The 103,914-nt window shown below is 55.1% G+C and overlaps 2 protein-coding genes and 1 non-coding gene across 8 annotated transcripts; 2 read left to right on the forward strand and 1 right to left on the reverse strand.

Annotated features, from left to right (window-relative positions):
- Positions 1-13,402: 13,402 nt before the first annotated feature.
- LOC118239205 (translation initiation factor IF-2-like) lies at positions 13,403-29,226 on the reverse strand. The gene is made up of 7 exons (XM_035448178.1): positions 28,909-29,226; positions 27,659-27,758; positions 26,585-26,782; positions 26,371-26,540; positions 25,801-26,101; positions 15,935-16,073; positions 13,403-15,559 (listed from the first exon to the last, which is right to left on the reverse strand). Exons 1-7 carry the CDS (start codon positions 29,224-29,226, stop codon positions 15,481-15,483), a joined length of 1,305 nt encoding a protein of 434 aa, XP_035304069.1. The 3' UTR covers positions 13,403-15,480.
- Bahcc1 (BAH domain and coiled-coil containing 1) lies at positions 28,216-93,420 on the forward strand. Of its 6 annotated transcripts, XR_004770886.1 has the most exons (29): positions 28,216-28,415; positions 32,182-32,568; positions 53,936-54,115; positions 63,272-63,394; positions 66,211-67,959; positions 68,189-68,297; positions 68,567-68,757; positions 68,885-69,037; positions 69,302-69,555; positions 69,744-70,074; positions 71,112-71,927; positions 76,376-76,578; positions 76,715-76,851; positions 77,426-77,554; positions 80,589-80,703; positions 81,592-81,880; positions 82,538-82,720; positions 82,823-83,124; positions 83,277-83,384; positions 83,466-83,613; positions 83,697-83,811; positions 83,911-83,986; positions 84,113-84,221; positions 84,972-85,091; positions 85,250-85,426; positions 85,584-86,755; positions 87,796-88,032; positions 88,226-88,719; positions 93,402-93,420. XR_004770886.1 is itself a non-coding variant. In XM_027425426.2 (28 exons), the coding sequence occupies exons 2-28, from the start codon at positions 32,391-32,393 to the stop codon at positions 88,430-88,432; spliced, it is 7,911 nt and encodes a 2,636-aa protein (XP_027281227.1). In that variant the 5' UTR covers positions 28,216-28,415; positions 32,182-32,390; the 3' UTR covers positions 88,433-90,794. The 6 variants fall into 6 exon arrangements, 5 of the variants coding, with proteins under 5 accessions (XP_027281227.1, XP_027281228.1, XP_035304134.1 ...); XM_027425426.2 differs by lacking the exon at positions 93,402-93,420 and having other exon boundaries at positions 88,226-90,794; XM_027425427.2 differs by lacking the exon at positions 93,402-93,420 and having other exon boundaries at positions 81,592-81,736; positions 88,226-90,794.
- Positions 93,421-99,386: 5,966 nt separating this feature from the next.
- LOC113831694 lies at positions 99,387-99,493 on the forward strand. Its single transcript, XR_003487158.1, has one exon. It is a non-coding gene; the product is annotated as a U6 spliceosomal RNA (small nuclear RNA).
- Positions 99,494-103,914: the final 4,421 nt, after the last annotated feature.

A 103,914-nucleotide genomic window follows, 5' to 3' on the forward strand; every position in this document is an offset into this window, starting at 1 on the left:
GCTGACTTCAGAATCCTGGCCACCGATTGAGAGGCTTGGGGGGACCCAAAAGAGCTGGTCATTTATTTATCACTTACAGATTTTAAAGTGTGTGCAACATGTATAATAAATATAGTACTGTGTGTTTAGCAATTATATAAAATCATACACAAGTAATATATATTTTATATATGTGCACACCCACAAATTTGCGAGGATTTTTCTTTTTTAGTAAGATACTTACTTTGAAGTAATTGTAGATGTACATGCTGTTATCTGAAACAGAACCAAGAGACCTGAACGCCCTTGACTTGGTTTCCCCACCAAGCCCAGCACTGATGTGGGTAGAGCCACAACTCAGGCCACTCCCGATGCTGCGAAGTCCTAGACTGCCCTTAACAGACACAAGCTCCTCCCTCCTCCCTCAGACCCAGCTGCTGTGATCCTCTCTGCACGTCCATAATAGTGTCATTTTAAGGATATTGTATCCACAGCCTTGTATAACACAGAACTTAGTATTCTCTCCCTAAGTCAGGGTTATAGCCCTGGCTGGCTTGGAGCTCCCTATGTAGACCAAGCTGGTATCAAACTCACAGAGATCCACCTGCCTCTGCCTCCGGAGTGCTGGGATTAAAGGCCTGCGAGACCAACGCCCAGCCATGGTGATAGACTCTTACCATGGAACTGTAGACCCAAATAAATCCTTCCTTTTATAAGTGGCCTTGGTCGTGTGTTTTCTTTTTTATTTATTTGCTTATTTATTTTCCACAGCATCAGTAAAGTAACTAAAGCAAGGGGCAAAACTCCTGTGTGAATTTTATTTATTTATTTATTTATTTATTTATTTTGCAGGGGGAATGGGAGGGGTTTGGAGACAGGGTTTCTCTAGGACAGTTTAGGAGCCTGTCCTAGAACTCACTCTGTAGACCAGGCTGGCCTTAAACTCACAGACAGATCCTCCTGCCTCTGCCTCTGGAGTTCTGGGATTAAAGGTGTGCCCCACCACTCCTGGCAAAGCTTTATTTTAAGAATGATTGGCATGGCATGGTGGTGGCACAGTTCTTTAGCCCCAGCACTCAAGAAGCAGAGTCAGGCTGAGCTCTGTGAGTTTGATACCAGCCTGATCTACATAGAGCGTTCCAGGACAGACAGGGCTACATAATAGAGATACCCTTTCTCAAAAACACAAAACAAAATGGCAAAATTGTTGTATATCTGTGGGTACAGTGTAATGCATGCTGGGCCCTGGCGTGCACCTGGGCCTGGAGCTGTGAGCTGCCGGGTGCTGAGATTCTGGAAGAGTCTGGAAGCGCATGTGGGCTCTTGACCACGGAGCTGTCTCTCCATCCCCTGCTGTGTGAACTTCCCTGAAGGATGCTGTGTGAACACAAATCTTTATGTCTCTGGGATAAATTGCCATGAATGCGGTTGTGTGGTGATTTCATCGTATGTTTGTTTCCAAGGAAACTGCTAAGCTGTTTTCCAAAGTTGTGTCATTTTGTGTTCCTGCAGCCATGAGTGACTAATTCTGTTTCTCACATCCTCACCCGCATATGCTTTTGTGACCATTTTTTATTTTGGCCGTTCTGATGGGATATACCCATGTCTTCTAGCGGTTTTAATGTGCATTTCCCTGACAAATGAAGAGCAGAAGTCTCTACATCTGCTCGTGTGCCATCAGCGTCACCTCTAACACCTGTGTGTTCGTTTTCTTCCTGAAACTCACTCTGTAGACCAGGCTGGCCTGGAGCTCAAAGAGATCCCCCTGCCTCTGCCTCCCAGTGCTGGAATTAAAGGCGTGTGCCACCAATGCCAGGCTGTGTGCTCATTTTCTATACAGTTTTCTTTTTTTAACCATTGTATTGGTGACTTATTTTTATTTTACTTATGTGTATCTGTGTTACGTCTCACTGTTTGCCACATGTGTGCAATGCCCACAGAGGCCAGAAGAGGGCATCAGATTCCCCTAGAATTGTAGTTAGAGCCAGTTGTGAGCTGTGTTGGGAACTGAACCCAGATCTTCACGGAGAGCAGTGAGCGCTCTTAACTGCTGAACCATCTTCCCAGCCTCATTCTTTTTTTTTTTTTTCTCGTTTTTTGTTTTTTTTGTTTTTTGAGACAGGGTTTCTCTGTGGCTTTGGAGGCTGTCCTGGAACTAGCTCTTGTAGACCAGGCTGGTCTCGAACTCACAGAGATCCTCTGCCTCTGCCTCCCGAGCACTGGGATTAAAGGCGTGCACCACCAATGCCCGGCCCCAGCCTCATTCTTAATAAATGAAGAGGGCTTGTGGTTCTGGGCCCTGAACCCAGAGCGTCACACGCTCTCCCAAGCATTTCACCACTGAATTACATCCCCAGACATCTTACTTGTTCATTGTTGGGATAAAATGTCTGTCAGAGAAACTTAAGGGGACAGTTCAGGGGCGCAGTCCACCATGGTGGGGAAGGATCTGGAGGAAGGAAGCTGCCCAGTGCCCAAGCCCAGGGAATGGTGTTTGCCTCCTCTGCTGGGTCCTTCTGCCCCAGTTAACATAGTCAAGACAGCCCTGTGGGTGTGGCTGGTGGCTTGCCTCCCACTGACTCTAACCTGTGACTTCGGTGGCTCTAACCACCATACCATCACACCAGGCCTTCTTCCACTTTCTGTCTTGACACAGGGACTCACTAAGAGGTCCAAAAGGCCTGGGACTGTTAAAGTGCCTGCCTAGGCCTCTTGTAGTAATTGGGATTATAGACCCATCCCCCAGATTCAGCAGATTCAGCTCTTTGTGGTTTTTTGTTTTGTTTTGTTTTGTTTTTGTGTGTGTGTTTAGCTTTTACTTCTGAATAATTTCCAGCTTATAGAAAAGTTGTTAGACTAGTGCAAAAAAGCATCTATATCCTCCTCGCCCTGATCCCTGAAGTGTCAGCCATTTCCCACACTGTCTTATTCTATTTTTGAACCATTTGGGAGTTTGTTGCACACAGTTGCCTGCCGTCTCCTGGCCAGCCCCCACACTGAGGCAGCAGCGTAGCCATCCAATCAGGACCTTGATGCAGCTGAGACCGCCAGAGTATCTCCTGCTTCACCAATCACCCCGCCGAAGCCTCTAGTAAGTCAAGAACACAGTCTAGTCTTTCAAGGCTATCGTCATGTTTCTGCGGTGCCCTTCAACTTAGAACTCAGTCTTCCTGTGAGACGTGGGCCTGTGAAGATTCTGTTCCACAGTTTGGTCTGAGAGTTGAATCAGCAGCTTGGAATTCGGGGAGGAAGGCCGGCTTGGCGAAGATGTCTAGCAGATGTGAAGGCCGGAAGCCAGGAGCTCACTCAAGGTCTCACAGTTGCCACAGTGGGGTTCCTGGGCTTGTCAGCCTCTTCCTTAAGACCACAAAGGTTTAGAGCTGGACCTCTGGAGGTGGCAGTCATTTGATAAAGCTGCCAAGGTAACTCAGAGGGTCACTTTTTTGTATGTTTGTTTGTTTTTCGAGACAGGGTTTGTCTGTATTGTTTTGGTGCCTGTCCTGGAACTAGCTATTGTAGACCAGGCTGGCTTCAAACTCACAGAGATCTGCCTGCCTCTGCCTCCCCAGTGCTGGGATTAAAGGTGTGAGCAACGAACTCCTGGCCGGAGGGTCACTTCTAAACATCACCACTGAAACATCATTAAGTTTAGGGCAAGGGTTGTATCTCAGTGCTAGAGCACTTCCTAAGAATGCCTAAAACCCCAAAGGAGCTTGGTCCTCAGCCCTGAAAAAAACAAAAACAAAAACAAAAACAGGGCAACCCCCTTACTTTTTGAAGATGGGTCTCAAGTAGCCCAGTCTAGCCTTGACCTCACCATGTAGCTGAGGCGAAACCTTGTGATCCTCGGAACTCTACTTCCTGAGTGCTGGGATGTCAGGAATGTGCCATCATGCGCAGCTTGGTAAATTTACTGTTGAGGTTTTTCTCCTCTGTGTTTCATTTTTGCGGAGTACAGGCAGATGATGTGAAACACCCCTGAGTTCAAACTGTCTGTCTCTCTGTCGCTTCGGGTCCCTTTCCTTGCTCAGAAGTGATGCTGCATGCCTCTGCCGCGGCATGTCAGGAGGCCCAGGGTGTCTGTTCATCCCTCTCTGGTGATACTAATATTTGCCACTTGGCTGAAGGTGATGTCTGCCAGGTTCCTCCATGGTGCAGTTAATTAATTAGTATTTTGAACTTACTAATTACCAAGTAATAATTAGCAAGTGCTTTGAGAGCAGATAGTCGAGGCTAAGTAAATAGCCGGCTTCCTTTGACCTTTCACCAGGAGTTGGAGCATCCGCTGTTGATTCTTCCCCGAATCAATTATTAATAAGCTGGTTGCCAAATGGAAGCTCTCTAGTCCCATTATTCCTGCTACATTTGGGAGTCAGCTTTCTCCCCCATTCACGTATTCAATCATTTATTTTTATCATGAATTATTTACATGGTAAATAAAGATAGCAAGCCATTACTGTCTTGTGTTGCTCAGATTGTCCCAGGCCTGGCCAAAGGGAAGCCCTTCCAGCCAGTTCCTGCCTTTCCCTGTGACTCCATTGTCTCTTGAGCACTTCCTGGCTTTCTGGCACGTGGAGGCATGTGGGTTCATCCTGCATATTTGTGTCCATCCCTGGGCCTGGCTCCTCCCACAGCCCCTGACTTCTGTTAGCTCAGGATTGAGAGGTATCTCAGAGGTGTTTGTTGGCTGCTGCGGGGACTTTGCTGCCTTTAGGCCAGACCTAGACATATACTGTCCCATGTCTATTTCTAGATCTGTCTATAATAAGAAACCCACGCTCACACCAGTGCTGCAGCTGCAGCCCAGCACTGGCCCTTTCAGCATCCACACTCCCTCTCTAAGGGGCACCGGGGCCTGTGATCCCAAGTCACTAGCTGGTGTTCAGCTGCCCATGTGAGCATGGCCTCCTGTCTCCTCATGTCACCAAGCACCCTCTCCCTGGTTCTTGGGTTCCATGAAAGGAAACAGAAGGAGGGATGATATGACCTTCTTGGGGCCCCAAATGACCACAAACTGGGGGTTAAACAACAGACATTTGTTTTCACTGGGGTCTTGAAGCAGGAAGGTTGAGAGAGAGGTGCACACAGGGCAGGCTTCTGAGAGAGACTGAGAGGACTCACACTGAGCTCTGTCTGCTTCTGGGGTGCCACTGATGATCCTCAGTGCCCTTTGCTTGCAGGAATACAGCTCCATCCTCGCCGCCCCAAGCCCCAGGCCATTTTCTCTGCATGTAAATTACTGTCACCTTACAAGGTGTTAGTCACTGAGTCTGGGCTATGGTTCTAAGGTCAATCATGCTGCCCTGTTCAATTGTCAGCAGTACTTGGGTTATATTCAAGGACCATATTTCCAAAGTCACAGGTATTGGGGGTCAGCATCTCAATCTCAAAATCAATCTCTGTTGCTCTGTCTCTGTCTGTCTATCTGTCTTCTGTCTCTGTCTCTCTGGTTTTGGTAAGACCTCTCACCAAACTTGTTGATCTAGAACTTTTTTTTTTTTGGTTTTTCCAGCAGGCTTTCTCTGTAGCTTAGGAGGCTGTCCTGGAAATGGATTAGTAGATCAATCGGGATGTAGATTTCTGAGTTCGGGGCCAACCTGGTCTACAGAGAGAGTTCCAGGGCAGCTAGAGCTACACTGAGAAAACCTGTCTTGAAAAACCAAACCAAAACAAACAAAAAAACTTGTCCTTCCCATGAAACTTAAGACACCCCAGGTACAGTGAGCACAGGTTCTCCATGACCATCTCAAGCTCATTCCTGCCTTGCAGGCAGGAGGGTAGGTACTGGCACTTCTGGAGAGCATGGATTCCTGAACTTACTCTCTTGTCAGGCTCCTGACTGGGTTTCAGCAGCCTTGGGCCTATTCTGGGACCTGGGATCCAAGAAGAACAATATTGACCTCAGAGGTGTCTCAGATGGACACACAGACACCAGAAGACACACCAGGGCCTGCACTAAACCAGAACAGCCTCTGCAGGGTGTTTGGGCTCTGACCTCAGAGAAAGGGCTAGAAGGGCTTTGTCCCCTGGGCTGAAGCAGACACCGCTCCCCGATGGAGGCCATGGCACTCTTGCTGCTCATGCTTCGTGTGTTTGATGAATTTGTCATAACTTGAAAGGGTCCAGTTTCCACACTAACTTCCCGTTCCAGTTCAGTTGCCCACATAACCACAGGCGAGTTAATTGCGTGTCCATCAACAAGCCCAGGGAGTACACAGAGCCTCCCCACCTCCATAGGCATTCCTGAAGTCTAGGCACCCTGCTCCCTTGTCTCTCTGTGGGCAAGACCCACAGGCAGAAGGCAAATCTGTGTCCATGTACACCAGACTGGTATCCTGGAAGCCATGGCCAGGGGCCTGTCCTCCCTTGTCAGCCACATTCTCAGTCCTCCTATGTCTGTGTGAGACAAGCTGGCAAGACTTCTCAGGTCCTCTGTCCGGTAACATTCACCCCAGAGATGGAGTGTCCCCACCCAGCAGCTACCGTGAGGGATCTCTCTTCCAGTCTCATCCCATCACACAAGAGGGTGTGAAGGCAGGCACACAGGGACCAGTTCAGCACAGCTGCCCTGGAATCCATCGCAGAGCCTAGGGAGAGGTGTGCTGAAGGGGCCAACACAAAGGATGGACCAGCCACTAGGGAACCGTGTGAGCACAAAAACAGGGAAGGCGGGCAAAAAAAAAAAAAAAATCTTCAAAATTGAACCATGTGTGCTGTCGCTGCCAAAACCAAGTGTGCGGCCTGTGTTTACATGATGATAGACATTGTGGGGGAGCCGCACATATCTGCATGATCCTTGCACTCTAGAATCTTCTATGTCCTTCAAATTGTTGGGAAAAAATATTCTGCGTATATGTATGAGACACAGTTCAGGGGTAGAAAGTTTACATGATGAGTTCACACCCTGGATTCCATTCCATCCCCAGCACTGGGCTAGGGAGGGGCAGAATGAATGAAAAATAAATAAATGAAAGGAAGGAAAGAAAATGAGTAGAAAGGGGGCCTGGTCAGAAGGCCCACAGGGTAGAAGTGCTTGCTTTGCATGCCTGACAGCCTGAGTTTGTCCTGTCTACAGGGCTGTGGCTGGCTCAGGCTGATACCTGGATCCCTGGGAACCTGGATGTTTGAATACGTGGGTATGTGGACACCTAGACATTGGGTGAGCTGTGGGGAGCAGAGCAAAAGGGAAATGGGGATGTGGAAAGAATGAAGCCTGAAGTCAGAATGAGAACACCTAAGTGTATTCCTCAGACGCAGCCAGGAATGGTGGTACACGCCTGCCATCCCAGCACTTGGGAGGTAGAGACAGGGGAATCTTAAGCTCTTAGTTACCCTTAGCTAGGGGACCCGGGTTTGGTTCCCAGCACCCACATGATGGTTCACAGCCATCTATTAACTCCAGTGCCAGGAGATCCAATGCACTCTTTTGGCCCCAGGCATCAGGCTCCAACTGGTGCAAATCATACATACACATTTAAAAAAATAATTCTTTTGTTTTCTTTTGTAAATCATTTTTTATTTGAATTAGAAACAAGATTGTTTTACATAACAAACCCAGTTCCCTTCTCCCTCCCGTCCTCCCCCCACAAATAATTCTTTTTTAAAAGAAAAGAAAGGGCTGGGTATGATGGTGCACACTTTTAATCCCAGCTTTTGGGAAGCAGAGGCAGACAGATCTTTTTGTTTTGTTTCAGTTTGGTTTTTTGTTTTTCCAGACAGGGTTTCTCGGTGTAGCTTTGGGGCCTGTTCTGGAACTTGCTCTGTAGACCAGGCTGGAGCCTCGAACTGAGAGTTCTGCCTGCCTCTGCCTCCAAAGTGCTGGGATCAAAGGCGTGCGCCACCCCCCCCCCCCCCCCCCCCGACTTGGGCAGATCTCTAGAGTTTGAGGCCAGAATGATCTACAGAGTGAGTTCCAGGACAGCCAAGGCTACACAGAGAAACCCTGTCTTGAAAAACAAAAATAAAAACCACAGAGTCAAAGGGTAAAATGTTTGTGGTCAGGCTGCTCGGGGCTCTGCCCAAGCCTTGGGCCATAGGCAAAAGGCTTTGTACCTCACTGACACAGGGTGACAGAAGCTGACCTGGGACTGACAAGGGGGAGCAGGAGGATGATCCATGGGTCCATTTTTCGACAGACAAACCTGATGGCTTCTCAGATACCTGGGCTGATGCTATTCTGCTCTGGCCTGGAGAGGAACAGGGAAGCTATTTGATCACACGTGCGTGCACATACACAAAACTAATGCCGATAGGAACATAGCTGTTGTAGGTTATTGATGGGGAGGTCCTTCTGTGTATATGTTTGTCTTATTGGTTGATAAGTAAAGCACTGTTGGCCAATAGGGAAGCAAGTTAGGAGGGATTAGGAGAGAAGGAGAATTCTGGGAAATGTAGGAAAGAGGAGAGTTGCCATGTGATCCCAGGAAGAGAGGACACATAAGGCTGGTGTCTTCGGTAAGATAAGTCCATATAAAAATATATAGATTACGGGCTGGAGAGATGGCTCAGAGGTTAAGAGCACTGACTGCTCTTCCAGAGGTCCTGAGTTCAATTCCCAGCAATCACATGATGGCCCACAACCATCCATTATGAGATCTGGTGCCCTCTTCTGGTGTGCAGATATACATGGAAGCAGACTGTTGTATACATAATAAATAAATAAAATCTAAAAAAACCCAAGAATAACTATATATATATATATATATATATATATATTAGTAGTTATGGTTGATAATTAAGACTGAGCTAGCAAATAAGAAATACCAGTCATTGGCCAGCAGTATTGTAACTAATATAACACTCTGTGTGTTATTTGAGGGCCTAAAGCGGCAGCAGAACCCAGGTGGCTGGCGGAAAGAGTTATCATTACAGGTTATCATTGCTGTGAAGAAACGCCATGACTAAAGCAACTTGACTTCGGGAGGGAGGGTTTATTCACTCACACTTCCAGGTTAACAGTCCATCACTGAGGAAGTCAGAGTAGGAGCCCAAACAGGGCAGGAACCTGGAGGCAGGAGCTGCTGCAGAGGCCATAGAGGGAAACTGCTCGCTGGCTGGCCCTCCATGCCTAACTGAGTCTACTTATAGAACCCAGGACAGCCTGCCCAGGGATGGCACCGCACACAATGGGCTGAGCCTTCTCCCATCAATCACTCATTAAGAAAATGTCCAACAACTGGATCTAAGGGAGGTAGTTTCTCAATTGAGGTTCCCGCCTTTCAGATGACTCTAGCTTATGTCAGGTTGACATGAACCTAGCCAGCACAATGGCATTCTAGAAAAATATATACAGAAAAAAAAGTCCTTCCCTTGGGTTGTATGACATCCCCCAACAGTTCGCAGTGTACTTACACACAAAATTGAAGAAAAGTTTTGTGCTGGCTTAGACGTAAATGCAGTTTGCTAGTGGCACAGTGTTCAAGGACACAAAGTCAGACTGACTGGGATTCCAGCACCAGCACGGCCTCTGTAACTGGAACAACGTTACTCCACTCCTCGCTTCTGTTTCCTCATCTCCCCCCCCCCCCCCCCGCCCAGAAGGTTTCTCTGTATTGTTTTGGAGGCTGTCCTGGAACTTGCTCTATAACCAGGCTGGTCTCGAACTCACAGAGATCTGCCTGCCTCTGCCTCCCGAGTGCTAGGATTAAAGGTGTGCGCCATCTTGCAACATAAATTTCCCAAGAACATGGGAAAATGGGGCTGAAGAGCTGGCTCAGCAGTTGAACACTGGCTGCTCTTCCGGAGGACCCAGGTTTGATTCCCAGCACCTGTATGGTGGCTCTGTAACTCCAGGTCCAGAGGGTCTGATACCCTCTTCTGGCTTCCACAGGCACTAAGCACACATGTGATGTGCAGATGTACATACGGACAAGACTCCCATACACAGAAAATAATAAAACTTTAAAAATATATGGAAGCCGGGCAGTGGTGGCGCACGCCTTTAATCCCAGCACTCGGGAGGCAGAGGCAGGTGGATATCTCTGAGTTCGAGACCAGCCTGGTCTACAAGAGCTAGTTCCAGGACAGCCTCCAAAGCCACAGAGAAACCCTGTCTCGAAAAACCAATAAATAAATAAATAAAATATGGGAAAGCCCGCAGCAGCAGCTCATGCCTTTAATCCCAGTCTTGGGAGGGAGTCAGAGGCAGGAAGATCTGTGATGAGTTTGCGGTCAACCTAGTCTACAGACTGAGTTCCAGGACAGCCAGGGCTATACAAAGAAATACTGTCTTTTTTTTTTTTTTTTTGAGACAGGGTTTCGCTGTGTAGCTTTGGAGCCTATCCTGGCACTTGCTCTGGAGACCAGGCTGGCCTCGAACTCACAGAGATCCGCCTGCCTCTGCCTCCCGAGTGCTGGGATTAAAGGCGTGCGCCACCAACTCCTGGCTTGAGAATTTTTTAAGAATGCATATTTTATATATTCCCATATATATATATATATATATCCCATATTTATATATTCCCATATATACATATATAGATGGGAAAACCTGGGTGAGGCAGGGGACCATCTGAGACCAAGGAACTGCATGGCTGTGAAGCAGGGACAGTGAAGCCGCCCCCTTGACTGCTGAAAAGCACAAAGTGGTCAGCCTGGGACACAGACCCACCCACCCACTCCTCAGCACAAGAGGCACGCCTTCACACCTTGGTTTCAGTTTGCAGCCTCTGTAGCTGTGAGGAGACGATTTCCTGTCGACTGATCTGCAGAGCCTGCGACCCTTGAAAAGTACTGATGTATTTATTGTCTGTCTGTGTAACAGGTGTGAGTGTATTCCTGTGTCAGAAAGTTGAAGCCAGAAGACCTGGCAGGGAGGGGACTCAGGACTTCAACCTGCTGCTCGGTGGCCACACAGCTGTCAACCCTATGTGCTGGGACTTAGCTTGGGGCATGGATCTGAGGACATATGAGAGCCAGTGAAGGTCTGTAGTTTGTTTTTGTTTTTGTTTTGTTTTTTACTCTTTACTCTTTGGGAGGCCTGCCCCCCAGCTCCCAAATAAATCACTCGAAGTCTTATTTTTACTTATGAATGCCCGGCCTTAGCTTGGCTTGTTTCTAGCCAGCTTTCCTTAACTTAAATTATCCTGACTACCTTTTGCCTCTGGGCTTTTTCCCCCCTTTTTCTTACTTCTCTGTGTCTTACTTTCACTCTTACTCTGTGGCTGGCTGGGTAGCTGGCTCCTGATATCCTCCTCTCCCCAAATTCCTCCTATTTATCCTCTCTGCCTGCCAGCCCTGCCTATCCTTTCTCCTGCCTTGCTATTGGCCATTCAGCTCTTGATTAGACCATCAGGTGTGTTAGAAAGGCAAAGAAACACAGCTTCACAGAGTTAAACAAATGCAACATAAAAGAATGCAACACATCCTTTTGTCATTAAAACAATTGTTCTACAGCATAAACAAATGTAATTAATACACCTTAAAATAATTTTTCCACAACAAGGTCACCAACTGCATTCATAGCACCAGATCCAAGGGCCACCTCTCCAGCCACCTTTGGGGTCCCAGGGTGACTCCTTCCCAGAGAAGCCCTTCCTCTCCAGACTTTCTGACACGCCTGATGGTGTCCCCTCCCTGACCTCCTTCTGCCTGAGGCTCCATCCTGTCCCTTCCCGCCCTTGCCATGACCCGATCTGCATTGCTGTTTTCCATTCCCTGCTATGCCCCTAAGTTCATGTGCCCAGCAGGGAGGGCACACTTCACACACCCCAGCTCCTGACTGATGGACAACCACACAGAAAGAGCCCAGGTGTCTTAGAGGTTCTCTAACCCTCAACCCACAGCTTAGAGAAGCAGCCCTCAGACAATCAGACCCAGGACTGCAGGCATGGGTGACTCCAACCTTCCAACCCCTGGACCCCTGGGGTCCCAGAAATCATGTAAAGTTCAGCCCTAGCCCTGTCCTTCCCAGACACAGCACCTCTTCTCTGGCTGACTACCTTCTCTTTGTTGTCCTGTTGTTTCGAATGACCCTTCCTGTCCAGTTCCAGAGGCAGCCATCGATGTCCTCGAATGCCTAAGGCCCTGACCTGGTGCCCTATGCTTTAGTCCCAGTGCTAGAGGCACTGGTGACCTGCGACGGCCTCTGGAATCCAGCTACTCTGTCCCCACCCTCCAGATCATCCAGGCCAACATTCCTCCCTCTCCCCTTCCTATCCCACAGAAGGCTCCTGGTCTCTTTTCCCTTTCGGAAGCCTCAGGGCCTTTGCTCCTCCTGAAGCACTCCCCACACCTGTAGGGTCTGCTCCTCATCTGTCCTCAGATGTCAGCATGACCTGACTTAAAATGGCAGCACTGTGTGGCCTGCCAGTCACCAGGCAACCCCCCTGACATGTGTGTTTGTTCATAGTCTGGCCGCCCTCACTTCCTCATAAGCCCCAGTGTCTGGTTCCACGTGGGATCCCTCTTTCCTGTGCCAGGCCTAGAAGGCCCGAGGTGCATGAGTGGTGGGTAAGCCTTAGAGCTCACAGTGCAGAAGGGGGCAGGAAGACCTTTTCAATGGCTGTCCCCTCTAATACCCCAGTCTCCTGAGGATAGACCTCAGGTGATCCTACCTAGAACAGTTCTGGAGTAGGGTGGGCTTGGGGGTCTGCCTGGGTCGGGCTAGGAGAGTGTACAGCTTGGATCAGGCCTGAGGAGGCCCTACCTGGGAACTGCGGCAGAGTCTTGGTTAGGCCTTTAGCTGCCCAGTCAGGCAGCTCAGTTTGCTGCCTGGGGATCACAGAGGAGGGAATGCAGCCACTCTCCAGGGAGAGGGAGCTGAGTAGACACATGGGGCCCAACACTGATAAGCTTTGTGGCCTGCCTGCAGCCTCAGCCTGAGGCCCTTCTGCCTAAACCTGTGGGTGGGCTTTGAGTAGCCGGTAAAGGCCCAGATGATTGGCACAAGCACAGTCAAATAGACCAGTGGACAGGAGGGCGGGTCCAGGAAGCCACCCCTCCCCCACCTGCTGATTTATAACAAAGACTACTGCAGTGCAGCAGGCAAGTGCAGCCCTTCATTCTAGGGTGCCATGTCAGCTGGACAGTGACAGGAAAAAACTGCCCTCTGTCCAGCTTTGCAATATATATACTCATGTACCAGAGGGTGAGAGATAAAACCCCAAATCTTCTAGAATAAAATATAGGGGCTTTCTCAGGCGGTGTGTTTAGCAGATTGCTGCGGCAGCACGCCAATGGCAGTGGCCATGAAAACCATGCCACAAGAATGTAAGAATCAGGCTGACAAAATGGTTCTGTAGGTCAAAGTCCTGCCGCCAATCCTGATCACCTAAGCTCACCGACTCCCCAGCACCTGCACAGTGGAAGAGAACGACCAGACTCCTGCAAGCTGCCCTCTGCCCTCCATACATGTACCTGGGTGTGCATACACATATAGACACACGAGCGAATAAATGTAATAATTTATTTTATTTCATGTGCGTTTGTGCTTTGCCTCCGTGAGGATGTCAAGTCCTCTGGAACTGGAGTTACAGGCAGTTGTGGGCTGACATGTAGGTGCTGGAGATGAACCCAGGTCCTCTACCGCTGCTCCAGCGTCATTTACATACATACATACATACATACATATATTGAGAGCCTGCTGAGCAGTAGAATGCTCACCTAACAGTGCACAAGGTCCTAGGTTTGATCCCTGCCACCATGGAGCAGGGAAAACACTAAGAACTTGGAGGTGCCTTTAGGAGAGTGAGAAGGTGAGCCACACATCGCTCCCTACTTCTTTGGCTCTTGATAGGTGGACAGAGAGATGTTTGGTCAAGATTTTGTATCTGCACTGTACCAAGAGCTCCTACAAACCAGTAAGAAAACAGCAAACCAACCAGTTTTTAAATCAAACAGTTGCTTTGTAGACCCCAAAGGCATCAAAAAGGCTCATCTGCAGGTAAACAAATGGCCACCCTTACCAATCATTTGGGAAATTGGGAAAGGGAGACTTAAGCGCGAGGATGTTACTTCATACTCCCTAGAACAGCTAAGCCAAGAGAGACAACTCTGACGTTGGTGAGACTGGGAAACAGCTGGGAGAGAGACTGCACAACGGCACCCTGTTGCCATTTGGCCTCTTCTACACATTCTGATGCCTGATGGTGTCCTGCTCCTAGCTGTAGTTAAACAGGCGATGGCTCATTTTCTGTGTTGACTTGACTGGGTCGGGAGACACCCAGACATTGACTCTGGGTGTGTCCTTGAGGGTATGTCCAAATGAGGTCATCCTTTGACAGGGTGCATGTAGACTGAGCACAGAGGCCTGCCCTTCCTGGTGGGGGTGGGCCTCGTCCAATCAGTTGAAGGAGGAACCAAATGGAACAAGTGTGTGTGAGGGGCTTTCTTCCAGTCTGGGTGATCTGGGACACAAACACCGCCATCTGTTGCCCACACTGCTGGACTTACCAACTCCATATCACAGGAGACAAGTGCTGTTAACTGGCCTCTCTCTGTGACCGTCACCGTCCAGAGAACCCCCAGATAATCCACAAGACAAACAAGGGCTTATGTGACCAGATAAGAGTGTACTTACATGCTTCAGCCCCCACCGCTCACCTGTACTGGTCTGGAGGTTAAAAGCCCCAATCCATTTGTGGGGAGGGTTGGGTCTTCCTGGATGCCCTGAGGGAGATTCCTTCACCCTGTCTCTGGTGTTGAGGCTTTGGGTCTTTACTTTCCTTGGCCTGGAGCTGGTCACTCCCACCCTGCCTCATATCCAGGGGCTTTTCTTTCTCCCTTCAGTTTTCCCCATGCAGAGCAGGGCTGCCTCTTGCTCACATGTTTGCTTTGCCAGGCCTCTGGGCCCTATTTCTCTGTCCACAGCCCTCCTCCTTCCTCTTTCAGAGGCTGAGAACCCCAAAGCTTCCTCCAGAGACTGGAAAAAGTGTGGCCAGATCCTGGCCACAAGGACAACAGCACTGGACATGTCACACAATACTAGTAACTGGGTATGGTAGCTCACATCAGCAATCTCAACGCGTGGGAGACAGAGACAGGAAGATTACAGCAAGTTCTATGCCAGCCTGGGCTATACGGTGAGTTCCAGGTCAGCCTGAACTATGTGGAGAGACCTAAAATATAAAATGTAAAAGGTGGTGGTGGTGGTGGTGGCACTCACTCCTAACCTCAGGGTTCAGGAGGCACAGGCGGGCGGACCTCTGTGAGTTTAAGATCAGCCTGGTCTACAGAGTGAATTCCAGAACAGCCAGGGCTATACAGACAAACCCTGTCTCACAAAACAAAACAAACAAAAAAAGTAAGAAGATGGGTTTTACTTATTTACAGGAGCTGGTGAAATGGCAGCGTGGCTGCCTACATATACCTGAGTCCCAAATACCACAAAACAATGAATGTGTGGCACAGGCCTGTAGTCTTGGCATGAGGGAGGAGGAAGCAGGAAGATCAGAAGTTCAAGGCCATCCTCAATTACACAGTGAGTTTGAGGTCAGTCTAGAGTACACGAAAACCTTCCTCAGAAATTAAACAGGGCAGGTATGCTGGTACACGCCTTTAACTTCAGCATCCCAAAGGCAGAGGCAAAGATGGGAGGATCTCTGTCAATTTAAAACTATCGCCTGCCCTACATCGTGAAACCCTATTTCCAAAAAAAAAAAAAAGAAAAAAAAAAAAGAAAAAGAAACAAAAAAGAAAAAGAAAGAGTTAATAATTAACTAAATACAAAACAAAACCAAAAGTCATGACTCTGGATTGGTAGGGATATAAAGAGAGACAGAGTGATCAGAATATATACACATATAAAACTGTCAAAGAACAAAACTAATCAATATAAATTTAAGTGAGTAAGTAGCAATTCATTAAATAAATGCAGTGTTAACCCTATCCCAGAGTCATCCAGGTTTTCAAGGTTGGGGTTTGAGGTCAGACAGTGCACCTCTTGGCTGGGCCTCCAGCCCAAGGGACAGCTATGACCAGATGAAAGAGACAAAACCAAAGCCTGGCTGTTCCTCACCGGCTGTGTGACTTGGAACAAGTTGCTCTTCGTCTCTGGATCCCATTGTCCTCCACGTGTTCACAGAAGACAGTTTCTCTACACCCTGTGACTCTGCCAGGTGACACATCTGCACAAGTTCTTTCAGTGTCTTCCATGTCTGGGGTACAATGAGAACACCAAAGAGGGGTTTTACCCTGGTGAAGGAAGTGGCCTGGGCCTTCCCAGCCAGTGAGGACCTTAGAAGGTCGTTCTGATCACCAGCCCCTGGAAGCACTCCAGGCCTCTAGACTTCTATCCAGAAAGAAATGCAAAGTCACCAGGCTGGTGTCTCCTTTCACCCCGGAGGCAGCCAGGCAAGAGAAAGGTGGAGATTTTGTTTTTTGTTGGATACATATATATATATATATATATATATATATATATATATATCTCCACAGCTGTCTGAAAGATGGGGTAGTTCACATAGGGACAGGCTGAATTGAATCTGGCCAGTCCCCTCTGCCTTCTAGAGCTGAGTGTCTGCTGTCTTCTTTGCAGCCTAGGAAAACTTTGCCCTGCCTATTGGATGACTGGAGGTACAGGGTACCTGGAGAGGCCACTGAACACTCAAGTGTCCCTAAGACAGTTTTCCATAGAAAAGGCATTGGTCACCCAAGGAACCAAAGGCTGATGTGTGGAAGGAGGCTCCCTGTGCCCAGGTGCCCTGGCACCTAGCTTCTGCCACCTTTTCTAGGGGGAGAAGCCAGATTGAACTGCTCACATTCCGTTTTAGAAACTTGCCTGACTGAATCCTCCCCTCCCTACCTGCTGGAGCAGGTCTGCGATCTCCATCATTTCCTCACCAGTTGGTGGACGGACATGCCTGTCATGGACAGTTGTTTTTACCGAGAGAAAAAGGTAGCAAGAAAGAGCATCTTGTCAGGCGACAGGGTTTCCCCCTGTTAGTGAAGGCTGCCCATCTACCAAGTTCCTTGAGTCCCTGTGGAGTTCTATCCCTGTTAAGACCTGGACAGGGAGGATGAAGCGAGATACCCTGTTCTCCCAGCCAATTCCATGCAGACCTGGGCTTTGCATCTGTCTGTTGTGTGCACGTGCAAGTCACAGCCTCGTCACACTGTGTGACTGGAGACAGAGACGGGCCTCTTCCAGGACAAGCAGATGACCAAGGGGCTTCAGTTATAGGAAAGGATGCCACGTAGGATCGGGAAGGGCGGTGTGTGTCCTCTGTAGAACCCTTGCTTCTGGGGCAAGGTGCCCTGTAAGTCTGTGATCTCTATTGTGGCCTGGGGGGTGTCTGAGGAGGGCGGGGTCACAGGTGTGGGTGGTGGGCGAGGCAGGGTCTCTCTGTCGGCCCCCACCCCATGTGGGGACAGGCCACCTGCTTCACGACAAGAGACAAGACGTTCACTTTTCTGCTTCCAATTTCACACCTCAACCTTTGAACTTTGGACCTGTGGTTTATTAATAATGTGATTACCTGGTAGGAGGGAAATGCCAAGACACTTATCTTTCCCCTACGGGACAGCCCCACCCAACTGTCAGGCGTGTTCCCCTGGGCCTTGGTTCCTCCCCAGCACCCACCTAGCCTGTCACATGTGAGGGAAGAAGTGGAAGTCAGCAGGTGGTCTGCAGAATCTGTGCCGTGCAGGCCCCACTTCCATTTTGGGGTCTGCTTTATGGTGTGGGGGTGCATAGGACAGGCTCTCCTCTGGCCTCTCCGGGGCTCCCTAAGTCAGTGTTAGTCACCCACTAGGTTCCTCTGGTCCCCCACAGCTAACAGCCTAACCCTCATGCTCTGGGTTCTCAGGGCCAGGATAGCATGACCTGTGTTCATGTCCATCCAGCTCTCCTGTGTCCTCCCTAGGTGGGTTTGTGGGAGTGGGCCTTGAGCCCCTCCTTTTTATGGGCAGAACCTCCAACGGTCCCAGGTCCCACAGAAGCAGTTACTAGCAGGGCTGGGGCCTTGCTGTGTCAGGCACTTCCTCTTTGCCATGGAGAGTGGCAGTGGGCCCTGTCTTATCTATCCCCTCCCTTGCTGACTCTTTAGTTTCCAAACTTCCCTACCCTTCCAGGAGGTTTGAGAGTCCTAGGACTATTCTGCTAACAGGCCAAGCCACACCCAGGTCCTATACATAGTCAGTGACCCCTGGAGCTCACCTCCCACTCACTTCCTGACAAAAATCCTCCAGGACCCCCACACTGGGGAACGGTTGGGGCCAAACAATCACCAGTTACAGGGGCAGACTTGATGGAGCAGACATGGACATGACCACGATGGTGCAGGGACCTGTGGAGGGCTGGGGAAGGGGCCCAGCCTTGCCAAGGCCCTTGACATCTAGCAGCTGCTTGCCTTCATGGTTCTGAGCACGGGCTGGCAGACCAGTCCCATCTTCAAGGACAGGGCTCTGGACTGCTGGGACTGCTCCTTAGCTCTGGAGTTCTGATGGAGGCCAGCTCTAGCCTGAAGACCAGGACTTCTGAGTCCCCGATGCAGTGGGCACCTGGCACCTTTTTGGTCTCAACATGCATGTTTGCATGTTACTGGCTTGCCCTCCCCAGGGCTGTGCAGCTACTCACGGTCAGGAATCTCATCTGACTAAGTGGCCTCCCTCTCTATGTGTGTTCCTAAAACAACGCCGGGAACCTGCGGGCAGAGATGAGGATGGGGGGACAGGGATGGCACAGGGGCCTACAGCTAAGGTACAGGACCCAGCTTTATAGCAAGCCACGGGCATTTGGGCCTGTACACTTTCTGGGGTAGTGTTGATTAGTTATTTCTGATTGCAAAATAAATACATTTCGAGAGAAATTCAAGAAATAGGAAAAATTATAAATAGAATAAAATTCACCCATCCTTCTATTGCCCTGGTTCTGGGGTCCCTGGACTGCTGAGCCAGGAGTGGACCACTCAGTATTGTCCGAGTTCCCAGGGTCCCAGTGACATCACCTTTGTAATTCTTCGCAAACCGTCCAGGGAGGAGCCCCACATTCTAAACGAGACCCCACTGTTGCTGTTCATCACCAGGCCTCTGAGAAGTTCTCCCCACTTACCCTCCAGGACTGATCTACAACCCACCTGCTCCGGGGATCCACAAGGGCCTCTGTTGGGGGCCCCTCATCAGGGGCTGAGGGTTGGCCTGGCTGCTCACTGCCTGGAGTGAGGCCTCTTTCTCAGCACGAACAAGAATTCTCAGGTGCTTTGCTCCATACCAAAGCCGGGCCAGACTGGGAATTGTCAGTGGGCTTTTCTGCTGCTGGCTGCACTTGGAATCTGAAGGAAGGCTGACTAAGTCAGTTGCATCCCACACAGATCCCTTCACCTGGTTACTCTTTACCTCAGCCATTGGCTACAGTCATTTTAACAGAAAATCTGACTTTAACCAAGTTTCAGACCTTGGACTTAGAGCTGAATTTTCATCTCTGCTGCCTGCCCCCAGGCACATGGCTGGGGAGACTGTGCAGCCAATAACTGTTTAAGAGTTAACTGAGGCCAAAAAGCCAAAAGGCAGGCTGTGCGTGTTCTGAGGCCCCCACTGATCCTCTGGTCCCGTGGTCACCACGGGGTGTGGGTTCGAACAAAGCCGTGTTCATGGAAGCCCTGGACCTGATGACAGTGGCACAAGGACCCCATTCTCTGCTGTCCCCAGCTGCGTCCCCTCCCCCAGAGGGCCTGACATCAGAAGCTCTGGGTCAGACATCCTGGGAGCCCCCACCCTTGGGGCCAAGCTCAGCTGCAGGCACTCAGAGAGATTCACAAGGGAGCTGGCTGGGAATAGGCGTGTGTGTGTGTGTGTGTGTGCTGGGAATAGGTGTGTGTGTGTATGTGTGTGTCCGTCCATGTCCAGCCTGAATGATGCAGCAGCTGCGGTTGGCTACTCCTGTCCACAGTGGGAAGCTGCCTGCGGTTTTTACAACCCATTTTTGAACCTATGAGTAGGGGTTCACTTCCAGCCTGTTAAGGGTAACCTTGTTGGTTTCAGGCCAACCTGACCCTTTGGGATCTGGCTTCCAGATTCCCACTGTTCATTAGCTATTTCTCCAGGCTCTGAGAGGGAGACCTGCCCTTCTGGGCTTTATCCAGGGATCCAGACAGGGTGCCCAGTGTAGCCTTCAGAGAGGCTTACCCAGGAAAATGGACTTCTGGAACATTCTTCTTTGTATGTGGTGGTCCGAAATACCCAAGGCTAGTCTCTAGGTCCACATTTCTGTTCCTGGCTTTCAAGGTCAAAGGTGGAACTCTCTGAGTGTCTGTCTACATATCCAGATCCTCCGTGGGGGAAAGTTACTTGTCAAACTGCCTTAATTTGGTGACTGTAAAATGGGAATCATCCCCTCTCCCCGTGGGCCCTGAGACGCTAGTGGTGTTCAGAAGTAGACGCTGACACTCACGTTCTCACACAGGTCAGAGAGGCAAGCAGGGCCTGAGCTGGCTCAAGCCTCATCCCCTGGAGTCCAGGGGAGCTCTCATCGAAAGCTCAGACCTCAGCAGCTGTACCAGCACAACCCAGGCGGCAACACCTAGCCTGGAGCATCTAGGTAAAGTGCGGCTGGGCCTAGGTTTCACCGCCGGGCCCCTAGGGCATTGTCCTGGCACCCTCTTGACCTTCCCCTAGACGCTCCGACAAAGGCTGGAAGAAGAACGGCTCCTTTAAGGACTTAGCGGGCGCAGTTCGGTAACAGGAGGCACCCGGTGCGCCCCGGGAACCGTGCAGCAGTGGGGAGTGGGCGCTGGTGGCCAGGGCGGGGGTGGGATGCCCTGCTCTGGACGGGGTGTGCCTGGGAGAGCACCGGGGATGTTCCAAAGGCCACTCGGGTGCCAGGCTCCGAAATCCTACCCGGAATGCAGCTGCACGCGGGCGCGCGGGCGGGCCGTGCATGCCCGTGTCGAGAAACCAACCAGAGGGAAGGAAGCCTCCGGCCCAGAGCTCTCAACTCCAGGCAGCCGCTGTCTTCTCCCCGCCCCAACCCCCTCCCCGAAAAGCGCGAAGAGCCGACGTGGAAAAGATTAGATTTCGCTTCCCTCTCATCAATTTTCTGTTTAATGTCACCAGGCCCCATTGTGGGAGAGGAAAGCACGTCACCCAGGCCATAAATTTGTGGTTGTGGTGCCTCTGGCCGCCTTCCTCCTCTCGGGGACAGGACTGAGCGGCCGGCGAGCAGGTGGGGACACCCGCCGGCTCCTTCTCCGGATGCGGGTCCGGGCGGCTCCTCCTCGGGATCCGAGATGCACTCCGCCCGCCCGCCGCGGCACTTCCAAAGAGCTTTTGTTTCTGGCTCGGATGTAGAGGCTTTGATTTTTTTTTTTTTTTTTTACCGCCCACCTCAGGAGGCTTTTTGTTTGTTTGTTTGCATCTGAAAATCCTGCTACTTAAAAACCCGGTGGGAAGAAGACTACCCCGTCCCCCCCAATTGTGTCTGCGCGTTCAGCGCGCAGAGAGAAGCCGCAAGGGGCCTCATGCCGGATCCCCAGTGCCACTGGGGCTGACCCACAGCTCTGTCTGCATCCCCGCATTTCAGCGTCTGCCCAAGTGGGGCATGCTAGAAAGTGAGTTGGGGGAACTGGGGGTTTAGTGATGGCCCCTAGCCAGGTTCCTCTGGCTATCCTGGATTCTGGTGATGAGGTTATTCCGGTAGTTTCCTATTGGGGCCACTTGTGGAAACGTCCCTTGGTAGTTCCCTACCTCCGCTGGCATTGATGTCTGAGAATTAGGGTGGAATGTGTATTCACACACGTTAGGAAAAAATGGATCTATTGACTGATTTTTAATTTAATGGATCAACTGTCCTGTTAACAAAAGAGGCGGTGGCCACACCACACTCCAGCCGGCAGTCAGGTGGTCCAGTTGTCTCCAGGCTAGAGACAGAGCTTTGCCACAGGACCTGACTCAGTTGGGAACTTGGAAGGAAATTTTATTTGGTTTATAAATACTGCAGGTAACTAGACTAAGGACTCAATCCTCCACAGAAATTACGGAGAAGGTGCACAGTGTATGTGTCATATAACTGATAGAAACCTTCCGGGGTTCTTCTGCTGGGTGTAAAGTCCTACTCCGAAAGCGGGACTACCACCAGGGAGCTGGGGGTAGAGAAAGCTCCAGAACAAGGGAAGTGACCCAACCAGGCTCTCTCTGTGGGGGGGAAGTCTGGCTAACTGGACTTTTCACAGTGTGGGAGCTTGAAAGGAAGAGAGTAGGAGATTGCCTGCTGACAGGGCTGGGGTGGTGAGGAGCCGGAACTGAGGTGGCCAGGGGCTGGTGGCTGTGGATCCTGCAAACCCTGGGCCTAGAGTTCAGCAAAGCTGGGTCGGAGGAGTTCCTGACACTCAGCCTGCATGTCTTTCTAGGGCCTAGCAGAGGCAGGAGCCTCCTCTGGTTTCCCTGACACTGTGAGACCAGGCAGCAGAAATCTGGCTCCTGAGAGTCACTCCAGACATACCCCGCCGCCGTTCGACCTGTGTGAACACATTTGCACACAGCTGAAATCTGTAATCCTGTGGCCACTGTACTTCCTTCAAAACCAGGTCTGGTGCATCCAGCAGTGGAAGCAGGTGTCTTGGAGGACTTGAAGCCAATCTTACTTTGGGGCTATACCTGGAAGGAACACAAAGACTGACCAAGGTTGCTTCTGTCACTCAGCCATCCTGACCTATTACTGAGAATCCCTCCGATTATCCACCCGGGCTTTCCCTCCTGGGCTCCTATAATGGGGCGGGGGGGGGGCGGGCACGCTTCCTCACTACCAAGATTGAGGGCTATCTGGATCAGCCTAACAGGAAAATCAATCAGTTCTTCTTTAGCAGACCCCCAAAGCCTGCCTTGCTCCCCCAGAACCTTCCCAGGATAATAGAAGCCTCATCCAGCCTTGGATGAAGAGATCTATAATGGGAGCCCTGGGGTGCGGCCCCCCTCCCACCTTACCCCACCCACTTTAGTACAAATATCACACTATCACTAGTAAAAGGGCCAAGAGGAGCCTGGCAATAGATGCTTCTGCCCTTTATGAAAATCACTTTAATTTAACCCAGATGGGTCTCCTCACTGATAACCTCATGCAACGAGCCCTCTGAATTATGCTTTCCGTGTGAACACACTGGGTTATATTTAGCCACAAATTACGACTGTGTTTAACAAGCACCTTTCCTGTGTGGGGAGGGGGCTGGGCAGCCTCCTGACCTGGTTGGAGGAAATCAGCAACAACAGAATTTAAACCTCCCTGGGAGGAAGCTGCAGCGGCTCGGAGAAGCTGTTTATCTGACTTCAAAGTGGTCTGGGGCTCCTCTCCTCGGTGTTTAAAACTTAGAAGCAGGTCTTAAGATCTGCCTATGGCCTTGAAGGGAAAACCTGTGCCTCCCACAGGGGTCCCTCCGGCTTGAGCCAGCTTCAATTTAGCAAAGTTCCAGGCTTGGTTTGGAGCTGTGTCAGGGAAACGCCTTGGGGGAGATGTTGGCTAGGGGCGCAGAGCCATGCCTCCAGAGGTGTGCAGAGGACAGGGGGACACTCAGCAGGACAGGACCCTGCAACCTTCCTCCTCTGCTTCTGTTTTGTCCCTTCTCCAGTTGGGAGGGGACAGGAGCTGGGGGCTGGGATACCCCCAAGAGAGCAGGGCAATAATACCTCTTGCTCCCACACCTCTGTGACCAGCTAAATCAACGGGCTGTTTGAAGTACTGTTCTTTTGGGGGGGCTTTATCTTGGGACCAGGGCACCCTCTCTTCTCCCCCTCCAATCAAGTTGTGCACAAACCTTACGCTCCCAGGCACAGAGCACCAAGCGGGTGACCTGGCTACACTCAGACTTTTCTCGGCAGTATTCCTTCTAGGGCTCAGTAGTGCTTCTAGTGAGACCCCCTCTTCCAACCAGGCCAGTACCTCAGGCGGCTTTTGAATTCGATCCCCTTTGTAAAGAAGGGGGCAAGATCCCAATGTCCCCAGCTATCCCTTCAAGCCCTAATTCTAGATTGAGGATGGACTGTCATCATGTTGAAGGAGAGACAGATGCTGTGAATCCCCCCCCCCCATCCTTCCCCGGCCTGGATACAACCTGCATGCTATTGTACTGCCCAGGTGCAAAACCCCCTCCCTCTGGGCCCCCTGCCCCTCCAGACCAGGCTCCAGCCTTAGGCCTCTGGACCTGTCCCTTTCACTTCTGTGGGAAGAATTAAGAGTCAATTTTTTTTTTGTCGTCAAGAAATTGTTTCTAATTTGCCCTTTGACTAATGGCCCAGGGAACAATGGGAGAGACACCCAACACACAATTACCCCGCAGTGCAGCGCCACTGCTCTCTGGCCCAAGCAGGCATTTATTTGGAGCAGCGACTAATTCACAATTTTATGTAACTCAAGATACACCCCCACCCCCTTGTATTAAAAAGTGATTATTTATTCAATGAGTTCACACAGTGGGCTCTGGGTCATTTGGGAGCTGGAGGCCTAGGCCTGCTTCCAGGCTCCAGCCTTGTAGGGGCAGTGGGGAACGCTGGAGGAGGTACCAGGGTTTGTGGGTAATGGGTTGCTCTGCCAGGGTTCAGTCAGTTGTAATTGAGAGTGCTTGTCGTGTGTGATGTGTGTCAGTGTGCTGTGTGTGAGATTCAAACTGTCCTTTTAAATTACATTTATTTATTTTTGTGTGTGCCTGCATGCTTGCCGGCCTGCTTGTACCATGGCATGAGTGTGAGGTCAGCAAAAAAACAAAATAATAATAAAAAAAACCCCAAAACAACCAACCAACCAACCAACCAACGCTTGTGAGTCAGTTCTCTCCTTCTAACGTGGGAGTACCAGGGGAGAGCCGTGGATCTAACTCGGGTGGTCAGGCTTGGCGAGTGCCTCAGCCTGCTGAGCCAGCCTGCCCTTGTGTATACACACAGATGTGAGACTCTCCACAGAATGTGGTGAGCACGCATTCAGAACTGCCCGAGTGCTCATGGACACACATGAAGCCTCACGTGTGGGTGGCTGTGCTCAGGTGCCAGGGCACAGCTGGCTATGTAGGGCGCCCCAGCCTAGAGGAAACCATGAAGAGTCTGCCAGGCTGTGGAGGTGGCCCAGGCACCCAGAGGCTATTGTGTCCTGGGCCAGCGATGGGCGTCTGCAGCGTTAATCACTTAGGATTTTTAAGACTTGAGGTGACTGCAGACATTCGGACTCTCCAGCGCAGACACTGACTTATAAGCCTGTTTCTCCTCTTTCTAACCCTCCCCATTCCTTTCCTCTACAACAGCGCTCGCTCTCCACCCGTGGGTCGCGACCCCTCTGGCAAACCTCTAACTCCAAAAATATTTACATTACGATTCATAACAGTAGCACAATTACAGTTCCAAGGCAGCAACGATAATTTTATGGCTGGGGAGTCACAACGTGAAGAACCGCGTTAAAGGGTCGCAGCATCAGGGAGGCCGAGAAGCGTGGCTACTCGGGGACCCTCACGCCATGGTCTTCTAAAATTAAAAACACTTGTGGTTTCGGACAGCAGGAAGTCAAGTAGGAAACCAGGATGGTTTGCTGTGAGCTGATAGCGAGCCCCGCCAAACATGCCCGGGCCCGCCCGGGAGGCCGAGCCCTGCGAGAGGAACACGGGAGCTTATTTTGGTCTGGTGGAACTGCCCGGGGGCTGTGCGCCCGCGCTGGGCAGCTGCCAGCTCCTGGCGGCATCCAGAGGCGCATCGGCGGCTATTTGCTGTAACAGCTATTTTGAAACAGTATTGAGAGAAGGAGGGGAAAGAGGCCACTAGACTTAAGTGAACGCTGGGGTTAGAAAGGACGCGGGGGTGGGAGCGAGACAGCGAGGAGCCGAGGCCTTTCACACCCGGGGAGCCGCTCAGGGAAGCGGCACAGAAAGGGGGAGCGGGGGGGGGGCGCGTGAGGGCATCGGAGACACAAATACTCACGCCTCACTTTTAGGGATCCCGAGATGCTGATCCCCAGGATTCTAAACCGGCTTACGGAGGGAGAGAAGCCGGCGCGCGCCCCCGTGCCTAGCAGCAGGGCCTTCTGAAGGCGGCCGATCACCCGAGGCTCGGGGGCCCCGGCCACGCACAGTAGGGAGGGTGGGGTGCGGAGCGACCCGGACCGGGGCGCCCCTCCCCCACGCCGGCCTTCGGGTCCCCGCGAGCTCCGGTCTCTCTGCAGGGCGCAATTATTTCCCTGCAGACTTTTCTTCTCTCCTTGGGGGTGGGGCGAGGGCGAGCACTTTAAATGGGGACACAGTTAGGTTACAAAGGCTCCTTCCTGGGTCGGAGAAACCAGATCCGGGAAGGGCGAGGAGGAGCTCGCAGAAAAGTCAGCGGTTTTACCCGACGCCCGCACCGACCGACCCGGGGGGAACGAACGGGGGCGCCCGCAGCGGTTTCTCCCGAGCCGGGAAGCTCGCCCGCCCGCCCGCGTGCATGCATGGGTGCGTGCGAAGCGGGAAACGGCTGCCGCCCCCCGCCGGGCGGGCCTGGAGCCACGAAGCTCACCTCACCAGGCAGGACCTGTGCTCGCCGTCGGGTCCCCACCGCGCCGCCGCGAGCTGGCGTCCGCGCCCGTCCCGCACGGGCCGGCCCGGCGCGATCGCGCGCTAACCGCGCCTCCCGAAGCTGCGCCTGCTCGCGCGCGGTGCTCCCGCGCACAGGGTCCCACCCGCAGCCTCGCGGCCCCGGCCCGGCGCAGCGCGCGGAGACCCGGGCTTACCCGGAGCGGCGCCGGCGCCGGCCGAGGCCCCGTCCCGGAGTCCCCGCCCGCCGCCCCCACCCCAGGTCAGCGCGGCCCGCGGGGGGCCAGGCCGGCCCGGCAGTGCGCCCGCTTCCCCTTTCTCTTCAGATGCCTTTGATCCCCGGGCTCTCCGCCGCACCTCGGCTCGGGAGCCGCCTGGGTCGGCCCGCGGGGATCCTGGAAACGGTCCTCGGTTTATCTCCTTTCATCAAGCGGCCTTGGGCAGCCTTGAAACCGCGAAGCCAGTAATTGCTTTTTTCAGGAGGCCCTGTGCGGACTGGATAACAGCCAATCAGCGCCTTGTTTACACTTGGTGATGGACAGCCCGCTGGCGGAGTGCCAGCCAATCAGGGCGGTCCCGCAGAAGCGAGGGAGGCGGGGCAAGAGGGGCGGCCCCGGAGCTCGGGTTTAACTCCTTGGTGTCCGCGCCGGAAAGAGACGAGAGCAGCCCATAGGAGTCGTTTGGCGTCTACTCAAATACCACCCCCAGCCTCGCCCCGCCCCAACACACACGGAAAAAGAGGGGCAGGAATTATGTATCATCGCCACCAAGACATCACCTCTCCTTCTTGAGAATAAATAACATTTGGGTAGGCAACCAAATTCTAACCGAAATATTTGCTTGCAGAATGTTTTTGGTTTTTTTTTTTTTAAAGCGGTTTGGTTCTGATGCTGATAAAGGGAATTGTTTGGAGGCTGTTTTCCATTGTAGTGAGAATTTTGTGACCGTGCAAGGACAGGCGTTGAGAAATAAATGCTAAGCACGGGTTTCACACCATGACAACCACCCCTAAAATTACCAAGCGAAGGTATTTTTAAAATCTAGGAGCTGATGGGGGAAAAGTAAACCCTTATCTTAGCAACAGAGCCTCGATTTTCATTTCGATTGTTGCTGCGCTGCGGAGTGTGGCTGCGGGAGATAAAATTGAGAGCGCACAGATAGATGGGTGGCTGGGGAAGAAAGGTTCTTCTCCTGCCTCTCGGGCAGAGCAAGGAAGGGCCGGGCGAGCATTCATGGAGTCTGTGCGGCCACGCCTCAGACCCAAGTGCAACCTCCGGCTGGGGTCCGAGTGTGTGGCGGCCTGGGAGTCGGGGTGCAAGACCGGTCTCTGCGCTTTGAAGTCTGGCCTTCGGGGGCCCCAGGTTCCGCCACCTGCCACACAGACCCCAGGGCAGTGGACAGGGCCTCTGGTTTACCGCGTGAGGCTGTTTTCTTTTTATTCCGTGCAAAAGCAAGCAAACGAGCAAAACCCCCAACTTTAGACCTGACAGGTTAAGGAAAAGCAAACACCCATAGCTCCCCCGGACGCGGACCCAAGCTCCCACTCCTTGCCCAGTCGCCAGTGCTCCTCTCCCGCCCTGCGCCACCACATTCCCATTCAGCAGCAAGGATCTGCGCAGAGGAGCTGCGCAGTCGCTCGGCTTGAATTAGGCGCCATCAGGCTTGGTAGTAGCCCTGCTGCTCCCTGATTGGCAGCTCCCTGGCCCGGCGCCAGCCTATTGGGAGGCCTGTTTACGCCGAATGAGTGGCACGAGCTCGGGGCCGTGGAGGGCCGCGCGGCCAATCAGCGCGCGGGCTGCTCCGGGTTGAGTGGCACGAGCTTATTAGTATGCAGGGCCCGTGGCTCGCCGCGCCGGGCTGCAGGTTTGAGAGCCGCTCTGGATGGGCTCGCTAGAGTCGTTGTTGTGGAAGCCGTGCATTCACAGTGCAACAGTCAGCACATTGAAAATACCAATAGGAATACAAACCAAAGTCACATTTACTGATTTAATTGTATTGCATTCAATTGTATCCAGGAAACAGCCTCCAGTAAGTAACTGAAATTGCTTTCATTTTTAAAATTTTTTTGTATTTTTATTATTTTATTTTATTTTGGCTTTTGGGGATTTACATTTTTTTTAAGCAGAAGAAATTCAGGATTGTGGTGTTAAGGAATAATAGATCTTCCCTTTTAAAATCCGTTATGATGTTGAAAGGCTTTTTTTAAAATGGACTATATATATATGTATATATGAGTACGATATTTTTTTTCCTTTGAAAAATTTTATCGATCGGTTTAAAATTCCCCCCGTAATGCGTCCTTGCTTTGCTCTGAGCGCTTCTTGTCTCGATCGACACCCTGCATTAAAAATAAATTATCCAGACAGGACAGAGACCGCCACGTTTCCTTCAGCAAGAGCCCCGCGGGTAGCCCCGAGTGGGCAGGGAGTGAGATCCCAGCTCCGGAGGAACCACGAGCGAACCCCAATTATTTGCTCCCCCATCCCGCTCCCCTCCCCCAGCAATCTTGAATGGGCCCCGCCCGGGCGCTCCCCAGCGCAGGGAACGGTCGGCTCTCGGTGGCCACGGCTGCTGCTTTCCGGGCCTCAGTGAGGGGGACAGGGGATTGGAGGGGGACTGGCAGGCTTTCAGGCTTCTCTCCCCACAGACGTAATTCTTTTCGGAACATTTCTTTTTCCTTCTGGAGGAGTGGGGGGTGGAGGGGGTCGCCCAACAGTGGGGCGTTTTCATGCGGTGCGTTCCGGGCAGCACGCGGGATCGGGGCCACGACCCTCGCGAGTGGCGTGGTCGGGGGACGGGTCCACTCCCAGAGCCGGGGTCTCTTGTTCCTCGCCGGCATGGGGTGGGGTGGGGACGGCGGGTTTCGCAGGGAGCGGGTTGTGCAGCGACGCTGGAGCCACTCGCGTCCGGTGCGCTTCTGGCTGCGGCCTGGCCTTGCAGGCCCCGCTGAGCCCACCCGCGCGGGGAACGCGGCCCGAGCGAGCCCACGGACCCCAGAGCTTGGCTTGCACGGGAGGACAAAGGCGGCTAAGACCCGGCTTTTAGATGCAAAAATCTGAAAACAAAGCAATCCTCGAGGACGCCCGGGGGTACCAGTGCTGGCCGGGCGTCTGGAGGAACCGCGGCTCTGGGGGTCACGCCCAGCCACCCGGGGCAGGTTTTCTGGGGTTCCGGTCCTTAGACGCTTTCTTATCGGCGGTTCTTATCGGCGGCCGCGAGGGGCTCTCGGCCACTTTGTTTCCTCTGGTCCGACACTGCCCGGGGTCCACTGCGGCGTCCAGTCCTGAGATGGGGCGCGAGGAGGAGGCCTCGGAGCCTGGGGACTCGCGGACGGCTGCATCGCAGCCCCGGGCCTCGGCTCTCGCATCGCGGCCCCGTTGGCTGCCGCTCCTCGTTCCGTGCCGAGCCGGCTCTCCCAGGCCCAGGGCGCGAGCATCGCAGGGCGCGCCGGCAGCGCTCCGGCAGGACGGGACACAAAGGAAGGTCCCCTTCAGTCCGGCCAGAAGCGCAGCGGCGGGCACTGGCGACACAATCCAGCCCTTGTTTGCGTAGGAAATCCTGCGGGCCGGGCGGAGAGGCACAAACGAGCCAGCGATCGGCCCGCAGGGGGTGGGGAGCCAAGCCGCGGCGAGAGCGCAAAGCCCGCGTCCCGAGAATCGCTCGCAGACCCCACTTTTCGCTCACACTTTGAGACGTCTTACTGGGGTGGGGGCCCAGAACAAAAGCCCGGCGCACACGACTCCCCGGAGGCCGTCGCGGAGCCTTGTACCGCGCGCAGCCTCCGACCCCACTCCGGCCCTCGGCGCCTTTGAAGCGGCAGGTTCCTGACCTCCCTCCCCTTCCTTCTTTCCCTTTGTCCTCCTCGGCGCCCTCCGGGGTTCGAGAGGCGCCGGCCTGGGTAGGGGCGCGCGAGTCCCTCACCGGCCCTGGGCAGCCCCTCCCCTGACCCCGGCGCCGGCAGCGCCTCGGCCTTGCCTGCGCCTTCCTCGCCCTGGCGATAGCTGAGCAGGCCTGCGCCGCGTAGAGGCGAGCTGTTTGTTGGACCCGGGGAGAGTGAAACTCCCCAGAGGGAAGAGAGCCCCAAACCCCTTTGTATGCGGTTTGAACACAAAGAGAAGTCTTTGTGTAGTCCCGTTTATTTACAATGCAAAATTCTCCGAATAAATATTAAAAAAAAGCTTATCACATGAGCAAATATGTATTCACTTAATACATTATGTTTTCGGTTATAGATTAAATCAGACACAAAATAGTGTGCAAATAAGACAGTGTAGAACCCAGAGCATAAAATATAGCAATTTAAATGGTATTTACGAAATAGAAAACATCTTAATCGCTTTGTTGTCACGGTGGGACGGCTTTTTTTAAAAAAAAAAATCAGATTTTCTGTAAAGTTCACAATTAAGAATACCTCCTTTCTGTGGGAGCTGAGACCAAGCATTAAGACAATGTGTATTTCGGAAATAAAAGAAGTATCCGAAATGGAGGATGGCCGAGAGACTTTGGTCGCACGTGCATGGCGGTGTACACTTTACATCGCTTGCTCGGTCGCTGCTCTCAGAGTTTGAAATTGTCTGCGATTTCGCCCGGGAGTACACATTTCACGATGGGAGGGGGTGGCAGGAAAGGGAGAAGGAGGGTCGTTTCAAGTTGGCCTTGCCAGAGGTGGGGATGGAAGACCGAGAGCCCGGGTCTGCTGGGCCCCAGACCCAGGAGACGGCTGCGCTGTGCTAGTCTCGGTTCTTCCCCGCAGGGTCGGTCAGGGTGCCACGCGGAGACCTGCCTCGGTTAGGTGATCGGGCAGGCGCTGAATGGAGAAACGTCGTGGCCGATTTGGGAGGCCGAGAGAAAACAGTTTCTGACTCTCTGAGCCCCCTCCCCCAAAGCCCCCAATCCGCAGAGGAAGATCCTGGGCGAATTTGATTGGGGGGCGGGGTGATTGTTCCAGCCTCACCAGGAACCTCCGGGCTCGGGCTCGGGGACAGCAGGCCAGGCACTGCGGCGTAGCGGCCCAGGTGATGCCGGTGGCGGTCGAGGGGCGCCCGGGGCTCCGGGACGCCAGTCTGGGGTTGTGGCACAATGCTGGAGGGTGGGGGCCGGTCCCACTGGGGCCGAGTGGGGGGACGACATTCAAAAGAATGGACTGAAAGACGCATGGGGGGATGGGAGAGAGGAGAAAAGAAAGGTTATTTAAAAAAAAAAAAAACTCTTGAGTTACAATCAATAAAATTACTCGCTTAATTAGCATGGTTATTCGGTTAAGCGGAATGCAGTAAAAGCTGGACCTCAGAAAGCCCGGGGTTGGGGGAGCGTGGACCCCGGGCTTTTTCCTCCGAGACACCTTTGGGCAGCGGGGGAGGGGAGAGGGTGTGTGTGAGTGTGTGTGTGTGTGTGTGTGCGCGCGCGTGCGAGTGTGCGTGATGGCTTCGCAGATTTGGGTTTTTATCACCCAGCGGAGCCAGCAGCCTCTTCGCTACGGCGCCTTCGCCGCAGGGACTCTCAGGGACCAGAAAGGGGAGCTGCGCGCGGCGCGGTTGGGTTGCCTCTGGCTCCCGCAGGCCAAGCGTGGCTCGGACGGTGCGTGTGCGCTCGCGGACTCGCGTGCAGGGCGGCTCCAGTGACCCGGCGCGTAAGCGTGTGCAGCAGGGAGTCCTCCGAGCGCTCCCGGCCCCGCTGTCCTGTCTGGATGCCTCTCCGGTTGGCGCGCGAGGAGGGGGCTGGTAGCGGGAGAGGCGGGGACCCCGGAACGAGAGGAGCCCACGAGTCACCGAATCTCTTCTGCTTGCCTCCGTAGACCATGGATCTGCACGGCGGCCGCTGGCTCGGAGCGCGGCCGCCCGCCGAGAAGCCCGGGCCGCCGGTGTGACCGGCCGCTGCCTGTGCCGCCGGTGACCCCAGACGCCGCCGCCGCGCGCCCCGCGCGCCGCCCGCACTCGGAGCCGCCCCCAGGCCCCGGCCGCGCTGCTTGCTGGAGGCGGCGGCGGGCCGGGGCCGGGGCCCGGCATGGATGGCCGAGACTTCGCGCCGCCGCCGCATCTGCTGTCGGAGCGCGGGAGCCTGGGCCACCGCAGCGCCGCAGCCGCCGCGCGCCTCGCCCCCGCCGGCCCAGCCGCGCAGCCGGCCGCGCATTTCCAGCCCGGAAAGTACTTCCCGTCGCCGCTGCCGATGGCTTCGCACACAGGTCAGTGTCCAGCCCTGGCGGGTGCGCTGCGCAGACCCCCGCCGCAGCTGGCAGCAGTGGCGAGTGCGAGAAGCGCCGGCCCCCTCCGCTCCTTGGAGCAGTTTTCTCTTCGGAGCTTTGGTTTCATTTCCCTGCGCAGCGCAGCGCCGCGCCGGGCGGGCCGCGCATCCTGCCAGCCCACGGGCTTGCAGCAGCCTTTCCCCCCGGCTGCCCTGCGTCTCTCAGGGCAGCCCGAGAGCAGGCAGCCACCCTCCCCCACCCCTGACTGCAGAAGTAAATTCTTGCGGAAGCCTCCTTTCTGCGTTCTGCATTCACCTCGTTAAGACGTTGTGCGTCTGAGACACCGTGGCGCTTTCTGCGGGGGACACGGCGACTGTGTGGCTGGGGGAGGGGGCCAGGGCGCGCCGGGCCCGCGGATTAGAGTGGTGTGCGCCCCGGGAGCGCTAATGGGAACTGCTAGTGTAAGACGAGAAAATCCTGTTTCTATATAAAGCCTTGAAGTGTCAGGGCGAGAATGGGTTTGCAGGGGATGCATGCACTTTAACAAGTGCCTCTGGTATCTTGCTAACGCCGGAGTAAGCGTGGCCTGAGTGCGGACCGCGCATGCCGCACCGCAGAGCTCAGAGAGGCGCCTCGCTCGGGATTTCGGTGCAGGCGAGTCTGCGCGCTTGGGCTTCAAGAGGACAGACCCGAGTTGTCCTGACCAGCCCTGGCGTTGCAGTTCCTTGTGTTCCCCTCCCCGAGGGTCTGTTCTGGGTAGCGCTGACCCAGTCTGTTGGAGGGAAGCCGCAGCTCGCGGGTTTGTCACTGACCGGCGTGGGTGGAGCTGGGGGAGCCCGAGGAACTGCACGTGGACCAGTTACTGGGTCACTCTCGCAGGTCGGCTCGCTTTTGTTTACAGTTTATTCTAAACATCAGAAATACCATTTGCTGCTTTTCTTTTTCAGTTTGGCAGTAACGGTTATTATTATTAGCTTGATGAACCATGAATACTAATAAAATTATATCTGGTTTAATGGGATTACAATTAGTGTGTGGATTAAAACGGATGGCAAGAACGGGGCTAGAAGGGAAAATAAAATGTTGCGAGGGAAGGCAGTCAAAAAGAAAAAAATGCATTTCCTTTAAAACAAACAAACAAACTTGAAATTGCTTAATTACTAAAGGGCCTCCAGCTTTTACAGCACGAGGTTGTTCCGAGTGAGCAGCCCTGGGCTAGCGTGGCCAGCCTCCTGCGGGGTCAGCTCCACACTGCCTTTCCAGCTGGAGCTTCTGGGAGGCTGTGCTCTCTTCTCCGTAAACTGCTTTCTTTTTCTTTCTATTTTTTTCTCTTCTGGATTTATAACTGGAAAGAGAAAGAAAAGTACTTGACCGAGCGATTGGTGATTTTAAAATATCTTTCCCGATATCCCTGTGCTAATATTGTCTATTCTCACCACAGCCCTGAGACGCTGTCCTCTCAGGGCCACTGGGGAACAGAGGGTGGGCTTTGACATGGTGGCCGCTGCAGCAAGGACAAGTGCCCAGCTTCCCCCAGCTGTCCTGTCTCAGCTCCTGTCTGGGCAGGCTGAGTCTGCAGGGTTGAAGAACAGAGAGGAAAGCCTCTCTGCCCTCCTCACCCAGTGTGCAGTGCCCTCGGGGCTGGTAGGTCACAGTGCTGTGTAGAGCAGGTTTCCACAGTAGTGCCCAAGCTGGCTGGGGCTGTGCCCCCTGGGGCAGCCAGGCCAAGCCCAGTTCCCATCCGTTCAGGTCACTGCTGACTCCTGACCCCACTCACCGGCCCACAGCCCAGCCAGCAGCCATTTCCTTCATTCTGCCCTTATTTCCAGATATAGGTAATACCCAGTCAGGTGGGAATGTCTCCAAGTGGCCTGGACCTTTGTCTTGCTCATGCTAACTTGGAGCACGTGGTTGTTGGACTACAGGCCACAGAGAGCTGTGAGAAACTGCACCAGGGTCCCAGTCTGTGACCCCACACCCTTCCTGCTTCCTCATACACTGGGGCCTTAGAGGGCTCCCTCTTTGAGTGCTGTAGGGCTCAGCGTCTTCTGCTTCTGAAGGCCCAGTTTCCATCCCCTTGGGGCCCAGAGGAACCTATTGTGTTTGGAGATCCTGGACTTGGTTGTGATTTTGCAGCCTGGCTGGGCTGTGTGGGGCTGGAAGCCTTTTGCAATTGCTAAGAGCCAGGATAGCCAGGATTTCGTATTCACTTTTAGAATCTTGCTACATGTACTTAAAAAACAAACAAACAAACAAACAAAAACCCAAAAAAACGAGTTATTCTTGAGATCTCTGTACTTTAGTTTGTGTCTTTGTAGGTCTTCATTTAGAAGGAAAAAGGTGGGGTGAAGTTAGGGAATCTGTCTTTGGATCTTTTGTGTGGATTTTGTGTGCAGATTTCCAAATGGCCACCTTCTCTTACTCTCTCCCTCTCTCTGTGGATGGCCTTGGCCCAGAGGCCAAGGCTGCAGCAGTCCAGCCTGCCCCTCCCTGCCCCAACTGCTGAGCTGAAAGCAAAATTGCTAGAGAAGATTCCTCCTGGTGTGTAGGGCGCAGACATCCAGGCTGCAGCCCCCGGCTCCCAGGAACAGCTTCCTTGTATGGCGTGCTCTCCCCACCTGCCCGGTCAGGCGCAACTGCTCAGACTGGGCTGAGGGTCTCCCCACTGCCGCCCTGTTTCATTCCCGCCTGGTACTGTCTGCCTGTGGGACCCTAAGGGGGGTGGGGATGCTGGGTTCCCAGGCTCCTTCCATTGTTTTCCAAAAATGAAAGTGCCTCTATATTCGAGCTGTGCGGTTTATGGTAAAGCGCTGTTCCCTTAACCTTGTCACTGAGTGGTGCAATTAAAATGTTTGGAACCATTATTTTTAGTGCAGTGTTAGATTTTTGTCTTTAATACAGATGGTCCGGAGGCAAAGCTGTGAGATCTAGGGATGGAGGGACACACAAAAAAAGGAAAATCAACACGAACCAACCTATGTTTTCTCCTCCGTCTCACTGCCTAGAGTTGCTTGGGGGATCTCTCCTCTCCTCAGACACTGGTTTAATCAGGAGGCAGCTGGCCCCGGGGAGAAACTTGGAGCTGTGTGCTCGCCTGCCCCTCCCCCCTTCCGGCTGGGTCAGCTCCTGTCCTGTCCTCCTGGAGTCCCCCCTAAGGCTGGGGCTCCACCAAGGGGCTGGTTCGCTTCTTGGTGTGAATCCTCTTTTTGGACTGTCTCCACCTCTTTTGGCTTTGGGATGTGATTTAACTTGGCCTGTGCAGCCTTGTGTCTTGGCGGCAGCTTTGGGGGAGAATGGGGGACATTCAGGCAGGCTCTTTCTGGAGTAAGACTGCCAACCTAGTTCCTGTTAAAGGTGCTTTGGATGACCAGTCTCTAAAGTAAAATAATAAAACAACCACCCAAACTCCACCTAGCCTCATATACTAAAAAATTTTTTCTTGTGAAAAAAGACCCCACCAAAGGTGTCCCACCCATCACGTGGGTTTTTTTTTTTTTTGGTAAGAAAAAAATACATTTTCGTAAATACCTCATTAACTCCACTGCACGATAGTGTCTCTGCAGCAGTTACCAACATTAAGTAGGTGTGAAAAGAGTTACTTTCCGAGCTTCTACCCACCCAGCTCCATAAGTGACAGACCTAGACATCAAAGCTGCCGCTGTGCCCAACGGAGCCGCAGGGATCCGGGAATCTGGCGGCTGCAAAGACTGGGGTGGCTGTGGCAGCCGCGCCCGCTCCACCAAAGCTGTTTTTGGAATGTGGGTTTTTTCTCAGTGGGGCCTGAGCTGCCACCAACTCTGATTGTTCCTATAGGGAAACACTGGGCTCTCCGTTGGAATATCCAGGTCACGTGAGCTCTGAGGCAAATTGGTGGCCGAGGCAGGAGTGGTGCACATCTCCCCCGGAAAACACCGCACCCCCAAACACTCCCCAGTTATTCTTAGAAATCTCCCTCGGCTCCCTGTGAGACAGGGTTCAACAGCCTGCACAGACAGGACAAAAAACGCATAGGAGGTTGTTAGAATAACATGGATGAAGCTAAAAATACCCCTCAGAAACACACATAAAAAAGCCAAATCCAACAACAGAACGAGCTAAAAATATTCCAGGCTTTGGCAAAGAGCACAGAGTTAAATAAATTATACAAGAGCCATTCATGGGAGCAAGTTGACTTTCTCTCTTACGGGAACTTGGTTCAAGCTAATAAAAATAATAATTTACTAGCCACTGAGCTTTGCGTGAGTTTAAATTTAATTGGTGGGGCTTCTGGCGTTTGTCACTTCTTGGCGATTAGTGGGCTTGCCCTGGCCTGGGGCAGGGGAGGGTGTGCTGAGGCCAGGGTCCCAGGCATCAGGGGCAGGGTCTCTGAGGAGCAGAGCCCAGTGCTAATACAGGAGGCCAGAGGAGACAGGAGGCTGCTTGGGGTTCTTCCAGGAAGACAGAGAAGGAGCAAGCAAAGCTTGGCTATTTTAATTTGATAAATGGTTGTACACCTTTAAGAGTGTGTTTTAACAATCAAGATACACTCCAGCAAGTTGATAGGATGTTCCCTGTCAACTTACATATGTCATCAGGGCAGGCTGTGAACATAAATAACTTGGGAGCTTCGGGATGCTCACCGGCTCTCGCAGGGGAGGTCACCCCCCAACTCAACGGCCCCCCACCCTGTGTCTGGAGGCCCTAGCCAGAGGAGGAAAGGTTTGTGGGAAATGAATGCTTCTTTCTACTTGTGAGATTCAGTTGGGACCCTCCTCTCTGAGGAGGTCTCCCCCACCAAAATAAAAGGGCCAGGACTTCTTGTTCAGAAAAAAAAAAAAAAAAAAACATGTGTAGTTAGGCTCTGATTTTAAGTGTCTGTTTCCTTTCCCCTGGCATTTTAAACTTCCACTCTGAAGTTAGCACCAGGGTGGCAGCCTTAGCTCTCTTTTTTTCCATAACTACCCCAAGTCCCCATCCTGCTGACCCTCTAACTCCCCAAGGACTACATTTCCCAGAATGCCTTGGTCTAGTGCCCAACTCTGAGCCTGGGTCCCTGCTCTGGGAATTCCCAACCACAGATGATATTCGCGACTTTCCGGTCAACCCAGTGCCTCCTTGCCCTTCTTCCTCTGGGGTCCCTGGGGTTCTGCAGCCTTCCTCTTCACCACAGACATCTGAATATACGCACCCACAATGGGATATGCTGTCTTGTCCCTGCATCCTGTGCAGCTAGCTGCCTTGGTTGTAGAGGTCAAAGTCCCAAGGGTGTTCTTGCCTCCTCACCCCTGCCCCAGCTCAGCCCATGTCAGTGTCCTTCAGGGCCTGGGCAGTCCTGGAGGAAACGCCTTTCTGCATTATGGACAAGAAAGACTCTGGAGGTTTCCCAAAGAAGCTCAGGACACAGCTGCCTCAGGTCCTGTGGCAGGCAGGCAGGCCCCTGGAGCTTTGTCCAAAGATTCTGAAGCCCCTGTTCCTGCAGGGGAGGTGGCCTGCCCAGGAGGCCTCCAGGTTGGGTGTGTGTGTCTCCTGAGTCTGCCGACTCCTGAGTCTGCCGACAAGCTGTGAACTAGCTTCAGAATTCAAAGCACGTGCCATGCCTCTTTGGCAAATTAGGTGACTTGCTCTGTCCCATGTCCAACCCCTTTGCCTGCCAGGGAACGTCTCCCCTGGGGTTCCTGGTCCCCATTAACCTCTGGGACCTCATTCCCCTCCCCAACAGACATGGTGTAACAAGCAAAAAGCAGAATCACAAGCAGCATGGACCGCCGAGGAAATCGGCTTGAAGCCTTGCCGTGCTGGGAAGGAGCAAGGCCTCGAAGGGCCTCCGGCATGGGACGGCACTCTGCTTTGGCTCCGACGCTCTGCCTGATGACGTTTTTATGGGATAATATACCGTTTAGATCACGCAGGCCTATTTGTCAGTGGGCTGCCCCTGTTTGTCATAATATATAATATCACTGCCTCCCGTGGCCCTGTGAGCAGCTGCCATCACAGGCGTGGGGCGTGGGCTCAGGGGAGGTGTTGGTGGGTGCTGAATGAGGGGGTGCCCAGGCCCTGGTTACAAGATCAGCTCTGGGTTCACCGTGGACCTCAGGCCTGGTGGAGGGGTGTCTGATGTCCAAGCTTAGAGCCATCAAGCTGGTGTTTGTAGGTGGCGGCTGCAGCTGTCGACATGAGTAGGTTCCAGATTCCATGGGCCAGGAAGCATCTCTTTCATTCGGACCTGGGGGAGGGAACAGGTGGGTTGGCTCCTGTCTCCCCCCACCCCACCCCCCAATCCCTAACAAAGAGTCCAGTGTCTGGATGGGAAGGCTTTTTGGCTGGCTTAGGGCACTGCTCCTTCTGGATTATTGGTAGGCTATCCACTGTGTGCCTGGCCCTGGAGAGGAAAGGCAAGCAAAGCAGTGCTTTCCTCCTACCCCTCCCGGGCAGGGACGGCAGTGGAGTGGAGGATGGGTATACCTCCCATAAAGGCTTGTGAACAGCTGGCAAGGGCAGCGTGGGGGTGTGCGCTCGCTGGGATGCCCTGTCCAAAGGGAAGAATCAGCTTTACTAAGAAATGAACCACTTGGCTACCATCATCATGTAAGAGCTGGGCTCCCTGGGCTTCTGGGCTTTTCCCTCACCTGTTGGGAAGCAACAGGGGCTTGCTTTCCCTGTCGTCTACAAAAGGTTTCTGAGGAGGAACCATGGATACTCATTCCTAGAGCCAGGCTGGGTCCCTTGGAGCCAGCAGGCTGGGAGTGGAGCAGGGCAGGGTGAGGGGAGCCGGGAAGGGGTGGGCTAAGGTGAACATTGCGGGTACCAGGGAAGGGAACCTAAAGTGTCTAAACTTGGGGGGAGAACACCATGGAGAAGGAGCTACCCTTTAGGGTAGGTGCCCTTTTAGGCCTGGCAGGTATGCCCTCTCCCTGAAGCAGAAAGCCCAAACTACACACCTGGACGTAGCTTCCTAGCCACCACTGCCCTTTGGCCCAGTCAGCAACCAGTGTGTGAAGAGCAGGTACACCCACCATGTACACCTGTGACAGTTCACACCTGCTCACCCGTTCTCACCCTTGGAGCCAGGACTCCCAGCCTGTGTTCATATCCATATTTGTGCTGGTTCCCAGTGGCCTTCAGGGAGTCACGTTCCGTGGCCATGGCAGGTCCAGTTGTCTGGTGGCAGTGTGCCCTCTTCCTCTGGGGGCTTCCTGTATCACCTGCTCCATCCTTTGATCTCTGCCACCTGCTGAGGGAGTGGAGTTCCCTCCTGGCATCATGACCCTCTGTGGCACCACCCAAGGCCTCTTCTAAGTGTGCACAGTGCTGTCAGCCCCTCCCCCTCTACCCTGTGCTGTGGAACCCTCTCTGGGCTCCCCCACAACCCTTAACTTGACCTTGCCCTCTTAACTCTTTCTTTTCAAAAAGGTGTTCCCATGTTGAGTGAGCCTCCCCCATGTCAGATTCCTGGTCAGTTCCCCAGCTGAGCTGTCTACCAAGCCCATGCTTGAAACACCGCCCGGGGTTAGGGCTGCTGTCCCCGCTCTCAGGTGCTGCCTCTACCCAGACATACACGTCTTAGCTGAGCCCTTTCTTTCCAACAATCTCCTTGCTCCTTGCTTCTCCAGGCCCTGGTTTCTCTTCTCTTCCATGTTAGCTCTCATTGTCTCTGTTCTTGATCCCTGTGCCTGGTACATGAAGGACTCACACTGGGCCTGTCCTGACTCAGTCCCTGGCCTCATCCCTCTCTACGCAGACCCTTCTGTCCCTAGCTGGTGAGCTGGCCCCCAGAGGACTGTGCCCCTCAGGCCCTGCCAGATCTGTGTAGGGGTAAGCTCTTCTGACCACCTGGTGTTTCTATGCACTACGTCACCCTAGGCCATCAGGTCACCTTGTGGGAAACTTGCCTGGAAATCAGTCACCCTTTTTGAGTCTTTTTTACAACCCTTTGGGTATCCTAAAAATAATCTTTTAATTTTCTTTTACGCAATACTAAAATTAAAACTAAATTAAATTACAATATGTCTTAGGCTAATCCTGAAAGAGCCCTTAATCATTTCCGAATGTAAAGTTGAGGAAACAAACAAACAAACAAAAAAACATACACAACACCCGTTTGTCCTCTGTGGATGATTTGTGGTAAAAAGTGAAAACACAGAATGACCGAGTCCAGAGGGCCCTTCAATAGGAGATGGTCAGGGAGCGTTCCTTCAGATACAGACTAGGAAAGGCAGGGGCTGCAAGCATGGTAGGTCCCACAGGGCCCTCCCTGGCCACCGTCTGGCTTCTGCAGAGCAGGTCTGACCCCTGTGCTGGCTACCCCACAGTGCCTCCCTTTGCCTTCTTGGAGGTTCCCTGTGCGCTCCTGGCTGCCTGTGAAAGTGTCTCTATACATTCATTAGCTCTTGCAGGACAGTTAGCAAATAGCATCAGATTACCCTCAAAGTAATGAAACAGCAAATGTTTATTATTTTGGATTCCGAGGGTCAGGAATCTGGGGCATGGGGTGGATTGAACTGCAGGCCTCTCACCAGTTCTTGTCCCTGGGGCCATGAGGCATCCTTTACCCAGAGCAAACGAGGGAAGAGGGCAAGTGGGCTGGAACCCAGTTTCTGCACACTCGAACTCCCCTGGAGGTCATGGCCCCCCTGACTCTTTTGGTTTTTTGAGAGACAGGGTTTTTCTCTGTATTGCTTTGGAGCCTATCCTGGAACTTGCTCTTGTAGACCAAGCTGGTCTCGAACTCAGAGACCCGCCTGCCTCTGCCTCCCGAGTACTGGGATTAAAGGCCTGCGCCACCAACGCCCCGTGGCTCCTGACTCTTAAGACATTCTAGTGACAGTCAACCTGAGGTCCCAACCGCTTGTGTATGTGTTGGGAGGGGATGCGAAAGCAGTGGAGCCAGGACACTGGAGGCCCCTGCAGCCCTGCCCTCCCTGGTCTCTGGATACTGACTGGGCAGAGACCTCTTCTTAGGGGTTTATTCCTTCAGATCCAAGCTTCAGTCTCACTGGAGTCTCTGCCTCCCTCTCGGCTTTGTCTATGTCTACCTCAGGCCCCTAGGTCTCACAAAGCTGATCCCACGCATCCCTTGTCCCCTTCTCTGTCCCAGCTTCTCATTCAGACCTCTCTGTTGTTGCTGCAGACGCCATGGTGAGCTGTGCCCACTCTGCAGAGCTCCCTGGAATGTGTGAACCGTCCGCTTTCCCAGTCAGAACATTGCTGTCTACCACAGACCCAGCAGCCTGAGCCCCGAGGGAAGCCTCCCCAGCTGTGCCACTACCTAGGGGTTCACATGGGTTCCTGTGAGATAGAGGGCCAAGGCTGCAGGTCAGGCGTCCTCAGATTGCAGACTGGGCTGGCTAGAGTGAGTGTAGATGACCCTGGAGCCACATAGGCTCTCAGAAACTCTACTGGATGAGCTGGGGTAGAATTTTTCTCTGTGTAGTACATAGGTCTCCTTCTGTGGCCTGAATAGCAAAAGTTGGTGTCCTCTAATCTGGGCAGTGTTTCCTCCAATCTTTCCTTTGCCAGCTGTCACCCAAGTAGGGCCAGTGTGCCTGGGACCACCCTGGTGCTTCCCTAGCCAACCTTGAGCCCAACCAAGCTCCCGGCAAAGCCCTAGGCAGGTCCCACCCTACCCTCGGCCCCTACCTCCCTACAATAGGCAGCTGGCCCTGAGTGTGAAGCTAGAACAAGCTAATCTGAGTATCACTATGTGTCCATATGTCAATTATGGTCAAGCTAGTTCTCTAAAGCTGTCAGGGAACACCCCCAAGAACTGTACTTTGCTGTGGTCAGCCCCAGCACCAAGCCTCTGACCCCATCCAGGGCCATCTGTGCCTTCACACTCTAGATGGTAAGAATCAGTTGGTGCCTTACCACCCCTGCCCCGAGATCAGGTCCTGCCCAGCAGAGTGGGGCTTCAGTGAGGTAATTTTGCTTTCCCACCACATATGCACCAAGGAGGGAACTCCTCCTGTTGTGACCCCTGACCTGACTTGCAACCTGTCGCCTAGCCTGCTGTGGTGAGTGGGTGGGACTGGACTTCTGGGGATGGGTGTGCAGGTAAACTACTAGCCTTTCTATTGGATCTCCTCTTTACGGGGTCCATGGTCCCTTTAGGCTGGCCTCCTCAGAGGGCCGGCTCCATTCTGAACTGATGTGTACAGTGGGTATGATTCTCCTGCCCCCGAAACTCCCTCACTCAGCTCTCCAGAATCCTAAGAAGTCACCGGATTTTCTGCCTTGGGGTTGAAGTTTGCGTCTTGCTTGCAGTGCCCTCCGAGACGAAAGCCTTGTCTCCTTTCTGTGAAGGGAGCAGGAGTGGACAGTCTGCTGGGAAAGCCCCAGAGGGCAAAGCAAGCAAGATACCTGGTGGTCCCACACACACACACCCCGAGGCAGCGGTGGGAAAGATTAAAATGGGCACAGCCTGGGTCCTGTGGTCCTTGAACTTTCTGGTCTCCGTGTTTCCACTTGGAAGCTACTACTGGATGCCCCTGTGCCTCTGAAAGGGGGTGTGGACTTGCAGGCAAGACACTTGGGGGCCAAGTGGTCCGCAGTCTTGCTGAGACATGACCGTCATTTCACTCTCTCCCACTCTGAGCCTGTCGAGTCCACAAAGCCTTTTAGGACTTGTTGCACAACCCATTCTCTCTCCTGTGCCTGTCTGCTGCTCCGTACCTTCCGGGCTCTCCATCCTTCCCTTTCCCACCCTGTCAGATGTGGAAGTATCTAAGGCTGGGAGGTCTTCCTGGAAGCCAGGACCTGCCCCTAGGAGACAGCACTAGGGTTGAGTCAGGCAGTTGCTTCCTTATTTTCCCTTGCCCAGAACTTCCTGCTTTCCTTCCCAGACCTCCCTCCTCCTGCCCTAGTCCAAGGCTTGAGATCCTCTGCCCCAGGTCAGCCTAGATGTGATGCCTGGCACGAGGCCAAGTGCCACAAGAGACAAGATGCCTACTCTGCCCCTTGGACATGCAGTAGAAGGCTCAGTGAAGGGTCCTGCAGTGGCCATTGGGAAGCGGTCAGTCAGAGATGAAGCCTTGAGAACTTGAGTTTGGGAGGGCTGCCGTGGGTTCCCTCTGAAAAGATAGCACAGTGTGAGCCTCAGAATGGCTGGAGTCAGTCATACCTGAGACAGTTGCTAGGAAGTCACACAACTCTGGCACTGTCAGCAGGGGCCCAGAATGCCCATGGCCCTGCAGTGTCTCTGCAGAATACAGTGTCCCTCGGGCTCCAGGGTGCTATAGCTATGCCAAGCCATTGCTGGGATCCATGCCCTGGGTGCCTTTCTTACCCAGGTATCAGAACAGCTGGTTCCTGTGGCCAGCTGGAATTCACCTAGCCCAGTGCAGCAGCTGACCCTGGGCCACAGGCAGTGGCCACCATGTATATGTCTGTCTGTCCCTGCTGCTATATTGCCTGCTTAAGCTCTTTCTTGTTTGTTTTGTTTTGTTTTTTGGAGACAGGGTTTCTCTGTGGCTTTGGAGCCTGTCCAGGAACTCACTCTGTAGATCGTGCTGGTCTCAAACTCACAGAGATCCTCCTGCCTCTGCCTCCTGAGTGCTGGGATGGAAGGCGTGCACCATCACTGCTTGGTTAAATCATTTAAAAAAATGATTTATTTTTATTTTATGTGCATTGGTGTTTTGCCTGAGTATATATCTATGTGAGGCTGTCAGATCCTCTGGAGCTGGAGTTAGAGACAGTTGTGAGCTGCCATGTGGGTTCTGGGAATTGAACTGGTGTCCCTTGGAAGAGCAGTCAGTGCTCTTAACTGCTGAGCCATCTCTCCAGCCCCCCCCCCCTTAAGCTCTTTGATACAGGCCAATGTCTGCCCTGCCTCCATGTGAGGTACTAGAGGTGCCCCATGGGCCTGAGTCTTGCTAGGTGTTACAGGATGGATTCTCCAGGAAGTACAAGGGAGCCCAAGCTCTCAGCTTTGTGGCTTGTCCCAGGGCACCATGGGAAGCTGTCTGAGGGACATGACTGGCCCTTCCTCACCTCTAGCAGATGTGGTATGTCCCAATTCTCAGACCATCAGTGCCAGCCAGGCAAGGAACCCTGCAGTTCATGTCTGCATGCATGAAGGAGGCTTTGGAGTCTGAGCTCAAGCAAGAAGTCTGTCTGTCCAGTTCTAAGTGCCCTATACAGCAAGGAGGCCCAAGCTAGAAGAGCTATAGCATGAATGTCTGCTGCTCCAAGGCCACCCCTGGGTAGTTATCTAATGGAGATACTTCTGGGTGTGGGAGAGGGGTAGCAGGAGAGATGCTGGGAAATACAGGGAGAATACTGGCACTGGCCCCGGGGACACTCAGTGGCCCTTTGTCCCTGCAGTGCTGTGGGTCTGGAGTAATGGCTATCCACAGAACCATCACACTCTGGCTGTGGCCCAGGGTGCTCAGCCCAGGTCACAAGGACTGAGGGCTCACACGTCCAGGAGGTATGTGAGCGTGAACGGAGCCATGAGAGTAGGCTCACATGGAGAGCTGTCTCTAGTAGCTATAACTTCCATCTTCCTCCACATCCTTAACGTCCCAGGCTGCCTTGTCCCTGGAATCTCTGTGCAGCCCGTGTCATCACTGTGGGTCCATAATGGGATGGAGGGGTGGTTACACCCTGCATCACAGGCACTGGCCCGTGCATCCGGAGGGGAAATCCAGCCAGCCTGGTGAAGTCACTCAGCTAGGAAGCATTAGAGTTTCCCTGTGGACCTAGTTTGTGGAAGTTCATTCTGCTGTTGGATGGCATGACCAGGTGAGGGTTTGTGTCCCTGGTCAGGTGTCCTTTGTCCTTTCCCTGACCATGGTTGAAACAGGCCATATTCAGAGTCATCATCCTTAAGGGTTACGGGCATGGGTGAGAGGCTTGGTACAGGACAACAGGGTGGATACCCACAGTTGGATCAGGGCTTCCCGTCCTGTTCATGGGACTACCGCTTCTCTGAGAAGAGACCCAAGCGTGTCTGCATTTGTAGGTTCGTGAGAGTAGATGTGCAAACATGTTTGTGTGAGCGTGCACTGTGAGCATGGCGTGTATGTATGTATAGCTTTGTGTGTGAGCATGCATGGGTGTGAGGTCCTGATAAACTCTGCTGGGGTGGCCTTCCTTTATGTGGCTAGCTTATTTCAGTGGGAAGGGAAGTGCCTGCTTTGGCAGTGGAAGCTCCAAGCTGGGGTGTGGCTGGAGAGAGTGGTGCTGAGCACCCCAGGTCACCTACCCACACCCGTGTTGCCCATCCCACCACCCTTAGAGTCCTGAGCAGCTGCCCAGGGAGGGAAGGACAGACACAAGGGAAAGTGTAAAGGACTATAAGAGAGGGTATGTATCCCTTGCCCCTCCTGCAGCCCCAGCCCCCGCCTGCCTGTCCTGGGACACTGAATCACTCTGGGAAGAAGTCCAGCCCCCCACTCCCCACCCCGCCCCTCAGTGGAGAGCCTTGGCTACCCGCCTCCTGTCCTAGCCAAAAGGCTAAATTTACTCTTTTAATAAGAAACAGACATATATCCGATTTTCCTTTTCTTTTATTAGTTCTGGGCTGTCGGTTGGGCCTGTCCCTTGTCATCATTGCCTCCCGGCCTTTTCCATGGTTGCCCAGTTGAGTGTCTCAGCAACCACAGAGCTTTCCTATTATGGCCTGAGAGTGGCTTCCTTTGGGACTTCCGGAAGGTTCTCTTGGACTGACTGAGGGGCTTCCCGGGTGAGGTGATCATTCCCAGGCCACCCCTGTGTCCCCAGGATGGGCCAAGCCCAACGCCCACTGCTCAGCATTCTTGGCCTCCCCTTCAGCCCCCACCCCAGCCTGTGGTTCCAGGGCCTTCCACCCTGCCTCCCTCCTCTTCTCTCCTTTGTTCCCCTCTGGGTCTGTCTTAGCCTCTCCTCCATCCAGCTGCCTTCATGAAGCTGGCCCATGGCTTTCCTTGTGTGGGGGCCCTGTGAAGACCAGGTGCCCTCAGACACTACCAGAGCTTTGAGGGCAGAAGGTGCATTCAGAGAAGCCCGATGCTGAACCACAGGCTGACACCTGCTGGCAGTGGGCCTGAAGCTTAAGATGGTCCCTGCTAGCAAGCAAGCCCATGAAGAGGGGTCTGAGGAGAACTGGATCCTGTGGGGAGACAGCTCTGGCCAAGTGGCCCATTTTCCAAAGTGCTCCTAACTCGAGTTAGGGTTTTTCCTACCTCAAGAGGGGCTTCTGGAAGGCTATGCTGAGTTAGAGGTCTTAGAGCTTCAGCCTGGGGCTGACCTGAGCCTATGGGTTCCCTTCCTCCCACAGCTAGCGTGGATGTGCCCTGCACCAGAGGAGGCAGTGGGAAGACTTACCGGGTCCACCCAGGCCAGTCAGTGTGAGTCTGGTAAAGACCCCACCCTTGGGAAATAGCTTTTTTGAGAATGTGCTCGGTCTGCGTGCCCTCATGGTCTGGAATGGAGTTTGTGAAGGCTTGTGTGTGTATGCTCACAGCCACACACTCCTCCATAGATGTGCCCATGCACCCAGTGCTTGTCACACACAGCCACTCACTAAGAGAGAAGTCTGTGCACACCAGGAGACACACCTGCCATCGCGTGCACAAGGTCCCGTCCCACCTCTGTGTGTAGCTCACACTCCCTCATATCAGGTGCCAGGGGTCTGTCTCTGTGTACCCACAGACCAGTGCACACTGGAGGGCAGCCTGGAAACCTTGCCCTGGAGCTTCCAGTCACCTGGCTTTGGGAGGAGTCTCAGAATTGCTTCTCCACCAGGGCCTGGAACCCCCACTCTTAACCCCTCCTCCTCCACCCGGGGTTACTAGACTGAAGCCTTTTCTTCAGTCTTAGCTGAAAGCCCTGTGTGGAAGTTCTGTTCTCCCTAGGGTTCCTGGAATGAGAGGAATGTGGGGTGGGGCAGAAAGGCTGTCTCTTCCTCCTCCTCTGCTCCCTCTGGGACAGGCTCAGTGTGAGAGGAGAGCTTTGCCCCTCCCTCTTCCCCGTTAACTGCCTCAGGATGCCCATCTTTCCGGTCTCTACCAGTTCTGGTGTCTCCTGGGGAGACCAAAGACTAGTTGGTGGGCTAGATGTCCCCATTGCTTGGTTAGCCCTACAAGGGACGCAGGGAGGCAGAACAAGAAGCTGATGCCGAGGGCAGAGGGAAGTCTGAATGGGTGTGAGCAGGAGGGTGGGAGCTTGGCACAGGCATGGGTGCAGCTGCCAGACGCAGAACCAAGGAGGCCCATGCCAGCAGCCAGTCAGCTGGGCTTCCGGAAGCAACAGGAGCGCGGAGAGCCTGGGAAGGGACTTGCTTCTCTGGAGCTGCCGCCATCTCAGTGGGCTGTGGTTTTATTTTTTACAACCCATTTCACAGTTTCCAGAAGGGGAGGACTCTGTCTCAGTAGCTTGTCCCCGGAAGCTCTACTCCCGCCTATCCCAGTGTCTCAGGATGGTGTCAGAGTGCCAAGATAGGTCAGCCTGGCCGGAGACCCTGGCGCACAGGCATGGCTTGCTAGCACCTGGCCATCCAGCCACCCAGGATTGGGCTCTGGTGGGTCAGACCCACCAGGCTTTGTTCTCCAGGGCTCTTAGCTGACACCTTTTGCAGGCTGCATCCAAGCTCCCGGGCACTCTCAGGTTGCCTGATGACATCACGTCTGTGGACTGTCTTGGCCATAGTGGGCAAGTAGGCCTAGTGCACAGATAGGTGAGTGGGAAAAGGGCTGTCTGCCCTTCATCCTCTGCCTCAGTTGTGAATAGTCACGGAGGCTGCATTTGCTTCCAGGCAGTGCAGTTTGTTGCTACCCCTATGGACTCCATAGTAGCCTCCGTGGTCACAGAGATCTCCACGTATTCTGGTTTTGTTCTGTGGCTGTGATTAAACAATCTGGCCCCAAGCAGTCTTACCATTTGACTTATTTGGCTTTCACTTACAGGTCACATTCCATCTTTGAGGAAAGTCAAACTAGGAACTTGATGAAGAAACCATGGAAGGAGGCTGCTTGCTATTTCATTTCATTCTCTGACTTTCTTAGTGACTCGTGGTTAGCTAGATTCACACACAGACACACACATTCTCACACACACACACCACACACACACACACACACACAGGACCATGTGCCCAAGGAATGATGCTGCCTAGACTGGGCCTCCTCCTGTGTCAGTCAATAAGATAAAATCTCCCCAGGCACACCCACAGGCCAACCTGATCTCGGCAATTCCTCCACTGAGGGCTTCTCTCAGATGATTCTAGGCTGTGTCAGGTGGATAACTAAGGCTGACTAGGGTGTCCCAGGACTACAGCCTCTACAACCCAAGTGCCAGGTCAAAGGGCCTATTCTCCCCCTGTGCTGCTGTTGATGGTCAGCTCTCCAAGGAGCCCTGACAAGCCGGGTGACTCCTATTCTTTCACTCATCACAGAGGTATAGCATCTTCCCAGAAAGGGATCTGTGCCAGGGGGCTGCCTGGCAGGCCATTCTCTGCTCTGCCTAGGAGTTTCCCCAGCTCTCCTGCTGCTGGCAGCCCTGGGTTAGCCATGATCCAGGTGTGGCCCGTGGTCCCATGCAGGTCACTAGCTTTGGCATGGGGACAGACCAGCCTCCCACAGACGGGGCTGTGCCTTCTGTGTTCATTGCCTGAGGTGTGTCAAGTCGGCCCTGTGGCATGCTGGCTTCCAGAATGTTTTTCTCAGCCAGCCAGACATTCAAGCCAGGCCTTCGTGGTGTCCTGGGCAGAGCTGAGGTGTCCCTGGAGCTCAGACCGCAACCTGCTTCATGGGTAGAGCTGTGGGCCATTAGAGCAGCTGGTAGCGTCTGATGCACACAGCACTGAATTGCCTGGCCCAGAGGCCACTCCACACTTCTGCCATCTTTCCTGGGAAAACGTTCAGGCAGTGGGCTTGTCCTGTGCCTCAGATGGGTGACTGCATGGTCCATGGAATTAGTCTGCAGACTTGTTGAGGCTGTGATCCTTGAGGCTGTGAAGAGCTGGGACTGACAGTGCAGGCTAGAACATATTCTGTCCTTTATGACCTGGGACCGGTGTGGTCTGTGTGACGATCTGAGAGCCTGGCTGAAGGAGCCCCACACTCAGTCTCTCCGCTGTACCAGGCTCCCCCATGCCCTTCTTAGGCTGGTAAGCACAGCACTCAAGACAAGGAACTTTGCCAACAGGAAAGGGCCTTCAGCCTAGTTCCCGGCTGGACTTGGCCTCAGGCAGTGGCCCTGGCCAGGGCCCAAGCTGAACTGGGCTCCCAGGCAGCCACTGTACCAGCCCTGCCTGAGTTTGGCTCCTGGTCAGCAGGCAAAGTTTAGAAGGTGGCTGCCAGGTCTTCCCAGGGCTTTGCTTGCCTGGCCCAGTGCCATCACCCCGGTCCTCAAAGGTGTAGGTGACAATAGGAACACTGATCCCTGTCCTGGGTTTTTTGGGGGTCCCCTAGAAGCCAGGTAGGCTGAGGAAAGCCTCATGGAGCAGGGGTGCCTCTCTATGCACCAACAGTCGCTGCCATCCACCTGGCAAGGCCCTGCCCACCAGTGCCGGGATGGCGAGGGAACCCCACTCTTTCAGAGCCGCTGTCACTATCATATGCCGCCCGTGTTGGGTCTGCCTGGGCCATCTCAAACTGTGTAAGGGAATGATGTCCCCTGGGCCCGTGTTCCAGGAAGTCGGCTACCCCTTAGGAGAACTCCATGCCAAGGTCACTAGTGGGGGGGGGTGTCCCTTGAAACCCTCATGGCAGTGGCCTCAGGGTTGGAGATCTCCACTGCCTTTACTGCTCGGGCGGGAGGAGTGGCATGTGTGGTGGGCTGGCTGTGCTGGGCCCTTCACTTCCCAACGTGAAAGGGAGAAAAGGAGGGAAGACCCCCCAGAACAGCTCGAAACCCACACGAGGTCACTTGCGTGCAGGAGGGTCCCGAAGGGAAGGGCTGTGACCTGCCCCAACCCCCTTAATTGCACAGACCCTGAAGGCAGCAAGCAGCCTCTGCTTTAATGGGCTCGGTGGACACAGCTCTAAAGGAGCACCCCCTGAAAGGACCCCAAGTCAGAAAACAGGCCAGCATGGGGTGATGAGGGCCCCAGTCTGGAAGAGCTGAGTACCCTCTGCCCTTATTCAGCTAGGGTAGGGGCTGGCTGCCAGTCAGTGTCAACTGTAGTCCCTCTCGGGGTAAGGATCAATCTCCTGGGTTGGAGCATGCTGGCCTGAGACCTGGTGGCCCAGTGCTCACACACCCTGCTAGACCGTGAGCCATTTACCCAGATGTCCGGACCCATGCCCTGGCAGGCTGGTTCCCCTCCCCGACAGGAGACTGTGAGGGAGCTGCTGCCTTCTCTCTGTTTCATGCACCCATGGGCCCTGTGTGACAGAGCTGAGGGTCAGTGCCTCCTTGTCCACTGTGCCGTTCCCAGGCCAAGGTCCTGGAGAAATTGTTTTTGCAGACCCAACTTTTGGACAACATTGCTTCCCATGTCCTAGGGAGGAAAGGGTGGGCGGTGCTTCCCTCAGAGGGAGTGGGGTGGGAGGAGTGGAAAGGCCCGGGGGACTTAGGGCTAGGCTAGGCGGGGGCAGAAAGTTTGCAGCTGGAGCAGCCACACTCAGCCCACAAGCATGGCCCCCCACAGTCCCTGGAGCAGGGCAAGGAGGCCAGCACTTCCCTTCCCAGCCTGGAGTCTCCTCCCTGGCGTGGAGGGCTGTGGTCTGGACTGGGTTCCCTGGCAATCCCAGCCATGTGGTCTTGTCCGGGAAGTCCCTGGCCCTTGGGCACCCTCAGCCTGTCCCTCATGTGCCTGGCCAAAGCAGAGGACCCCTGTTAGGTCTGCCCAGGCCAGCCCTCGCAGACTTCACCTCTGCTTGTGCCCCCTCCACGGTGCACTCTGTCCCTTCAGCCAGGGAGAGAAGTCACTTTGCAGCCACTAGGCTGGAAGCTGGTGGAACTCGGTATAGATGCCAGGGTCCTGGGGCAGTCCCTCCCCTAGCCTGACTGCTTCCCTGCTGAGTCACCCTGGGTTTGGGAAGTTCCCAGGGCCAAGCCAGGCGAGATGAGGCATCACCAATTCACCAAGTCCCCTGCCTCCTGGGCGGGAAGCTGCTGCTGTGACTCACCTTGGCCCGGCCAGGCTCCGCCTACTCTGCTCTCCTCTCCACCCTGGAATAGCCAGGACAGAGGAGGCAAGGTACCAGGGGTACCATGCTGAGGTAAAGGGCTGGCGGTGCAGCCCAGGCCACCCACTAAGCGTCCCCGTGTGCAGAGGCTTTCTGCGCACATATGTTGTCTGCGGACAAGAGCTGGTAGTCATGACAACCGGGGAGACTGACTGGGCCCGGCCCTGACTGCTGGACTCTGGCACCAGGGGAGGATGTAGCAGGCTGGTGGGCAGGAGAAGGAGGTGCCCAGGCCGTGGAGGCTGGCCTGGGACCAGGGGCAGCCTAACAAGCCGGGAACTCTCGGTGTCTGAATGTCTGTCTTCTGCCCAGTGCCAGCTCCGTCAAGCCTGATCGAGGGGACCTGAAGAGCTGCTCTGTGTAGTTCTGGTCTCCTTCCTGGGCCTGGGGCCCCTGTCTAGCCAGTCAGTTAAGGGGTGTGGGGAAAAGGGGAAGACCCGATTCTCCCACGATGCCCAGAAAAGGGCGGGGACGTCTGTCCCTCCGGCACTGTCCCACAAGCCTCTGGCTGGGGCCTTGCTGGTTCTAGGTGCTTCACCTGGGCGCCCTCAGTGAGGCATGGGCAAAGCTTGCTAAGAAGTCCGTTGGCCTCAGAGAGGCCCCCACGTGTCATCGCCATGGCCTGCGGGCTGGGGAGTGTGTCCACTATGGGTCCTCTGTGCTTTTGATGTTATACTAGGTACCTGGTGGGGTGATGATGGTGACGGCAGAGGATACGATGGCATCAGGGGATGGTGGCCATACGGTTGTCACGGTAGAGGGCATGTGTCTGCCAATGATGATGGCTAGTAATGGTGACTAGGTGATGTAATTGTTTGGTGACGGTGAGAGTGGTATGTGTGGTGGTGGCAATATAGCTTTGTTATTGGTGGTGCTGTGGTTGTGAGTGGTGATTAGGATGGTGATACAGGGTGGATAGTGACGGTGATGACGGCGATGGTGTGGGTGGTCCTCGTGGTAAGGACACGATGGTAACCAAATAATGTGGATAGGGATGGTGTGTGGGGTGGTGGTGTGTGAGGTGGTGGTGTGTGGGGTGGTGGTGTGTGGGGTGGTGGTGTGTGAGGTGGTGGTGTGTGAGGTGGTGGTGTGTGGGGTGGTGGTGTGTGAGGTGGTGGTGTGTGGGTGGTGGTGTGTGAGGTGGTGGTGTGTGGGGTGTGTGAGGTGGTGGTGTGTGAGGTGATGGTGTGTGAGGTGGTGTGTGAGGTGTGTGAGGTGGTGGTGTGTGAGGTGTGTGAGGTGGTGGTGTGTGAGGTGGTGGTGTGTGAGGTGGTGGTGTGTGGGGTGGTGGTGTGTGAGGTGGTGGTGTGTGAGGTGGTGGTGTGTGAGGTGGTGGTGTGTGAGGTGGTGGTGTGTGGGTGGTGGTGTGTGGGGTGGTGGTGTGTGAGGTGGTGGTGTGTGAGGTGGTGGTGTGTGGGTGATGGTGTGTGAGGTGGTGGTGTGTGGGTGGTGGTGGTGTGTGGGGTGTGTGAGGTGGTGGTGTGTGGGGTGTGTGAGGTGGTGGTGTGTGAGGTGTGTGAGGTGGTGGTGTGTGAGGTGGTGGTGTGTGAGGTGGTGGTGTGTGGGGTGTGTGAGGTGGTGGTGTGTGAGGTGTGTGTGTGTGTGAGGTGGTGGTGTGTGGGGTGTGTGTGAGGTGGTGGTGTGTGGGTGGTGGTGGTGTGTGGGGTGTGTGAGGTGGTGGTGTGGGGGGTGGTGGTGTGTGAGGTGTGTGGGTGGTGGTGTGTGGGGTGGTGTGTGAGGTGGTGTGTGGGTGGTGGTGGTGTGTGGGGTGTGTGAGGTGGTGGTGTGTGAGGTGGTGGTGTGTGAGGTGTGTGGGTGTGGTGGTGTGGTGGTGTGTGGGTGTGTGTGGTGGTGTGTGGGTGGTGGTGTGTGAGGTGTGGTGTGTGGGGTGGTGGTGTGTGGGGTGGTGGTGTGTGGGGTGATGGTGTGTGGGGTGGTGGTGTGTGAGGTGGTGGTGTGTGGGGTGGTGTGTGGGGTGGTGGTGTGGGTGGTAGGGGTGATTCTTTGGTTGTTGTTGCTGTTGTGGGTGGCCGTGGCGCAGAGGATGGTGGTGGTGAGGTTCTGAAGTAATAGGTGGGTTTTACTGCTAAGACACTAGAGGCTCCAGAGGCCCAGGACACTGGGCGTGACTGTCAATGCTTGTGTGGGCAGCTTTTCCTGCCATGGGTTTCTTGGATGTTTGAAGACAAGAGCCCTATGGGAGCTGCAAGGCACCCTGGGGGGAGGGCTTCGGGGCGCAGGTGCTACACAGACTCACTCTTGTCCTGTGTCCACAGCCAGCAGCCGTCTGATGGGGAATCCCCCAGCCTCCTCTTTCATGGGCAGCTTCCTCACCAGCAGCCTGGGATCGGCAGCTTCTGCACACCCCAGTGGCCCTTCATCTTCTCCCTCTGAGCCAGCCTACCGAGGGTCCCACCCCGCCACCTCCCAGATCTGGTTCTCCCACTCCCATGAAGGTAAGTCGGGTCCTGGGCTCCTGACTGTACCCAGGGGTTGTGGACCAACTGTTGAAACCCTTGACGGCAGGCCCTGCCCAGAGCGCTAGGGCAGGGGAGCTGCTTCCCTGCTGAGGAAGTCTCTCAGGGTAGGTGGTAATTGGTTGGAAATGGGGTGGCCCCAGTAGGCACTGGTCCTGGCCAGATGTGTGCTCCAGATGTTGGGCAGGGAGGACCCCAGGGAACTAAGGAAATATGGAAAGCAGCTGGGCCAGCCGGACTGGGCTGTGCCCTCCACCGTGGGCTGCCCCCACCTCCCCAGACTCAAGCAGGCATGGGTCCCAGATGTGTCAGCTGGGAGGGAAGGCAGGGAGAAGAGAGCTGTCAGCAGGCAGAGACCATCACTGCTCCCCACCCCCACCCCAGTCCTGCCTGTGACACAGCTCCTTCTAGGCCACCAGCCTTGCACTGGGTGCACCTTGGCACCATAGAAAGTACCTGTTACTCTCAAACATCTCTAGTGCCAGCCTCTCCTGGCCTTTCCCAGGAGGGTACACCTTGTCCAGGTTTGGTAACTTGGAAGGTGGCCCTGGGTCCCCAGTACCCCTGCCCTATTGTGTATCCCCCATGGTGCAGGAAGGGTTAACCCCCTCCCTGGCTGGCACGCGGGAGGTAATTGCAGTTGGCAGCGGCCACACAGCTCTCGCTCCTGGCACCAGTGACTGCCGTAACTCAGTGACTGCTGCGCTCAGGCGTCCTGTTTACAGAGCGCAGTGGACCCACACACGGCGCACAGCCCGCCCTGCCCTGTTCTAGGCAGAGAGATTAGCGCCCAGCACTGCTGGAAGCCTGAGAAACCTCTCTTTGTGCAACAAGAAGGGGCTGTTTTCCAAACAGGACAGGTGACAAGTGAGGGACAGTTGTTAGAGTAATCTGGGCTTTGGGCTCTGCCCAGAGCACACATGTTGGGCAGGCGATAAGAAACAATGCTCTCTTGGGTGGAGGGTAGGCCGGGTCCTGAGCACCAAATAGGCAGGGTGGGGTCTTCAGCCCAGACCTACCCCTGCCCTCCCAGCAGAGTCCTGGGCAGAGCCTGGGTTGACAGAGCTGACCAGCTCTGGGTGGCCCCAGGCCCTGCAGGGAATGCTCCTTCCTTATTCTCCCACCAGCTTTTTGTGTCTGCTGGGCATCCCCCAGCTGGCCATAGCATCTGGCTCCCAGGATGTTTGCAGGAAGGGTGAGGGTGGCCAGGCAGGAGGAACAAGCCACGGAGACCACTCAAGAAAGGGCTGTAGCCCTGGACTGACCACAGGTGCTCTGGTAGACCTGGACCTGGGCCGCCTGACTTGATTTCCATCCTTGTAAACGGCAGTGCCCCATCAGTGCCCAGGAATGTCAGCCCACTCGGGAGAGACACATATGCCTGCTTCCTCTGCATCCTACCCCAGGAGACACCACCAGAAAGAAGGGCGGTTTGTGGGTGGCACCACCTGCCCTAGAGCCCAGGCCTGTTCCCTATTGGGCCACTCACTCAGGAGGGTGGGTGGAGGCCTGCTGACAGCACCCACAACAGTTTGCTTCCCCTTATATCAACGGTTGTCTGATAGAATTGCTTATAACCCACCCTCGGTACCCTCAAACCTCAGACCCCCACGTGGGGCCCAGCCTCTGCAGGTTCCGTTTTCAGCTGCAAGGATGTCCCCTTGGCTGGTGACCATCAGTAGTCAGGCTGTGTACCGGGCAGAGTAGAGCCTAGTCCTTGGTCCTACCACTCGCTCACACTCTCCCACATACTGCATTCAGGGCAGGAATAGGGCCTGGCAGTGTCCCAAGGAGAAAGCTTTTGTCTCTGAGACCAGCTCCAAGGGCAGCAGGAATCTCTTTGCCCACTGCTGGGCACCCGCTGTGACAGGTGTAAGACGAAGTTCCCGGAGTCAGGTAGGGGAGAGCAAGCGCAGGTGTGTGCAGAGCTCCAGACAGCAGAGCACAGGGCCCACTGGGGCTGGAGACAGGTGTGTGGGGAGGCAGCAGTCCTGGAGTGGGCTGTACACACTTGCAACCTTCCAAGGTTCCCCTGTGGTGGCAGCAAGTCCTCATCTGTCTGGGAGTCACGTGACAACCCGTACTCTGCAGGACTGTGCCTCAGGTTACCCCTCACTGCTGCCGCCCTCCCCCCACGGGGTTTCCCCTGTCTTCTACGTCTACAGCCTCAGTCCCTGACAGGCCACATGGTGCAGTCCGCTCTGTGTGGTAGAGGCCAGGGCGGGCGGGGCGGGAGCGAGTGGCAGGCTGGCTGGCTGCCCTGGCAGCGTGCCTGGCTGCTAGTCTGACGGGGTGCCAGCTGGCTCCACGTGCTAGGGCCTGTTTCTCGGCCATGTGTGTACAGGAGGGCGGGGGGCAAGGCAGGCAGGGGGCACGCGACACGGCCGAAGAATGGGGGGACCATCCAGCATGGGGGGGGCTTCCTGGGCAGTAGGCCAGGAGGCCCAGCCTTACCCTCATCCTGCTTCCTTCGACTACCCCCAGAACGCAGAGACGCAGGGACTCTGCCTACACACTGTCCCCTCCCTACGCAGAGCCTTCTTGTGTCTAGGGCAGGTAGGCCAGCATAGGGCTGACAGACAAGTAGCACTTCGTGTGTGAGTTAGCCATAGGTACCCTCCTACTCTTGACAGGGACTCTCAGACAGCCAGAACTCCCTCCCCTCACCATCTGCAAGGCAGCTGCCAGAGTGGGGGCCCAGGCTTCCTGTGTCCCTGGAACAGCTGGGGGTTCAAGGGATGCACCCTGGTGTTGGAGGAGCGCCTAAGAACATCTGGCCGGGAGCAGAGCTTCCTTGCTGAGCCCCAGGCCTTCTGGCCCCTTGGCTCACCCAAGATGATGGGTCTTGCCAGAAGTGGACCTTCAGGGCCTTGGGGTAGGATGGACAGCAGAGCTAGCCTGGGGCAGAGGTGAGTGGCTAGCTGCCAACCTGGCCTGGGTGGGTAGGGCTGGGGCATGGTGCAGCACAGCTGGCCCTATTGTCAGTGAGCCTGCACACACCCCCCCCAACCAGCTGCCTGCTTGGGACCACCCACAGGGCAGTGAAGGGGATGCTGTTTGGGGATGGGTACAGGAGCTCCAAGCTGACTCGGCCCCACTACTCGTGGTCTCTTATGCCACCTGGAGGGGGAGCCATGGACACACGTGCCAGCACTGGCTGGCTGCCTAGCCAGCTTCTGTCAAAGCCACACCCACCCTGGTGGCCACTTCTCCATCCATGCCTGGCTAGATTCCAGTGAGACAGGAACCACACACAGGAGCCACCACCAAGCGTGTCCTGCTGTTCCAGGCCCCACACACTCCCATGCTTCTCCAGATGCCTCTGTCTCCCTCAGTACCTTACGAGGCCTCAAGACTTAGTACAGGGGCAAGCGGGGGCTGGAACATGTCCAGCAGGAAGACAGGTCCTATCCAGCACCCACCCACATGGGTGGGCCATCAGACTCCAGCCTCTGGAACTGCCCCCTGGTGGCTTTGCCTGCCCTAACACCTTTTCTACAAAGAGGCCCTAGACACTCTCTCCCTTTCTTTTTCTGTTTCATTTGGTTTTCTTGAAACAGACTGGGCATGTAACTCTGGCTGGCCTAGAACTTGCTGTGAAGACCAGTCATCTGGTCTGGAAATTGCAGTGGTTCTTTTCTCTCCGCCTCCTCATTGCTGGTAGGTAGGCATGAGCTGCGCCACCCTGCAGCCTCTCCTTCCTCCCTTTTAAAATCTGTTTTTAAAGATTTTAATTTCTAATTATGCGTATAAATGTGTTTCTGTGTTTTGGGTATACACACATGTGAGCGTAGGTGCTCATGAGTCCAGAAGAGGGCATTGGGTCTTGTGGAGCTAGGTTATGGGGTGTTTTGTTTTGTTTTGTTTTTCGAGACAGGGTTTCTCTGTGGCTTTGGAGGCTGTCCTGGAACTCACTGTGTAGACCAGGCTGGTCTCGAACTCACAGAGATCCATTGGCCTCTGCCTCCCGAGGGCTGGGATTAAAGGCGTGCGCCACCAACACCTGGCAGGTTATGGGGTTGTTATGAACCACCAGAGGTGGGTGCTGGAAGCAGAACATGGGTTCTCTGCGGGTGGGGTGCACACGCTTAACTGCTGAGCTGTCCCTATGCCTGCTGCCTCATGTATGAAATATCCCTTGACTGCCCCCCAACCTTGGCTCCTCCTCTTTGGTCCTCTGCCTCGCCCTAGGTCCTCCAAATCTCATAGTGTCCCTACCCATGTCCACAGGAGCTGCTGAGCTAGCTGGGAAAATCTGGCCACCCCATGACTTGGGAGACATCATGGAGCTCTGGGCATCCGGGTGTCCCATAGGTTAGGCTGCCTACAGCCAGCCCCGTTGCAGTCACAAGTGAGCAGCTCCAGGGACTCAGAGCTTCACCCTCTGGTCATTACAGCCTCGTGAGTGTGTTAGCCTTCCGATCAGATACTCAACTTAGAGGCTCTGAGCCTGTCTCCTCCTCACCTGTGAACCGCACTGGTTAACACAGCTGCTTGGACACAGAACGACACAGAGCCTGTACTTCAGAGAGTAGCTCCTACCCTCTGCACCCTTTCTCAGATAGACATTGGTGGCAGTGGGGTCACCAGACCAAAGTCTTCCTGGATCTTTGGGTCTGACCTAGGCAAGAACAGTTGCCACCCAGATGTACCTGCTCACTGCCCATGGGTGAGTAGAGTCCCAGTCACGATGGACCCCTGGGAATGCCGCAGAAGGTATGGTTGGCAGAGCTGTGGTCCTAGATGCCCGAAAGGTGTTGGGGTCACATCCAGGAAACTCCTGCTCTGGGGTTTTCCCATTGCCAGTTGACTTCCCTAGCCCCCTAGTTCTGCCACTGGCCAGTGCCAGGCTCCTCCCTGTGATGTAGAAGACTGTCCCTCTGGATCCAGGGCAGCCTGCCCATGGGAGCCTGGCTCCTTGGGCTCTTAGTTATTCCTCTCAGCCTGGGGACATGGAGACTGCAGGGCCCTGTTCCCTGAGTTATGTCTCAGCACACTCTGCAAGCCTTAGGGAGGAGACTTACCCTGAAGGCTGCTATTCTAATCTGCAGCCACTTGGGTGGTCAGTCCTGAGAGCTTCACTTTGAAATCCTGGCCTAGATGACTCGGAGTCTGACCAGCTAGAGTGAAGAGACCCTGAAGTGGGGGCATTTGGCAGGGAGAACTTGGGTTGTTGCTAGGTTACTCCCTCCAGCCACTAAAGCAGAGATGGCAAGTGTCCTGTGAACTGGCTGTCACATCCTGCCTGTTCCCAGGGCAGACATTACTAGTCAATTAAGCGGCATGAGAATCTAGCTTTAGGATTCTTAGCCCGGCACTCTGGTCTGTCATTGAATAAACCTCACTGGCAGTAAGTGAGAGGGGTGTTATCTGGGAGAGGGCTAGCACCAAGTTCCGTTGAGCACCCACGTGTGACAGCACTCTAAGTGACACCAAATGGTGCCAGGTCCTGTGTCTCCTCGTGGGAAGGTGGAGGCTCGCAGCCAGAGGACCTTCTAGGTGCCTGTTCCTTCCTGAGGGGCAGGAGGAGCCCCCACCTCAAGTCTTCCATACCCAACTGCCCATTTCCCTCTCTGCCCTGCTTTCTTTTGTGTCTTTTTAATGCTGTTTCTCACTGCCGGCCACATTCTTTTTTTTCTGACTGTTGATCAGGAATCCTCACCTTCACCATCATCAGGGTCTTTGATAGCTGTGGCAGTGGCAGGGCAGACTTCCACACCTACCCAGGTCAGCTAGGAGTTCCAGGGAAGCAAGTGGGCTCAGGTTTGTCAGATGACCACTGGAGCAATCGAATCTGCTTCAGATGGGTAGAGGCTATGGGGAAAGGGAGGCCCTGGGGTCTGGACCTTCCAGCAGGAGTCTGGGTCGAGCAGACCTAGAGGTCAGAAGTGGGAGTTCTCTCTGCCCCGGGGTCCTCTCCCCATGCCCCGGGCCACCCCTACCAGGATCCTCCCTACATCTTCCCATCCCAGACCTGGTCTCCTTGATCCTTGCAGGATGCTGCCTCTCCCAGTCTGGACTTCTGGTCTCAGAGCAGCTCTGATTCTAAAGTCATTTTCTTTCTTCCTCTTTAGTTCAGGGAGGATAGTCTTGTGGGGAAGGGAGAGCTTTCTCTTGCTTGACTAAGAGGATCCCCTCTCCTCACCCCATCCCCGCCCTCGAGTTTCTCTCTAGTCAGTTCTCCGTTTGAGAGCTGGGAGAAGAACCTCCATGCATCGGAATGGCCAGTAGATTCCAGCTCTGCTCCCTGGATTGGCAGCCACCAGCCTTTTTGCAGAGCCCAAAGTGCCATGGGTGGGAAGGGAGTTCCCTTATTCAGTTAGCCAAGTGCCCATTGCCCCCAGAGAGCAGGAATGGGCCCAGGCCTCCTGAGGGAGTGCGGGGGGGGTGGGGGGGTCTGTGCCTGGAAACATTGTCTGGGAAGGAGGAATTTACAGACTTCTGTTTACCAAAAAAACGAGGCCCGTAAAACATTTAACAGCAGCCAATTACAGGGGACAGCTGCAGTGGTTTTACCCGCCCACCCCCAGGCCCCAACCCCCTGCCCAGCTGCTCCCACCCAGGCCTCTCTGCTTTTGTCAAGTCTTCCAGGAGCTGAGTTTAATCTGGTTAACATCTGCTGCAGATGTGTCCACACACACACACACACACACACACACACACACACACACACATACACACCAGGCCAGTGGGGCAGGTCTTTCTGTCTCAGCTTGCTCTTCAGCAAGAAGGGAACAGGCCTGGCAGTGGACACTGTCTCCAAGTTCTCCCATGTGGTGTGAGGGTACGCGCTCATCTGAGAGATGTCCCTACACCATGCAGACAGCTTTCCGTGTCACAGAAATCTCTGAGCCTTCACATGGTGCCCCCTGCCATGTGACTCAGAAGGAAGGCTGCTCCATCAGACAGGCAAGATAGATCTCTTCCTACATGTAGCAACCAAGAGCCACTGAACTAGAGATTGTCGTTGGTCAGGGGTCTGAGTGGTGACTCCATGGGAGTATGGTGTAGCGAAAGATGTGTGTGTGTGTGTGTGTGTGTGTGTGTGTGTGTGTGTGTGTGTGTGTGTGTGTGTGTTGTGTTTACCAGCTCTGAGTCCTTTGCCCGAGCTGGGTGTCAAGAATGCTCCAGAGAGCTGCCTGGCCCCGTGCCACAGAGGCCTCCTCTGTGTTAGCATCCAGACAAATCAGCTTTTGGAGACACGGGACAGGACAGGCATGTGGCCCTGGATCTGCTTCTTTAGGGTTTGACCTCATTCTCCCTGACCCATAGCCACGAGAGGTTCAAAGGTGTCCCCACCTCAACCGCCTGGTAGTTCTGTGGCAAAAGATTCAGGGAAGCCAAGTAAAGCAAGGCTGAGCGAAGCTGGGCTGCGAGCCTTGTCAGTGACTTCACTGTGACACTGTGAGAGCCCTGATGCCTGGCCATGGTTATATGTCCAGAGCAGCAGACATACAGAGCCCCACCCAGGCCCACCTAGTTTGTTCTATACTGTGGGGAAATGCCTGCCTGCCTGCCTGCCTGCCTGCCTGCCTGCCTGCCTGCCTGCCTGCCTGCCTGCAGAACATCTCTGAGTTGATCAGTCCTTCAGGTTTCCCAGTTCACCCCCAGGGAGGCTCTGCCTAATGCTCGCAGAGGCCCCGGGGCGCCCCAACCCCGTGCACCCACAGCTGGCCTTTAGATTCATACTGAGTTGACTGACAATCTAGTCCCTCATATGGATAACTTTAGTCTGATCCAATCTCCTGAAAGATCCCTCACCCCATTTAACAGAGAAAGCTAGCTGCCTGAGCTGGAGAAGACATAAGTTCCCCTCCCCATATCTTAGCAGCTGTCTTGGTGACAACAGTGGTAGGGTCAGTAACTACCAGCAGCCAAGACTCCTTGGCTGGTTTGATGGAGGTCCAGGTCTCCAAGCTCCTGTCAGGCCTGATGGGAGGAACCAGCCAAGAAGCCACAACCCTAGGGGCTGGTGACTCTGAGTCTCCAGCTCTGAGCTTCCCAAGAGAAGCCTGTGCAACCCTGCCGCTCTTTCCTTTTTAAAAATATCTTAGATGTACTGATTCTGTTTTACATGTATGAGTATTTTGCCTGCATGTGTGCCTGGTACCCTCTGAGATCAGAAGTGGGTGTTGGGCTCCCTGGAAATGGAGTTGTGGATGGTTGTGAACCACTCTGTTGGTGCTGGGAATTGAGCCCTGGTCCTCTGCAAGAACAGCCAGTGTTCTTTACCCCTGAGCCATCTCTCCAGCACCCAGTGCTACAGCTTTTGTGCCCCTTCCCAAGGCTTGCTGTCAGGGCTCAGCCTTTGCTCTTGCAGACTGGGACCTCAGGAGTCAGGGGAGAAGGAAAAGGGTAACAAGAGCCCAATGTCAGCAGGGTGGGATCAGCTCTAGGCTGTGGTTAGTGTTATTATGTCATGTAGGCACAGCCCTTTAGACCCTTGGCTGCCTCTGAGGGACAGACAAGGGGCCTGCTTAGTACGACTCAGTTGCCAGGTAGCAGTTAGGGCTGAGGCCTTGTACACAGTGTGGCATGTCAGGGACTTTGTGGCCAGCGGCATAAGATGCTGTGTTCCTGTAGAGAGGCCAGTTGAGGGGAGAGACCCGTGGTTTCCAACAAGTGGGAACCGGCTGCATCCCAGCTTCAGCTACCTAGAGTATGAGTCACCCAGACCAGCTGTGGTACTGCACAACTCTACCAAGACCATCTGCTTTTCTGGTGCCTGTGAAGGGTGCAGGCTGGAGGCCCTGTCTGGTTTGGCTCTCCCTTGGCTGAGAACTCACGGAGAGTCCATGCTGCACCCCTCCTTTCAAGCCGCTTCTCCAAGCCCCTTTGTTGCCTGGCCTGGAAGCTCCTATCACACCAAGCATTGCTGGGAGGGAACCAAAGGCAGCCCCCCCCCCTCCAGCCCCTAACCCACCAGCAATTCAATTTGTGCTGCACTGGAGGGATGGTATTAGTCGAGTCAGAGTTAATATGATGTATTGATGGGTTGATTTCCCACTGGCGGGCTGCGAGCAGGCTCTGTGGGGTGTTGCTCCTGGGCTGCCTGCTTCTTGCCTCCTTGGGGTCAGGGTGGTAAGGGCCAGGGAGCTGAGAGCTGTCTCTGCAACCAGTGCTTTGCTTCCCTAGCTCCTGCGTACCCCAGATTTTCGGGGAGTCTGGCATCTACCTTCCTACCCGTGAGCCACTTGGATCACCATGGAAACAGCAATGTTCTCTATGGGCAACATCGTTTCTATGGAACCCAAAAAGGCAAGTGCTGTGGGGTTTGGTGTAGGGTACAGCGCATGCTGAGGGTGAGCTTGAGGGGTACCAGTGAAAGCCACCCACTAGGTGAGCCCTCCTCCCCAGACTAGGTGGGGCCCAGAGGAGGACAGCCTAGCACCACTGCCAGGTGCGGGTGCAGTGTCTGGTTGAGGGCATTCTGAAGCAACCATGCTGACCCACAAGGTCTCTTTACCTGCCCTTAGAACGGAGGATCAGGGCAGGAAGTGTTGGGGCGGGGGTGGGTACAGGAACTGCACTCCTGACTTCCTCTTAGGCCTGAGCCAGTTCTAGACTGCCAGGAGCCCCTGCCCCAGCCCTGTCCCGTGCATGAGGTAGTTCCTCAAGCAGACATTGCAGGAGCAGTGATTGAGCTTCCTCCTGGCTAGAGGTGGTGATGTTAAAGCCAGAGATTTCCGTCCCTGTCACTAGATGAAGGTGCTTTGCTTTTGAGGGGCTGTTTGCTTTTGGGGACATTCTTCTGTGGTGTGGGCTGGCATTGGAGTAGTGGCCCCACTTCAGTTTCAGGTGGCCCCATGATGAGATAAGACATAAACCCAGACATGGTGTCCTGTAAGGCCGGAGTTAGTGGTGTCAGGAAATGCGTACCAGGACAGAAGGGTGTATTCCTAATGGCCCTAGTTTTCCAGCCCGGGCTGTGGGAGGGACCACTTGAGTAAGTACTGTTAAAGGAGGTAAACCCAGATTAGAGATGGAGGTTAGGGGCCTTGGGGGTAGTGCTAGACATAGGTGGTCCCCATGTAACAAGGCACTGGTGTGCAGTAGGTGAAGAGAGAGTGAGGCAGTTTCCACAAACCCTAGGGAGCCCCACCTGGGGTAGAGGAGAGTGCCCTCTTTTTTGCCCGTAGCCGTTAGGAACTGAGATATGAAGAGAGTGTAGAGTGCCTTTGGATGGCCTTCCTGGACCAGGAGGGTGAACTCAGGACCTGCGAGTATCCAGCATGTCTGTATCCTTGGCATGGTTCTGCACATTAGGGCAGGAAAGAGTCTTGGAGCCACTGAAGCTCAGAATGGCCTTGGCCTTGCTAAGACTGGTCTAGCTATGAATGGTGCAGACTGTCCCACGCGCAGTGTGGCCAGGAAGCCTACCCCAGCGCCACTTAGGGGCCTGGTTTCATCCCAGACTGCTCTGCCACATGCTCCCAGGAACCAGACTTGAGAGCTTGTGGGCTGGATCCACCGAGCCCTTAGTCACACAGCCTCTCCACCCCCATGCCTGCAGCTGTTTTGACAGCATCTGTCAAGGGTGGGCAGGTGGCTAAGCTAAGCCCTAGAAACCAGACTGGTGAACCTGGGCCGAGGGAGTCCCTCCGGGTGGGGGGGCTGACGGGTGTCTTGGCGGCTGCTGGCCAGGCCTCTCCGCTTTCACAATATTGTGGTGGAGCTTCATCCAAGAACATTATTTGGTTTTGGAAATTGAGCTAATTAGGTTTCTCTTGGGCTACCCTTTCCTTCTCCCCTTCCCCCTGGTTTCTAATTAGAGGAAATTGACAAGGAATTTACGCAACTGAGGACAGTTTTACAAGTTGCAAACGGTTTTTTTTTGTTTTTTTTTTCTTTTCTTTTGTTTCCCTGCCTAGTGCTCTCCCTTAGCTAGGGCCTGGCCCTGCTGCCCACCCACCCAACAAGGAGGAGTAGGGCTGTCCCTGGGGTCTACCAGAGGTTCAATGTGGCTCTAGCTTGGTTGGGCTTGCTGATGACAACCTGGAGCTGACCCTACCTGGGCAGGAAGGGTTTGCCCCAAATCCAGGGCCAGAAGACAGAGGAACCTGGATGATGACCCAGAGCTGCCAGGGTTGGGGTGCAAGGAGGAACAGTCCTGTCTCACTGGAGACCATTTTCCCTCCTCCCTCCCACCGCAATCCTGTTAGCCTGAGATAGTCAGATAAGGTGTTGCAGTCTGGCAGGGGGTGCTGTGCAGAGTGTCTGAGAGGTGGGCCTGCCACACTATCCCGTCTTCAGACACCCTGGACTCACTCTTACGTGGCAGTCACAGCAGCTTGTGTTGGAAAAGGGGTCAGAGCTACAGGCGTCACAGCTTCCTGCACCACCAGGCACGAAGCTGTCCACAGCGCTGGTTCTCTAGAGCTCTGCAGAGCTATCTGTTCCCACCTTCACTCTGAAAATCTGAGACACTGAGCCGGCTAAGAATAGACAGAGTGAAGGATCTGCAACCCCAGGCTCCTGGGGCTATAACAGGAGGGGAGAAGGGGATGTGTTGAGAAAGGGAAGCATCAGTTTGGAAAGTTGATAGAATTCTGACTGTGGATGGTGGTGATAGGCAAACTGCGTTGCTGGGTGTGCTCAGTGCCCCTAACTGAACAGGTGAAGGTGGTTGCTGTGTGTTGTATAGTGTGTCTATGATTCTAAAAATATTTTTAAAAATTTCATTGTTACATGTATGAGTGTTTTGCCTGTGTGTGTGTGTGTTTATGTGTGTGTGTGTTTATGTGTGTGTGTGTGTGTGTCTGTGCGCGCGCGCCCGTGTGCATGCGTGCGTGCGCACGTGTGTGAGTGCACCAGGTGCCCACACAGGTCAGAAGAGGGTGTTAGCTCTCCCGAAGCTGGAGTTATGGGTGGTTGTAGATCACCATGTGGGTGCTAGGAGCCGAATCTAGGTCCTCTGTAAGAACAGCAAGTGCTCTAAACCACTGAGCCATCTCTCCAGTTCCCTCTTGGTTTTGAAAACAAACCAAAACCCCTGCCAGGGTTGGGGACACTAATGTAGGCTCATGACTGGCTGCTCTGCACTTCCTGTTGACCTTGGCACTTTTGCCTCACAGATAACTTCTACCTGCGAAACCTGCCCCCACAGCCCACAATCCTACCTGCCAACCACAACTTCCCTGGAGTGCCCCGAGCCACCCCTGCTCATACCATCGGATCCTGCAGCCGGGACCGCATTGAGGCTGCCCCGCTGCAGAAGGGTCCTAAGGAATTTGACCGCTTCCTCATGGGTAAGGAGCTGGGCAAGGAGAAAGCCAGCAAGGTGGCAGAAGGCAGAGAACGACCGGCGGCAGAGGAAGACAGCAGCAAAGACCGGCAAAAACTGGTGCCACCCATGCCCACCGAGGGGCCCTGCAAGGAGGGGGGTCCCACACCCCGGGGGTCCTGCGAGGGCCGCCCCAAACATCTCACCTCCTGTCTGCTCAACGCCAAGGTACTCAATGGTGATATGGGCAAGGCCTCCCTGGCCAGTTGTGCAGGGGGTGTGCTAGGCCGGCCCAGCACAGGCGCAGGGGCCCCTGGGCGCTGTGCCCAGGAGGTGGCCGGCCCTGTGGAGCCGGGAGCGGCCTTCAGTGAGTGCCTGGAGCGGCGACAGATGCTGCATCACGCTGTGTCCTACACAGTACCCTCTGGCCTGCCCACCGGGCCACCGCCTCCCCTCAGCACGGGCCCTGCCGGCTCTTTCCCCTGCCTGCAGCTGCACGCGGGTCCAGATGGGCTCTGCCCCCTTCAGGACAAAGTCTCCCGGGACCTAAAGGCCAGCGGGCCCACCTTTGTGCCTTCTGTGGGACACCTGGCTGACAAGAGCCGCCCTTTCCAAGTAGCAGAGGCCTGTGCCGTGGCAGGTGATGGCAAGGACCGGCACCTGGATGGGACCATGGCCCCAGACCATGGTGCACCCTATGGAGTCTCCTATGCCCACCTGAAGGCCGAGGGCAAGGGCGAACGGCGACCTGGGGGCTTTGAGGCAGCCCTCCACCCCCGGCTGAAGGGCCTGGAGTACCTCAGTGCCGGCCCCGAGGCTCCTTTCCCTGGACTTCCCAAAGGTGGTCTGGACAAAAGTGGCTACTTCGAATTGCCTACCCCTTCGCAGGACTGTGCCCGGCCCAATCACCAAGACTCGCTGAGTGGGAAGGCCACCCAGGCCTGCTGCACTTTAGACAAAATGGCCAGCAAAGAGGCCCCTGCTGGCCCTCCAGGGGCCCAGAAGGTGGCCCGGATCCGGCATCAGCAGCACTTGGTGGCTCCTGAGGTCGAGTCGGGAGGCAGTGGGGTTGATGCTAAACGAAAGTCTGTGGAGCTGGCATCTCTGGGTTATAGTGGGCCCCATATGCCTCCATGGGGTGTTCAGACAGGCCACAGCACCTCCATGGCCATCAGCGAGGAGCGAAAGGGTAGTGCCTACCTTGACCCCTTTGGCAGTGGCCTACAGCAGGCCGCCCTCCTGTCCCAGGAGCTTCCCACTCCACCAGATGAGGTCTCCGCCATGAAGAACCTGCTCAAGTATAGCAACCAAGCCTTGGTTGTGGGCCAGAAGGCTCCCTTTGTGGGTCTGGGTGGCCTCAAAGCCAGCTGTGTCCAGCAGGAAGCCAAGTTCCCAGCCACAAAGGGCCCAGGCCCAGTGGAAAGACCCGACTGTGCCCGCAGCCGGGAACACGAGGCTCCTCATGGAGACGGAGAAGTGCGGCAGCCACCTGTGGGCATTGCAGTGGCCTTGGCCCGGCAGAAGGACACAGTCAGCAGACCCGATGCAGCCTACAGTACCAACAGTGGGCGGCAGGGCAGGGCCGCCCCCACCTTCAAAGGTATGATGTCCTGGGTCAGGGAAGCAAGGTGGATGGCACCCATCCACAGAGCGCCTTTCCTTGCCTGTGAGCCCCATGGACTCCCCACTTCTGCCCCTAGAGGATCCTCCAAAGCCCCCAGGGCCAGGGGACCCCGCCTCAGCCCCCATCCCCAACCCCATGCTTCTGTCATGGCTCTCTGGGTATCACGACCTGATTGTTCTGCCATTTTTTTTTTTTTATTCTGCAGCTGCTGGAGGGTCCCGAGCTACCCATGCGCTGGACCTAGAGAGTGAGGAGGAAAGGACACGGATGTGTGATGACCGCCTGGGGCTGCCTGGCCGTGAACTGCTATTACAGTAAGAGCCGGCAGGAGGCCCTTGGTGGGTTTGCCCTCTTGGAGCCCTCTTGGGAGGAAGGGAAGTGTCATAACACTGACACCAGGTACTAGCCTGTTGTGTGCAAGGCGCGAACAACATTCCAACGTCACCAAAGGGTTGAGGCCCAGAGCCTGGTGTCTCCTAGGAGCCTTCCACCGCCATTGCCCCTTGCAGGTTGACAGTCTGTTGAGGGGTTGGGGTTGGCTGGTTCAAGGGAGGGGGCCAAGCTAACTCTAATGATCTTACAGAGACAACAAAGACCTCGTGGAATTTGCCCGGATCCACCCTTCAAGCAGCTGCCCTGGAGACCTGCCCCCCCACCTCATGATGCAAGGAGGCCAGCTGGGCGGGGACCCGGCCCCCCACCCCCACCCTGCCCACCCCCACTGGCTGCCCCGCACGCGAAGTCCCTCCTTGTGGATGGGGGGGCATTCCTATGGTCAGTGCTCCGAGAGTTGGCTGGGGGGGTGGCTGTCTTGGAGTTAGAGGTCATCTTCTCCTGGCCACCCAGGAGTGGGAAGCCTGAGAGTTACATGTGGGCTGAATAGTACACGTTTGTTCCTCAGGCCTCGGACACCCTGCCCTGCACCAGAGCCTCCCCCCTGGCTTCCCAGCTTCTGTGCCCGGCTCTATGCCCTCCGTGTTCCCTCTTCCTCAAGATGCAGCCACACAGCTGGTCATCTTGCCCTCGGAACCCACGCCCCACACTAACACACTTGGTAAGGACTCTTCTCCAGTCTGGCTGTTTGCAAGCGAGGCTGTTGGCAGTGGATGTGGGGGGTGCGGCAGTCTTGGTGTAGGGGGAGGTAGGCATGTGCCTGACCGGGACCCAGGAGAGAACTATGAGGTACCTGGTTTATCTCCTCAGGGACAGGGCTAGGGATGGCTTGAAGGGAAGTGGAGATGGTAGATAAGGGGGAAGCTTGCCCAGGGGGCCCTTCCTCTCTGGCTGGAACTGATAGTTCTTCTCTGCCTGCCCACAGCTGACGTTATGGACCAGGCCTCACTGTGGCCCCCTATGTATGGGGCCCGGGGCCCTACTTCACATATGCAGCACCCTGGCCAGCTACCAGTGTACTCTCGGTCCCAGCTGCTAAGGCAGCAAGAGCTGTATGCACTGCAGCAACAACAACAACAACAGCAGCAGCAGCAACAGCAGCAGCAGCAGCAGCAGCAGCAGCAGCAACAGCAACGGGCCACCCAAGCCTTGGAGCTACAGCGAGCTGCCCAGTTCCAGGTACCATGTTCCCAACAGCCACACAACCTGAGATCCAAGACAGATCTACAAATCTACAAATCCAGGACCCGTGCAGATGGCCCTAGGACACCTTTGCATGTCTCCCACCGAGCACCTGGGCCGTGGGGTGGGGTGGAGGAGAGGGCACTGAGGGTGTGGCCATCTGAGCCTCTTCCCATACTCAACAGCGCAAGCCTGAGGATCGACACTTGGAGCTGGAGGAACCTGCCCAGGAGAAGGCCCCAAAGTCCACCCACAAGCCAGTTGCCTTAACCCCCATGGCCAAGGGCACCCCCCCATCTGCCACTGCAGGCCTGGTCAAGCTATCCCCCTGCTGCCACTCCCCCAATCTGAAGACCCCTGCTGGTTGCCCCACACCGCCAGCTCATCCCAGCGCCCCCTGCACTTTAACCGTTGGCCCTACTGGCAGCCCAGGGCCTGGCTCCAAGGTGCCCAGCACCAAGGACAAGAGTGGGGAGGGCCAGCGGGCTGGAACTGACCTCACTACGCTGGAACCAGGTAAGGGAATGAGCCACTTTGGCCTGGCGAGTCTTACCCCTACTGGGTGGGTAGGGCTGCAGCTCTGCTACCCAGGCTTTCCCACACTGAGGCTGTTAAATCCTTGGCCTCCTTTCTCTTCCCTCTTGACAATCGACCAAAGATCCCTGGGTTTCTGTACAGGCCCAGAACTCAGCCCCTTTACTCTGGGTAGATGGGGCAAAATAACAACAAGACCCACCTCTTCCACTGGCCAGTGCAGGGAGCCTGTGAGTGTTGACATGCCTGGCCCGCCACAGATGGTGGCATCAGACTTGGGGCCTGTCCCCAGCCAGTGAACCCAGATTTTTTAGAAAAGCTGAGCAAAGAAACAATGTCACCATCTGGGGCCAGAGGAATACTCTGCCCTGCCCGAGGCAAGAAATGGCCGTTCTGGGGGCCTTGAGCCTGCTACCGCCAGCTTTCCAATAGCCTACGATTTTCTCTGAATCAGGCCGGGCACTTTGGAAACCCATCTGATGAACGTAAAGCCTGTCCCAATTCCACAGTAAAGGAGACCAAGCCAGCAGAGGTTTTGCATTTGATAATTTTGTTTTGTCTTAAATTAATGGGGCATAATGCCTCTCCCGTGCTGCCAGCCTGTTCTAGTTCAGAGAAAGCCTCAATTCAAGCACCATGGTTTAAATATCCTCTTTTCCAGCTGTTCGGTAGAGGCACACACCTTTAATCCCAGCACTTGGGAGGCAGAGGCAGGCGGATCTCTGTGAGTTCAAGGCCAGTCTGGTCTCCAGAGAGAGAGTTCCAGGACAGTCAGAGCTACACAGAGAAACCCTGTCTTGGAAAAACAAAACCCTCTTTTCCAGACAGCCACACCAGAGATGCTCTGGGGGGTCCTTCCCTGTGGGTCTCTGATTGGTGCTGATGCTAGAGCCTCACCTCTTGTTTCCCTCTCAGAATAGCATGCCCCACCCCGCCCCGGTGCACAAGTCTCCTGCCCCTCCTCCATCCTGAGGTGGGGCCATGCCCAGCTAGCCTCTCACATGTGCCTTCTTTTACAGGCCTGCCTCCAGGATTGAACCCCACAGCTGGCATGGACTTCTCCCTCCCTGCAGATGTGCACTCCTCTGACCCCCCAGACCCCAAAACTATGCAAACCACTACCCCAGGGACTCAGCCTGAGCCCACAAGGACGTTCCTACCTGGGGAGCCACCCCCCTGCAGCCCCAGGAGCCTAGAGGAGCCTGGGCTGCTCTCAAGGGCCAGGGAGGCCACCCAGGACCTTGCCATCATACCCCACCCTGTTGAGCGGGGACTCCCACCAGGAAAGGCAGAGGACCCCAGTCCACTTGAGGGGTTGCAAGCACTGAGATTTGGAGACCTCCTTGAAGGAGGGGGCACTGAGGCTACTGGGCAGACCAATTCTACTCAGGGAGGGATGCAAAGTGAGAGGACTATGGATCAAGGGGTGCCACAGCCTCCTTTGGGGGCTACCCCTCAAGCACTGGAACAGATAACAGGGAGCCCAGGTGCCCTGGACAAGGATGATGGTTCACAGAAGGTCCCTGATACGGCCCAGCTGCAGGTGGAGGAAGCCCACCTGGAGGAGAATGAGGGGGACTCAGAGGTGGACTGGGAGACTCCCAACCACAGCCACCCACCCAAAGTGCTGCCAGGCTTAGATGCCTTGGTGGCTGCCACTGTGGACCTAGGGGACCTGCCTGATATCAACCTGCCAGACCCTCAGACCCAAGCAGCCTCAGTGCCCGTCAGCACGGCCCCTCTACCCCATACCTCAGGGATTCATGGGATCGCCCTGCTCAGTGAGCTAGCTGACCTGGAGATCCAGCGGCAGAAGAGCGAGCTGGCCATGCAAGGTGAGCCGTGGGACCCTGGGAGCCAGACCCTCAGGGTCAGACAGGTAGATAGTAGCCTTTGGCCTGGTGCAGTTGTCCCTGAAGAAAGGAAAACCTCAGGGAGGGGAATCATCCTGCCCCCATGGGTCCTCCTTCACGGAAATCAGATGCAGCAGTGCCAGCGGCCACAGCATCCACTCCAGCCTGGAGGAGCCAGTTGGCTCTGGGCAGGACCTTTGGAACCAGGACCACCCCTCTGTGGCACCACCCTGGCTGGACCCCTGCTGAGGCCTGAGTGATGTGGGATGCCCAGTGTCAAGGCCAAGCTGCCAGGTCCTCCCATACGAGGGTTGTACAGTAGCCTGAGGGGGACCGGGGACCCTTGGGACTCCAGTCAGATGCTGGGCACCATGTTTGCTCTATGAATGCTGGCAAGACTGTTGCCCATTCATTGAATGAATGCATTGAGAGTACATGGGAGTTGGGGGTGGGGCACATCTAGTGTGGGTGTTGTCGATGCCAAGCCGTGCTGTGGCTTTAGTCACGGGGTGTGATCCCGAGAGATAGACTCCTAGCAACTGCCCAGCTACACCATGCCCCCCTGGCCCTCCTAGAGTACCATACCCTGCTCTTGGGTGGCCCAGGCCTGGCAGAGTCATCTGTGCAAAGTCCTGGCCTCAAGGGCACCTGGAGCAAAGGAAGGAGTATAGGGCTCACTTCTGACCTAGGCTTACTGTGGTGAAGGAATCCACCCTCTGCCTAAAGACAAAGCCCAGCCTGCTTTCTCCCTCTCATTGATAGGGACTTACAACCTGTGTCTAGGCTGGAAGGTATCCCATGGTAGAGATCTTGGCCAGAACTATGCCCAAAGGTTTTGAGCATGTGCCAGCTGCCCCTCCCAGACCTCCTGGCATCACAGAAGCAAACTGTTTTTTTGTTTTTTTGAGACAGGATTTCTCTGTGTAGCCCTGGCTACACAGAGTTCCTGGCTAGCCTGGAACTCAGTCTGTAGACCAGACTGGCCTTGATCCACCCACCTCTGCCTCCTGAGTGCTGGGATTAAAGGTGTGAACCACCACTGCCCAGCCAAAAGCAGCCTTTTTTTTTTTTTTTTTTTTTTTTTGAGACAGGGTTTCTCTGTGGTTTTGGAGGCTGTCTCTGGCACTCACTCTGTAGACCAGGCTGGTCTCAAACTCACAAAGATCTGCCTGCCTCAGCCTCCTGAGTGCTGAGACTAAAGGCGTGCACCACCACTCCTTGGTCTTCTGGTCTTGCCCTGTGTTGTGCATCCCTGCCTGCCTCATGAACTTGACGTGTGTTCTCACCCATCCCTGTGGGGTGCCTGGACTGGGCTTCACTGGTTTTCCTGCTGACTGGATTCCAGCAGGGCATTTTCGGTAGGGCCTCCAGGACAAGCTGTGTACACCCCTCCAGTGAAGAGGGTTGAGGCTTTGATTTGTCACCGGTCATCTGTGTTCCCTCAGGTGGAGGTGATTCACAGCCCTTTTCACCTGCCCCTCAGTAGTTTGGAACCTTGGTATAGAAGCGCTGTGGAGCTGTGGGGGCCTCTTCCTCTCTGCACACACCCACCCTGTGTTGATATTCTGACCTCAGTGCCCTTCCTGGGTGTAGTCTTTCCAGCTACAGTGGTCCATTGCTGTCACTATTTATTCGGATGACCAGATTGCTTGGGTTTGGATGGTGGCTCCCATGGGCCAGCCCTGTTACTTTCCACATGCCTGCGCCACACTTGGAGCACTTTCTTGACTTCCAGAGTCATCCTGTTCTCCTCCGACCTCAGCTGTCCCTGAGGAGCTTTGTTTCCTTGCAGTCGAGAATGGGATCAGTCCAAGTGACTAGAGTGATAGGGTGCCTGCTGCCATGGGCTTGGTGGATGGGGTGTTGCTGTTCCAAAGTGTCCAAGCTTCCATGACTTCCACTCAGACCCCACTGGGCTCCTCCTGGATCGCTTCTCTGACCCTTCCCAGATGTCCTTGTGGGATCAGCTCAGCCATCTCCAGTCCTTCATGGCATCTGTGCCCCAAGTGTCTCCCTTGAATCCATGCTACCCTCTGCTGGCCTGAACCTTGACCCAGTACTGAGCCAAACTTCCCTGTCCCACCTAGGTTTTCCTTCTGCTTAGATGTTAAGCCAGCTGATGGGAAGACAAATGGACTATAGGATGGACAGCAGGATGGACTGTGGATGGACAGCGGGATGGACTGTGGATGGACAGCGGGATGGACTGTAGATGGACAGCGGGATGGACTGTGGATGGACAGCGGGATGGACTGTAGATGGACAGCGGGATGGACTGTGGATGGACAGCGGGATGGACTGTGGATGGACAGCGGGATGGACTGTGGATGGACAGCGGGATGGACTGTAGATGATGGACAGCGGGATGGACTGTGGATGGACAGCGGGATGGACTGTGGATGGACAGCGGGATGGACTGTGGATGGACAGCGGGATGGACTGTAGATGATGGACAGCGGGATGGACTGTGGATGGACAGCGGGATGGACTGTGGATGGACAGCGGGATGGACTGTGGATGGACAGCGGGATGGACTGTAGATGATGGACAGCGGGATGGACTGTGGATGGACAGCGGGATGGACTGTGGATGGACAGCGGGATGGACTGTAGATGATGGACAGCGGGAAGGACTGTAGATGGACAGCAGGATGGACTGTAGATGATGGACAGCAGGATGGACTGTAGATGGACAGCAGGATGGACTGTAGATGATGGACAGCAGGATGGACTGTAGATGATGGACAGCAGGATGGACTGTAGATGGACAGCTTGATGGACTGTGGGTGGACAGCGGGATGGACTGTGGATGATGGACAGCAGGATGGACTGTAGATGGACAGCAGGATGGACTGTAGATGGACAGCGGGATGGACTGTGGATGAACAGCGGGATGGACTGTAGATGATGGACAGCAGGATGGACTGTGGATGGACAGCTTGATGGACTGTGGGTGGACAGCGGGATGGACTGGGGATGGACAGCGGGATGGACTGTAGATGATGGACAGCGGGATGGACTGTGGATGGACAGCGGGATGGACTGTGGATGGACAGCGGGATGGACTGGGGATGGACAGCGGGATGGACTGTGGATGAACAGCGGGATGGACTGTAGATGATGGACAGCGGGATGGACTGTGGATGGACAGCGGGATGGACTGGGGATGGACAGCGGGATGGACTGTGGATGATGGACAGCGGGATGGACTGGGGATGGACAGCGGGATGGACTGTAGATGGACAGCGGGATGGACTGTAGATGATGGACAGCGGGATGGACTGGGGATGGACAGCGGGATGGACTGTGGATGATGGACAGCGGGATGGACTGGGGATGGACAGCGGGATGGACTGGGGATGGACAGCGGGATGGACTGTAGATGATGGACAGCGGGATGGACTGTGGATGGACAGCGGGATGGACTGTGGGTGGACAGCGGGATGGACTGTGGATGATGGACAGCGGGATGGACTGTGGATGGACAGCGGGATGGACTGTGGATGGACAGCGGGATGGACTGTAGATGGACAGCGGGATGGACTGTGGATGGACAGCGGGATGGACTGTGGGTGGACAGCGGGATGGACTGTGGATGGACAGCGGGATGGACTGTGGGTGGACAGCGGGATGGACTGGGGATGGACAGCGGGATGGACTGTGGGTGGACAGCGGGATGGACTGTGGATGGACAGCGGGATGGACTGTGGATGATGGACAGCGGGATGGACTGTGGATGGACAGCGGGATGGACTGTGGATGGACAGCGGGATGGACTGGGGATGGACAGCGGGATGGACTGTGGATGGACAGCGGGATGGACTGGGGATGGACAGCGGGATGGACTGTGGATGGACAGCGGGATGGACTGTGGATGGACAGCGGGATGGACTGGGGATGGACAGCGGGATGGACTGTGGATGGACAGCGGGATGGACTGGGGATGGACAGCGGGATGGACTGGGGATGGACAGCGGGATGGACTGGGGATGGACAGCGGGATGGACTGGATGGACTGAAGAGGTAGCTGCTTGTGACTGTAAATCAGGTTCTGGAGCACAGCTCAATTGCATGGGCCTAGGACTTGAGAAGCCTAGGTCTGCCTGATTTTGTGCTTGGTTTATGATGGGGGCCTTGCCATCCTCAGTCTGCTCAGTTCCTAGTGTCCAGAGAGTGGCTGCACACCGCAGGCATGTCCATAGACACTGTACCAGGCCTGCGTGAACCTGCTTGCCCTGCACTGTGGCCTGGGGTGGATCTCCCCAGCTGTAGCCTGGCGGGCAGGCCATTGCCTGTGGTTTGACTCCACCCTTGGTGCTCAGATCCTGAGGAACTTGGGCAGCTCCAGGCTGGGACTGTGCTGGCGAGGGAGCCAACATGAACGACCTCTTGGAGGGGCAGTGTGTGACCCGTACCTCTCTCTCCCTGCAGCAGAGGACGAGGATGTGCTGGCCTTCAACCTGCAGCACCTTGCCACACTGGCCACAGCCTGGTCCCTAGTGGAGGCTGCTAGCCTGGACAGCTCAGTCCCTTCACTGCAGGCCCCAGCTACTGACCCAGACAGAGGCCCCAGGGTCACCCCTCGGATGCAGATCCTGCAGCGGAAGGACACCTGGGCCCCTAAAACCAAGCCTGTAAGTGAGAGTAACCCTGAGCGTGCGCGCTGCCCAGTGCCGTGACAGGAGGGAATTCCTCTGCGTGCCTGGGCTGCCTCCCACAGCACCCTGAGGCCTGGGTACAGCACTCAGGTTCCTGAACTCTTGCACACAGGTGTGTCCCCTGAAGGCTGCCATTGACCGGCTGGATACACAGGAAGTGGAGATGCGCATGCAGTTGGCAGAGCTGCAGAGGCGCTACAAGGATAAGCAGCGGGAGCTGGCGCGCCTGCAGCGCAGGCATGACCATGAGTAAGACAGTCAGGCGCGGCGGCCCCTTGATCCCGACTAGCCCAGCATATGAGGAAGCCCTGCAGCGCAGTTCCTGGCCTTGTTTGCCACCTTGTGGGCAGAGGCTGTGCAGGAGCAGCCTGGAGACTGATCTGCACGGTGCCCATGAGACCTGGGCCGCCAAGCACAGGGGCAAAGTCTGGGTGGAAGAACCAGTCATTCAGCAGAGGGCAGCACAGAGAGACCTGTCCTCAAGATGGCGGAACAAGGGCCATGGTGGCTAAAGGGCTGGGAACCTATGGGGGAGCTGGGACCTACTCCAGAGGCAGAAGAAATGTGCTCAGGTCATGAGGGGCAGTGGGAGCCTCCTGACCAATGTGTCCAAGGCAGTTAGAGCCCAGAGTAGGCCCAGAGAGAGTGCCACTTACACAGACTCTGGGCAGCAGGGAATTAGTTAATCTTTGCCTTCAACCTGCCACCCATTACACTTGGAGAGCACTGTTGCCCCCAACATATCTCTGCAGGACAGTGCCCTCCAATAGGCCTGGGGGTGGGGTGTTTCCAAGTCTCTAACACGCCCTCTGTGGCCCCCCAGGAGAGAAGAGAGCTCACGGAGCCCTGCACGTAGGGGACCTGGCAGGCCAAGGAAGCGCAAACATTCAAGCTCACTGCCTACCCTGCGTCCTGGGGGCCAGCTTACCAGGAGTGATGGCAAGAAAGCCAAGTGAGTCTGGAGTATAGGGGACAGGCCTGGGCATCGTGGAGGGATACAGTTCCTCTCTGGCTTTAGGAACTGCTGGCTCCCTGCACACAGTGTCTGAAGGCTTAGTGACGAGTGTCCAACAGACAGTGCCCTGCTGGGGACTGGCACCATCCAGCACGGCCATCGTCTTCCCAGCATGGCCATCAGCATCAGCGCCCCCTTCTGGGAAGCCACAGCCTGGGCTTGGCTGCACCAACTTTGGGGACCTGGCTGTGGCTAAGGCTGTGGCATCACCCCCACCAGAGCCACCAGCCAGCCCTGGCCCCTTGCATGCTAGGCGGCGTTGCGTAAAAGGCTCTTTATCTGCACTGTATAAAGTCGTTGGTCACGCTGCGCTGCTGCTCACGGCTGCCGCGCGATGTTATTATCCATTACCCGCCCGGCGCAGTCGTTGGCGCACTCCCGGGCCGGGTATAATTGTCCTTCTCGGCTACAAATTGCCTCTCCCGGCAGGCCCATTTGCATAAATCCTCCGAGCTCCTCCAAACACGATTGGCGCGCACGCGTGTGCACTGCATCAATCCTGATGATTTGGTAATAATAGTTAAATCGGCACTAAATGGTTCCTTCAATTAAGACAGAGGCAAAAAATTAATCTCAGGGCTTTATGTCACAAAACATTAGCAAATGCAGAGAAGGTTATGGGGCGGGGGAGTCTGCGTGGGCTGCAGGCAGTGGAGAGGATTCACCATATGGCCGGGGGCCTCACTGAGATGTCCCGTTGCCCTACCCAGGTGTCACCCAGCAGGGACCTCAAGGGTCCTTTGAGAACCAGTCTGCAGCCCTGGGACTGATGGACAGGATAGGGCCACTGGAGATTGAGGTTCAGTGGAGGGCACTGGGGAACCTGCTAGAGAGCAGTGCTGTACCCCAAACCTTGTCCTCTCTGACCCTGGCCAACTCTGGCCACATTGCCCATACTCAACTCTATCCTAAATTCCGACAGTAAGCCTAACCTATGGCCACCTTGCAGCCAAGTTCTCCTATGATCCACAAAAGCCAGTAGCCTTAGGCTGGGAGGGATCCACAGCCGGGGGCCCCTCTTTCTAAAGACTGGGTTTCCTGGAGGTCTCCCCACTTCCAGCTCCTGTCTGGACTCTCAAGCTGTGTTCTAGAACCCGGTGGGGTAGCGGGCCTTGGGCCCCTGGGCTAGGCCTCCTCCATGCAGGAAGTGAGAGGCCAGGAAAGGCAGCAGGAAGCTGGGGTCAAGGAGGCTTCCAGAGCTGCAGGGGCTTCCTGCCTAGCGTCCCCTGCCTTCAGAGGTCCAGCCTCCTTGCCGGACAGGAAGGTGGAGAGTGGTGTCTGGCCATACGCGGTCAGGGCTGGGCTGGGGCCTCGGTCCCCATCTGCCACTCATTTTCATCAGTAGCCTGCTTCCTCCTCCTCTGTACTGTGAAGGACTAAGGGGTTGACAGGTGGGAGCCAAACACCACCCTCTGCCCGGCCAAGGGAGACACAGTGTTGGGTTCCTCATAGGAAGGGGGCACTAGGAAGGAAATGAAATCACACACACATGGGGATGTCTGGGAGGCGTAAGCCTGCTGCCATGGCATAAGAATAGGGGGTGTGTGGAGGGATCCGGCAGGATCCGTCTTGCTGTCTCCTCAGTAGCTGCTTGACCATATTGACCTAACCACCAGCCTAGAGCAGACAGCTCACCATGGGACATGGGGGGAATGAAAGCTAGACTTGCAGGGAGGGCCCACCAGGAGCTTCAGCAGGAAGAGAGACTGAACGGGAAGCTCAGTAATGGCTGACACCCCCAAGGAAATCGAACCAGCTCCCTGATCCCATCTAGGAAATGGACACTGGGGTGCAAACTTCCTTCACAGGATCCTAAGTCAAGGACCTGGGCCCCACACCCACTGAGCCTGCCTTTCTCTGCCTAGTGTCCTTACCCTGCCCCTGTTGGGAATGGAGCCCATTGTGTCCTTTCTTGCCCTTCCCCACCTTTTTTCAAAGACAAGGTCTGACCAGGTGGGTATTCCTGGCTGGCCTCTAACCGTCTTACTGCAGCCTCCTGAGCACGGGGATTACAGGTGTATACCACCACTTGTCCATATCCCAAGGGCCAAACCCAGACTTGAGCGATTCCCTACCCCAGCTCCACAGACAAGAACCTGTATCAATCTCCCATATTCCAGGTGGAGAGTGAGACGCAGACACGGAGATTGGATGGTGGCACAGCCCTGGCTCACCAGTACTGGGATAAATCCCAGGGACCTGTGGCGATATTTTGTTTGTGATCTAACAAATCTTGTCTGAAGATCAGAGTGCAGAGCTAGCCACTAGTTAGCCATAGAGGCACTTGGGAGGCAGAGGCAGGCAGATCTCTGTGAGTCAAAGCCACCCTGGGCTACAGGAGATTGATCCAGTCTAAAAGAGAAACAGAGCCAGGCAGTGGGTGGCTCACACCTTTAATCCCAGGACTAGGGAGGTGGAGACAGGAGTGATACGGTATTCAGTCTGAGGTTTCCTTAGAGACAGCATTCAGTCTGAGGAGTCATAAAGACAGGTTTGCCCCCTTGGGTCTGAGGGTCTCTAGTGCCTGACTTCTTTGCTTCTCTTGACCTTTTAGCATTTACCCCAATATCTGACTCTGGGTTTTTATTATTAAGACCAATTTGAATTCACTCTGCAGGGACCCAGTGTGTTCACCGGTCCCCAAATCCCTGGGCCCTGGGTCACTGGCTTATGATTGGACACCCCAAGGGTAACCCAACCCAGCAGGGAGTAAGGATGAGCAGGGAAGGGAAAGATACCCTGTTTCTAGCACAGCCTTGCCCCAAGGACCACCAGGATATGGTAGTGGACAAGTAGAAGGGGCTGACCGGGGGTTCAGTACTGGCTGGACACCCCCAGTGCCTGCTTTCAGCAGGTGAGACGGGAGAATGGGCTGCCCCTCAGATTGCATCACAGGGGCTGTGTGAAGGGGGCTGATGCCCAGGCCCTGCTGCTGTGCTCACCGTGACCCTTCGCTGCCTTTCCCCCACAGGGCTGTACGTGCTAGCCTAAGTCTGCTGTGTGCCGAGCTACGAGGTGACGAGCCCACAAGGAAGCGAAGCAAACTGGAAAAGAGTGCCTACACGGGCCTGCAGACGGCCTCTTCGGTGAGTCTCCGGGCCTTCACCCTCACCCCAGGTGGGCACTATACATGAGATGTTGGGAATAAGGCATTGAACCCAGGCAAATCAACCAGGGTTTGGTGAGCTTCTGACACGTTGATTAAAGGAAGTGAGGCCACAGATGTGCCTGTGTAATAACCAGGGGTCAACAGCTTTCCCTGGGTTGCTTGTCACTGGTTCCCTGAGCCACCCCCTCCCCAGACCCCAGTAGAAGTAAAATGTATGCGTGTACCGAGGATGGAAATCCACAGCCGAGTGCCTGACTCTAAACACCATGGCTGTAGCACCCAGTGGCATCCTGGGTCTCTCTGCGTCTCTCACTCTCCAAGGCCTTAGGCCTGTTGTTACCCAATCTGTCGCCTGCAACATCAGAAGACTCATTTTACTTCTGTCAGGTTGTTTTTACTTCTGCTTGCTTGTTTTTGGCGTGGTTTGGTGGTGGTGATGGTGATTTTAGTCTCAGTATCCCTTGACCAGAGTCTAGAACTTGCTCTGTAGATCAGGCTGTTCTCAAACTTAAAGCCATCCTCCCATCTCTGTCTCCTAAGTGCCCTAGGCATGGGCAGGATGCTGGCTGGTCATTCTGCCTAAGGAACCCTTCTATCTTTCCTTTTCACAAAAAGCAAACAGCATGTACCCATGACATACAGGACTCCCCTGTTCTACCATCCAAAGTGGGGGCCTAGGTAGATGGCATGGTGTTTGCCCTGGTAGGCAGCCCTGTGTCCCAGGCCAGATGTCCTCAGGGCCCTTTTCAAGGCAAGTCCCCAGGGAGGCTCTTTCCTGGGCCCCACAATAACAGAGGAAGCCCACAGGCCAGGGGCTGTGACCCAGGCAACGCCTGAGTGTGCTCCTTTTGCCTCCTGTTCACAGGAAAAGGTGCGGTGCAAGAAGAGTGGTGGCCAGGCCGAGTTGTCATCCTCAGTGGCCCACAAGGTGGCCCAGCTGAAGCCAAGAGTCAAGAGCAAGGGGCTGCCCACTGGCCTCGGTGCCTTCCAGCGCAAAGAGGCTGCCCCAGGTGGGCGCATCCGGAAGAAGCTCTCTAGAGCCAGGAGTGTCAAGGTGTCAGGGGCAACACAGCACCCACACCCCGATGGGGATGGTGGCAGGGGAATGCCCAAGTTCCCAGCCCAGCCAGCAGTGGCTGTGCCACGTGAGGCAGGCAAGTTGGTGATGTGAGTGACTGAAGCCTGGGCCGTGGTCACCTGGGGGCTGAAGGAGGGGGGTGCACAGAGGTCATGTCTACCACAGGAACCAAGTAAAGTTTGTGAATTGCACGGGTCCAGGCACAAGCTCTTGTTGAGAAAGGCTGGGGAAGGAGCCTTTGTCTCCAGGCCAGGGCTTAGTAGTTCGCTGTCCAGGACAACAAGAAGCCCTGGACACACCCTGGAAACACGTTAAAAATAGCCTCCCCCACCTCTGCCCTCAGCATCCGGCGAGTTGGTGGGGTATCTCTTCCTTCCCCAGCAGACAAGTCCAGAAACAGTCTGGAAAAATAGATGCTTCCTCCCTCCCAGCTCCTCTGGGGTCGGAGTCTGGGAGGGGACAAAGGGAAGTTACTGCTTTGGGGGCAGGAAGCCAGGGGCCAGCTGGGCCAGCGGATACAGAAAGGGAGGGACTCCCAAGAGAGGAGCTAGTTCTGCAAGGTGGGGCTGCAAGAAAGAAAATCCCGTTCCCTTCCCCTGCCTAACACTCTCAGGGTGGGGTCAGTACCCCAGGTTCCTGCCCCACCCCCGAGCAGCCCAGAGGATGATGGTGTCTCCATTGGCCATACTCCCTAGGTCCACCCAGTCACCAAGTCCTCTCTGCTGTCCCTCAGGCAGCGGCTATGACAGTGAGGACTGCCAGGCACTCCTGGGAACAGAGGCAGCTTCCAGGGAACCTGGGTTGGTGCTGCACCCAGGGGCCGGTATGGCGGTGCTGGGGCCTTCCCCTTCCTCCGTGGTCAAGATGGAAGCCAATCAAAAGGCCAAGAAGAAAAAGGAGAGGCAGGGTTTGCTAGGTAACCAAGGAACTGGAGCAGCCTGGGGACAGGGGTCTATATACTTCCCTCACTTCCCTCCCTCCCACAGTGACTACTTCCCTCACTCCCTCCCTCCCACAGGGGCCTGCCGCCTGTCCAGCCCTGAGGGTGAGGTTAAGATCAAGAGACGGACAGTGAAAAGCAAGGTGGGCCCCAAGCTGGAGCGGGCACCAGGACGGCGGCCCCCAGGTGCACCAGGCAAGAAGAAAGCCAAGGGCAAGGCAAAAAGTGGCCTTTGTGCAGAGCCTGGAGCTGCCACCAACAGGGATGCCCTTTTCAGCCCCACTCGGACCTTTGCTTGCCGAGAGGAGGGCAGCAAACTTGCCAGTGAGCGCCTCAAGAGAGCCACACGCAAGAGCGCCATGTTGCAGCCAGTTCTGAGGGTAAGCCAGCAAGGTCATTGGGCATCCAAAGGAGGGCAGAATGCAGCCTCCTGCCTTCCCCACTCAACCCTGGACCCTGAGTCACAGCCTGTGCTAGCTAGAGAAGTCATTCCAATCCTCATGGCTGCCCTCTGTCCACCTGTCTTGAGCAGCGGAAAAATGGGGCCTTGTCCATCGCCCTGTCAGCCCGCAATGCCAAGGCCGTCCTGGGAAAGAGCAGGAAGCTGACGAAGGTGAAGAGAGAGACCGTGAGCAAGCAGGTAGCAGCCCTCCCAGGCCGGGAGCCCAGTGGGGGCCCAGCCCCTCCTGGCCTCCTCTCCTGATCCCTGTGGCCCACCTAGGGCCAGGGCCGAGCTGTGAGCCGGCTGCTGGAGAGCTTTGCTGTGGAGGATGACTTCGAGTTCGATGATGACAGCAGCTTCTCAGATGAGGAAGAGGAAGAAGAAGAGGCCAGTGTCCAGCTGAGTGCAGAGCAGAGTGCCGCCCTGGGTAAGCAGGCTGAAGAGGTGCCAGCTGCCTGGGGAGGGGATGGTGGGTGGGCCCAGGTCCAGCACTGATATCTTCCCCTACAGCACGGTCCTGCACCATTCACAAGGAGGACCTGCAGGACGGCCTGCCTGTGCTGATCCCCAAGGAGGACAGTCTGCTGTATGCGGGCAGCGTCCGGACTCTGCAGCCCCCCGATATGTGAGGCCCAGACCTGGGTGGGAGGAATGCATGCTGGGTATGACCTGTTTGAAAGCGCGACCCCTGCAGGAGCCTCACGTGCCCCTACAATGCCCTCAGTTACAGCATCGTCATTGAGGGTGAGAGAGGCAACCGGCCGCGGATCTATTCCCTGGAGCAGCTGCTGCAGGAGGCGGTAAGGATGCCCAGGCTTTGAGAAACGAGGCTGGTGGCTTTCCCCACCACCAGGAGGACCTTGGCCTGGCCCTACAGTGAGCCCTCTGGCCAGACGCTGCCGTTCATAGGCTGCTGCTTCCTTCAGGTTCTTGATGTCCGGCCACAGTCCAGTCGGTACCTTCCACCTGGTACCCGGGTCTGCGCCTACTGGAGTCAGAAGTCTCGGTGCCTGTATCCAGGCAACGTGGTTCGAGGTAAGCACACCGGAGGCCAGGACCAGGGCCAATGCCCCTCTGTGATCTTTAGAGCTCCAGAGAGGAACCCCTCCTATCCATAGTCCAGCTTCCCCTGGGGGTTGCAGCAAGGCAGGCTTGGGTCTGCTCTAAGTAGACAGTAAGGTCAACTCACCAGTAGCCATGAGAAAGTGAGAGGGTGAGGGATGGGAGAAGACTCTTACATCCAGATAACCAAAGCAGGCCCAGAATCCCTGGAAGTACCTGGGTCACCAAATCGATCATGTGTACATCCCAGCATACCTGGGCAAAACGGCGTGTAGGTCCCTCGGGGCAAGAAGACTCATGGTCTAGCCAGGCAGTGATGGCGCACGCGTTTGATCCCAGCACTCGGGAGGCAGAGGCAGGCGGATCTCTGTGAGTTCAAGACCAGCCTGGTCTACAAGAGCTAGTTCCAGGACAGCCTCCAAAGCCACAGGGAAACCCTGTCTCGGAAAAAAAAAAAAAAAAAAAAGACTCATGGTCTAAAGGTGAATGGGCGGGAGTCCACTGGACACCCCTGCGGAGAGATGTCTTTGCCCCCTTGTGTGTGTCAGGAGGCTGTGTGCCTGTGTGTGAGACGAGTGGCTGAAGTTCCAGGTGGCCAGGGCAGGGGTGGTGGTGCTGGTTTATCCTGGTTTGTCCTGGCTCAGCAACTCTGTTGTCCTCCTGCCCTCCCCTGCCTTCTGGCAGTGCAGGCTGGCCACATGCTCAGGTCGCGTCCCCTTGCAGGTGCTTCCAGTGATGAAGAAGAGGATCTGGACTCCGTGGTGGTAGAGTTTGATGACGGAGACACAGGGCACATCGCCGTCTCTAACATCAGGTTGCTGCCTCCAGACTTCAAGATCCAGTGTGAGCATCTACCTAAGGGTGGGGCTCTCCCCCCCTGCTGTAACTCCCCGAAGCCCCTTCAACCCCCTCACTAATGTTGCAAATGTTCCCAGTGTTCCACAAAGGGTGGCAGTCACCCACCAACAGGCCTGTGATGAGCCCCTCTGTCCACTCCACAGGTACAGAGCCCTCTCCAGCCCTGCTGGTGTCCAGCAGCTGCCGGAGGACCAAAAAAACATCCAGTGAGGCCCCCCAACCCAGTGAGGCTCCTTCTCCCAGCCTGTCCCCTAAAGTGCAGGATGGTCCTGAACCTTCTAAGACCCCAGGGAAGAAATCCATCAGCAAAGACAAAGCTGGTATTTGCAGAGCTGTTGAGAACTGGGAATGGAGAGTCCCTGGGGGTGTGGTCAGTGGGAGGCACATGGGGCCCGGTGGGGGGGTCAGGGAGGGGTGAGTGGAGACAGCTGGGTGGATCCAGCAGGTACAGCTGACTCTACCTGGCTTCCCCTCCAGGCAAAGTCGACCTCCTAACCTCAGGTGCCAAGTCCCCTATGGGGGCCTCAGACCACTTCCTAGGCCGCAGGGGCAGTCCCCTGCTGAGCTGGTCAGCCGTGGCCCAGACCAAGCGGAAAGCGGCGGCGGCGGCAGCAGGTGGCAAAGGGCCAGGGATGCTACAGAACCTTTTCCAGCTCAACGGAAGCACCAAGAAGCTGCGGGCCCGGGAGACCCTTTTTCCCATGCATAGCATGGCTGCCCCTGTGTTTGGTAACAGCTTCCGTGCCGACTCCTTCAGCAGCCTGGCCAGTTCCTACACACCCTTTGTTGGAGGGGCTGGGGCAGGCCTGCCAGGGGGAGCCCACAAGCTGCTTCGGGCCAAGAAAGTTGAGCGGGCTGAAGCAGAAAAGGCCAGCAGGCGGCGGCCAGGTGGCGAGTTCCTGGTTAAGCTGGACCATGAGGGTGTGACCTCTCCCAAGAACAAAAACTGCAAGGCTTTGCTCATGGGCGACAAGGACTTTGGACCCAAGCTGGGGAGGCCTCTAGCGAGCCCCAGTTATGCACACCCAGCCCTCATGGGCAAGGACAAGAAGGGGCGGACACCTGTACATCCACTACCCATGGGACTGGCCCTCCGCAAGTACCCCCTGCCCTGTGATAGTGACTGCCCCAGCTCCTGCTCAGATGAGGATGAAGATGGGCCCGGGCTGGCCACTGGGGTGCCCTCTCGCTTCCTCACCCGTCTCTCCATGTCGTCGTCCTCCTCGGGATCATCCACGTCGTCCTCCTCAGGGTCCATGTCCACCTCCAGCCTCTGCTCCTCGGATAATGAGGACTCCTCTTACAGCTCTGATGATGAGGACCCTGCCCTGCTGCTGCAAACCTGTCTAACCCGCCCTGTTCCCGCCCTCCTGGCCCCACCTGAAGCCCTGCGCTCCAAGGGTAGCAGCCCCCACACCCATGCCCAGCGCTGCTTCCTGTCCAGGGCTGGAGTGGCAGGTGCAGGTGCAGGTGCAGGTCCTGGCCCCAGTGGTGGCAAATCCAAGTTCAAGCGCAAGGAGGCCCTAAGCTTCTCCAAAGCCAAAGAGCTTTCTCGGAGGCAACGGCTGCCCTCCGTGGAAAACCGGCCAAAGATCTCAGCCTTCCTGCCTGCCCGGCAGCTCTGGAAGTGGTCGGGGAACCCCACACAGGTAGGTGGCCTGTCTCCCTGATGCAGAGAGCATAGTGTCGACAGAGAAGTGGGCTTGTTCTTGCTCCCTCAGACCCCAAACACCTCTTCTGTGGGTATTCTTCACTTTCAAATAAACGACTCAGGGTCCAGAGCTGGCTCAGTGGCTGAGAGCACAGGTGCCCTTGTAGAGGACCTGGTTCTGTTCCCAGTACCCATATAGGGCAGCTCATAACTGCCTGTAACTCCAGTTACAGGGGGATACACATTCACACATTTTTTAAAAATCCAAACCATTTGGAAACCCCCAGGCACCAACAGAAACCCACCAGTAATCTAATGAGGCCAGTGACCAGCTATGATTTGCATATAGAGCCATCGTCTTGCCCGTGTGATCACACACATGACCCACACACCGGGAGAATGTGATGTGCTGGCTCTCCGTGCGCTGCGCCACTTGGCAGTGTTGGCTGAGAAGCCTTTCTTGCTGCTTAGCCAGCGAGCTTAGGGAGGCTACAAAGCTACTGCACAGACACACAGGTGGCTTTCTTTACCGGTATCTATCTGTAGTGAGCCTGTGCTTATGTATAGGCTTTCTGTTTGTGTTGTTTTATTGTTTGTAGCAGAGTCTTGCTGTGTAGCCCTAGCTAGTCTGGAACTTACATGTAGACCAGGCTGGCCTGGAATTCAGAGAGATCACCTGCTTCCACCTCCTGAGTGCTGGGATTAAAGACACAGTGTACCCAACTTGCTCGGCTGTTTGTGGTGGTGGTTTTTTTTCTCCCTTGTAAACCAAACTGCAATGAACATCTCATGTGTGTCTACCATGTGCCTTTGGAATCTATTACAGTCTTTCTGTCATGACCAATACACAGGGAGTCCAAGTGTATCCCACCTCAGGAATCTATGGCTGTGGTCCTCTGTCCATCGTGTGGCCATTCTCTGCCCTTGAAAACACACCACCTGTCCCTTCAGTGTGCTGTCAGTTTCCCTAGCCACCACCTTTCCGTGAGCTCCCTGGGCCCCTCCTCACCACTGTGTATCTGCCGGTCTGCCCTGCAGAGACGAGGCATGAAGGGGAAGGCCAGGAAACTGTTCTACAAGGCCATCGTCAGAGGCAAGGAGACACTGCGCATTGGGGACTGTGCAGTCTTCCTGTCGGCCGGACGACCCAACCTGCCCTATATCGGCCGCATCGAGAGCTTGTGGGAGTCCTGGGGCAGCAACATGGTGGTGAAGGTCAAATGGTTCTACCACCCTGAGGAGACCAAGCTGGGGAAGCGGCAGAGTGACGGGAAGGTGAGCTGTGGGCAGGCCCAGTGGCACCCCAGCCCCTACGCAGGGCCTTTGGGTGAATGGGGGGTCAGCAGTGAGACCAGCAGCCAACATTGCCTTGTCCTGGTGACCCTTCCCAAGCTCAAGATCTCCCCCAGGTGTGTGTGGGCGGGGGGGTCAGCTGAGACCATCCCAACGCTGTACCTTTACCCGGCAGAATGCACTGTACCAGTCCTGCCACGAGGATGAGAACGACGTGCAGACCATCTCCCACAAGTGCCAGGTGGTGGGGCGGGAGCAGTATGAGCGGATGATGCGGGGCCGCAATTACCAGGACCAGCAGGACCTCTATTACTTGGCGGGCACCTACGACCCTACCACTGGACGACTGGTGACGGCTGACGGTGTGCCCATCCTGTGCTGAGCTGCCTCCATCTCTGCCCACCCTCAGCCATGGCTGCAGCCAAGCTAGGAACTGGTCTGAGCAAATATGCAATCCCCCAAGGCGGGATCAGGCTTCTCCTCGAAGTTCTCTGGAGAGAGCTCCTAGGCTGGGCCCCAGGCCCATCCTAGCTGCTCCAGAGGGAGGGCTGGCTGGTCCCACAGGGACTGGCTGCTCTGCCGCTGCACCACAGTTCTCGAGAGATTAGAATCCAAGCCATATTTCCCTAGTACCTCCGACTGTCTCCCACCAGGGAAAGCAGAAATCAGGTGTGTTGTCTATTTATTTCTCTATGTAAATATTGTATTTCTGTGGGGAAGTTTTATGGGGAAAAATGGAAAAGGATTTTTCCCCACCTTCGTGACAAGGGTGGGTGTGCGACAAGAGTGTGTGTGTGTGTGTAAGTGCACAGTGCATGTGTGGGAGTGCGTGTGCAGAGGGTGTGTGTGTGTGTGTGTGTGTGTGTGTGTGTGTGTGTGTGTGTGTGTGTAGGGTTTTGTCCTGGGGTTTTCTTTGGAAATGCACTGTTCTCAGCCTAGTTGAATTCCAACAGGGGCATCTGTGACTGCAGAGGCTGCTGGAATGGGGCAAGGCCAAAGGCCATGGGATGGTCACATGAGACCCCAATCATAGCCTCCTGTCTTTTGGGTGCCAGCTATGTGAAGGAAATGACACTGTGGTTTACTTCCTTCCAGTACATCCCATACAGAAAAGTGTTGGGGTGGGGGCTGTGATGGTTGTCCCCTGGAAAGAAAGGGGTTCCAGCCACAAGACGACAACAGCCAGGATCGGCCTGCCCTGCTCTGCAGCCCAGGAGTATGGCAGCAGGCCATACATATCTTACCTCTGTTTGAAACAAAACAAACGAACAAATATTTTGAAGTTATCAGTAAGAAAAATGGATGTTTAGACTTCCTTTCCTGAATATTCCAAGTTATTTCTGGTTTCCGTTTCCACAGCCAATTTGTTGCAGGGAGAGAAGCCTGGCCTCACTCAAGCAGGGTGTAGCTGGCCCCCCACCCCCTCCACCCCTGCCACTTCTCAGCCCCTTCCTTATTCTCCAGGGCACCAATTGCCTCCTCCCAAGAGCAGCAGGGCTTCCACAATGGTGCAGCTGGTCCAGGTCCCTTCTGGGCCAGAATTTGGGGCCCACCTGGGGTTGGTCCACAGTTCTGCATGAGTACCTCCTCATCAGTAAGACCCCCCTTCCCACCACTTTCCCCAGGGCTCCACCACCGCTGGCTAACCTCAAGTGTAGATGGTGACGGGGCTGGGCCAGGTGCTGGAGTCAAAAAGAACAGTAGGAAGGCAGGTGCTGCTCACCCAAGGGGAACAGGTCCATCTGGTTCCCTTTCTCTTAACCCAACCCCTGGTCCTGAGGTCCCTCTGTCCACCCCACTCCATGACAGTTTCTGGACCTTTTTTTGTAGCCACGCATCAGGACAGATGGCATGGCGTATATAACGGGTCCCCTCTGGCCTCTTGTACCCACATCCTAGCCTCATGTACCAGGAAAGTCCAGCGACCCTTTCTTCTCCCAAGATGGAAAGAATAGGCTATACCCATGGACCGAAGGCCTTTGTCCTCAAAAATGCCTTGTAGCGCACATGCTCCCAAACGTCCCACCAAGCCAAGGCTTCCTAGGAGGCAAGGAGTATTGGGCATCCAACCCTCCCTCCCTTTGCTCAGGCCTGCCAAGTATCTGTCCCAGTTCCAGGGACTTCATTTCTCTCACTAATTGCTCAAAGGGCCTCTCTTGGTGGCCCCAGGATAACCAAGGGTACCCCATTCCTGGCTGTCCCATCACCCTGAGGCTTTCTGTTCTCCACACGAGTGCAATATTTCATTCCTGGAGGTCATCGGAAGCGATGACCACCAAGGTCCCGCTCACAGCTAGGGAATCAGGAAGATGGTGAGTGAAGAAACAAGCACCAGGGCTGGTGTTGGAAGTCACTGCTCAGAACCCCCAGTACCCAGGGGCACAGGAGTGAGCAGAAAGGCTGTTCCGCGGGCCGCCTTCTGGATGTTTCTTTCTCCCTCTGCTGAGCTGTCCTCTGTGTCTTTATCCTTTCTCCCCTCTCCTTCCTTTCTGTGTGCACACGCAAATGGCGTGACCCCCTCCTCCCCAACCGTGGCTAACCGTGGTGAAAGCACGATTCTTGTAAATGTGTAAACTAAGAGGCAGGTTGGATTTTTGTTTTCAATGTAAACACTAAGTACAAAACAAACAAAAAAAAAAACACAAAGGTTTTATGAACAGCAAACTCTATGTAAAGGCATTTTAGTATTAAATTTTTTATTGATAACTTGCTTAAGAATAAATATATGAACTATTGTACAGGTGCTCAGTAGTCCAGATTGTGACTGTGCCTGCCTCCTGTGTGTGTGTGTGTGTGTGTGTGTGTGTGTGTGTGTGTGTGTGTGTGTGTGTGTGTGTGTGTGAGATGTGGTCATTCCCTCTGGGCTGGGGGAAGACTGGCTAGAATGAATTTAGGTGGCCTTAGGCTTAGAGAAACCACCCTACCCCACCCCAAGTCATTGGCCCTTCTTGATCCTAGGGCTGGATATGAGTGAATGATGGGTTGGTTACCCATCCAGCTTGAACCAGTTCAGATAGCCACGGAGAAGCCCACAAAGCACAAGGGCGGGGGGGAAGGGCGGCCCCAAACACTGTTCCACACTGCAAACACTACCTTGGTGAGGGTCTGAATGGATTTACTCAACAAACCTTTTTCTTCCAGACAGCTCTGCTCAGAATAATAAATAATGATCCTGATGGCTGTGACGGTATACACCTGTAGTCTCAGTGCCTGGGAGGCAGAGGGAGGTGGGCCTCTGAGTTTGAAGCCAGCTTGGTCCTCATAGCAAGTTCCAGGCCAGCCAGGGTTACATAGCAAGACCCTGTCTCATGTCAGGGAGTGTGTGTGTGTGTGTGTGTGTGTGTGTGTGTGTGTGTGTGTGTGTGTGTGTGTGTGTGTGTGTAAACAGTTCTCTTCGTTAAGCAAAGTGGGAGAAGAGAGGACCATGTGCCCCCTAATCAGGAGGCTGCAGACCCAAAGAAAGCCCAACACTGGCCAGGCAAGACAGCCCTGCCTGGTAATTCACCACTGGTACCCTGAGATGACACCCCAGGGCAGGGCGGATATGCAACAGCAAGGTTGGTTCTGGTGGCCCGGCTGGCTCCTTAGCTTCCCACCTCCATATATAAGAGCTTAGCTGTGCACACACATACCCCAGCCCTGTCTGGCTTGCTTTCCACTATCACCTTCCTGCCTGCCACTCAACTCCTTTGGTTAGAGATGCTCCTCTTGTGGAAGCAGGTTACGGTCTAAATGATTGTGTGGTCCGGCAGGCACCTGCTATAACGACTGCCACTGAGTTCTCCCTTCAGCCCATTCCAAGTCCCATCAAGAGCTGATAGGTAAAGAGTATAAAATCCGGTGCTCGCGATGCTAGCAGACTAGTCAGCTGTGTGTGGGACTGTAGACTCAGCCCTGACATTATCTGAGGTCATGATCTTTGGGACAGGTGTCCTGTCATTCCTAGCTGCCCTATGGGACCTGAGACAAAGGGAAGGTTGGAGTCTGGGGTGTAGGGCACTGCACAGGGACCCTCTGTGGACTTAAGTCCAACTGCAAGAACTTGAGTTCTTGCTGGGCACAGAGTGGGACTGGGCCTCGGTGTGGCTCCTGGAGCCCCTGAGACAGAACTTTTGACAGTGTCAGCCTGTGCCCACTAGAGCCTGCTTTGCTGGGAATGTAACTCAGTGATAGAATGTTTGCCTAGTATGTGCAAGGTCTTGGGCTTAATCCCAGTAACACACACACACACACACACACACACACACACACACACACACACACACACAGTGAGGGGGGAAGGAGAGAGCATAAAAAACTTGCTTTGATTTGCTCAGGAGGCTCTGATGCAAGGAAATGGATGGGGCCAGAGCCTGGAGGGCGTCAGTGACATCTGCCCTGAAGCCTGGCAAGAATCCCGCCAGCAGGCCTTGGGCTCCTCTATCTAACCAATTCCACTGCAGCCAGCAGTGCTGAGCAGTACGCATGGCAGGGAGCAGCTAACAGCCAGCCACCAAGACACTGGCTCCGAGACCCCCAGACAGTGGGGCAGGAGAGACTAGGGACAGCTGGCCAGCAACTGCGCTGGGGCCAGGTGGCCAAACTAACTCCTCCACAGCGCCACAAGGGCGATCCTGCCATTTCCAGCCAGAACAGTACTGTGACTTGCATGGGGCTGTAGAACCGATGGGGATAGTGACATAGGCGAAGCAAGTAGCTCTGATTGTCCCTGAGTTGATCCAAGCAGCTTCCTAGAGAAGGGAGTTCCAAAGAGCGCAGAGCAAGCAGAGCGAAGACAGTGGCCAGAAGATGGGGGCGGGGTGCTGGAGCTGAGGGCGGCAGAGGCTAAAGGACAAGAACCCTTAGCAGGCCAGGCTGTGGTGGCGCACGTCTTTAATCCCAGCACTCGGGAGGCAGAGGCAGGCGGGTCTCTGAGTTCAAGACTATCCTGGTCTCCAGAGCTAGTTCCAGGACAGCCTCCAAAGCCACAGAGAAACTCTGCCTCGAAACAACCCAAAAAAAGAGCCCTTCTCAGTATTGGACTTGTAATTATCTGACAGCAAGCAGATGACCCCCAAGAACACCAAAAATCCACAGAGAGATACCTCCCTTGGTGGCCTTGGGTCAGTCAGGGTTAAAGGTGTTGGGCTGGTCCAGACTCCAGGAGAGATTCTGCACCAAGACAAAGGCCCTGGAATAGGGCAGCTCGAAGAAAGACTAAGGAACATGTAAGTGGGGTGAGCCTCAATTTGGGGACTGCCCCATAGGAGCTCCAAGAGACATGGTAGGACATGGTCGAGCCAGAGCAGGGTCCCAGTCTGGCTCCTCCCTCCTCCAAACTCACCTCAGACACTGTGGTCCTGATCTTCCAGAACCTGCTGCCCTCAGAACAGGGCCTGGTCCAAGGGCAGGATGGACATGGAGAGGACAGGGGCTACAGCGCCCCGAGGGTTAAACATGCAAGACTACACTTTGATCAAGACAAACGAGCCATTATGTGAAATGCTGAAGCAAGATAAATGATGGCACTGGGTGAGTGAGATCAATAAAAGTGATGTTTTATCAGGTAGAAATGACAACCTGGCCGATCGCAATTCGTTTTTAATACTACAACCCAATTGGAGGCCAGGGGGCTTTAATTGCCGGGCCCCAGCCATGGCAAGGTTGCTGGGGGCTGGTGGGGCATCGAAACTACTTAGGCCAGCATTGGGGAGCCTCACCAGCGCTCAGCTCTGAGGGGTGCTTGGAGTCCCTGGGGTCACAACCCTGCCTGAGCATCCTGTCTGAAGGAAGCATCAGGCCAGAGACAGGTAAGGAGGGGCTGCCTTGGCCATGTGTGCACTAAGGAGGCTGAATACGTAGTTCCCTGTACTTAACCACTACTATCCTGCAGCCAAGTCTGTACCAGGACCCCAGAGATGATCTTGGTCTCCCCGCTTTGCTATCCCCTCACCTCCCGGCCTGACACTTTCTCAGCCACTCCTGGACAGCACACACCCTTGGGTATCCACAGGCCACCTGCTCAAAATGGCAGGAGTGGTGATGAACCCCTGTAGGCAGACATATCCAGGCCTCACCCTGTCCCCCAGCACCAGACTGTAGCCGACAGGACCACAAGGCCGTGACCCAGCCCTCCAGCCTCCTCTGGGGAGAGACAGGTAAGGCAAAGGACCAACGAGTGAGATGGAGAACGTAGGATCTGTAGCATCTGTTGTCTGATTTCACTGTGTCACCAAGAGTCTTCACCTATTTTCACAGGCCTTGTCCCCAACCAGCTATAAGACAGGGTGAGGGTTTCACAAGACAGTTTTTGGAACCAGCGTGTGGGTAGGACAAACACAGTCCCTACAGGGACCCCCAAGAACTCAGCTCCCGTGTAGGAAAATCACCTTTATATCCCATGTTCAGATTCAACACCCCCTGGTGGGATTCAGACAAGGAGAAATAACAAGGCCTCAGTCGGACAACTGAACATGGGGGAAATAGGTTTCCACTTGCTGTGAAGACATGTGGCCCCGGCTTCCCCAGCAGCTCCTCAGGGACCAGGTGGCAGAGGGTGATCTTGGGGTGTGGGGCTCATGAGGGCCCTGCGTTCACTCATCTCCTATTCAGAGAGCTACACTAAATGTTAAGGTGCCATCTACCTGCTGTGCCCACCTGACAGATCTGAGATGGGCCTCTTGCTCTGCACGTGTGGAGGACCCCCACGGAAAAACTTGGCAGGAGCAGGGAGGTCCCCACAGCTGGGCAGGCTGAGGCAGAGGCTTGCAGAACAGGAGACCTGTTGACAGAGCAGGAGAGGTTTCCAGGAGTGAGAAGGATACCATCTCCTTTGCCCCTCAAACCTGACCTCTGGAGAATATCCATCAGATTCACCCAAATACCCCACCCCTGAAGGGGTGGAGGGGTGGAGGGGTGCTGTGACCCCATGGGCAGCTCTGGAAACCCACACGGTCTTCACCAGGAGCCTGTGCTGACTATGGTGACTCAGGGCTTAGGTAGGACTCAGCACCTGGCCCTGGGAGAGAAGTGGGTCCGCGTGCTGGAAAGCACCCTGCTGTAGACAGGGCTGTGTAGGAGGAGCGCTGCCCAGGGAGCCCACTGTGCTTTCTGCAGACGCCACCGCCCACTCTGCAGGGGCTCTGGCCCCCATCCCCACCTGAAGGAATCCTGAGAGCACCCAGCCCATGCAGACTGCAGACAGCGAGTAGGTCTTGCCTCCTCCTGTCACTGTAGGTTTGGGGCAGTATTAAGGGGGATTCTCTGGGCACTTGCGGCATTTCTGACACCTCTTTCCCCCATACAACCCCATGGAGTCCTGAGGGCTTGGGGGAGGGCCTTCCTGAAGCTGGAGGAGCTGCAGGCGACCCCAGCAGCACAGAGAGCAGCTGCCAAGTCCAAGGAGGGTTTGTGGGGTGCAGACTGTGAGTGTCCAGGGTTACTCCAAGCTTTGCCGTTCCAGCTGTATGGTCTGCAGACCTCCTCTGCGCTGTTTTCCTGTCTGTTCACTGGGGCCCCCATGGCAGACATGCACAGATTGTAAATATGTGAGGAAGAATTGCCTAACCTACCTCACTCTCCCTGGAGCACAGAAAGAGGATGGGGTAGGAGGTCCGTGGGGGGGCCGGGGAGGAAGGGAGGGAGAGGGAACTGGGATTGACATGTAAAACAAGCTTGTTTCTAATTTAAATAAAAAATAAAAATGAAGAAAAAAAGAATTGCCTAACCTAGCCGGGCGTTGGTGGCGCACACCTTTAATCCCAGCACTCGGGAGGCAGAGGCAGGCGGATCTCTGTGAGTTCGAGACCAGCCTGGTCTCCAGAGCGAGTGCCAGGATAGGCTCCAAAGCTACACAGAGAAACCCTGTCTCGAAAAAAAAAATACATACATACATACATACATACATACATACATACATACATATCCTAACCCTTCCAGGCCACTGCCTTCAAATCAGTCGGTTAGCTGCAGATTCACAGCCCCTGGTGTCCGCCAGAAACGTCCTGCACTTGAGCCTGCGCCATAGCCATACCGCCAGAAGGTCCCGGGCCATCAGAGAGCCAGAGAGCGGCTGCAAGCACAAAGGCTCCTGTTTCCGTCCATCCTCACCTGGAGCCTCCTTGCCTAAGCTCCCGAGCAGCCTCCCCACAGTGCGCGATGGCCTGGAGGCCCTCCTTACAGTTGGTTTGCTTTGGAGGGAAAGTCAAAACAGCCATTTTTATTTGGGAGCCTCCAAAGAAGTTTATGATGTTGCCCCTTGTCGGGAAATCTGTTTCCACTTAGGAGAAACAGGCTCGGGCTGCGGGGAGGAGAGCCACGCTGCTGGGTGAGGACACCTCCGCTCCCGGCCCTCGGCCGCCCTCTCTGACCCTAAGGGGAGCACTGGGGCCTAGCGCAGCCCAGAGCCCTGAATGTCTCCCATTCGGTGCCCGCAGGCCTGGGGCGGGACGCCCCAGCAGGGGGCGAGCTGGAGGGGTGGCAGATGCCCCGCATGGGCGGCCAGGGCCCCGCCGCAGGGCCTGGGCGCGCGGAGCCGGCTCAGTACCTACAGGCTCCGGGCGGGCGGCGGGCGAGCAAGTCTTGTCGGCTGCTTCTGCAGACGGCCATGTGCCCGCGGCCACGCGACCGGGGCAGGCCAATCACAACACGTCTGCCTCCCCCAGCCACGGTGATTGGCTTCGGGGTGGGCACCTGACCCAGGACCAGCCAATGAGGGCTTTCTCCTGGAGAAAGGCTTAGAAGCGTTTCTTGGCATGGCCTTGAAGAGATAACTACAAACCTAGCCGGCCGTGGTCGCTGCAGCACACTCTGGCAGAAACCAGACTCTGACGAATTGCTGAATACATTTCAGGACTTTGGCTGGGCGTTGGTGGCGCACGCCTTTAATCCCAGCGCTCGGGAGGCAGAGGCAGGCGGATCTCTGTGCGTTCGAGGCCAGCCTGGTCTCCAGAGCGAGTGCCAGGGGAGGCTCCAAAGCTACACAGAGAAACCCTGTCTCAGTAAATAAATAAATAAATAAATAATAGAATCAGGACTTTGGATTTCATTTGAATTTAGAGAAGGAGCAAATATTTGTAGCATAAATGTTGCATGAAATATTTGGGATATACTTATGCTAAAAATGACTCATTCTTCATCTGAAGTTTGAATTTAACCTAATGATTTGTATTTTATTGGTTAAGTCTAGCAACTGTGAAATCCAGCTGTCCAATTTAACTGGGTATGCCCGCCTCCCTTGGCCATAAACAGGTGCACCCAGCTGTCCTGCATGGGGTAGAAAGGATCTCTGAAAAAGAGGTCATGCTGGCCCTCTCTCACCCCAAGTTCATGGCCCCTGAGAAGTGCCTGCTAGCCAAAAGTGTGGCAGCCCAGCCTCAAGCAGACAATGAGTCCTTACAGTACTTCTCCACAGGAAAACAAACAAAAGTGTTGATAAAAAGCATGGGGCAACTGTCTCTGTTTCTGAGGCTAAAGGACATTGGTGGCATAGAAGGTACTCACTATGCCCAGCAAAGGACAAAGGAGACAATCAAGAGGGCACATGACCTTCCCACCAGCCCAAGGCTTGCTTGATGGACTTGTGGGCACAAAGAACCCCATCAGGGGACTCTGTCAGGTGCACAGTGAGTCAGCATTCCCATTGACAAAAGAAGAGAACACATCTTGGCAGTACATGCTAGTAATCCCAGGACTTGGGAAGTAGAGACAAGAAAATCAAATTCAAGGCTAGCTCAGCTGTATAGAGAGTTTGAGGGTAGTTTGGCCTACAAGAGACCCTGTCTCAAAAAAAAAAAAAAAAAAAACAAAATCTTCACACTTCCAATTCCAAGATGTCATGCAACTTACCAGTGCCCTGGCTTCCATCATGGCACAGGCAATAACTTGTTCTTGCCTTAGTGGACACTACAAACCATGGTCTCTCTGTAGAGTGCCCCATCTATCCCCATAGCAACCGAGTGTGAGAATAGTTTCACAAGAAGCTGAGTCATGACTCCTCACTGCTGCCTGGGTACCCAAAGCCCTGCAGGCCTGGAGCAGGGCCCGCCCAGAGGCAGAAATAGTGAGAGGAGTTGGTGTTGTGGAATATTCCTTTACACTTTGTAAAGATGTGTCCCTGTGATTGGTTTAATAAAGAGCTGAATGGCCAATAGCCGGGCAAGAAGAGGTTAGGTGGGACTTCTGGGGACAGAGAAGTCTTGGGGAAGAAGTCACCGGCCAGATGCCCTGGATGCAGGACACGCAGGAGAGGTAAAAGCCATGAGCCACGTGAGAGCACAAAGATGAATAGAAATGGGTTAATTTAAGTTGTAAGAGCTAGTTAGAAACGATCCTAAGCTAAGGCCAGGCATTCATAACTAATATTAAGTCTCCATGTCATGATTTGGGGGCTGGTGGTCCAGAAAAGCCTGCTACACATTGGGGTTTTTCTGGTCACATCAGTGTCCAGGGCTTTGCTTCCTGTCGTGTGTCAGAGCCTTGCCATCTGCAGCATGGGGCCTACAGCAAGACACCAGGAGGCTCAGGGACGAGGACCCTCAACCATGGCCCCAGGAAGATGAGGATAGGATGTGGGCCGGCAGGTTGGCCGGCATGTAGACGGGGAACCTCAAAACTGTTCCCTGTGGAGAGCCAATGCGATGATGGACCTTAGCAACTCTGATGGGACAGACTACAGGGGCTGACCCCAAGGCTAAGGACTAGCCCTCCCACCAGGGCCTGGCCCTTCCAGCAGGGCATGGCCTTTCCACTGGGGTGTGGCCCTCCCATCTGCAGCTCTGCCCAGGAACAACTCGGGAAACTTAAAATGGAGGTGCCTCAAGAAAGGAGGGCACCTTGACTTGTAGCTCCTTGGCTGGGGCCACATGCGTTTCATATCCGGAAGCAGCTTCAAATTAAACAGAGCATGCCTGTGAGACTCCAACACCGAGAGCGAACAGCACTTCTTCCCTTGGACCGGGGGTAGCAACTGTCATAACTGTGGCTGAGATTAAGGCTCAGGCCAGCATGGTGGCTAACACCATTAATCCCACCAGCACTTAAGAAGCACAGGCAGGTGGATCTCTGTAAATTATGCCAGCCTGATTTACAGAATAAGTTCCAAGCCAAGGTTACTGTAAAACCCTGTCTCAAAAAATAAAAAAGGATAACCAGGAGATGGTGGTGCACATCTTTAATCCAGCCCTCAGGAGGCAGAGGCCGACAGATCTCTGAGTGTGAGGCAGCCAGGTCTACAGAATGAGTGCCAGCCAGGCCAACCAGCATTACATAGCAGAATCTAGTCTCAAAACAACAAAAAAGGTCGCACAACTTCTCAAGGAATCCAAAGAGAAGGACAGTGTGAGGAAAGTGACAGTCTTGTGCTCACCTCAGTGGCAGCATATATAATAAAATTGGAGCCATCCAGAGATTAGCATGGCTCCTGCACAAGGATGACATGAAGGTCCACGAAGCATTTTGAGTTTAGACACAGAGAGGGAGACAGCACCTCATGATGGAAGTTCTGGAGCTTTCTTAGCCTGCCTCTCCTTAGGCTGTCCCCAGCTGGATTGGGCAGGCTAATCAGCTCCCCAGGAACTAGTGCCCTTGTCTGTGATAGAGCTGGTGTTGGCCAGGCAGCTGCAACAAAGACATGGCTGCCTCCTGCATGTGGCTTTGGAGAGTCAACGACTATTGTCCATCTCCTGCTTTCGGCATCAACATTTTTTTAAGCTACCAGGAACAGCCCCAATACCAACCCTCTCCTTCTCCTTCAGAGGAAAAACTACATCTCCCAGCTTCTGCCTCCCCCCCCCCTCCACAGCTACAAGCAGCTATTAAACTCAGTACCTTATTTTGTTTTGTTTTTTAGAGATAGGGTTTCTCTGTGTAACAGAGACCTGGCTGTCCTGGAACCAGCACTGTTGACAAGGCTGGCCTTGAACTCACAGAGATCTACCTGCCTCTGCCTCCCGAGTGCTGGGATTCAAGGTGTGTGCCACCATGCCCAGCATGAAACCGAGTTTTGGCCAAGATGGTAAACATGCTTGACAGGATGAGGGGCCACTAGCACCTTCTCCTGGAGTGCTCTGGCCCTGCCCTGAATGACAGTGGATGGGCACACACAGACGCCAGCAAACACACTGTGGTCCCAGCACTGTCGGGCATAAGCCCAGTACTACAGAGTAAAGCCCCAGGTACGACAGCAACAACCAACCAGACAGAAACTAGACAGTGCAGCACCCTCCCTGGGTGAGGCCTGGCAAAGAGGGACAGGGGGGGAGACAACCAGGGCAGATGTTCTACCTCGAGCATCTAGGAATAGTGCACTTTAAGAGAAAAAGAGGCTCTTCCAGTCTCTTTGGCCTCTGTGGCAGAAGCAAGATGACGGAAGGAATGTCATCCTTTGGAAAGCGTCGCAATAAGACACACACGTTGTACCACCGCTGTGGCTCTAAGGCCTATCACCTTCAGAAGTCCACCTGTGGCAACTGTGGCTACCCTGCTAAGCGCAAGAGAAAGTATGACTGGAGTGCCCAGGCTAAGAGGCAAAACACTACCGGGACTGGGCGGATGAGGCACCTAAAAATTGTCTCTCGAAGATTCAGACATGGATTCCGTGAAGGGACAACATCTAAACCCGAGAGCAGCTGTTGCAGCGTCCAGTTCATCTTGAGGATTTCAGTCAGTCATAAAAATAAAATGTTCTGGTTTCAAAAACGGGAGAGAGAGAGAGAGAGAGAGAGAGAGAGAGAGAGAGAGAGAGAAGGCAGAGCTGCAGTGTGGCTCAGTGGTAGAGAGGTTTCCTAAAACACCCCAGGCCCTGGGGTGAATCCCCAGCACCACAAAATACATGCATGCAGACAGACAGACAAAGGATCTGTCGAATGTCACACTGCCACATGTGTGTCTGCAGGAATTGTCTTGTCAGCACAACCATCAGATCAGCTTTTGTGTTTCCTGTCTTCTTCCCTATTTTAGAGCATTTGGGGGCTCTGGGCTCTACACCACCATCCCAGGGTCGAGCTATTGTTCTCCAGACGCCCTTGGACCATCTTCTCTATGGTCTCATCAGGAAACGACGTCTGCCCTTCCTGGCATGTTGAGGTTGTTCCAACTGCCCAGGGCACTGTACCCCAGCACCACAGCCAGGGCTGCTCCACCTCCAAAGTACAGTTCTCTGGCTGCCCTGGGGCTCAGAGCCACTGGATCTGGACCTAACACTGTTGGTTCCAGGACTACAAGCAGCAGTTTTTAACAGAAGAATTGGGGTTGGAGGCAAAGCAGTCATGTATGTATCTGCTGCCCCTGCTCACAAGAAGGCTGTCTGGGTTGGCCGACAGGCTGAGGACTCTGCGGGCAGACCTGTTGCACTGTAGGACAGCAACAGGGGACAGGTGAGGCCAGCCGCATGCAATGGAAGAGCAAGAAAGCCATCCGTATCCCCACACAGACACCTCATCTCACAAGCCACAACAACCTCCCCAACTGCAACCAGCGCCTGTACTGACGGCGCATGCATGAGCATGGAGCCTGTAATTGCCAATCTCGAGACACGGGACTGCACACAGCACATTCTCCTTGCAGCCACGCAATAACCCTGTTAGTATCTCCGTATGGAAGGGGGGCATTGCCAGTGTCCCCTGACTTCCACGTGTCAGAGACCCCCTGCACACGACCACATCTGCCAGAGGCCACATTCTTGGAACACCTGGTGTCATCCCTTCTCCACCACCCAACTCCTAATTGTCTTTCAAAACTGCCTCAAGCACCAAATCTTTCCCTTGCCCCTGGCTTTCTGGACCTCTGGGGCTCCAGTACTTCATCTGGGCGTGAGCATGGCCACACAGTGAACCACAAATTTCTCCAAGCCTGGACTGTGCCTTTCTTTTCTTGAGCACCCCCAGGGCTGAGCCTATCCTGTTACATACAGAAGGACCTCTCCCAAAAGACATGTTGAATTAACGAAGGCTCCCTGACCTCAGAGCCATCTGGGCAAACTCCAGTGTGTGCTGGCCGACAAGGCACCCTTGAGAGGACACCCATAAAGAGGATCCAAGTCCCCGAGACAGAACTCAGGGTCCCACTACTGCCCTGAGCCCACTGCAGAGACGTCAAGGTACCTAATGGAAAGGGCTCGCCTAGGAGGGCAGCTGAGACACCTGAACAGCAGCATCCTCCGTCTCCTAGCTCCGACTTACAAGATGTCTTCTACAGTGGAAAAGGTTCAACCCAATCCCACCTATCCATCGCGAGGCTGCCTCAGTAGGAGACAGGACACACCTATGCGGCATGGACCTACTGCTCACGAAGCAAAAACCCAGTCTTTTGTGACACACTTGAGCGGGTGCAGGACACACTCCTGTCGCTGGCCCCGGGCACCCTGACACACCACCACCACCCAGCTCTCCCGTCCGCAACACAAACTGGCTGTAGACATGTCAGCCCAGCTTCCTTTGCTCCAAGGTGGGCCTGGATCCAGTCAGTGGGGAGCACTAGAAAGCCTGAGGAACGTATACACCACCCAGTACCTCCCTGCCAGGTCACTGCGTGCCCTTTCTAAGGTCACAGCTCCTGAAAGGGGCCCATTTCTCCACTACAGCTCCCCTTCGTTACTAGCCTGGGCACCACACATCTCTCCTTTAATTCATGTATTTTCCATTTATTCAACTCTCCCCAAATGTCCCGTCTGAGGGTGCCATAAAAATGTAAGACCGCATCAATTGCCCGTATCAAAAAACATTCTTGCATGTTCCACTTGGAGTAGTTTGGAGGGGAGGCTAATGGAAACGGTCAGGGGGAGGCTATCCCCAAGCCTGAACGGGGGCCACCTCTCTTTGTGTCCCCAGGGCATGAGAAGTGTCAAAGCCGGACTCCATCCAAGAATGAATCGATGCCTCCCCCACTGAACAGCAGGACCGTGTCTTCTTCCCTCCACCCCACCCGCTTCAGCCTCCGAGCAAACCCAGGTGGCGCTCTTCTGCCTCCCCGTCACCTCCCAGGGGGGGCAGGGACAGCCCCGCGTTGGCCCCACTACCGCCCGCCCGGGAGGCTCTGCGCTCCCGAGGCGCTGAAGGAGCCTGACGACGCCCCCACGGGACCGCAGGGATCCCCAGGGCAACGCGGTCGCCGTCAGGTCCCCGAGGCGCGCGGTGCGCGTCCCCACTCCCGCCCCGCCCTCCCCTAGCAGGGAGCCACCCCACGTGGGGCGGCGGGGGCTCTCGGCTTTGGCGCGTGATTGGTCGCCGAGCAGCCAATTAGAGGGCCTCTGCTGCTCCGGCCGCGCCAATTGGCCGAGGGCGGGCGGGCGGCGGGGCGGGAGCGGGGCTCCCTTTTGTTCTCGGCGCCCGCGCCGCGCGCCCGCTCCGGCCCGCCACCTGCGCGCCCACCCCGGCCCCGGCCCGGCCCGCCCGGCCCGGCCCCGCGCGCCTCCCGGAACCCCGCTTGTTCGCACACGCGAGCCAGGAGCCGCCGCCCGCCACGCAGCCCGCTCAGGGGCTGACCTTGGACGGGCACTTGCATTCTCTGTCCCCGGTTTCCCATCCTCGTTTCCTCCGTGTCTCCTGGGAATTGTGGCGAAGAACAGGACCCGGCAGCCAGCATGGGATGTTTCCTAAAACCTGACTTCAGGGATGTGAGGGCTCCCGTCTTTGCGAAGAGAGGCCACGTGGGAAACTGCCCAGAGAGCGTCTTTACTAACCTGAGCCTCTTTTCCCAGCCAAGACTCACTGGGCTGGGGCGGGCATGGGACAGGCTCCCGCCCTGACTCTCCTAAGTCAGCCTCTTTCTTTTTTATTTCCCCGTTTTCTTTCTCCGGTTTTTCGAGACAGGCCTTCTCTGGGTAACAGTCCTGGCTGTTCTGGAACTCGCTTTGTAGACCAGGCTGGCCTCGAACTCAGAGATCTGCCT

This window comes from Cricetulus griseus, chromosome 7, assembly GCF_003668045.3.
Source record: "Cricetulus griseus strain 17A/GY chromosome 7, alternate assembly CriGri-PICRH-1.0, whole genome shotgun sequence".
NCBI lineage: Eukaryota > Metazoa > Chordata > Mammalia > Rodentia > Cricetidae > Cricetulus > Cricetulus griseus.

Bases quoted from the DNA above. Each gene is read 5' to 3' on its own strand.
- LOC118239205 (XM_035448178.1), bottom strand. From the start codon at position 29,226: ATGCCGGCGAGGAACAAGAGACCCCGGCTCTGGGAGTGGACCCGTCCC. The intron at 27,759-28,908 runs GCGGGGCCCATT...TCTGTGTGGCAG, and splicing joins CTGCGCTGGGGAGCGCCCGG to GTGGCGGAACCTGGGGCCCC. The intron at 26,783-27,658 runs GTTGCACTTGGG...GACCGTTTCCAG, and splicing joins CACTCGGACCCCAGCCGGAG to GATCCCCGCGGGCCGACCCA.
- Bahcc1 (XM_027425426.2), top strand. From the start codon at position 32,391: ATGGATGGCCGAGACTTCGCGCCGCCGCCGCATCTGCTGTCGGAGCGC. The intron at 70,075-71,111 runs GTAAGGGAATGA...CTTCTTTTACAG, and splicing joins CCTCACTACGCTGGAACCAG to GCCTGCCTCCAGGATTGAAC. The intron at 83,125-83,276 runs GTAAGCCAGCAA...TGTCTTGAGCAG, and splicing joins TGTTGCAGCCAGTTCTGAGG to CGGAAAAATGGGGCCTTGTC.